We start from the raw sequence: 144,179 nt of genomic DNA, 5'->3' as shown, positions 1-144,179 counted from the left end.
TTGCTGAATCTGCTTAATGTCTTCAATCAAAGAAAAATAATTTCAGTCAAATTCATTTTAGAAATGATATACCGGTACATCTGTACAATGTTTACAAAATAGGGCATGCAAGTGTCTGTCTTGTCGGACACCCATCTACTCATTCATATGGTTCTCTTAGACTCTTTTTCGTGCCAGCACCTACTACAACACAGGACCTCGGTTTTATACGTTCTCATCCGAAGGACCGGTCTCCACGCCCCACAGTGTGATTCGAACCCGAGACGTAATTCAATAATTCAACTCCTTAATTTACTCAGCGACTCTAGAGCAGATGCTCTTTCCACTGCGCCACGCGGGCAACTCACATAAATTGTAATTGCTGTATAAGATTATCCCTTATTGATTTTATTTATTTTTTGGTCAAAATATTCCATCAGAAGAAAAAACAAGAAGTTTCAAATTTTTATGGTTCAAATAATTTCTCAATTTATAGGAATTTTAAATAGAATTTCTTTATAAATGTGTTTCTATAAAAATGAAAATGAAATGGGGTTCTTTCTTGATAATTAAGGTACCGGTGTATAAAATGTTTCACACATTTAGACTTTTACAGCTCTGAAGGAGAGGTTACTAGTGAGAAAAAATATGACATTGAAGTGAAATCAGAAACCAGGGACAAAGACTGTTTATGTCACCTTAACCACTCAGGTGACCTATTGCTATGTGTTAATGTCACCTTAAACATTCAAAAGAACTATTACTATCTGTTTATGTCACCTTAAACATTCAGGAGAACTATTGTTATCTGTTTATGTCACCTTAAACATTCAGGAGACCTATTGTTATCTGTTTATGTCACCTTAAACATTCAGGAAAACTATTGCTATCTGTTTATGTCACCTTAAACATTCAGGAAAACTATTGTTATCTGTTTATGTCACCTACAACATTCAGGAGACCTATTGTTATCTGTTTATGTCACCTACAGCATTCAGGAAAACTATTGCTATCTATTTATGTCACCTTAAACATTCAGGAGAACTATTGCTATCTCTTTATGTCACCTTAAACATTCAGGAGAACTATTGCTATCTGTTTATGTCACCTTAAACATTCAGGAGAACTATTGCTATCTGTTTATGTCACCTTAAACATTCAGGAGAACTATTGCTATCTGTTTATGTCACCTTAAACATTCAGGAGAACTATTGCTATCTGTTTATGTCACCTTAAACATTCAGGAGAGATATTGCCATCTGTTAATGTCACCTTAAACATTCAGGAGAACTATTGCTATCTGTTTATGTCACCTAAAACATTCAGGAGAACTATTGCTATCTGTTAATGTCACCTTAAACATTCAGGAAAACTATTGCTATCATTTATGTCAAATTAAACATTCAGGAGAACTATTGCTATCTGTTTATGTCACCTTAAACATTCAGGAGAACTATTGCTATCTGTTAATGTCACTTTAAACATTCTGGAAAACTTTTACTATCTGTTAATGTCACCTTAAACATTCAGGAGAGTTATTGCTATCTGTTTATGTCACCTTAAACATTCAGGATAACTATTGCTATCTATTTAGAGTGGTGACCTATTGCTATCTGTTAATGTCACCTTAAACATTCAGGAGAGTTATTGCTATCTGTTTATGTCACCTTAAACATTCAGGAGAACTATTGCTATCTGTTTATGTCACCTTAAAAATTCAGGAGAACTATTGCTATCTGTTAATGTCACTTTAAACATTCTGGAAAACTATTACTATCTGTTAATGTCACCTTAAACATTCATTATTGCTATCTGTTTATGTCACCTTAAACATTCAGGAAAACTATTGCTATCTGTTTAGAGTGGTGACCTATTGCTATCTGTTAATGTCACCTTAAACATTCAGGAGAACTATTGCTATCTGTTTATGTCACCTACAACATTCAGGAGAACTATTGCTATTTGTTAATGTCACCTTAAACATTCAGGAGAGTTATTGCTATCTGTTAATGTCACCTACAACATTCAGGAGAGTTATTGCTATCTGTTTATGTCACCTTAAACATTCAGGAGAACTATTGCTATCTGTTTATGTCACCTTAAACATTCAGGAGAGTTATTGCTATCTGTTTATGTCACCTACAACATTCAGGAGAACTATTGCCATCTGTTTATGTCACCTACAACATTAAGGAGAGTTATTGCTATCTGTTTATGTCACCTTAAACATTCAGGAGAGTTATTGCTATCTGTTTATGTCACCTTAAACATTCAGGAGAGTTATTGCTATCTGTTTATGTCACCTTAAACATTCAGGAGAGTTATTGCTATCTGTTTATATCACCTTAAACATTCAGGAGAGTTATTGCTATCTGTTTATGTCACCTTAAACATTCAGGAGAACTATTGCTATCTGTTAATGTCACCTTAAACATTCAGGAGAGTTATTGCTATCTGTTTATGTCACCTTAAACATTCAGGAGAATTATTACTATCTGTTAATGTCACCTTAAACATTCAGGAGAGTTATTGCTTTCTGTTAATGTCACCTTAAACATTCAGGAGAGTTATTGCTATCTGTTTATGTCACCTTAAACATTCAGGAGAACTATTGCTATCTGTTTATGTCACCTACAACATTCAGGAGACCTATTGTTATCTGTTTATGTCACCTACAGCATTCAGGAAAACTATTGCTATCTATTTATGTCACCTTAAACATTCAGGAGAACTATTGCTATCTCTTTATGTCACCTTAAACATTCAGGAGAACTATTGCTATCTGTTTATGTCACCTTAAACATTCAGGAGAACTATTGCTATCTGTTTATGTCACCTTAAACATTCAGGAGAACTATTGCTATCTGTTTATGTCACCTTAAACATTAAGGAGAACTATTGCTATCTGTTTATGTCACCTTAAACATTCAGGAGAGATATTGCCATCTGTTAATGTCACCTTAAACATTCAGGAGAACTATTGCTATCTGTTTATGTCACCTAAAACATTCAGGAGAACTATTGCTATCTGTTAATGTCACCTTAAACATTCAGGAAAACTATTGCTATCATTTATGTCAAATTAAACATTCAGGAGAACTATTGCTATCTGTTTATGTCACCTTAAACATTCAGGAGAACTATTGCTATCTGTTAATGTCACTTTAAACATTCTGGAAAACTTTTACTATCTGTTAATGTCACCTTAAACATTCAGGAGAGTTATTGCTATCTGTTTATGTCACCTTAAACATTCAGGATAACTATTGCTATCTATTTAGAGTGGTGACCTATTGCTATCTGTTAATGTCACCTTAAACATTCAGGAGAGTTATTGCTATCTGTTTATGTCACCTTAAACATTCAGGAGAACTATTGCTATCTGTTTATGTCACCTTAAAAATTCAGGAGAACTATTGCTATCTGTTAATGTCACTTTAAACATTCTGGAAAACTATTATTATCTGTTAATGTCACCTTAAACATTCAGGAGAGTTATTGCTATCTGTTTATGTCACCTTAAACATTCAGGAAAACTATTGCTATCTGTTTAGAGTGGTGACCTATTGCTATCTGTTAATGTCCCCTTAAACATTCAGGAGAACTATTGCTATCTGTTTATGTCACCTACAACATTCAGGAGAACTATTGCTATCTGTTAATGTCACCTTAAACATTCAGGAGAGTTATTGCTATCTGTTTATGTCACCTACAACATTCAGGAGAGTTATTGCTATCTGTTTATGTCACCTTAAACATTCAGGAGAGTTATTGTTATCTGTTTATGTCACCTACAACATTAAGGAGAACTATTGCTATCTGTTTATGTCACCTTAAACATTCAGGAGAGTTATTGCTATCTGTTTATGTCACCTACAACATTCAGGAGAACTATTGCCATCTGTTTATGTCACCTACAACATTAAGGAGAGTTATTGCTATCTGTTTATGTCACCTTAAACATTCAGGAGAGTTATTGCTATCTGTTTATGTCACCTTAAACATTCAGGAGAGTTATTGCTATCTGTTTATGTCACCTTAAACATTCAGGAGAGTTATTGCTATCTGTTTATGTCACCTTAAACATTCAGGAGAGTTATTGCTATCTGTTAATGTCACCTTAAACATTCAGGAGAGTTATTGCTATCTGTTTTTGTCACCTTAAACATTCAGGAGAATTATTACTATCTGTTAATGTCACCTTAAACATTCAGGAGAGTTATTGCTTTCTGTTAATGTCACCTTAAACATTCAGGAGAGTTATTGCTATCTGTTCATGTCACCTTAAACATTCAGGAGAACTATTGCTATCTGTTTATGTCACCTTAAACATTCAGGAGAGTTATTGCTTTCTGTTAATGTCACCTTAAACATTCAGGAGAGTTATTGCTATCTGTTTATGTCACCTTAAACATTCAGGAAAACTATTGCTATCTGTTAATGTCACCTTAAACATTCAGGAGAACTATTGCTATCTGTTTATGTCACCTACAACATTCAGGAGAGTTATTGTTATCTGTTTATGTCACCTTAAACATTCAGGAGAGTTATTGCTTTCTGTTTATGTCACCTTAAACATTCAGGAGAGTTATTGTTATCTGTTTATGTCACCTTAAACATTCAGGAGAACTATTGCTATCTGTTTATGTCACCTTAAACATTCAGGAGAGTTATTGCTTTCTGTTAATGTCACCTTAAACATTCAGGAGAGTTATTGCTATCTGTTTATGTCACCTTAAACATTCAGGAGAACTATTGCTATCTGTTAATGTCACCTTAAACATTCAGGAGAACTATTGCTATCTGTTTATGTCACCTACAACATTCAGGAGAGTTATTGTTATCTGTTTATGTCACCTTAAACATTCAGGAGAACTATTGCTATCTGTTTATGTCACCTTAAACATTCAGGAGAGTTATTGCTTTCTGTTAATGTCACCTTAAACATTCAGGAGAGTTATTGCTATCTGTTTATGTCACCTTAAACATTCAGGAGAACTATTGCTATCTGTTAATGTCACCTTAAACATTCAGGAGAACTATTGCTATCTGTTTATGTCACCTTAAACATTCAGGAGAGTTATTGCTATCTGTTATGTCACCATAAACATTCAGGAGAGTTATTGCTATCTGTTTATGTCACCTTAAACATTCAGGAGAACTATTGCTATCTGTTTATTTCACCTACAACATTCAGGAAAACTACTAGTATTGCTATCTGTTTATGTCAAATTAAACATTCGGGATAACTATTCCTATCTGTTTATGTCACCTTAAACATTCAGGAGACCTATTGCTATCTGTTAATGTTACCTTAAACATTCAGGAGAACTGTTGCTATCTGTTAATGTCACCTTAAACATTCAGGAGAATTATTGCTATCTGTTAATGTCACCTTAAACATTCAGGAGAGTTATTGCTATCTGTTTATGTCACCTTAAACATTCAGGAGAGTTATTGCATTGCCTTATTCTATTTATGACACCATAACCATTCAGAAAACCTATTTCTATCTGTTTATGTCACCTTAAACATTCAAAAGAACTATTGTTATCTGTTTATGAGCAGTTTATCTTTTCCTGACCATTGAGTCAAAATTTTAACTATGGTTTTTGTTTATGGTATCATAAGAGATCTGTCTTATCATATACATGTACACACACATGTATTGACAATGGATAAACTATTTAAGTGTTATGTTAATGTTATGATGAACAGTATACCTTTTCCTGACCATTGAGTCAGGGTTTTTTGTTAGGTTAGAGCTCTGTTTATCATATATTGACAATGGACCAATGCTCTTTGTTTCTGGGTTTTTACCAGATAAGTTAATTGTGCGTGTTATAATGAAATGACGTATAAAGGCAAGGAAATATATCAGCTTTTAGAGTTGTTGAAGATTTCAAAACGTACTGCTTTGCTTTATCACTAAGTGTTTCTTTTGTGTTTAAGTAATATATTTTCCTTTGATTATTATTACATCATCTCTCTGTTGATTTCTTAAAGTATTATGTTATACGCTGAAAACTGTGCATATAAAGGTTCTTGGGCCTCTTTCTTTCATTTTGTACTTTATGCCTAAACTTGGGAAACTTGGTAATACAAGAAATATGACCTACATATTAAAAGCCTCCGTCCTTTAGTGATTAATTAAGACAATCATTAAATACATTATCTGATATAAACAATGCTGTATTTGGTTATATGATATAAAAATGATTGTTGATGTGTATAAAATAATCGTAATTTTAAATAGGTCTCTTATTTAACGTATCCCTTACTTCTCTGGGCTACCATCAATAAAACATGAGATTTGTTTGTTACCTTTGTGTCTTGGTAATGTTAGAGAAAAGGTAGTATTTTAAAGTCATGTATACTTTGGATAAGTAATTCATTCATATGTAGAACAGCCTTAAATACTGGCACAAGAAAAATAATTGGTATATGCTAACTTTTCTGTTGTTTCTTTTTAACTAATTTATTTTCTTGATGATTTTTATGAAATCTTGTTCAATGGAAAAATCGGGTCCATTAGTTGCCGTAAATGTATGATTTCTATAGTAAATCAAAAAGGATAAAGAATTCTCGGTCGAACAAAAATATTGATTACTAATACTTATAAAATTGTTGTTTGGCGTATCTTTACTAAAGAATACAATTAAACGCACAAAGGATATGGTTTATGTAATGTATCGGGTATTATACACTGTAATCCTTATCCCGGAAATTAAGGACTGAAACCTATAAATGCTTTTCTGATGTCCACAAAATAACAGAGACGTTAATCCCACTTACATGGTTGTTCCCTACAGTTACCCTGGCCTGGTCGACAAACGTCGCTCTGTTTCCCGGCAAACCTCAGCTTTCTGGAGAGGCCAAATTTATAACGATAGACGCTGAAAAAATGATTGTCATGTTTATAATTTGGGTGCTTTATATTTGATTAAATAACATGTTGTTGCTATAAGATTAAATAACATTTTAAATCTGATACCGTATTTAAGTTTTTTAAGGGGGAGATAATTTTAAAAGAATAGTGACCCTAACAAAACATTCAGAGGTGAATTACAACGAACTTGAGTAGGGTCACACATGGGCTCAAACTTTACCTCATGGGTAACACACCAAACTAATTTTTTCCCCTTTCTTCACATTGAAAAGTGATATTTCATTTCCATGTGACATTGGCATTTTATTTTAAAGTACTAGATTCTTTTAAGCGTTCACAATTTGCCAAATTTTAAACGTCCATCAACATGATCCCCTTCTGTATTATAATTAATATTTCATGAGATGTACTTCAGCTGTCGTAGGTAATTCATGACAGACTCTTTGTATTAAAAATGATGGCACGTTCTAGATATCTTTAAATGATCGAGCCCATTGATTAAAATCTATGCACCAAATCAGTTAAATATCTGAGGTTTTAATTGTTAATTCAAATATTTTGAAGCTGTGAGCGTTTGTATAAATATATGATTGATATTTATTTCACCTGCTGTATTTAAGTAGGATTTTTTTTACCCAGTTTAAAATCGAAGGGACAATAAAAATCAAAGACGAAAAAATTCTACGTGTCAACATAATGGAACTTCAATTTCCCATAAAATAGAATATTATTCAAATGAAGATAAAATGTATTTTTGTGATCATACAAAATGTCTTTGAACACAAATAAAACAAAGGATTTTTTAATTGAATGGTGGGTAGACTTTGAATATTGTATATACCAGTATACATGATTCATTTACATACCTATGAAGTCTTTGTCATTATTAAAAGTAAAGTACGAAGCTAAACAAGGGAAACTAACAATCAACAGCATCTTATGTTGTTAATACGATCATAACTTGCTAATTATAATGGTTTATTCTACCGTTTTATAATTAGAAAATTTTTAATTAATTTTATTTTATTGATAAAAATTTTCTTTCGATTTGATCAATGGTCGTACTTACCTAATGGTGCATGATCCAATACACAAGAGATCTACTGAGAGATTGCGCCCGATCAGCGTGAGAGGAGCAATCGGAGCCCGTCTGATTATCCAATGTGACTTTATTATTCCAGATAAGGTTTTCAGGCCCAACGTCGACTTCTGGGGGGACTTTTAAAAAGTATACAAGAGGTTATCAATAGAGATTTTATAGGTCGTGTAAAGAAGTTATTATCGAACTTTAAGGCAGGTCTAAGTGGCGATTTTGACATTATACTGACTTTTTTATCTTGGTGATGTAAAACGATTAGATCTATAAATCAAAATCTGTGTAGCTTCCTCTTATTCAGGTACCTAGTTTCTCGACATTTCAAGGTTTTCAAGGGGTATTTTGAGTACAAGTACTTCAATATTAGAGAGGTTTAGTTACACGTTTTGCGACAAACTTGTACGGGTGACGTCATCAATTGTTGTGTTCTTTGACGTCATGACGTCAAATCCGACGTGTAGCTACAAGTTTAGAAGGTGTAATACACTGTCTACACGTACGACGTAAACGGGTAAAGTTATGGCTTAAATTCTTTATTTTTTGATGAAATTGATTGATTTTTGTGTAATGAAATAAGAACACTAGTCTATCTAAAATCTTTAATGAATGATGATTCGATGATTCCATCGAATTATTTGTAACTTTATCAATGAAAAGTTAAACTCAAACTGATACCAAACAGCATGTTTATTTTGTACGCAGGACTCCTTTGAAGAAGACCCCACCCGCCAATGCACCAAATAAAAATTCATGGTTTCTTGGTGATTTTTCCCTTTCTGTTTTTTTTTTTTTAATTAAAACCTAATTTAATACCTCTGCATGTATTTTCTTTATTTTTTTTATAATAAAATATTTTAGAACTATTATAGGCCTTATAACATCCACAGGCACTAGTGACATAACAAAAAATATAACCCCTCGCCTAATAAGTTATAGGTAGTAGGCCTATATGTAACGTCAAGTGCTTGTTGAGATTGTATTTCATTAACAATTTTTTTTTCTTAAGTACTATCACTTGTAAAGATCTAGAGCAGACGCGTATTTAAAAAAAGGGGGCGGTGTCTGATTTTGATCTTAACAATGTATTGATGTATTAAATTTTATTCCATGCCTCCTTTCTAGACGTTATAATGATTGAGCTTTCACATTTTATCGTTTTCAAAAGGTTTTCTTTTGGTCCCCCCCCCCCCCCTTCCTTTGCACGAAATTTGCATACGTACACGTGTACGTATAACTAAATCATGTTATTGGCGTTGACGTCAAATAGAACGTGTACGTCAATGTTACGCGTACACGTTGTTACGTCACTTGTAACTAAACCTCTCTAATGATATCGCAAAAATACTTGTACTTATTACTTATTACAATGCACACGTACATTACCCACCCATCCCCAATCATCAAACCCGTGGCTTGTTGTCCCTCTCAAACTTATTTAACATGTATATCATAGGAAAAATCAAGGAGATATACAAAATAATCATTTCATACGAAAATACCCCACTATTCATGAAAGAATTTTACAGAAATTTCTATTTTTATGCCATATAATCGAAGATTCGGGGGTATAAAGTTTTTTTCCTATTTCTCCGTCTGTCTGGTCGTCCGCAAAAACTTTAACATTGCCCATAACTTTTGGTTGGCTGCAGCTATGGTTTTCATATTTCACAAGTGTATTTCTTATGATAAGGCCATACTTTGGAAATCAACATATTGGATCTCTTAATCTTGACCTTGAAGTTCATTTTTGCAAGAATTTACCAAACTTTAACATTAGCCATAACTTTTGAAAAGTTGGTGCTTTGGCTTTCATACTTCAAAAATCTTGAAATCCCCCCCCCCCTTAAAATGAAGACTAATACTTTGAGAAAAATTAAAATCAAGGTAACAGGACGGGCCAGGGGAAAATATTGATGCCATTCAATAATTCATCAATAAGTACCAGGAAAGAAGTTTGATAAGAAAATATCTTGAATAGTGTATTTGGGTCTGAGCTAAACACAACTATAAGAACAAGAGGTCCATGAGCCACATCGCTCACCTGAGCATTATATGGGCTAGTTAAAAATCACAAATCAGCTTAGTATTAAGAAGCTGACTTGTATGGGAGGGGGATTTGAATTTTCTATTACTTAAGAATGTCACTATATCAATAAAGCATACATGTATAATTTTGCCACACTTGAAAAGAAGATTTTAAAAAATTTTTCCAGCATATTACTCGATCTCCCATTGTGACCCCTCGCTAACCCCCCCCCCCCTCCCCACCCCCTTATTTGAATAAATTTAAATCACTACTTGCAGATGCTTACATGTCAATTTGACTAAACAAAGCTTTCTGTTCTGGAGAAGATGTTTTTCTTACGCAAAACTTTGAGTCCTCACTGTGGCCACACCCTAACCCTGGGGGGTCATGATTTGAACAAACGTGAATCTACACTACCGGAGGATGCTTCCACATGAGTTTCATCTTTCCTGGCCCAATGGTTCTGGAGAAGAAGATTTTTAAAGATTTTCCCTATATATTCCTATGTAAAACTTTGATCACCCATTGTGGCCCCGCCCTACCCCCTGGGGTTATGATTTGAACAAACTTGAATCTACACAACCTGAGGATGTTTCCCATAATTTCATCTTTCCTGGCACAGTGGTTCTTGAGAAGAAGATTTTTAAAAGATACCATTAATTTTTCATTCATTCGTAATTATCTCCCGTTTGAAGAGGGCTTGGCCCTTCATTTTTGTGAATTTGGCGTGCCATACACATGAGTTTCATCTTTCCTGGCCCTGTGGTTCTTGAGAAGAAGATTTTTAAAGATTTTCCCTATATATTCCTATGTAAAACTTTGATCACCCATTGTGGCCCCGCCCTACCCCCTGGGGTTATGATTTGAACAAAGAAGAATCTATACTACCTGAGGATACTTCCACGTCAGTTTCATCTTTCCTGGCCCGATGGTTCTTAAGAAGAAGATTTTTAAAAGATACCATTAATTTTTCATTCATTCGTAATTATCTCCCGTTTGAAGAGGGCTTGGCCCTTCATTTGAATAAATTTGAATCCCCTTCACCCAAGGATGCTTTGTGGCAAGTTTGGCTAAAATTGACCCAGTGGTTCTTGAGAAGAATATGAAAATGTAAAAAGTTTACGACAACGCCAACGACGACGACGACAGCAACAACAACGACACACAACGGACGAATTTTGATCAGAAAAGCTCACTTCAAGAGCCTTCGGTTCAGGTGAGCCAAAAAAAGAGATCAAGGTTAAAGGATATGCCAGTTTGTTTGTGAAACACTGTTGCCCCGTTTGGCAGTTTATGGCTTGGATGAATTTTCTCAATGTCAAACTCCAAAGGTCAAAAGGTCAAAAATGTTGTTACCCAAAGGAAGGTCTTGTTACAAGGAATAAACCTGTGAAATATGAAAGCCCTGGTTTTAACTGTTCAAAAGTTATGTACAAAGTTAATTATGTACAAAGGTTAATTTTTTTAATAGTAGGCCAGACTCGAAAATCAATGTCAAAAAGTCAAAAATATTTATGATTACTGAAAGGTCTTGTTCCAGTGAATATAAATGTGAAGTATGAAAGCCCTAGCTCTAACTGTTCAAAAGTTATGACCAAGGTAAAAGCATGGTATTTTTGTAAAAGTATGTCAAACTCCAAGGTCAAGAGGTCAAATTTGATGATACCCAAAGAAAGGTCTTGTCACAAGGCATACACCTGTGAAAATCAATATGAAACTGAGCCAAAGTCCCTACCACTCAAAAGTTATGGGCAAGTTTTGAATTTTTGCGGACAATGAGACAGAAAGACAGTATCGGGGCATAAAAATTAACATACATGAAGTTGAATAAAGGTGAATAGATCTCACCATTAATGCATTATGTATCTGCAAATAACGTTTCTTTAAAAAAAAATTATATTTTCCTTGTAAAGTGGGAGAAATTTGTCAGCCAGGAAGGATAACTCTTAAAATTATGATTTAATTGTTGCACTGGGAATGATTTTATGCCCTGTTCACACGGAGACTTTAATTCGCAGTAAATTAATGCGAAGTAAACTAATGCGAATTAAACTAATGCGAATTAAATTGCGTTCACACGACAGCTAATGCGAAGTAAACTAATGCGAATTAAATTTTTTCTTCTACAGTCAGGCGTCAGTAAGTCTATTATGACGTCATTTGTAAATCACGTCATGTATGCAGAGCCATCATGTAGTGGCTATAGGTATTCATTGATTTTAGTGATTAACATACTTTCCTTCAATTTTTGAACCAAATATAGCACAAATACCTATATATAACCACCAATACGTGTCCTGTGACTTAATTCTGGCCAAACGCTTGCGTCAAAATTTAATATCGAATTAGCTTCTCTTAGCGTTCACACGGGGCTAATGCGAAGTAATTTAATGCGCAGTAAATTAATTAATTTGTGAACTAATTCGCATTAAATTCTTTCGCTGAACGCAATATTTGCAATAATTAATAAGATTATAGTAACTTTACGTTTAATTCGAATTAAGCTCTCCGTGTGAACAGGGCATTACATGACGTGGTTTAGATTCACGTTGTCCAGGCAGGACAGTTCACAGGAGATCGTGGTTCCGTGATACTAAAACATGCAGTATAGTCAACAAGTTTTACATTTCAATGATGAAATACTACATTAGTGCGTCAATTATTTACGTACATGTATCATATATACTCGGTATATGTAAATACTCGACAAGGCAATGACCCCATCCTTAATTGATAATGATGACTAGTTGATATCAATCGCCATAGTCACTAGCATTTCCAATAACGAAGCATCCCTACAAGGTGTAATTAATTAATTTACCTACAACTCGAAAACATGTACTTGGAGTTTTTAACATTTTTAAGTTAGAAAAAAAAACTACAATAAATTATATATTTACTGCCTGGATTCGAGGGCAACGTGTTTTGTCCAAGCCAAGAACCAAACCGTTTGCTCGAGGTATTATATCGAAGGCACAAAGTTTGGTTTGAGGGGTGGACAAAACGCATTTTGTCCGATAACAATCTATACACATAAATAATTTGTGACACTTAATTGAATAAATATCTTTCGCTGACTTCAATATTTGCAATAATTAATAAGATTATAGCTAGATAGTATGACGTAAAAAATAACGTCATATAAGTCCAATATCTCATCGACGGGTCCAAGATCTTCTAATCACTCGACAGTCCATCATGATTTTTAGCTCTATTGGTCAGAGACCAGAAGAGCTTATGCGATAGTAATGTGTCCGTCCGTCCGTCTAGCTGTCTAGCTGTCTGTCCGTCTGTCTGTAAACATTTTTTTTCAAAATCTTACTCCTCCTACAGTTTTCGTCTATTTCAATATAACTTAAAACACAAGTAGACTACACAAAGATACATAATTTAGTGCATCTGTTTTGGATTTCCTTGAAGGGTGTTGCCATGGTTACCAAAAATAGAAATTTTTGTAAAATTCCTTTAAAACATTACTCCTCCTACAGTTTTCGTCTAATTTCAATATAACTTGGCACACAAGTAGAATACACAAAGATACATAAATTATTTCATCGGTTTTGGATTTCGATGAACGGTGTTGCCAAGGTTACTAAAAATAGGAAATTTGTGTAAAATTCCTTTAAAACGCTACTCCTCCTACAGTTTTGGTCTAATTTCAATATAACTTTCTTCACAAGTAGACTACACAAAGATATAATTTAGTGCATCAGTTTTTGATTTCGATGAATGATGTTGCCATGGTTACTAAAAATAGAATTTCTGTGAAATTCCATTAAAACACTACTCCTCCAATAGTTTTGTCCTGATTTCAGTTTAACTTAGCACACAAGTAGTACACTAAGATACATTATTCAATTTATTGCAGCATGTTGCAAAGTTTCAAATCCAAGTGCTACTTTTCCTTTGTTATATGTAATTACGTACAGACCAGTAAAGCTACAGTCTCATCAGAGACTTCTGGTTTTTACTGCTAGCAAAAACATACGAAAATGTTTTATTTTAAGTATACATAGATAGATAAAGAAAATATTTTCAAATCAAGACATGAAAATTAATTATCATAGTATTCGTTAAAAGAAAACTTTTATGATGTATGTACTCGGTGTAATCTACAGAACATTCATAGATGTGTGTTCGATCAGCACTTCCAGCCAATTATTTGTTTATCATCAAAACTGCATACCCTCAGTACCGAATCATTATACAGATCTCACTCTGTTCACACTTTACCTGTCTCCCAATCAAAGTACCGACAAGAACGTTCTGAGAACATAAGCAAACGAAATCCCGGGGGTCATGATTTGAATAACTTAGAATCTACACTACCCAAGGATGCTTCCACATAATTTTCAACTTTTCTAGCCCAGTGGTGCTTAAGACTTTTTGATGACCCCATCCTATTTTTGTCTTTTCTTGATTATCTCCCCTTGGAAGGGGATTTGGTCCTTCATATTAACAAAATTAAACTGCCCTTCATCCAAGGATGCTTGTACCAAGTTTGGTTAAAATTGGCCCAGTGGTATGGTTCCTAAGAAGTTTTAAATGTGAAAAAAAAAATTACAGACGGATGGACGGACGATGGACAACGGGTGATCAGAAAATCTCACTTGAGTTTTAAGCTCAGGTGAGCCAAAAGCTGAACCACTGATACAGGGGAAACAGACAGTAAGGAAACAGTCCCCTCCAGTTGCCCCCTCTATATAATAATCCAGATGTCATCTGGCTGAGTAGAAATGAGAAGTTCTGAACAAGATTTCATTTAAACATATTGTATTTTTATGTAAAATAACGATTTCATCTACATAAATGAATAATGTACAATATATACATATGATCTGATAAAAAGTTAGCACTTAACAGTAAAACTATTAACAAACCTTAGGACATCATATGTCCTCTTTGCAAACCTACAAAACCTCATCTCCCAAAAATAGTTCTATAAAAGAAAAACAATGTTTCTATAATAAAATACCGTAAATCCTCAAAATCATGCAAATTGTAAAAATTTTAAATGCATGAATATTTAAAACAAACTTATCAAATCAGCATTTCATTACACATTTGATTCCACATTCCAACCAGGTACAATTTCTACTTATAACAAAGGATTTGCCATCCCAAAACTACCCCAAAGAAAATTCAATTTTGAGTAACATACGATTTACCTCAAATAAACTTTAATATTATTTAAATGCATTTTAAATGGATTTCAAAGAAAATTTTATTTTTAAACCATGGCAAACTTATTTTATGTATCAAATCAGCATTTCATGGCAACACCATACACATTTGATTCCACGTTTTATTCCAAAAACAACACTGTTCAAGATAAATCACATTGTGTGCCAAGTAATATTGAAATCAGACCAAAACTGTAGGAGGAGTAGCGAACACCGTTCATAATCAAAAACCGAGTTCTGAGTTCAGTTTGGGTGAGAGAAAATCAAATTATATATGACTTAACAATTTAACACTCAAACAAGCTGGACAGAAATCACACACATTGATATTGACAGTCAGTATAAACTCAGTCTCTCACACATAGCACTATATACCACTAAATAATAAAATCTCTTGATAATCACCTCATTAATAGTTTATCCTACAAATGTGTATCAACAGGGGGGAAAAACCACTGAAAGTACCACAACGGTAAAACAAAATTATAGCAAACCTGCTTCTAGTCTCCAGAATACAAGTTAATGATATAAACACTGGATATAAATCATTTTGACTGTGGTATGTGGTTTATCATAACTGTGTTCTACTGTAATGTGTATTAACAATGGTAGGATTCGCACGTTGTCAAGCATTACTCATGAATATACATAATGTGGTGGGGACAGAGGGACAAATGGAAAATGATCTTTACAAATCACGACTCCTTTGATACCTGGACAAATCTGAATCATCAGGATAAAATACAGAATAGAAAATCATACAATTCACCTCCACTTTTTCAAACAAAGTACGATAAAAAACATTTAAACCATGTGCCTTTGTGTTGATACAAACAGTACATACATTGTATTCAGAGTTGTGAAAATCATCACCAGCTTTAACCTTAATCAGTGTTACAAGGCCACTAAACACATGGATGAATTTCTTCTCAAGGAATAAGGTAGAATAAGATATTGAAAATGCCTCCAATTTTGAATCCCCGAACATGTAAAAATTAATCTTCTTATTCTCCACTATTATTATTTACAGAAGGTAATATGGCCAATACTTTTTTATAGAAATCTTCGTCTACAATAAGAAGGTTTCTCATTCCATGGATGCTACTATTCCACAGTTAACTAATAAATTTCAAGAAATTCTGATATACTGTAAATTGGTTTAATTCCACTGCGTTTAAATTTCACAATACCTCAGAAAGTACCAATTGCGAAGGTTTTAATTTCACGCTGCAAGAAATTAATTCAAATTTCATATAAGCATTTAAATGTTTTTAAAACTAATAATAGCATTCATGATGGGTTTAATTTCGCGGAAAAATGATAAATCGCGAACATAGTGAAATTAAACATTCGTGATTATTTGCCAATTCGTTTCTTTTAACACTTAATTTGACCAATAGTGGGTATTTTCTTATATCCCCATTTTTTAAACAGCAATCATTTAACACATATATGTTACATAAGAGAATATCTTGAACCACACATATATCATAAAATTTCTTGCCAAAACTTGCATTTCAATTCACAAATGGAAAAAATATTTGAACAATTTTCATTTTTCATGGTAAAAAGGTCACATTCTTAAATTTTCAATTATCACTGAATTTTCGATAAGATAAATATGTAATCTATAATAAATGCATTCTTCTATATTTATATTGTTGATGAATCAGAGTTATTTCAGAAGATGTCATTTACTCATTCATTCATTGACATGATTCAGGAGGCAGTACTATGTGCCATATGTTATCAACAGGAGTAAGTCAATTCATTTATGAGAATAAATGAAAACAATTTCAATAAAATGTCACATAAACCAATCTTACAAAAAATCCCAGCTGCAATTGTGTTTGACAATTTCCCTAAAAAAAGGAATACTTGTCAAAAGGACATGAATCATATGAAATGTGAATGTATACGACTTTTTTGATGTTTCATCTAGAATTACCTCTGACTATCATATACTAGTATAATCACAGCTGTATCATATTTAATACATTTTGATTTAAGAGATATCAGATAAAAAATATCATATATTTTCATGATACTTAATTGTGTAATTTTGAAGTTGTTAAATGTGATATTTTTAGCACTATATATAGCCTGACACCGGGGAGGATAGTCTAACTGTATCTAAAGTATCAGACATAAACTGATCCTGTACATAAACTGAGTCTGTCAGAGCTGGCTTTATAGACAAACTCATCAGAAGTAATTCAAGGTTTAAAAACTAGAGTTGCCTTGACAACATTTACGAGAAAATGTCTCCTCTTCACTCGCTCCAGGGGGGCGTGGCACCCCCTCATCAGGTGCTGCTTGGGGAGGGACTCTCCAACATTTCTAGGAGGAAAGTGTCTATCGGAGTATCACCTATTAATTTGAAAAAGAATAAGTGTTCCAAACACTTGAGCCCTATGCTTCTAAGTGCAGGCAATCGAAGCAGTAGTTTGGCAAATCGCCCCGGTTCATCAGGGTAGTGCGTTTTACAGTATTCTTCAAGTGAAGCATACACTTTCTCTCTCAGTTGTTCTACCTCAGAAACAGCAGAAAGCCCTTTAGCATCTGCAAAATAATAATACAAAATCAGACATCCTTTTTTAAGTGATTTGACAATCTTTATTGCAATACCAGTGTATATGTATGTTTTAAAACTGACTTAATAATTGTCTTAAATCTGAACTAGAATAAGTGAACCCTAGATTCTGACCTGGGTTAAACAGAACTATAGCTCTTAAGCATCCCAGCTCTGTTTTATCCATTTTCATTTCTCGCATTTTAGCGACAAGTTCTGTGAGGACACGGTCAAAAATGGTTCCGACACCAGCTTGGTGAGCACTACTTCTGTGTACATGTAGACCAGTGGCTAGCAGTATACCGTCCTTAACGACAATCGATCGATGTGAAAAACCAGCTATCAGTAGCTCATTCCAACCTGGAAATAGAGTGGTGCCATTCATTAACAAAATTTATAAACAAGATTTGTTTCCCTTTAACTAAGAGTAAGAATTGTTGAACTTTGGTGCCTCGAACATTGATATTCCAATTACTGTATCATGGATGTCAGAGATTTGGTAGTCCCAACCACATTTACCTTCTATATCTTTAATCATCTGATATTACAAAGTTTTTCACTGGTCCCAAAGAGTTCAACTTCAAGATAACGAGATTTCACTGTATCATGAAAAATGATGAATTAACAATATTTCTTTGAATTCAGTCATTACGTAACTTTTTTTTGAGAGTCTGGAACGTACCTGCTCTCAGTAGTATAACCTGGTCGTCTAGAGGCAGCTCGGTGAAATGAGGTATTCGTTTGGCCCACTCCACCAGTGTAAACAGTTGCTTGTCTGCTGCCTGACATATATTCGTTACTGCATCTTTCTGCAACACAAAAATTTCCCTTGCATTATAAATTGCAAAATTTATTTTTTGAATTGCTTTGGCAATAAAATATTATTTAATGATATGAAACATAAAACAATAGATTAAATATAAACACATCAAATCATTATTTTGTACCTTTTCTTAAAGGCAAACATTCAAATATATAATGTACTTAATTTTTTCCCCTTAACTGAATGTTGTTTCCCTATTTTTGAATTAATTAGTTATTACATTAATGGATAAAAGAAATGGATAGGATTGGGGGAAAGGCTGAAATTCATTTCAAACAAGTGAATTACTATAGAGATACAAAAGGCCATCCCTTTATCTGGAGATTACAGCTAACATTGAAGACAGACTAAATGATGCAATGCTTCTTGTGGTAACAAAAGAATGTATCTTGTTTATTTAGAGATTAACAGTCAGTCTCATGCCACTGTTTCTAACCTATCAACTACTTTCATTTACACTATCTTGCATTGTCGTAGCTTGGATAACATTCCTCAAATTTTGAGATAAATTTTGAAAGACAGAGTATGAAAAACATAAACATGAAAATAACTGACATTTAGAAGATGATTCAAGTCTTCAAGAAAAAAAAAACTTCAATCTCTTCGTAAGTCAGAATAAATGAACTGGTTGTCACCTGAGCATCTATATAGGTGTCTGTCTTTGGTTCCACGGCTAATTCAGCCTCCAGGACCTTCTCTACAGGCATGTCCGAGTTAGCACTGCTGGTGCTCTCCACCTCCCCCTCCCCCTTCTCCTTCACTCTCTGTCTCTCCTCTTGGACAGCTGTCAACAAAACAAAGACTCTGGTCATCAACAGGGTTTAATTAAAAACTGATTGTTTAGAAAAGGTAGTTCTGCTCACCTACACCGGTCTAGCTGTTAAGACTACACATGTATTCTAGCATAAACTACACGTTTATTAAGATATAGTTGTCAGAAGACTTAGTTTTTTAGAATTCAAAAGATGTCCAAGTCTGTGTTGGAATATGAAAATGGGACTTCTATGAACTGAGTGATCTAATGTGCAGTGCTGTTTGGAATCAGAGATGAAATATTGTGATCGTCTGTTAAGAGTCTTAAGATCGAGTTTTTTATTTCAATCTGAAGCTTTATGGGTAGATGAGCAATTTCTACTTCAACTCCATGCATGGTGTTTCACAAAAAATATTGATACAGCCAAAGTATGGCGTGTGTTCTTGTTTGAACTACAGATCTAGCCCAGTAATATGGTGCATGCTGTTACCACTACAATGGACATGTTCTCTTCCAGATTTAACAGGATCTAAATATCAGTGCCTAGGAAATGGCAGTCTCAGCAAGACTTCTTCAAAGTCCAAATAACATTCTTAATATTTCAAGAGGATAACTAGCTTTTTAGTAATCTTTGAATTATGCAGAAGATAAAAAGTAATCATGCACTTGCAAGCAACACTGCATCTGGTGTGAAGTAAAATCAGCCTTTAGCTAAAAGTAATAACAATCAATCCAAATGATCAATTCCATGAAATTGTAAATAAATTAATAATCATTTCATGATTGAGTTAATCCATTCTAAGTAAATAACAACCTATCAGAAGTCAATATATCCTAACAATAAATACTTCAGATTTGTAAGACATATTTTTTTTATCAATCAGGCATGCAGAAGTGGTAAATAGGTGAAATTAGACCAATCACAGCCCTGGAAAAGTTTTGAATGGACCAATCAGGGAACACCAATTCTAAGGTCACTGGAAAGAAAAGTTAACAGATAATAGTGTATTAAGTAACCCTTCCACACAGAGAATTGTCACTACAGTAGTTTAGTACTAGAACATGTAAATATATGCTTGGCAATACATGCCCTAAAAACTTTCCAATTCTCAAAATAGTTTCGAGGAAATTTCATTGTTTTTTTTTTTTTTTTTTTTTTGCACAAAGTTTCTATTCCTGTCTTTTTCCTGTAAAACTTAATTAAATCTAATGAACAGGCAGAAGATAGGGGAAAAGTGAATTTAATTTTGAATGTTCTAAAAGCAAAGCTTTAAGCTGGCATTCTTACAGTGCCTGGAAAGCTCTATTTGTGAAGACTTCATGAGACACAGTTTGACTTCAGTGGAAAAACATTTCAAAAAAGGATTTTAAAATTCATTGCAGAGAGATGGAGATATTTAATGCCAATGCCAAACACATGTACAGATGGTAATTCTCTCCCCTCCCTTCTACCCTATTTACCACTCCTACGTACATGATCCTTGGCGCCCTGCATCAGTGCTGCATTTAACATCTGTAATATCAACATGAAGCAAATGTGAAATAACACAAAACCCTTCACAGACCACAAACATAATCTGGGGGAACAGATGTCATATGAATGGCACCTAACAAGTGTGCCACCCCTGTCTCATGTCCTTAACACAGATTCAAACAATTTTATTGGCAAAACTTGACCTGATGATTTAGCTTACATTCCCCAAAATAAATATGCATTACAAAATACAAAGTTACAATATTTTCACCAACACACATGCAAATGACAGGACGAACATTAATGAGGTATGACACGGTTCTACAAGCGATGCTTTCATTTGTATCTGACCTTCTGCACCTAGTGATATAAATGTGCTGAGTAACACTCTGTTAGTGACTGACCAGGTGAATGATACTGATAATACTGCACAGTGTTTATAACTATAGCATATATTTAATTTGGTCTCGCATTTCTTTGCATCATTCTTATTCCTAAAAACAGACAAATGGGCATCCCTTATATCCCTTGTTAAAGGTGCACACAATTTCTCAATCAAAAAGCAATTCAAATTGCAATATTTTTAGTTCAAAATCGTATATGTTAACAAATATTATTGTGTTTGATATCCAGATCTAATAAAATTTTATCTTCAGGGAGGGAAAGTCCCTAAGCTGCTCGTAATAAATTAGTTCAAAATATAAATCAAATCATCAGTTGTGATCATATTTGTTTGTGTGCAATAATACCATACCATAACCATATAACCAATCAGTATATAAGGATTGGACTATATGATAGTTTACCTCTTTAAGTATTTTTTACCATTTTTTTTTTCAATTTTGCACACCATTAAAATTCATTAGTATCTTACCCTAAAGAAGTGCATCACCCAACCACATATACTTAGAGCTGATGAATTAACTTAAACATTTTATTACAGCCATGCAGTTTGTATGAGTATCAGGGGAGTTTGAAAATTAAATATAAATACAAGCTCTCTCTGAATACTATGCTTCCAGAGGCTATCTGGTGCAGTTGACAATGAGCTGCATACCTTCTCTCTTCATCCCCATGTTCAGACACTTCATGTATCGGCAGTACTGACATCGGTTCCTCTGCCTCTTGTCAATAATGCAATTACGATCATCTCGACAAGCATACGTCAAGTCTTTTCGCACTGTTCTTTTGAAAAATCCTTTGCAACCTTCACAACTAAAAATAAAGAAAAAAAAAATTATAAACCATCTTTTATTACCAGGAGACAGCCCACATGTTGAACAGTGCCAAAGAAAGCCAAAGAACAAGTTGAGCCCCACCTTTTATATTGTTTATTTTGAATTTCTATAGAAACTAAAAATATACCTGTAAACTCCATAATGTTTCCCTGAAGCTCTGTCTCCACAAATAGCACAGATATGTTTACTGTTGAGATTACTGTGTGGCATGTGTGGGTTTGTCCCCGGGGGTGAGGCTGCAGACCCAGGTGAACCAATGGACATCATGGAGGGGGATGTAACTGAGGAAGAGGGTGAGTGCAAACCTGGCGACATCATGGGCTGGGACCCAGGGGAAGCTTGTGACTGGGACATAGGGTGCTGAATTCCGTAGGGATAAAATGAAGGTGAAACTAGAGAGTTTATATCTGGCTTAATGTCTGGTGGGGACCCCATCTGTGCCATGGAGCTGACTCCCATTGAGGGCGACATCCCCATGTTCATACTGGCAGCTGTTGACATGCTCGAGTTGCTGCTTACCCCATCTAGAGAATCTGGAAGAGAAACAATTATGTACTAACTTAACGTACCCATTATAAAATCTGTAATTTTGATTCTGACATATGCATTTCTAAACTGTTTGGTAAATTAATATATTCATGATAATTGTTTTATATTGCACGCACCTAGCAATTTGAATTATTTTATGTTCTGTTGTGACAATTTTCATTTCCTACTTGTTTTGCTTGGAGAATTAACATAAACATTTACATGTCATATCAAGTTATGCAATTCTATGAAAGCATGCATTTATATCCCTTTGAGTTACATAACAATGAAATGTTCGACTATAATTTAATCGAAGTATTAATTTACACTATTTTAACTATTATTTACACAAGTAATAAATGAACACTATTTTTTTTTTAAGACTGAACAGATTTCCTTCTGTATGACTTACAATCAATATGCCAAACTGTCACAGTATTACAGGTAAATAACTGTCTATTACACACCATATTTACATAAAACATGAATAACAAATGAAACGTGTATATTTGATTTAACATATCGTAAAAGCATTTCTTAAAATATGGCTTTGGTTATAAAAGGTGTAAATATCGATTAATTTTTCTCTAATTTATCAAACATGGCTCCTATGCTTGTTCCCTGGAATGTTTGAATGGAGTTCATTCAGAGGGCACGAGACGCGAGGCAACATGACCTAGCCAGATTTACAACCCAAAACTATCCCTCCCAGCTTATTCTAAATTTACACTAAAATGGTGGTAAAATTATTTCCAAAACATTAAGCCTATTTAGATCTCCCATAAACAATTAGAGCTACGGCAAAAAATGTTCCCGATGAACCCTTCTACAGGTACGCTCAACCCCAAATACTTCAAAATGGCGGCTAGTTTAGCCAATGTTTATTTCTTGTACTGGGTGCGATTATCGAATGTTTTCTGCATGACAAACACTTTAAATGCTCAAACGTCACAATGTATACATACCCATTTCTGATGGATCCATGCTTATATGTATCGCTTCAAATAATAACAAATTCAGCACTAAATCAATCGTTTTGCAACATAGCCACAGACCTCATTACACTGAAATTTATCTGACCCACTTTACCACATAATGCAATGTACGGAATTTCCCATAATGCAACTGGGTGTGAAACTCATTCTAGCATATTTTCAAGCAACATGAACAATCAACATAAGGATTTAAATATGAAATCTATTGAAACTTACAATTCTAACCACCTAGAGTAACGATAAATCATTATATATTAATATTAAGGCAGTTATCTCTGTTTTTTGGGAATGTGGTATGAGGTGGGATCAGAGGTCAAGGTTTACATGAGGTGACGTAAACACTTTGGAGAGCCATCGCTCGAAGAAGTCAGTCACCTGTTATACATGTGAAATCCATGTTATGCGCTTAGCATTTGGCATGTTTATAGAAAATAAACAATCCATCGACTCAGCATTAAAAACACGAACAAGTCTATGTTAAAGAGTAGTAAAGCAAAAAAAAATAAAATACCAAGAGAACATGGAGAAGTTTTGATGTGATTTTTTAAAGTGCTAGATCTAGGCCTACTGCTAGGTCTACATTTAGGCTATATTGCTATAAATCTAATGCTAACAAATATGCAATTAACTTAATTAATATGCATAACTTTCAGACTCGTGATACTAGCCATCCAATGAATGATGGATCATACAAAATTTCTCTCAGTGAACAATAGGCCCGTGGGTTACAAAGCTCACCTGGGTCAAAAATATAGCTATAGATTTAAAAAAAAAAGGAAAGAAACATATTTACAAATGAAAGTCCACTCTTCTTTTATATCAAATTTACAGTACATCGTAGCGAGTGTTATTTGAAATTCCAATCTTTTTCTTTATATTTTGGTTAGAACTTTGTATCCAGTTCCCCCATTCGTATACGCATGATTCAATCTATGCAAAACTGTAATAAACTTAAATGCACACCCAATAGAAATACATCTTTTGGAAGAATTCTTTTCAATTTGCAAAATGAAAAATGTTGTTTTGTCAGTAGAATAAGAATTGAATATTTTCTCTATTTTTATCAATTCGTCGACCTTTAAAAAATGTTGCTACATGTAATGGCAATAAATTCCCTCACATTTATCTTTATACAGGCATTTTCCTTTTTGCACTTCTAATGTAAAATGGTTTCCCAGACATTCATAATTCAAACATATAATTTATAAGGTAACAATGATTTTGGAACTTTCAGCACCAGAACAATTGAACCAGTATGAATTTACATTGATTGCCAAATTAATGTACAATTTTACATGGAATTTGATATTTTTACATCCGCTGAATATTTTTTCTCCTTTATTTCTTTAAAAAAAAAACCATTGCCGTTTATCAATTAATGAACAACACTACACTGATGTATAAGCATATATCACTTGTACAGATTTCTGGATCAGTGGCTGTTCCATCAATGAAATGTACTATGACGTGCATAGCAATAAAACAATAACTATTATTAAAATCTTTTTCATCCTACTTTACATGAATATTTAAACAAATTTTTTGTATATAGTGCCATTGTGCACGTTCTATTTTACTCGGAAACTTATCACGTGTTTCCCATAGCAAAACATTGAACTGCCATTCTTTCTATGATATTGAAGGGTACCCATCTTTTATTCGCAACTCCTCCTATACCACTGAATAAAATTTAATGATGCATTCACAGATTCTTCATTACATTATGTCATTGTGCACCTCCTATTTTACTCTTTGATCTGACACTTATTTCGGGTCTCCCAGAGCAAAACATGGACTTTGCCACTATAATTATATGGGAGGCGGAGGTACCTCAGTAATCTCATTGCTCACTGTACCTCTAGTTTAAACTTTATTCAGTGAAAATGAATTCCATTTTTCTACTTTGAATGAAACAAAAATGCGAGGGTGGAAACGGTACCCCAATATCAGTTAGTATAGATAAGAATTTTCCGGAAATCACTTGACAGACACGGACTCTCTATGATTAAAATAAGCATTCCGAGAGTCATCTTCGCTAGCCAAGGCTGTGTCGTACGATACTCTCCTCATAAACGTTCACGAGGAGAGTAGCGTTTCAGTGAGAAACCCTTAACCAGCGAAGATGTCTGAGAGTATGGCATTAGCAATACTAGTCACCTACTGGCAAGTGTAATCTGGTTCCCTCTAAAAATTGAATTTAAATGGAGCAAAATTATAAAACTTGATCTATAACTCATCAAGGCAAAGTCACATACCAAAAATAAGCTCAATAGTTGCAAGTGTTTAAAAGAGAAAAGGTAGAAAGCTTAAATATTAAAAAGGCCGCAATTCCGTCAAAAATTATAGAATTAAGTGTAACGAAAAGCAAACTTGATCTGTAACTCATCAGCTGGATACACTTACATACCAAATATCAGTTCAGTATTTTTTTAGAAAAAAAGTGTGGAAAATCGTGGGACTGACTGACAGACATACGGGCAGCTAGACGGACTCTCAATGCAATCTGCAGATAAAACTGAAATATGATCCAGAGTAAACCTTTTCGTATTTTTATCGAATTCAACTTTAACATACGATATATAGAAACTTATATAAATCATTTATAGCATTAACCTTTTCCTCAGACATTCACAGCTGATTTAATGTAAAATCATTTCTTTCACGGCGCATCCGTAAAAATATTAAACGAAACTGTAAAGAAAAATCCCGATACATACTAGCAAGTGTGTTTAAAAAAGGCCATTAATACATTTTCACCCAGACTGCCACCCATTTATTACTTTTAATTTACTCATTTTTTAATTACAATTTAAATGCACGAAATCATAATAAGTTCAAATTTGTATTAATTTCTCTAAAGATACAATTTCTTGTTCTGTTTTGTAGAATTTTTTCCCCAAATATATCTGGTTAAATATTGCTGTAAAGCGCAGTCCGAGACAATTTTTATGCAAACTATCCTATTTATAATGACAATCCTCTTTCGCAGATGTTCACTTGAAATTGCAAGAAATCGATAAAGAGATTCCACAAAAATGAATGAATGTCATGTCGCCCTAACAGTTTCCTCTCTTTTCTATTCATTTTCCGGTTATATACTTACGTTGATGTTGTCGAAAAATATTTTTCAAACGATCCGAGTAGCGGGGATCCAATCTATACATGGGGAGGATCAAGGGGCGCTAGCACACTTGTTGCTCCATGTTGTATGTATACCGATAGCGACGGGCACCTGTCTGGAGACGATGCCTTCTAAATTTGTTGGATGTAGCTGACAATAACAAACACCTTGCATTGAAGCAGGAAAAAAATCGATAGCAACTAGACGGCTTTAAGATCTACTTAATTGTTTTTGTGTCAACTTAGAAGAGGGTTTCAAATAATTTAAATCATTTATCTAAAAAAAAAAAAATCCTTTCGTGACTGAAAAATAAAACAACCAATTGACTGCGCCAACCAGGAAGTAATAAGGAGGTTGAGGTTTTACCTAGATTTCATGCATATATCTCGTATTAATTAGAACTTACTTAGAATTTCAGAGTTGTGTCCCCTCTAGCCCCTCGAACTTTTAAATCTGACGAATTAAGGGGTATCAATAAAAAAAAAAATCATGCGATTTTTGTTTTTTGTTACCTAACAGACAAATTTGAATATAACGAATAAATTAGATCCGCAAAAAAAATCCCCCGTCCAAGGAGGGGTGTGTGTCCCTTCTGCACAGCCATCATATACAGACTGAGGAATGATGGCGCAAAAGGGTTTGATTGTTGTTCCCAGATAAAGACGGGGTAGTTGTCGCACACCGATCTGCAGAGATGACACCATATCACGTTGACTACGGCATCGAAAATCCATACTTTTCCCGCCTACATCACTGAAATACTTAGAACTTAAAAGCGAAATTACAGGCGGAATATAACCCACTGGTAATAAATTCACTAGCCATAGAGGTTGAAAATACAAGGGAAATGTAGCTTCTTAAACATTTTATGACACTTAAGATGCATATGGAGAAAAATGTGAGGCCTGGAACAGAAAGCTTCCAAACGCACCTGTGTTAATCTACACGTGACATGTGAATAGGGGATTGTTTTCGCAAAAAATATTTTCCCTTTATTCATATCTTCACTTTAAAATTCTACGTTTTTACATGTAATACAAAGATACTTTACCTAAGTGACTTACACGGGATACATAGAATTTTACAACGCAGGGAGGTAATTTGATATTCACTGATTCCCACCCACCCCTTTTTGTTTTAATTTGTTTTGTACTGTTATTTGGGGAGTGTGTGTGTGGCTGGGTGTGTGTGTGTGGGAGGGGGGGTATAATGTATGTGTACGTGTCACGATCCTCTCGAATAAGTATCTTGACGTTTTACCCTCCTCTTACCAAGTACATTCACCGTTGCCATAGAATTCATACTGCATTATAATGAAGACCTTTGAAATAGTACCTCTGAAGCTTTGGATGGTATTTGTTACTGTATATGGGCAGTTACTGTAAAAGAAACCTTGTCATTTTGTTTGTCCATAGAAACACAGATTATGTCAATAACCCGTTTGTGTCGTAATTATTACATTGATTTCTCAAGAGTTTTCTACTAGTATACATAAATTTAAAAACTCCACACCATTATTACTATAATTTTAATTTTTATTTCTTCTTTTTTTCTTTATTTTCCCGATCCTTCAACTGGCGTCGGAATTGCATAAATATTATGAATTTTGTAGAAGATTACGCCAGACGATGGACCAGACACGAAAAAGAACGCCTGAACACGTTGTCAGAATGGATTAAATGTATCAGATGTATATTAAAATCGCGCATTCAAAGATTGAGGGGCAATATGAAAACCATCTTTCCTTCTGTATTCAACAATCCAGAAGTGGATTTTTTAGATAAATAACATGAACAGTACGTACGTACTGATCCTTGCTGACAAAGCAGGTGACAACATTGTCTTTGTGTTTGTTATGCTCGTTAATTACCGGTATATAGTACTGAAATGTATATTAGAGGAACTTGGATTTAATTCTACAAGTGGTAATCCAACTTTCTCATAGTTCCCTTTCTATGTCATATGTCAGTTTTGAATATTTTTAATATTCCAAACAAACAAACTGAATTCTAAGTACCATATCTATATTGGATTCCAAACTTCATAAGAATTCTTACAAAGATACATAGCAGGTTCCAGTAATGTTCGTTCAAGCCTCTTTCTTTACTCCTCACTAAGGTGGTGTAAATCAGGTTTGGGTACTAAAAATTCCATGAAAATTTGAAATCCAAAGATTTTACCAAAATCAACAGCTTAAAAACTTACGACTTTTCAACTTCATACACAACCATTCCCCACGATGAATTAAAGTCCAGGCTTTGTGATATAATTGACAGCTGCTTTTTCAATAAAAATGGAATTATATATTTACTTACCTTTTCATTGGTCATTTACAAAATTACTCTGTTAAAACATTCTATTTGTACACGCATGTACTCTGAAGTTGATATTAAAAAGATGCTTGAGTTTCTGATTGACAATATCTATGTAGTTTTTGGAGACCAGGTCTTCCAACAATCTATTGGAAATCCCATGGGAACCAATTGTGCCCCGTTATTAGCAGACCTATTTCTTGTATTCATATGAAGCAGAATTTGTCCAAAATCGTATAAGTGAAAAGAATAGAACACTTGCTTTGGCCTTCAACTCGACATTTAGATACTGGTATATCGACAACATATTGTCAACTAACACTGGTTATTTCCATTCTTAGAATACGTCGAAACGATACTGCAGTATATCCCGGTTATAGCTTGAGATAAAAGATATGCCACAGAGTCTGACACATCTGTTTCATATTTGGATATTTTATTGAAAAGACGTTAAAGATAACCTAACAACAAAAACGTGATGAATTTACCTTTTCAATCGTCAAATTCCGGCCTTACTTATGCAGCGAAAACCTTCAACACCTGCATACGGGGCTTATATCTCTAAGTTCATTCGATACGCAAGACATGCTCTATGTATGTATAATTTCTAAAACGATGTAAATTACTGACAAACAAGTTGATGAAACAAGAATATCAACAGTCGTTTAAAATCATCGTTCCAAAAGTTCTATAGTCGATAAAATGACCTTGTCAGCAAATACCTTTAATCATTGTCACTGTGTCGAACATATGTGTCGAACATATTAATTATCACACTCCAAGATTCTGAATTATATGGCTCAAAGGATCATCTTTATACATCTAGGGCTCTAAATGATCAACTTAATTCACATTTCCTGAGATTTCGACTAGTACAAATGATCTCCTCAGAGTCAACTTTACACTCTTAAGATTCTAAATGATCTGCATAAGAGAACTAATTTTACATTTCTAAGACTTTGAATTCGACTATCCCAGCGAATTATCTTAACAGGACTCTGAAATGACCTGCGTCACGTATCTTTACACTATTTAGGTCTCGAATCATCCGAATTATCCTTCTCACGGTTCTAATTAATCTGTCCCACAGGATCCCAGAGGGTCATTTTACACGTCTTTATTAAATTTTTTCAGATGAATAATAATAAACACCTTAAGTTTCCACGAATTCTGAAAGATCTGATTGAAATGACCATCTTTATACTTCCTAGGCTATAAATAATCAGTCTCAGAGGTTCATCTTCACAATCTCTGGGTTCTGAATGATCCGCCTTGTAGGTTCTTTATACCCATGGCCTAAACAACCTGTCTCAGAGATCCAGTGCCCTAAATGATTTGTTGCAGAGGATCTCCAACATTTTCAGAGACCAAATGATCTATATCAGAGGATCATTTTAAACTTAATCCTGGGCCCTCAATGATTTATCTCAAAGGATATCTTAGTACTGTATAATAACATCCAGGTCTCTAAGGGATCTTGTCAGAGGATAATATGTACACTTCCAGTGCTTTATATGATCTATTTCAGAGAATCATCTTGACACTTCCAAGGGGTTTAAAAGATACATATTACTGATGACGCAATTTGACTTGACAGCGTCAGAACTTTTTAACTGTAAGGTACACAATGCAAGTTGACAAACATATACGTGTTATTCTCCTCTTAAAAGTTTGAGGGGATATATAGTGACGCGTGTGTTAGTGCTCTCTGTGCGGAACGGAAGTGAATTGCATCTGGATCGATGTTAAATGCTGCCTTGATATAGATACATGTTATTGTACTCTTTGCGAGGGATGCTCCGCTTTGCGGCGCCCTTCTTTAGAGTTCTACGTTTGCATGTATGTGTTCTTGTTTAACGTCCCTCTCGAGAATTTTTCACTCATACGGAGACGCCGCTATTTGCCGGTGGAGAGCTGCAAATTTTGTCCTATACTCTGCACTCAGGGCTATTTCGCAATGATGGATCTTTTTTGTGCCGGCAACTACTGTGACATTGGACCTCGGTTTATGCGGTCTCATCCGAAGAACCGGTCTCCACGCCCCACAGTGGGACTCGAACCAGCGACGTAAGAATTGACTCCTTACTCTGCGACCCTAGAGCAGACGATTACGCCACGCCGGCGACTAAAGTTGTATGGGTACGTACCATCAATTGTCTTTTAATATTATCATAAGACTATATAAAGACTATACAGATCTTGTTTCGTGGTTAAATATCAATTTTACAAGTTCCAGACTTTAAGGTTTTTTTCCCGTAAACCTAGAAAAGACCAACAGAGAAGACTTCAATAAATTAGAATGCCTTCACGTAACACGAGAAACCTCTATAGCTATCTAATTTACAATACATTGTACCTAATGCCTCCCGTCCTACTTTCTGTCAACTTCATTTATCTTCAGGAATAGAAGAGAACAACTGAAACCAATTTATGCCTATCCACGTATACTTTTTTTCTGTTCTGCTTGTATATAATCTCTTGTCGGCGATCATATTCCAACTAGACTTTCATCCCGAAGCTCCGAATTATCTCCTGGTAATGGTTAGATTGAAAGTAAAAATATCTTCGGAAATAAATCATTAAGAATATATCTCCACGGATGTTAACGTGCAAAGCATATTCTTCCTGCCTCCTACGCTTTGATCAGAATAATTTGGCCTGTCGTAAAATGTATTAATCGATATCAATTTATAGGATAACCATTCCTTGGTAACATATAATCAAATATTTTATAAACTGTTATTGTCATGATAAAATTTCAACTTTTGTTTAATGATGCCATTCCGAATAATCATTCGTAAAAAACGGCATCATTAAGAGCCTTAGCCAAGGGCGACAAACAAAGTCAATAGGCCAAAGCCAATAGATAAGGTGTCAAATGAAATATTCATGTAGATAGCCAGAAAGAATGTGCCTTTGTACCAATTGTTCGCGAAATAATCCATTGTACCAGCACAAAGAGATAGAGAGAGATTTGGAAAGGAAGAGGTTAACTTTGACATAAAGAAAAAAACATTTCAGAAATGTTTAATTCTTCGTGTTGATGACAAGGGTATAATGTTGCAACAATTTCAAATGAAGCAATTTTAACTTAATAATCATAATAGATTACAGTACTGTGTTATTTAAAAGGAGTTGTGAAAGGTCAGAGAGTGCATCACAAATTTACATTTTATGCAAATATAAGACATCAACATCAGCATGCTACACAACATATATCGGTATGAAATAAAGAAGATAATCAAGGTTTTAGTTAAGTTTTATAAGGAGGGGGGTTAAAAATTGATCTTTTTAAATTTACAGCTGGTTGCAGTTTCCGGGTCGGAGTGTTAATTACGAAAACCTCGTTAGACCGGATTAGCTGATTGATCCGTCTGGATGAAGTAACATGGCGGACTACACTTAAAAAGCGATAAAAACGGACCGAGGCATGTAAAAACAAGACAAATTACATAACCTGATATAAACGGCCGTCACATACATGGTAGTATCGGCATATTTTACCTTTAATTAAATACCCCTTAACCAATACGTTTATGGAGAAAATCCAACACCAAAGTCCATTTGTATACAATAAATGGAAAGCGACGTCCTGAGAATTAGTTAATAAATCATTGCCTGTTTATCAATAAGCTGGTCTGATAATTAAATTTTTATTTTAAAATGTCAATCTTTCTTCCTCAAGCGACCAATTCTCTTGGACGTCCATTTCCTCAATGTAACAATAGAAGATTGCTTTAATCGTTTAGTTATTCAAATTGTATGAGCGGCCACGGGACGGAGTTCACAAACCTTGCATGCCCCCTGAACATGGCATTGATCGCTGTCCAGTTCGTATAAACAACTCGCCACATTATATACATGCGGCCCGTCTGCCGCATACTTTTGGCGAAGTTTAGTCTTACTGATTCAAATATTTAAGGTATTCACAAGTTTTAATGTATTCTTTTTTTAAAGTTGCAAAATGCAGTTAAAATTCGAGATACTCGTAAATAAAAAGAAATCGTAATGAAAATCAAATTAAATTGCACTAGTCCGTAATTATACAATCATTGTTGTGCATACTGATTTTTGCCATACAAATCCAGCACTGACTTTAAAAGTGAATTTTTATATAAATCCATGGACCAAAAAAAATGGCAATAACTGTTTATATCTAATTAATGAGCATAACTTCTTAACTGACAGACGACATGAATTACTTAACAGGTTACGAGAAGCAAATTAATTAAAAAGTAATTTTAAATAATTCTGTTTTACCTGTAATTGGGGGAATCCACAGTCCATGCAGACTACTTTCCGTTTCTATAGGTTTGAAATTAGCAACCATATTAGATTTACATGAAGCATCTGAAGTAATGAACATATAGACGAACTTAATAGCCCTAGTAAGTAATGTAAACATGTAAGCCTCATTTTGATTGGCTAACCCTTGCCTTGGGTTCGAGAAGTACGAATTTTCCCGAAATCTTTGGTAATCGGACTCAGAAAACTTGTGCTTTTTATCTTGCATATGTGAAGGATTATCAATTTCACCTAGTGTCTAAATATATCTTAATTTGCTGCTGTAAAGAGTATTGCGTAGATTTTGCAGATAAATACACCAAAAAAAAATATAAATGAATTTTATTTTTTCAGAGGACGAAATAAAGATATTTCTCACGTATCTTTCTTAAAAAATACGGATGTTAGAGATCTTTCTTAGATAGGAAACTCAGTCTTTAACCGTATATTTTGCAAGCAAAAATATTGATTCACAGAACGCATGGACGTAAGTTTACTGCCCCAATTAAAACACTATGCCAATATATATATACGTGTACATGTATATATCAAATAATATTTTATGAAACATTTATTCATATCTGATGAATATGTATCTGTTTATTTACATCAAACAAAATTTTAACAGATAATCGATCTCTAATGAAATCTTAACACTGTCTGTACATTTAAATTTTTAACAAGCGAAATTTGAAGACGGTACAAGTGTATACATGTATTTTGAATTAAATCTTTAATTACGTTGGACATGTAAATTTATATAAATTTAAACCTACTCATTTATTTTACGAAACTTACTTATGAAACGACTAAAATTCTTCAGCTGAATTTTATTTCCAAACTGAATTCTTCATACAATAATCTCTCTCTCTCTCTCTCTCTCTCTCTCTCTCTCTCTCTCTCTCCCTCTCTCTCTCCCTGGAATAAATTTCATTCATTTCACATAAATGAGCGATTTTGAACTTTTAATTTCAAAAATATTAAAGCTAAAATTCAAACTACACAGGGACTTAAATCATTTACATGAGTTTAAATTCATTTATTATTCACATTTTTATTTAATTTTGAATTGTATTGCAAGGTTTATATGAATAGCATATTTTATGGAACAGTAGAAGGATATTTGCTGCATGCAAGATGAACAGATTATTTAAACCGACATGCACATATTTCACCGTCCTCAAACAACCTTTGAATATAAACATACATATGACAATTATCTTTTTTTTTACCTTTAAGGCTCAATTTAAGAAGAAAATACAGGTGTCACACTCATGTTTCTTCTACCTTAATTTTTGTTGATATCAAATTAAAGGATTGGCCGACTTTTTATTGAGGTCTGAAAAGAAGTCGTGGAAACACAAGAAAAGATATTATCATCGGGCATTCTACGATTTCTTCATTTTATCTGATTAACCAGGCCCAGCATGTCACGTGTAATAAAACTACATGTATAATAAACAGACTGTATTTAATATCATATATATGTAAAAATAAACTTTAGGTACTGAGTATTGAAAAAGGCTTTCAAATGCGTTTTGAAATCATGTATACTGATAGTATAGCGAAAAATATTCAACCCCACCACACCCACCCCTCCAACCGTACCCCAATTTCTGTTTATAATTAAATTTTTTTGGTCATTTTGAATTTTATATACATGTATAATTGAAGCTCAAACTAAACAACGACGAGGACGATGAGCGCAGAAAATGCTATCTGTGTGTGCACCGATAAAACTGAAATGTTCGCAATCCAGTATGCTTATCTCCCTTATGGATCTACGTTTTGAAATCATTCTTACAACTCCTGTGAGTACGTTTAAGAATTTGAGTATACCGTCCTAGACGCACGTACACAAGTAAAAATATTAGTTCGCCGCCACTTCCCAACAGCAGATTGACAACGCTCTCGGGTTTTTAGGAAATAAAACGCGATAGAATTATTGAAATTTTCATTATACATTTGATAGTGTGTTAGAAAAAACAGCATCAGTTAACATTTATCGTTTAAATTACCATGTGCATATCACAAACAAAATTTGTCATGGCGCTAGGCATATCAAGCTTTTTTAACAATCTGGGTGCATTTTGTCAATCTATTTCGTACTCTTCGTCCTCATTTCAAATTCTTTGTTGAATAAACCGTGCATTCAAGATGCGTTCGTCTCATCTTTTGTTTGTTGCGTTTCCGTTTCCGTGGACCCTCCTCTAACTTTTTGGTCCTTTTTAAAAAAAAATTCTTAAGATTGAAAATAGTTTATTGATAAGAAATAATTTAAATCAAATACTCAGTAGCAAGTATTACATATATTGAAAATTAATCCTTTAAAGGTGTTCAGCGTTCTTCACATGCAGGTTTCACATTGGATTTGTGAATCTACCAGCAATGACGTTAAACTTTATAACACACATGTTAAATATTGATTGTCTTCATTCTGTGTATAATCAGCAAGAAATTGCCATTACTTAAATCCAAGGAACTTAAGGATGCGTCTTCTTAAAGATGTTCTTCTTTTAGGAGCAACCATTTCTTCTGTCGCTCTTGATTCCACAACAGAATGTTGTACAGAGCTGGTATTGAGACAAGTCTCTGTGGAGGTCCTGGGGCATTCACTCTTTGGATTTTCTTTCAAGTTTTCGATATTAAACAAAAAGAGCCTCCTGGGTACACAATGGTCATCAAATTCTTTCAGTTTCTTGACAGATTGTACCCTAGGCAAATTTTCATGAACTGCCTGCAGTTCCTGCTTTCTCTCGAGGTTTTCTTGATAGGTTGTGATTTCTTCCATTCTGAACTTTGTCCGGCTTTTTATCTCTACATCGTGTTCTTTGCAAACAGTTTCATCACTTTTCCCTTCGACCCACTTGACAATGTCTGCCTTGATCTCTTTTTTGATTTTTGAAACATTAGTTGCGGCAATCTCGGTCTTTACTATCTGTCTTGCACTTTCAATGATGCTTTGGATATATTCCACCAGATCTTCCTTATGAACAGTTGGTTCATCACTTTTCCTTTCGATCTGCTTTACAATGTCTGGCTTGTGCTCTTTCTTGTTTTCCAAAACCTCTGATGCAGTAATTCCGCTCTTAAGCGTCTGTCTTGCACCTTCAATGCTGCTCTGGATATATTCCTCTAATTCTTCCTTAGAAACAGTTGTTTCTTCACTCTTCCTTTCAATCTGCTTAACAGTGTCTGGCTTGTGCTCTTTCCTGATTTCTAAAACTTTCAGTTGTGCAGTCTCGCTTTTTACTATCTGTCTTGCACCTTCAATGATGCTCTGGATATATTCCTCTAATTCTTCCTTAGAAACAGTTGTTTCTTCACTCTTCCTTTCAATCTGCTTAACAGTGTCTGGCTTGTGCTCTTTCCTGATTTCTAAAACTTTCAATTGTGCAGTCTCGCTTTTTACTATCTGTCTTGCACCTTCAATGATGCTCTGGATATATTCCTCTAATTCTTCCTTACAAACAGTTGTTTCTTCACTCTTCCTTTCAATCTGCTTAACAGTGTCTGGCTTGTGCTCTTTCCTGATTTCTAAAACTTTCAGTTGTGCAGTCTCGCTTTTTACAATCTTTCTTGCACCTTCAATGATGCTCTGGATATATTCCTCTAATTCTTCCTTAGAAACAGTTGTTTCTTCACTCTTCCTTTCAATCTGCTGAACAGTGTCTGGCTTGTGCTCTTTCCTGATTTCTAAAACTTTCAATTGTGCAGTCTCGCTTTTTACTATCTGTCTTGCACCTTCAATGATGCTCTGGATATATTCCTCTAATTCTTCCTTAGAAACAGTTGTTTCTTCACTCTTCCTTTCAATCTGCTTAACAGTGTCTGGCTTGTGCTCTTTCCTGATTTCTAAAACTTTCAATTGGGCTGTTTCGCTTTTTACAATCTTTCTTGCGCCTTCAATGATGCTTTGGATATATTCCTCCAGGTCTTCCTTAGGAACAACAGTTTCATCACTTTCCCCTTCGACCTGCTTGTCAATGACTGGCTTTTGTTCTAGCATCTTCAAAGAGATGTTCTCGTTTTTCAGTATTTCTGTAGCCCTTCCAATGATGCTTTGCATGTAATCCTTGATTTCTTCCGATTCAGCATTCAATGCACCAGATTCTCTCATTTCCATTTTATATTTGTGCAGATCCCAAAAATATTTCTCAGTCGCCCAGGGCGGCAAAAAGTCGTTTACATCTGCATTGTGTGTAATAATGCTTTGGATATTTCCAACAGTTTTCAGGACCTTTCTTTTAGGCACAAACTCCCTCATTTTTGTTTTGTCCTCTGAACTGATGTCAAAAAATTCGGGATTCAATTTATATGATACTCTAAATCTCGCCATTACTATTTACACTTCTTTTTGCGTCTTCTCTCCGTCTCACTGTTTAGGAAAATGTATACATTAGATCTATTATGACGTCAAGCTATGTCATAAATGTATTACGTCATAAAGATACTGCGTAACAATCCACTAACAATCGGAACATCACTCGGCCTTTTCCGTCAAGTCGAGAAAGTAGTAGCATCATGACAAAGTAGTAGCATAATTATAATGACAAAGTAGTAGCATATAATGATGAAGTAGCAGCATATGATGACAAAGTAATAGCATATAATGAAAAAGTAGTAGCATATAATGACAAAGTGGTAGCATATAATGAAAAAGTATCAGCATATATAAATGATAAAGTACCAGCATATAATATCAAAGTACCAGCATATAATGAAAGTTCTCCACATAAGGCAGTTACGGCGTTCCATACACATGGGCCTTATAGATCATCTGGGCATCATGTACCAGTTTTCCAACAATACAAATTGGTTCATGTTTTAAACCAGAGGCCATGACATTCACAATTTTGAAAGAAGCACCATTGCTCATCATAACTATACACGTAGCATGCTTAGTTTGGTTACTTTTAAAATACCAATAGGCATGCAGAGTAGGGAAACAAAAAGATGCATTTCAAGTTTTAAACTAATCATTAATAGTCAGCAAAAATAAGTAGTGCCCCTTAATACCTTGGGGGCACACATTTCACAACTTTTTTAAAGGCACCCTCGCTCATAAATGTTTGATTTATACCAAGGAGCAGATTTGAAAGCATTAATTAATTTTCAATATATAATTAGAGCCCCCCTCTACAGTACCCTTAAACCAGAACTCTTGAAATTCACAATTCTGGAAGTTGAACCCTTGCTCATCATAGATATATAGGTGGTTCATCTGCTTAATACCCAGGGAAGAGGTGATGATTTTCAAAGAATTAATGCATTTTAACTATATACTTTATATAGCCCCGCCATGAAACCAGTACCCCTTATCCTGGGGCAATGAAATTCACAATTTTGGAAGAGGCACCCTTCCTCATTTTAGTTATGTATGTACATGTAGTTAGTTTGATTAATACCCAGGAGCAAAGAAAAAGATTTTCAAAGAAATAATGAATTTCACTATATAATCTATATAGCCCCACCCTAGCACTAGAAACCTTGATTCTGGGGTCATGAATTTCACAATTTTTGTAGAGGACTTTTCAAATGCTTATTAACTACAACCATGCCAACAGTTTGACGGCTTGATGTCCAGGAGTAAGGAAGAAGATTTTTTAGAGATTGCATTAATTTTAGTGGTTTTGGCTCCAACCCTCAGGCCTAAGGGGGACAGGGACCATGAAATAAACAATTATTGTTACCCTTCACCCATTGATGTCTAATGCCAAAAGTCCCAAAACTGATTGGAATTGGTTGAGCGGTTGCAGAGAAGAAGCTAAAAATGTTCAAATATTAATGCACAACGCACGACGACGGACAAACACACTCAGATAGCAATAGGTCACTGAGTAAACTGAGACCTAAAAAAATGGTTACATTATATGCATAATATTCTTTGACTGAATGAGTTTTCTACCTATTCCCACATGGAACAACACATGGGATTTTACTTTTTATTGCCCGATTTTTCAAATTAATTTGGAATAGGACAGGCACGTAGCATCGTTTTTGAAAGTGGGGGGGGGGGGCAACCAGAGAAATTTTTTTTTACTTACCTGTAAAAGTTGACAAGCAAAAAAAAAAAAAAAGGAAATTGCCCAAACTCGAAAATCCTATTTCGTGCGTGTGTGTGTGTGTGTGTGGGGGGGGGGGGGGGGGGGGTAGTGGACAACTTTTTTCAAGGCCAACGTCTTTCCACTTCCAATTTTTTTTTGCATACAGTACTACATTTCCTTGATATCACTATACTGTGATAAGAAGTGGGGGGGGGGAGGCAACCAACCTTTCAATGGACATTTTCAATAGTAAGGTAATGTTGGGGGGAAAATGGTTACATTATATGCATAATTCTTTGACTGAACGAGTTTTCCCCCCCACATGGCCCCCATGTTGCTACGTGCCTGTAGGAGGAATGACCCAGTCAACATTACTAATGGGACACTCATGTTAGTTTCGGCCTCCTAGTTTATATATATTTAACGCAGTTAATTGTCTTCATAGTGCTCTTTAGTCTGTACATGCCCATGTAATACTTAATTGTATACTCTTATAAAATGGTTTATTAAATGAGTACTAGCTATAAAATGCTTGTTAGATGAAATGCCCAATTTTTTTTTTTAAAAGTACGTCCAGTTTTTCTACCCCACACAAATCGGGTATTAAAAGATATCAATTGATTCAGCAATTCCTTGTGATATATACTCGTACTCGAGTAGTAGCTAAAAAATCCGTGGATTCTTTATGGGGAGTGGGGGAGGGAAGTAAATGTTTTGTACTAAATAATAATAGGGCTCAAATCTTGAAAAGACTAAATTAAAAGGTTGTTGAAAAGAGTATAACAATATGGAACACAGGATGTCTACAAACTATTTGTTCCTGCTATACGCCATTCATCCACACAATTCTCTCTTTTAAACGCTCTCTTGACATATTTTAGGTGTTTGCCAGCTAAAGAATCTAACTATAGGTTCAGCTTACTTGACTTCGTTTCATGTGACCTTGTAAATTGTTTGAAAACGTGACATTTTTTTTTTCGGGAATGTAGCTTATAGTGTTACCTGGGTACGATTTATAACAACTGTTTTTGAAAGTTAACACTCTAGGTTTCATATAAATCTTCGTATAAGCTGCTTACTCTATGGATCCGTATATATATACCCTATGTATATCTCCTCGTAAAAATGTACTCACAAATTATTCCCCTGTGTGTTTCGCTTGTAGAAAATAACACAGAAATCACACGTTTTTTTAAGAATTGAGAATTAAAATGAGCGACAGAAGACCTATTTACGTATTTTTAAGTTAAATATTTTAGACAATGCTATACACATGATAAGCACCACTAATACATCATGATTTCACGCGATCCTTTTGTACATTTTGTATATCCATATCAACCCAAATTATCACAAAATATGTCCAGACCAACCTAGATCATCACAAAATATATCCATATCAACTCAGATCATCACAAAATATATCCATATCAACCCAAATCATCATAAAATATATCCAGACCTACAACCATCATCACAAAATTTATCCATATCAACCCAGATCATCAAAAAATGTATCCAGACTTATCAAGAACATCACAAAATGTATCCAGACCAACCTAGACATCACAAAATGTATCCATATCAACCCAAATCATCATAAAATGTATCCAGACCTACCACGATCATCACAAACTTTATCCATATCAACCCAGATCATCACAAAATGTATCCAGACCTATCAAGAACATCACAAAATGTATCCAGACCAACCTAGATCATCACAAAATGTATCCACATCAACCAGATCATCATAAAATATCCAGACCTACCTAGATCATCACAAAATGTATCCAAACGAACCTAGATGGTATCTACAACAACATAGATCATCTCAAAATGTATCCATACTAACCTTGATCATTTCAAAATGTATTACAACTTTACAAATGTAGTACAACTTTTCTCCAGAGTAAGTTGACAATTTTAAAAAAAATCAATGTTCCGATTTTTTAACCTGATTTTAATTAGGATTTTTATAAATGAAGCTGATATTAAATTTTAAATCATTAAACAAATAAGTAATGTAAAGTTAAGACAAAAATATAATTGTTAAAATATATGTAAACACTCGTATTTTAGGTATAATCTTAGAGTGAATAATTTAAAAATACATTTAAATTTAAAAAAGAGAGAGAATGAGTGGAGGGGGAAAAGGGTGGTTAAGTTGTTTATAATCCAAAAGTTTACCATTTTCCTTGCAGAACCCACACACGTATTCATACTATGAAAGTACACTGGCGTTTTTCAATTACAGTGACACCTGGGTATAAAATAAATACTCATATTCTGTAACAGTAATGGAGTTATACAAATATTTGAATTTTAAGTCCCGAGGAGGATACAATTAAAATCTTGTGCTGACAAAATCAAACGTTCGTTAATAAAGCAATCACAATGGATTTGTTTGTTTGGTGCTTGAGACCTGTAGCTTTTAACCGTCCCAAGCAACTTGAAAAGGGGGGCTTTAAGGAGCTGAATGGAGATTGTATCGCTTCGTCTATGAGGGTGTTTAGTTTGTCAACTTAAATGGTTATATACGGTGATAAGAACTGAACCTTAAACATGGTATAGATAAGCGATGTTCAAAAGCACAATACAACAATTGCCACAATAGCTATTTTCTGGACAGATGCTAAGGCGACCATACCTAGATAAGAATGTTTATAGTCTCATTTTAATGGATCCGTAAAAATTAATGGTTCAGGACAAATTATATATCAAAGTAAGAAAAATGGCATCACAGCAAAGAAAGAAGAAAGACAAGAATGTTAAACCGATCAAAGAGGATGCTTTTATCCAGAAGTACAACATGGAACTGCTCAAGTGCATCGACGACATGAAAATGAAGAGGGATGAAGTTCACAGGAGTATTCTGACCCTCTCTGATGAACAACAGAAACTGGAGAGCGATGTTCTCCATCTTACAGCTCAACTGGCGCGAGTGAACGAGAGTTTGTGTAAAAAGATGAAGCAGCAGGGGGAATGTGACGAACTGATATCGGAATACAATGAAGCCTTTCACAGACTTTTGTACGGACAGCAGACGTTACTCGCTAACGTCAGAAGATCGGTGAATACGGTCGCTCCAAGCGTGATTCTGGAGGAGAGCGAGGCGGCGTCTCTGTCCTCGCGCCAAGCCGCACGCTCCTCAAAAATGAGTTTTAGCACGCGCGGAGACACTAGAGCAGACGGACGCAAGGACTCGCGCCGAGATTCTCGGACCGAACCACCAAGCCACCAAGAATCGAGAGCAGAGTCCATGATACAGTGAGGGGTGTACAAAATACATTAACATGAATGAAGTGCTTTTAATAAGATTGATTTCAGAAAAGTAATTGTGTACGAAAATAGGTAAAAAGAATGTTCCGACACTACAATATATAGGTCACATGGAGTTCCTACTTTCAGAGCTTTTGGATCGTTGATGGATTATACATGTATCGTACATAAGTTTGCCAAATGATAAATCTAAATATGTCAAGAGAAAAGTGGCCCCACCTTTTTAAATGCATTTTCGTTGTTGACTTTTGTCAATATTTGAATATATTGTTCGGAATCACAGACGATGACCAACGAAACAAATGGAAATACTTTGTTACATTGATTGTGGTCGTAATGAAATATTCCTACGGTAACAAATTGTTCCTCATGTGACTGGGAAGCTTTCATTCGTGTACTGAAATTTCATATTGTTGACAAATTCTTTGAAATAAAATCTAATTTTTATTCATACATTTAATGCATACTATAGGCGCGAGGACATGTATTTCTTTATGACAGGGGGTCCATTTGTGTGTGGTGGGGGGGGGGGGGGGTACAAACAATAAGTCTGTGTATGACAATTAAGGTAGGATTCTTCTCTGCTTTCTGACTAGATGGAATATTCAAAGTATATGTGTTGATATGTCTTATATATTTAGATGTAAGAGATTTAAAAGACCATTTTTTTTTCCTCATCACAATTATACGACTTTAAATAGAAATGGTAAACTGCGTTTGAAAACTAGCAGGGACTATGTTTTTGGCGGAATGGTGGCGTATGAAAATATCTTCTTTTCTGCCTCTCAAAATTATTATAGAACATTGAATTTAGTTATAATTTTTACGCAATCAAAGACTAGATGAAATTTTCAAATGTAAGTTAAATTAATAAAAAGGGACTAAAGTTTCAAAATATATCAAATAAATAAGATTTTTCACACATACTAGAACTATGTTGGCTTTTAAATGCTCCAAATCTAAGTACAGATTTGAGCCAAAAATCCATAAAAAGTGTTATTTCTCTCTTCGTAAACGATCAAAACTTTTAGTTTTTGTATCATTTTGTACCTTTATGTGACAATTTTACTATTCTGAAAATTGGAAAAAGTTAAACATAGGAAGCATTTAAAAATAACTAATAAATCCTAAAAATTTAAGAAAAGTAGAGGAAATTCGGATTAGCAAATATCCATTTTAATTAAATTATCCATGTCAATTTGGTAATATCATCTTATAGGCCCTATATGGTAGTATCTTTTTATGCAAAAATATGGAACGCCATCACTGCCTTATAGCATACAACTATGCATTTATTACGTCAATTTATCATTACGTGATGTGAACATAAATTTACGTTATGTCCATTTTTTATGGGATGATGAAAATATATCTTAATATCATGTCAATGCTGCATTACATGAAGTAAATACATCCTTTCATTATGTCAGCACTTCATAACTTGAAGTAAAAAATTCATTATGTGAAGTGATAATGTGTTTACATTGTGTTAAAACTTTATTACGTGAAATGAATGTTTCTTTACATCATTTCATTTCTTTAATATGTGAGGTCAAAATTGCATTACGTCAAGTAAATTGTGTTTTATAATTAAACTTATCATCAGATGAAGTCAAAAGCCCATTCCTTTTTGAGAGTGTATATTTCTATTATATCAAAGTATTATTACGTGATATGGATTTATCTTTATTTTACGGCGAGGGCATCATGATGTGAGGTGAACACATCTTACCTTTATGTCAGTGCTTTATTACGTGGTGTAAAAAGTGTATAACATAATGTGAACATATCATTATATTATATCAACACTTTATTACATTATGTCAAAACTCCATACCGTGATGTGGATATATTATAACGTTATGCCAACTCTTTCTTATGTGATTTAAAAATATCTTTATATTGTGTTAACTCTTTATCATGTGGATTCCAAGTTCATTACCTGATGCAAAAATACATTTACATTATCTCAAAGCTGTATATCTAGTATATAATAAATGTTGACGACCGTGTTTTAATGACGGGTAAGAAGGGGGGGGGGTCGTGATTGATTAGGACAAATTACAGGCACATAATATAAACCCCCCTCTTTTCCCAGATATAACTTTACTATAGAAAATGTAATGTTCATTGAAACTGTACAGCCCCCCACCCCCACTTCTTGTTAAAATATAGTCCACTAAGGGTAATATAATATATCTGGAAAAAATAGGATTGATTGAAGTTGGACCACTCTCCCCGAAATAGGATTTTCGGGCTTGGACATTTTTTTTCTTGGCTTGTCTAGTTTTTACGGATAAATGATTTTTTTACTGGCTGACCTCCTCTTTCAAAAAAATGATGCTACGTCACTGGAGTTAGTAATTTTTTTTAATCATTCCAGGGCCAGAATTCTATTACAAAAATCTACCAGTCGCTCATCTAAATCAATTGAATATGCCTTAGTAAGCATGCATGGGCACATATCAGTGGCAGATATGGGAATCTTGAACAAGGAAGGGGGACGGTATATGGTTGGAGACCAAGGGCGGAAAGCGGAGAAGCTCTCAGGCTTTATAGTTTTATAGAAAAAAGTTTTCAACTTAATTCAGCTAAACTTAATGTGAAACTAATGCAATGTCCTACAAAGTTTAAGACTTTTATTAAAAAAAATAAATAAATAAATAAAAAAAATAATTCGAAATAAAAAAGAAAAAAATGATTGCTGCATAATATTTGATTTAATTATCAGATTAAAGTAAACACCATTGAATTTCGACGTGACTTTAATTCACAGTCGCAGTGTTAAGGCTTTGCATGTTTCAAGATTGTCAATCATTTGTCGCTTAAAGTTTTCATTTAAAGATGTCATTCCGAAATCGCTGAGAATCTCTTCTACGACATTTTTCTTTCCCGCCATTTTAGTGCTTGCGGAACGCGGAAAATACGATATGCTCATATAAAGGCCGAGGATGTCCGTGTTCGCATAACGTAATAGTGAATCGACATAATGTAGAAGAGTGCTCACTGTATGGCATGAGCTTTTCACATCAGTTAATAAAAACTAAGATTGTCATGAAAAGTAAACATAACGAAATGCAAGTTGACGAAATAAAATAGTAGTATGTGTGAATGTCATAAAGAGTTGATATAATGTAAAGGAAAGTTAACACGATGCAATAGTAGTGTGGGTTAATGTCATAAAGAGTTGACATAATGTAATGGAAGGTTGGCACAATGCAATAGTAGGGTGGGTTAATGTCATAAAGAGTTGACATAATGTAATGGAAGGTTGACACAATGCAATAGTAGTGTTCTGCTATAAGGCAGTGACGGCGTTCCATACAAAAAGAAAAACATTCAATCTTTTGAATTACAAGTAGGGGTCGCATGATTGGAAACAGTATTTTTTTATTCTTAATGTCCAGGAAAAAGGTAATGACCTTGACCTGACCTTGCCTCTAATATTAAACGGTCAAATTTAATCTCACTGATACCATCACTTAGTGATATTGTCCTCTTGATTCTGTGAAAATTTCATTAATTTTTAAATACAAGAAATGTGAGAAGAATCCTACCTAAGCCTTCGTTTTAGGACTATTGGCCAAACTACATGGTGACACTTATATGCTGAAGAAGAACGATCGAAAACTTTCAGTCTGAATATTTTTCTTATTTTTACCGGGAGAAGAAGGTTCCCCTATCCAGTTCGTAAAAGAGGCATTTCACTTTTTTGGAAGAAGCATCCTTGCTCAGTATATGTCTAATTTATACCCAGATGTAGAGAAGGTTTTTTAAGAAAGTATTCAGTATAGAGAAACTAAGAGCAGCGTTATAATTTATAAAGACTATAAGCGAGACTCCTCCAAACTGTGAAATTCATGGGCCCCGGGCAGTTTTATTGTTCAGGCGGGGCCCTACTGAGAATATAGTTCAAATGCATTTAAAAAAAAAAATCTCTGATCATTAAGCAAACAAATTACGTGCATGGTTGTAATAAGCAAGGGTTCCTCTTCCAAAATTAAGACATTCACGGGTTTACAGCGAGATTCAAATAATAATAAAGTGAAAATGCATTTATTCTTTGAAACTCTATTTCTGCGTATTTTTGGCACTTAACAAAATACATTACTAGTATCGTGTTTATTGCAAGCAAGGGTGCTTCTTTCGAAATTTTGAAAACCAACTCAAAAGAGTATTTGAATTTGGGGACACGAATTTCAAAATTTTCTAAGAAGGTCTAATTCTTTTTACGTTCATGCTACCAGTTTAACATTTTGAAGTGAATACAAAAGCGTTTATTAAGGGACGACTTAGTATATCAGAAAGGATGGGCATTGGTACATGTATTCAGAGTCATGTTTACTGACTGTTATTACATACTTAGTAATAAATACAGGATTTTTGCATATGCCATATGGTTGACGTCACAATAGCCGTATCAGCCCTGCAGGGCTGATATGGATTTGCGGGGCTGATATAGGTTATCAGCCCTGCAGGATCAATATCACACCCCTAGTAAATTAAACCTCAAAAAACAGTACTCGTGATCATACACATATTTTGGGGGTTACATAATTCTCTTAATTTTATCTTTTTGAATGTGATGATAATCTAACTGATAAATAATAGATTACATGTATTTCAAAATTACGGATTGAGGACATCTGAAATAGAAGTACATGCAGAAACAAACCGAAACAATAGACTGTGTACATTTTAAGAAGTCCGTGCATGATTATTTACTTGTTTTCTTCTCAACTTAATGTGTTCTGTATTTTATTACTGAGTATGTAATAAATATAATAAAACATACACCTTCGGCCCTCTGGCTGATATTGGTGTCTCGGGCTGATACAGGATGTGATATGGAAAAGGGTATGTATTATTCTCTATGTATTGCACACGTTTACGCTTGAAAGCAAAAGTTAAGATTTCAGCGTTGCTTAGTATAGAATATTTTTCCTTTTTCAGAATAGGGTCAGTTTGTTTTGTATTGCACAGATGTTATGTGCAAAAGTTATAAATCAGACATAAGATATAGCCTTAATTTAAAATCATTAAATCTCCATTAGACCTTATAAATATTCCGAGTCATGTTCACCTGTCGCTGGTCCACAGCTGTAGTACATCAACGATTCTTATCAGAGCTATCTAATCGAACACGCTCTACGAGAAACCAAAAGAGACTATCTATTATTATTATTATAATAAATATGTGTACTTATAAGAAGTACAGGCAGAGGGTACTTGAGAAAAACATGCGTATAGCAAAAGGCTAATCAAATTTGGAAGAAATACTATTCCCTATCTTCGTCCATCTTGTTCAATTGTTAATCGCTCGCAAGAGAGTTTAAGGGTATGAAGTGAAGTGTGTGTAGGTTAGGGTGTGTGTGTGTGTGTAAGTTTTCCCTGTGCGAAACGGAAATGACGTGATTTGCATTGGATTCGATGTCGAATGCTGTCTTGAATTATAGTAGTCCATATTTGATGTTTTCCAGGTATTTTTACGATTTTAATATTTTACGTGCCAGGAAAACGTCAGAACCGGCGATTTCCCAGTTTTCATACCTGCTCTGACGTTTTCCTGGCACGTAAAATATCGAAATCGTAAAAATGCCTGGAAAATGTAAGATATTTAGGACTAAATATAGAGCATTTTTGAGCATTTTATTTTGTTGTTAAAATGTGCTTTAATGACAAATATGTATGTAATTTGAACCTTTGTGATAAATTAGACTACAATAAAGTACTAAATCTTTCTTTTGGAAGGGGTGGGGGATGGAGGGGTCAGGTTTCAACTTTTGCATTTCGAAAAGAAAGGCATTTTTCCAGGGAATCCTATTCTAGAGTCATTTTTCGTTGGTAAATCCTACTCTAGAGTCTAAAGCCATTTCTTCAGGGATATCCTACGTACTCTAGAGTCATTTTTGGGGGGAGGATCCTACTCTAGAGTCATTTTTCCGTGGTGGATCCGGCCTACTCTAGAGTCATTTTTCCGTCGGGAAAATCCTATTCAAGGATCATTTTTTCGGGGGAGGGAATTCTGCTCTAGAGTCAATTTTCCGTGAGGGAAATCCTACTCTTTAGTCAGTTTTACATGGGGGGAATCCTAATACTCTAGAGCTAGTCAAATTAATTATAAATGGTTTACCCAAATGGTATCACGATATCCAGAGTTTAAACTGAAGATGAAATCTTTTATGAATAATTTCTTGATCTATTTCAAATTGAAAATTGAGTTACCCGGTACATGTATTGCAATGTAATAGTACGTGTACATATCAGACAAAATACAGGATTTTCATTTTAGTTGATGATAAATCAAATACATGTCGAGAGCGTTAATTAATAAGTCTTAATGACACCCTGTTGGTGTGTTAAATGTTAGATCGTTCAACCTGATCAAATATTAAAATTTTCGGATTAATCATTAGCACGTCACGTTACTCATTTTTTCCAGGTCGCATAATACTGCGATCATTGCTCTGTAAAATCGTATAGATCATTGCTCTCTCAAACTGAACAAAATAATACCTAAAGAAAAGAGGCGAGGTATTGTAACTTACAACCAACTAATCGGGTATTGTAAACATCCTATTTATTTTGTATTTTATATATACAGGTGCTCGGTTTTTCGATCTAATTTTGAAAAGAGGAAAAAGGGATCAATGACCTTGTCGATGTTGTCATTCCTTGTCACATTTTTCTTTTGTTGTACTGATTTTCTTCAACGGATACATACGCATTAAATACAGTTAAAAGATACCTGATTACCTTTTTGATACCTTTAGTCATCAAGGGAAAACCCGCATAACTACGAGTTTTACTTATTTTCCTTATTAGACTCTAAACTACGCTTGCTTATTTCCAGTATATCAACAAGTTTATGTTAAATGTAGAGAGCTACAAATTCTAAATCTTATTTCATTAACATAAGTGACATCATCTACCCATATGTATTTTTATATTGTGGGCATTTTCCATCTGTTAAATAACGCACACAAAAACTTGCTTATGTAAATAGCATGCCGTAAGGGTTAGAGTAAGGGTAAGTTTTACCCTTGAAATCAGAATAATTCATTCCCATGATATACATTTCATAATTGGGTTTATTTTGAACAGAGTAAATTTGTCTATTTCAAACTCTGTCATATACTGTAGTATTCTCTACCATCGGCTCACACATTCACTCTGAGAGAGTAACGAACTCTGTATAGGAGATTAATCGACTTTACAACAAAGGGCAGATCACTCTAACTGTGCCATGGAATTAGAACTCTTCAGTGAGCAATGTCCTGAGCTTCCTTAAGGCATGACTAGTATAGCATGCTGTTTTTGGAATTTTCTTTTATAAATTTATTTTCCTATATGTAATATGTAAAATTTTAGCCTCATCCAACTATAGTGTCCTTAATGTGAACATAAATTATCACAATAATGGAATGTGTGATCACTGTGCTAATAATCTAACTGATACTGACCTCTCACTCTCTCATATTTTTTTTTTATAATAAAGTGTGTCTCATATAATCTGATGTACCCAACCCCCACCCAAGAGGCCAACATTTGAAGAAAAAAAGAATCAGCCTATATTAAGTTACTGTTAAACTGCTGTTTTTGAGAAGAATTTTAAAATATTTCAATGAAAACTTTTTTCAAACTCTAACCCTTCTGGGCCTGTTTTGGCGAAAATCTACACACCTGAGGATGCTTGCATGTTAATTAAAAAGCATTTAACATAAAAAGTTCAATTTTTAGTCAGACATAAAATACTGATGACAAATAAATAACATTAAAAGAAATTTATTGACTCGGAAACAATCTTCAACGATCACGGTTTACCTGTTTCTTCCATTGTACACATACTCAAACTCAATAATTTATATAAAATAATGTACATGTATATATGAATATCAGCTGAATAATAAATAGTTAAACTCAACATAAAAAAACAACAACAAAATATAAATTTTAAATGACTGTTAAAATTAATTATCAATAAGCATAATTATTTAATCATTTACCGGTACATCAATCACAATTTCAAAAACCTTAACAAAAAGGATATTTATAAACTATCTCATAATTAATTGATTGTTTGCAGGAAGTAGATTTCATCAGGGTTGTCCCTGCAACCAATTTCCCCATCTATAATGACATTATTATCTGGTTATTCTGGTATACCCACCCCCTCAACCCCTGTCAAGGTAGGAACACCAGACCCCCTTATATTTTTTTTAATGTCCCCTGCTATTTCATTCTCAGGGACAATCCTATTTCATTAAAAAGTATAATGTTTCATACAAAGAAGGAGAAAATATTCAGTAGATTTACAGATTTGGTCATATACACAGTGTTAAGACTAGCATACTGTAACATTATAGATTTTTTATTTTGCAAAAATACTTAATATCATGAAATGACATACATGTCAAATGTTGAAAACAAGAATTTGTGAGTAAAGCTCTGTTTGAGCTTTAAGATGTATTTCTGCAATATATCAATAAAAAAGAGTATTTTGTAAGTATATATGAATTTATGTGATATATAGTAAACAATCTATACGTGTATTTGGTATCTATACATATACATTTTAAAAAATCTAAGCACCTATGCTTGCTAGTGAATAGTGATGCTTCTTGCAAACTACACAATAATAAATTCCGAATCTAAAACAGTTAAAAAACGAATAAAAACTGATACTGATAAATATACCTGGTACATTTCTATAGATGAAATAATTTATTGACAACATATGTATTGTAAGTTTTAATCGGGGGATACTGACCTTCAATGAACAAATATAATCATTATAAATAAAAATACTCAAGTTTACTGTTAAGCATTCTAAAAATAGAAACTGACCTCTACTCAGTAAGAAAATAAATTTACTTTGTATATCAACATATCAAGCATCAAACAACCTGAAAGAGTTTGTGTCTCTTACTTCGTTCAGTAAATACAATATATTATATACAAGAATATTTATCCAATTTGAATTACATATATACATAGCACCTCAATAGTGTATCAGTCATTACTACAAAAAAAAATGATTTTGCAGATTTTTGAAATTGATACCAAAATTTATTTTTTTAAATTGCAATTGAAATGATTTACCCCTTCCCCCCTCTTTAAATGAAATTTTAGGTTTGTAATGTTATGAATAAATCCCTACTTTAGGTTATGAAGAAAAGAGATATTTTATCTCTATTTAAGCAATATATGCAAAATTATGAACCAATTTATTTTAAATGGTCAGCAGGGGAATTAAAGTTTCTGACAACTTACATACTATGTCAGTTGTCAGAAACTTTAATTCCCCTGCTGATGATACTTGATGACCGCATCCACTCCAGTGTTGAAATACTAAAGGTTAGTAAATTAGACTACTGAGGGCATATAACCCATTGACACTTCATCCAGCCTAACAATGTATAAATAGAACACCTATTCTGTTACTTTTGTTTTCCTTTGCAAAATACAGTAACTAGCAAATGATAACACTGGTCTATTAATTTTCAATGAAATCAAACTACAGTTTTTTGTTAAGTTGAGACTTTTCTCAGTTATCAACTGAACGCAAACAACCTTTTTAATCAGAACAACTTGTTTTTCCTTTTAGCTCATTTGCTACATACAACCCTCAATAAAATATCTTTCAATCTTACATATAACAAATGATCACTTGTATAATATGAAACATTCAACCTAAGGCTGTTCGTGATATATTTCTTCATTTTTATCTAATATACCAAGGAATATCAGTTACAAAAATTGCTTTATCCTTGTAAGTTTTTCATGGAAAATACAATAAGACATTGGTATGTTCTATGAGTAAAAACTTTTCTGATATTTGTATCAAAAATGAAAAAAAAAATTATTTCAATGTAATTTCAGAATTGTACTATTTGGTGGCATTCTCTATTTGTTATTTAAAAACATGACCTTGTAATAAATATTCTAAAAGAATCAACTCAGCTGTCTAGTCTTTTTTCTGCCTTTTCAAAGCTTCAAATCTTCCCTGAATTTTCTCAAAGTTGACACTGGAAGCCATTTGAGTGCTGGGTGTTGACCGGAGGCAGAAGTCTGAGACAGATGAGGGGGCTGTCCCTCTGGGTTCTACCCTTTGTCTGTAAAGATCAATCAATACACGTCAATCTTTAATCATACAAATAAATTTGGAAAGACAATTATAAACACCTTTATGCCAGTTGCAATTTCACTGATCTACAAAACACACTGTGTAACTAATCAAAATGAACACAAAAATGAAGGAAATGAACAAAACTGAGCTTTTGATGATTTTTTTATTTTGCGAAATAAGTTGAAATTGTGATAATCAGAACACGTTTCCAATACCTATATTATCTATCCATTCCCTTGATGGTGGATTAGCTTGATGATAGATTTACCTGTTATGATAAATTTACATGATATTTTTACCTGACATGATAGATTTACCTCATATGATAGATTTACCTGACATAATAGATTTATCTGACAGGTTGCCCCTTCCTGTGATTGTGGATTAGCTTGATGATAGATTTACCTGAAAGGTTGTCCCTTCCTGTGATTGTAAATCAGTTTAATGATAGATTTACCAGACATGATGGATTTACCTATGATGGATTTACCTGATATGATAGATTTACCTGATATGATAGATTTACCTGACATGATAGATTTACATAATGGATTTACCTGACATGATAGATTTACCTGATATGATAGATTTACCTGACATGATAGATTTACCTGACATGATGGATTTACCTGACATGATAGATTTACCTGACAGGTTGCCCCTTCCTGTGATGGTGGATTAGTTTGATGATCGATTTATCAGTGGTCATGTCCTCTGCTAGTCCTCCATTCAGTGACAGTAGATTGACATCTATCTCATCCACACTCTGAAAATTTCATGCATTTTATTTGAATAGTTACTATATACAGAGAAAATTTTCTCTGTCCCTTTCTGCCTTGTAAAAACTGGGCAAATCCAAACTAGGTGTGAATTCAACAAAGACCATTACCACTCTGACAAACATAATGTCTAGGTGAATTTATATCAGAGTAAAATCATTTTCAAGTCTGAATAATAATGCTGTCAAAAATTCAAATTTATATACTCCTAGTTTAATATCAATTAAATTGGTCAATTTTTTTATCCCTCCAAAATAAGGTCATTTGTTTTCAACTTACCAGAAGGACTTCCACACATTTCTTCCTTTTCAGTTTACAGGCGTAATGGAGGGGACTCAGTCCCTTGTTGTCCTGGATGTTCACACAGCTGGGATCAGCCTCCAACAAAAGGGAGACAATCTTAGAGTTATCTCCCTTCTCCATCGTCAGATGAAGAGCGGTACAACCAGTACTGGGATTTACTGCACAGACATGACTTACGAGTCCATCTATAATGAAAGCACATCCAGAAAATAAAAAAATAATAACAAAGAATAAAATTTATATATCTTTAACTTGGAATCCATATCGATCTCAATTTAAATAAAAAAGGAACATATTTTTTTTAATATAAAAACTTATGGTATGAAGCAATATTTAATAGTTCAGGTACTTTGTACTTTTCAATGAGGATATCAATTTCTCAATGTTTCCTTATTAGAATACAAATATCAGCACTAACCATGAATGATCGAGAGTCCTTTAGGCTTTTCCACATCATTTAATAGTGTTTCTAGGCGACTTGATGCCAAGTCATGGTCTGGTCTGTAATATATTAAGTAATTTATAGAGTGCTTAATTATTTAAAACTCATTCTGATTTATGTGAAAAATCTTCTTCTGAAGAACCAATGGAACAGAAAAATGAAACTTATGTTTAATCAAGCTTCAGTTATAACTGTTACATTATTCAAATTGCAGACATGAATTTTCTGCAAAGAGTTTTTTTCTCATAAAAATTTTACAATCATGTACATGTACAGAAACTGTTGTATTTCTTTACCTAAATGATATAGCAATAGTACAATGTCATACAGTTTTATTAATTTTTAATTTATACACTAACATATATTAATTACACTGGATTACATACCTGTGGACAAAAGTTTCATGGCCATAATCACGAGAGAATTCAAAACTTCTCAGTAAATCATCTGCAATGAAAATATTTTTATGGAATGAAGAAAGCAGGTGCTTTTATATACTGTAAATGTATTTTATTCAGCATGTAAAACATCTGGCAGAAATTAATTTTTTGAATAAGTTAGCTTGGATTTGATTTAGCGTCTTGTTCTTATTTATGTACACGCATGCAAGGCATTTAGCGTTTTACTTGAATTAGCGGATTTTTTTTTGGCGAAAGATGCTAAAATGAAAACACAGCTAAATGTAATACCTTTACAGTATCCATTTACTAATGAAATATCAAGTAAGTAAACTTAAGATTATTTCAAATCATTTATCATTCTATAAACAAATCAATTTAAAAAAAGATAACAAAAAACATATCACTATTTTAAATATCTATATATCATACCATCTGTGTAGGAAGCATAAGGTTTCTTATTGGCTGATGGTGAGATGGCTTCCTGGACCCCCGAGTCATTGTCATCATAAGTAGATCTGTCAGCAAACAATCAAATTATCATATGTATACTTATTTGATAATTTATATGCAAAGGTCAAGAAGATTCGATGCTTTTATTTTATAAACATTTCTAATATTCAAAACACTTCTGAAACACAGAGCAGAGGTCAGCAAAGCTACTCAAATCATTCATTTTGTTAAGATTTTTGTGTCTATCTTGTTAAAATCTTTAAAATCAATTCTGGTTCTGTTGTACGCTTTATTTTAGGTTTTTATTAACAATGCATCAGGTGTCTACTATAAAATTATTTTTTACAGAGGGTTTAGTTTTCATGGATTTCCAACAAGAATACAGCCTCTACAAGTATCGATATACATATATTTTCTTTGTCTCCGGTATACTGTAAATGTATTATATTTAGCACGTACGATATTGGACTTTGAACAAGTTAGCATGGATTTAATTGAGCGCATATCTTAATGTTCTTCTTAATAGATATATGCGCGGGACATTTAGCATTGTACTTGAATGTACTTAATTAGTGGGTGCTGCTTTCCGCCAAAAGCGCTAAAAAGAATACACAGCCAAATGTAATACGTTTACAGTAAATAAACGTTTGTCATCAAAATTTGCTTCCACAAATCACCATGGTATCTAATAATCCCCATGAAATAAAATGATTTCACTGATTACGAGGGATCAAATTCAGTCCTTAAAAGACTGGGTTTTTTTTAAACAATACTCAGTTGCTGTAGTGAAACTGAAATGATTACACTGAGGTTTTACTTACATGGCATCATCCTCTTCAAACAAGGATTGTGGGTAGACAGCAGATTGCAGTAGGAAGGCAATGATTTCCTGTACTCCCACCTGACAAGCCACCATCAGCGGGGTATTCCCCGCCTTGTCTCGCAGATTGTGGTCAAATCCAGGCTGAAGAGAAGTAAAGGATTAATTTATGGTAGATTATGGGATTCATGCTGTCTTGGCATTTGGAAGAATTATTCCCCTCAAAATCAACTTTGAAAAACTTCAACAAAAATTTCAGATATAAAGAAACTGTAAATTGCTTTATTTGCAAGGGTTTTTAAAAAATACAGAGGGTTTTTTGTGGGAAAACTCACCAGCCATATTTTCATGAGAGCTGCAAAGTTTTTCTTGGAGTCCTGAGTAATGAAATTAAAGATATGATTGGAATGTCTTTGTCTGTGGTCACTGATTTCTTGCCAAACTCCTCCGAATTCAGAGAGACAGAAAAGGCTGCCATTGGCATCCAACAGGGAGGTAGTGGCTCCATGTAAGAGGAGGGACTTAACAATCTTCAAATATCCTGAGAAAAATGATTATGTACAATGTACAATAGTTATTTAAACAATGCTTTGTAAGTCTGTACTTTTTTCACTTTTTGCTTTCTTTCACAACTAAAACAATTGTCATTTAAAAACAATGAAAGTATATATCAAGGTCAAGTGTTGCTCTGATTTTCTTCAAAATCTTTCCATTTTATTTTTAGTGTGTACCTTTTTCAGCAGCGACCTGGAGCACTGTTTTATTTTCCTTATTGACTGCGTTGATGTCCAGTCCGCGGTGGAAGTAACCAGACTTGTACTCCTCACTGCTCTTCTTCAGGGGGCGGCACAGCTCTAACAGGTAGTCCATCACCTCCACACGACCCATTAAAGCCGCTGTGTGTAGGAGGGTGGATCCAGTAGGGGTGTATCGCTTACGAATGTCCGCTCCTTTCTGTTATAAAATTAAATTTGTCATTGTAATTCTTCATTTTTGGGGCAACAATCCCTGTTATTTTATATTCCTTGTGGTCAAAGACTGAAGGGTGTACTTCTTCAAAGCTATTTAGACAAGGCCAAGAAAACTATCAAAAAGTAAAATTTCTATCATGTCCACTTTCGTGTCAAATACAGACGATAGAAAATGGGTTTCAACAGCAAAATATGAAGATCAGTCATGAATCTGAATCAAAGTTAAGTCTAAGAAAGACTTTACAGAGTAATAATACATCATTGTTCAGTTCTCTCTGTGCTCAATTACTCTGAAGGGAGGTAAATGGGCCATGCTAATGGATATTATTTTTCAAAACATATTTAAAATATACAATGAAACTTGTGAAATATAGATGTCATGACTTTCAAATCTTGTTTCAATGATGTTATTTGTAAAGTAGTCTAATCTGGAATGTTGTCTTATACGGCCAATTTCTTTGGTACCAGTGGTGGCAGATTAGGCAAGTTAAACTGTATCTAATAAATTTTTGACCATTAAAATATGTGAATATGTAAGATAAATCTTCCTTACTTTTTATTGATGATTGATGAAATACACACAGATTCACCTGTTAATGATATTTACCTGACACAGAAGTCTAACAATGTCTAAATGTCCATTTTCCACAGCTAAAAACAAGGGCCAATTTCCTACACCACTCTAAATGGAAACAAATCTTAAGATTAGCTGAAGGAAGTACATTGTATAACCCTTGAACCAAACTATGGTAAGATAAACTATGGGTGTCTCTACTTGTACAATAAATTACATTATTACATATTCAAGGTTTCAAAAGCTATAATCATATGTTTACCTTTGGGTCTACATTATCCCCTTCCTCTAATAAACAGTATAATTGCTCAGCCTTTCCTGACATACAGGACTCAAACAGACCTGGACTCACAATCTCTTCTTGTCTCCTACAAATAGTAACTCATATCATCTCTACATACAGGACTCAAACAGATCTGCACTCAAAAATCTTTTCTTGTTTTCTACAGTCTCATATCATATAATAAAAAAGTTTTATATTTTGCAGATCGTTAAGTCAGGAAAATATATACTTTAAAGTGCAAATTACAAACAGCCTTAAGTTTTATGAATTGAAAATTTTTCATGGTTATAAAGACTGACAATGCAAGAAAAATGGAATAACAGTAATATGAACTTGCTAAATTTTTCACCTCTGCCAGGCTTGTTTTATAATACTGTGAATGTTTGTCTTCTTGCTCATTTTCATGGCATCGAACAACCCCTATCAAAATGAGGCAGAAATCATTAGGTCTACCATAAAACCAACATTCAACTTTGGTCCATGAAAAGTACTTATTTTAACACAAGGATCTTTTAGTTCAACAGTTATGAATGCAATGATTAAAATTATTAAAGATTTTTTTCTCAAGTTAAAGCTATAAATCTATAATGTTTTCTGCTTTACCCAGTAGGATGATGGGAAGAACTCCAGAATTGTTTTTACTGCTTCCTGCTGGTTGTTCAACACTGCATGATGAAGGGGAAACAACTGATTTATGTCTGAGATCACAGGATTAGCTCCCTTTCTACAATGGATAATATCAATTATTAAGAAATTGATGACCTAGAATTCTGTATATATATTGGATAATCATAATAAGCTTGATCATAAAATACTAGTTCATTCTGATCATTATCAGCCCATATACCATCTTCATTATATCAGGGGCCCTGGGTGTACTTGTGGCCACTCGGTCCAAAAGCAACAAATAGATTTAGGACCCTAGCTGACATTAGGAAGCTGATATAATGCTTGACTTGGACACAAATTCTATGTAAGAGTGAAAGTATGTGTAACTTACAATAGAAGGAGACGGACTACATCAGCATTTCCTTTCATGGCAGCCATACTTAGAGCTGTCATCCCCGTGATGTATTCAGAGCCAGCCTCCTCACTCAGCTATACAATAATCATAGTGAATGTGTTAGAATCATTTAAAATGTAAAAAATTATTAACACCCAATCAGCTTCATCTATATCTGATAGAAAATTGTGTGTGAAAAGCAAGACATGATACAGTATATTGCTATACAGGATAAAATCCATTTCTTTTGAGTAACACAAGTTCAGGAAACACATTATTTATTTGTAATCAATAATTTTACTGTACAATCACTTCATAAAACATAGGTTAACTCAGATATTTAAAAAGTTCACCTCAACAAGTTTTCATGAATTATATTTACCTGATAATACTGAGCATTAATGGAGTTTTTACTAACTTCCAGAATGGTTTTAACATTCTCAAGTCTACAACAGAAATAAAACTTTTTTAGTTCAAATTTAATACACTGCAAAAGGTATGTTAGATGTTGTAAAATACAGGTTAAAATATAAAATACCTGTTAAAAATAGCTGCCATCATCAAAAGAGTGAAATTGTTCTCATCAATGGCATTGGTATCTGACTCCCACAAATCTGTTTTCTTAAGCATCCCCTGAAACAAAAGCAATGACAAGTGACTTATCAAATAAAGTAAGAACAGACACATATAATGAGTTCAAATATCCCATATTTGCTTGAACTATTGTTTTCAATTGACTTTATTATGTACAGCTTCACTACTTACTTAAACTGTATGTGTGCGTTTTGCATGATTGAAAACTGTTGAACAATATCATTATGATAATTTTTACTACTCTTGTGCAAGACACCAATTTATTTAATTTGTGTACACCAACTGTTATTTGTGACATCTTTTATTCTCAATTCATCAGTGTGAAACGAATCCGCAATGATTAATTTTCATGACTGAGGAAATATACTTTACAAATACAAAGCAAAATAATTGGTTCGCTGCATTCGTGAGGTAAAAGTAGGTCGTGAAACTCACAGAAGTTTCTCGTACGCAAATAAAAGTTGGTTTACTGTAATAAACCAAAACCTTGCCATACAAATGTTACAAACTTACACTCTGTATAACTTCTGAGAGGTGTTTGATTCTCTGTGCCCTGTGTGATGTAATGATGTCCTGACAGTCGTCATGGTGATAGACACTGACATTGAGGTCATCAGGTCGTAACCCCTGATAATCATCCTTGTTGAAATCAGCTCCCCTCTTGATCAGAGTTCTAAAAGCAGATTTCCCTATTGAAAATTTTCTTCAGCAATTTTTTAAACATACAAGAACAAGATTTTTTTTTCACTTTAGCAGAAGTTTTTCTTCAAAAGCATTAAAAGTAAACAAGTGTACATACTGAATTATTCAATACTCAAACTTTGCATTCTTGACTGTAGTTTCCTATTACTGAATATAAAAAGCTGGATAACAATATTGTCTGACATTGTACTTACCCTACAACACTGACGTGATTGTACTGGGTGGCGTAATGTAACGCTGTACGACCATTGTGAACATTACTTTTATTGGGATCTGCTCCAAATACACATATAAGGACCTACAAATATAATATGAGCAAAGATTTTATACTAAAAACAATTTCAATGCTGACTGTTATTTATTTGGAAAATGTTAGGTTAACAGTTGGAAGAGGATAAAATCAAGGCAAAGTACTTTAACTATGTTTCTTTGACCTAATGATGACCCAAAGACCTTAATAAATGACCTTGACAATGATGCACATCTTGGGTCAAACAAATTAACCCATGTGTTACATGTAAATGTTATGCTTCAGTTCATTTTACCAGCTCATTAAAATTGATCATAACATGATTACAATACTGAAAATCTCATTGTCCTGTGACCTTGAACTTAAAGACATAACCTACATTTAAGATTAAGAACATGATGTAGTTCATGGGAAATAATATACACAATAAAAGTAAGTGTTTCTGCTAAAGGATAGTGAAAATAAATATTCTTACATCACAGAGTATATTGGCTCCCTCTATGGCTGCTATCATTAGTGGAGTCAGTCCATCAGAGTTACAGAGCTCTATGTCAGCATGCTGTATATGTCGTAGACTGTATATAAGAGGTAGCTGACATAGTCCTGGAATAGTTAACATAAATACATTATACAGAGCTCTATGTCAGCATGCTGTACATATGTCATAGACTGTATATAAGAGGTAGCTGACATGGTCCTGGAATAGTTAACATAAATACATTATACAGAGCTCTATGTCAGCATGCTGTATATGTCATAGACTGTATATAAGAGGTAGCTGACATAGTCCTGGAATAGTTAACATAAATACATTATACAGAGCTCTATGTCAGCATGATTTATAAGTCCGAGACTGTAAGAGGTAGCTGACTTAGTCCTGGAATATTTATACATGTATAAAAACACAAATACATTAATATACAGTTATGTGCTCTTTATTGATATGAATAATTTGTTGGAAACTGTACATCAGAGGTAACTGACATAGTCCTAGAATATTTCAGGTTAAGGTCTAGTTGATAAGAAATCCTATATGTTTCTCAAAGCTAAAGAATGAATTCCTTTAATGATGCTTATTACCATTTAATGATTATAATTAATAAGGTGTATTGAGTCATATGTTTTCGGTAAACACAACCAAAAATGTATTTTAACCTGTCATTTTTAAGAACTATTTGCCACACAAATGAAATGCATCTAGTAAATTGTATCTAATTTTACTTCACTACTGAGATATACAGTGGACCTTCAGATATTTGGACGCCAGATATCCGGATACTTCAGTATCCAGACGATTTTTCATTGGAATGGAATTTTTCAACGTTATTTTGTCTTTTTTAACTGGTAATTCAGATATCCAGACACTTCACATATCTGGACAAACTGACTAGGAACCAAAGCCTCCAGATAAATGAGGCTCCACTGTACATGTAATTAAATATATCAATGGGTAGAATTATGAAGAATTGTCACATTTGACCAGTGCAGTGCACAGGTACAAATATACATTTCATTATGCATGTTTGTTCTTTACATTACTTAAAATGTATACTTCTTTATGCATTATCACTGCCCACATCATGTTTAAGAATCAATATTTGAATTTTGTAACAAAACATGATAACCTGTACACCTAAGATAATGAACTGATATAAATGATAAATGTTTACTGCGGAGGATATGACCCTAACTGACGCAATTAATTATACCAGAACAGCACACGTACTAAATATTACACTTGTCTCTGAAAGAATTCACAAGCCCATCAAATATCATACTCACAGTTACTTGATCATCATATTATACCATATATCTGTTTTTGTTTTGTTTATATTTTTTTATGATTTATTTTTGCAAAAAAAAAATATATATATATAAATAAATAAATAAATAAAAAAAAAATGAATACATGGTATTTTTATGTTTAATACATCTATCAAATGTTACTTTTTTATAGTTATTTTTTCTGTATAATTTTGGAAAATGGTTTTGCTTTTTTAATTAACTGAATACTGGATGAATACAAATGATTGGCACAAAGAGATGCAATCCCAAACTACTTGATACTTTGCACCAGGAAGATGAAACCAAAGTTAAATGTATGACTATCCAAGAGTAATTAAAGTTGAAAATTTGTAGTTTTTTTGTTAATCTATAATTTACCCAGTTCTTTTGGGCTTAAAATACTTTTGTTTAGGAAACAAGTTTCATATAAAAATTGGCCAATAAATATATTTCTTTTCAGCAATTTTTTTTGTTTAAATAGCCTTTTATACTTTAGTATCTCACATTACACTCTTGATCTACTGCACTGTACAGATCTGCCCTTGATTGGTCCCTTCTTTTATCTACCTTTCCCCACCTGTTGACACCTAACAAGTTCTACCTGGTTCATGTCAAGTCATGCATCTTTAATCATTTTTAATCATGTGTATACACCAATTCACCTATCAAATCTTTGTCATATTCTTTTTCTCCAATGCAGTGTGACATCACAGGATATTTGTTTACTTGCTATTTGATTACCCGTTTGTTCTATTTGTTTTTCTGTTTGTTCTATTTGTTTACCTGTTTCAGTGACCAGGTGTACTATTAACATGTACCTGTTTCAGTGACCAGCTGTATTATTTACCTGTTTCAGTGACCAGCTGTATTATTTGTTTACCTGTTTCAGTGACCAGGTGTATCAGGAAGTTTCCAGTCTCATCACATTCCGTGTTCACATTGAACTCAAACATCTGTAAATACAAAACCAATTTTTTACAAATGATTATAAACATTTTACGCTGAATAAATTATTTTGACATAAAAAAAATTTAACACTCAACAAAAACTTGTACTTCAATGTAATATGTTCAGAAATGAAGATCTCTATTTGTAAAAAGAAATACATGAACCTTATTGATTTTATTTAAATGGAGAGTGTCTTTTTATTCAGGACTAATTGTCAATGATCATGACAGAAAAATAACTTAAATATGTGAATCAAATACATAATTATTTCCATCTGAAATAGATACCCTTTATTTTACCTGTAACATTCTCTGAATCTGGTAAAGTGACCCTGGTGACTTGGCCAGGGTGAAGATCACATTTCTATCCTGAGCGCTGGGAAGTTTAGGGGAGGGGCACATGATATGACTTAGATGATATTTGCTGGGAAGATGTTTGTACACTTTGGAACTAAAACACAGAGCATCCGCAAAATTTCCTGAAAAGATGAATATGTAATATATATACATGTATTATTATTAATTTTATTATTAAATTATTTTAGGCCAGGTGAAAATGAAAAGTTGTGCTACTCCTGGGGTGTATTAAATTTGCATGATGTAAAGAATCAATGATCACATGCAGACAAATATTTTTGCCTGAAATAAGAGATATTGTAATAGAATCCTCTTGAAATTATATCATGTGATATCAGCCCATTTCTCATCACATGACATTCGCTAAGTAATAAAATACCATTTTCCTCTTTTTCCAATTCATCGCACAAAAAAATTGGAGTAACACATAATATTGTAAATATACAGCTAGATTTGAGAGTTTAATGCAAATTTATAGAGTAAATAAAAATACTGTAATTTGACCAAACCAGGAAGTCTCACCATATTTGTCTTTGAGTTTTGGGTGGATTCCTAAGCTGGTTAAGTAACTTATAATATCCAGCCTCTTGAAGAGACAGGCATAATGTAAGAGTCCTGCTTCTTCTCCTATAGAGGTGTCAAGTCCTAGAATAACAAAGGACACTTAGGCCAAGATTAAAAAAGTCTTTGTTTGCAGTTGCCGACTTATAATTTTTAGACTGGGTAGGTAGGTAGGCTTTCTTTTCTTGGGGGGGGGGTGGGGGGGGAATGTTTTCAGATATTTGTTACATAACAAATAAAAAAGCTTTTCATAGGCCTATTAAACATGAACCAGCTCAACTCTTGTTATAAACCACTGATTGATAAAAAACAAAAGTCAAAAATTGAAAATGAAAGTTACAATATCCTGAAAAATTGAAGAAAAAAATAAATTACACAATGGCTAAAAAAAAGTTTGGGTTGCATTTTAAATCTTTGCAAAAAACAAATTTTTATTTTATATATAATCATTTAATAAACAGTCAAATATGTCACAAATGAAAAAAATGAAATTGAGCAAAAAAAGTTAAATTTCTTTTGCTTTAACAATAAAAAAGAATTTTGATTTATGTGCAGTTTAAAATACATACTTTTTTTCATATATAATCTTAGATATTGATTGAATATTTCAAAAGCTTTTACCGGGTATTTCATCAATAAAATATGAATCAATTTAAGTAGAGCAGGCCAGTAAAAATAGATTCTATTAAAAAATTGCTGCATAAAAATATTGATATTGTCAGAATAATTCTAATGATTATTAGTTGATTCTTCAAATTTGCAGAGTGGAAAAAACATGGGTACATGGTACATAATATTGGAAATCTGTATGATTTATGAATAGAATTTTTAAAAATATATCAAAATATGATATTTCCTTAGTAATTAAAAGCACAGAGATGAGATAAGAAAAAAAGTATATTATGTACTTACTAACTAAAGATAGAGAGATGAGAGATTTTAACATGTCTACTGGTCCACACACTATAGCAACCTTTGTAAGTTGAGGAATTGCTGATCGCAAGACTGTGTTTTGAATACTGTCCCGTAAAATGTCGCGCAACACACTCTCCTCTGGCCATAAAGACTCAAAGTTTGTGTATAAAAATTCTGAAGAAAACTGATTAAGACACAAGCTAGGATACCAAAATGCATTGCTAATGTTAAGGAATGTTTCATTTGCTAATACCACTTCATGGTGATTTTTTGAAAGAGTTTCTTCCAACTTTGAGCAAGTATCATCCTTGGGAATGTAAAATTCTGGAGATTCGAAAGTATGATGATGGAATTCAGAACAGCAGCAGCACTGACGGTGTGAGGAACCTGGTCGTCCTAGACCCTTGTTACTAGAACTCCTTACTAATGGTCCCTGTGACTTTGCATTACCAATATCCATAACTGGTGATGGTGCTTTTGATGTACTAGGTTTTGGAATTACTTCCCCATGTTTGTGCAATGTCCTCTCTTCAACTTTTTTTCTTTCTTCCCTTGCCACAGGATTAGCAATATTGTATTTAAAATTTGACACATTCACATTTCCACTTTTACCTGCTTTTTGTACAAAGCCTGAATGGTGCACGGATCCATGGCGATGTTTTGAACAAATGTACTCAGATTTGGAATAGAAATCTTGGTGAAGAAGTTCAGGAAAAATCTCTCTGTAATTTTTTTTCTCCGAGTCTAACTGATAGGCAAATGGATCTTCTAGTCCTTGTGACTCCAGTGCACAGTATTTACAAAAATAATCCTCAGATGCCATATGGTTCCTCCAACAGAATTAGGAATCCAGAGTCATATTCGTACATGTTCTAGCTAGCATTTTTCAATCCATGAAGAATGAATCATTTGTATATATGCACCTCTTTTTATCATGATTTTATATCATCTGCTATTTGGTTCAAGATTTCTCTGATTTCCAGTTTCACGTTCACCTGTGTATATATTTTTTGGTAACAGCATTAATTAATTTACATGAAATACAATAACTTAAAAGTTATAAAATATTAAACAAGGGATCTGTTTAATTATAATTTTCCCCCCTGCAATCATGAGAGGCCTATATGTATATTGCAATCTGCATTTATGATTCTAAATGCTTCATATATTCAAAATGAAGGGGTTACAAAATGTTTGATATTAAAAAAAAAGTGGACATGCATCTAATTTAAAATAAGAATTCACATAATTTATGTACCTGATCCAATTAGATATTTTAAACTTATAGTAAGATTTTTTTTTATCAAAAGGACATGCAGGATCCATAAATATTTCATAAATATTAAGATCATGTATATTGATTTTACCTTCCTTTATTATAGTGTATGTAATTAGTAAGCCGGAATAATATGCAAATGATAACTATACATTATTTCAACCTACCTGCATTCCATAACTCTCTTTATCTGTAACTGCACATTTTGATAAGCGTTTTCTATTTTTGTAGATTGTAAACATGTGATCTGTTTTGTTATATTTGGCCATTACCATTGAACTTCCTTACACAAGCATCACATAATTTGCATGAAAAAAGCTAGGTCATATATTATTATAAAAACAGCCCATGGATTTCTGAGTTATTTCTAGGAAGAGTAAATCTGTCAATCTTTTAACTGTTATGGTCAAGACTGTCATCATGATACAACACAATCAAACAATGCTTAAAATATTGACAGTTCCAATGACACATGGCTTCTCCACACATTTGTTGACATTTTTCAGAAGGGCAGAAAAATAATAAAGCGGATATATTTTGATTGCGTAACCTTTTTCGTAAATCTTAATAAAACCTTTACATGATACAATAATTTTTTCTTATAATCAATTAATAACAGCAAATTTAATATCATAAACACAGAATTTCGATTTAAGGAATAATTTATTGATGTTCAGCGATACTTTTTAAATCCATTTTCTTCCGAATTTAAGATTTTTTTCTTGATCCATGCACTTCCGGTTCCGTGTAATTTGGCTGAAAACAGAGGAATGTCAACAAGTATTTTGTGAAGTATTTGTGTAAAAATCGCTTTGCGATTCCCATAACTTGCTGCAGAAGAAGATTTTGGACACTATATTTTCACTTGATTAAACTTCCTTTTTGAATATTTGATAGAAAATCAATTTTCCTTGACGTGAAGGTAGGTAAACACTGGTAAACTATGCTACATGCTTATAGTCAATGTTTACTGTTTTCTTTTACTATTTTACCTGGACAAAGAACTTGTAAAAATACTTGCATTAACATAGCAAAATCAAGCTACCTAGAGACTTTAGGTAGATCCACGTAGTTAGTCATACTGTAGCTGTGAAGCCTATTGCAGACAGGTTGTACTGAATTCTTGCATCTTGATTTCTATAAATAATATTCTGATCGTGCGACTGTTAGGGTGAGGGCAGATACCTTTTCATTGTAGAGGACCCGTTTCTTCATATCACATATGACATTTAATACGTTTTCACTCTGCCGTGACATGACGTCAAGTTGCATTACCAAACCGAAACCTGCAACATTTATGATTTTTAACAAAGAACATTTTATTTACTTTTTATCTACAATACATCCATTAAATCAAGGCAAATTAATTTTTTTATAGAACTTTTGTTGTTACTATTGCGAGAATGTAGCTTAACAAGCAATGCATTGTGGGTCCAGAATGACAGAAGTTGAGTGAAAAAAATTCATTTGGATTAATGTGCAAGTCTGAATTTTCTTTTCACTGAGGGGTTATCATTAGAGCTCACGGTGCATGAAGCGCTGCTCTCTGCACTTGCAATAATATATTATAGGGTTATTGAACTTATATTGGTGAGTATTGACATGAGTTGGCTATTCAAATGCACGAGCTTGCGAGTGCATTTGAACAGCCAACGTCTCCTTTCTTATATAGCTAAAACATTTCCACATAATTTATAATAATTATTCCAACTAAAAAAAAGTCAAATTAATGATTTTGTGAGTATCAGTATTCAAATTAACGTATGTCTCGTAAGCGTTCAATTTGCATCATTCCGATGACCCTACCGAGAGATATGATTTGCTTATTTAGGTTTCAATCGGTCTAATACGTACTAAATTTTTGATAAATAATTTCATTTTGTGTGAAAAATAAACACATCTTACCTAGATGCCACTTTATTCTGTTAATATAGCTATGAGAATTTTTTTTTTTGTTTACAACGGGGCGTTTGATATTGAACGCTCGTGTTCGGAATGTTTTGGGCATACTCGTATATGTAATACAAACTCAGCGTTCAATAAAACGTCAAGATATTGAACGCTAAAATTCTCTAGGTTTTTGGTAGTATTTCATTAGAGACTATTTATAAGCTATATAATAAAATATGATACAAGAGTTGGTATTTCTATACATGTTTCTGTTAAGTTGTTAACACTAATAGAGATCCAGAAACTACAAGCCAATATTCCGTAACAGCTGTAATATTTTGATGGTGCAACTGTTAGGGAAAGTGTTTACTGTCCTGAATTATTGGATAAATTCACTTAATTAAGAATTTAGCCTATTACCTCTGCTCTTCTAGACTGTGATATTATCATAATTATGACAACACATGATATTATATGTTAGTTCCATTTCCTTAACAAAGTTTGAAAAGTACAAATTTTAAACAAATAACAATTTGCTATTTATGGGCAGTATCAAATAAATTAAGGTGAGTTTATTTTTTGCTGAATGTTGTTGCTGCTGTGAGAACATAGTTTGTGGTACAGTGTATTGCTGCTAAGATTTAATTAATAACATGTTCAAAGAATTGTCATATATATTAGAATGGGTCCAGAGATTATGTTGACAAAAAAATTCATTTGGCTTAATGTTAAAGTACAAATGACCTCTTTCCCAGGTCTTGCTTTAAAAGCTGATGGGATGAGCATGCAGTGCTTCTGCTAATTGTTGCACTTGCTATTGAACACAGAAGTATAGGTTTACAGTTAGTGTATCATTACTGGATTAGGGCACATTGTCCAATAATCCCTCCTTTATCATTGTTTATGGAATGGAAAAAGGGGATAAGGGAAGTAGAGGGGTGGGGTGCATGAGCTTTTATGGTAAGAAGTGATAGTACAAGGGCATTAGACAACTACTTGAGAAAAAAAAAGTTAGGCTGCAAAAAATAAAGTTGATATGTATCTGCTTCCTTGTCCTGAGTGTTTCATGATGTGCATCCATCATGTACTTATTGCACTTTCTATCTTCTGAGATTACTATTTTATTTTAGGTCCCTTGTCTTCTTGCCTATAAATACTATTTCTGGTGGTACAGTAGTTTTGGTGAGTGCTCTTATATTTATCACTGGATTAATTTAGATCTGCCTCTTCATACATTGGCTTAGACAGTATGGACTGTGAACGTACATGTAGTCAATCATAATTATCTTCAAATCAATCTGCTTTGAGGGTTGTATCTCAGAATTTTAAGACTTTTGTAACGATGTCAGTTCCTAACATATTAATTCGTTTACAGTTTCTGCACAAAGGGACATTAGAATCTACTACTCCACACAAAGACTGGTCATAAGTTAAGGTTGTGTCATGACTTTGACCTAAGGTCATCTGGAAAAGTTCAAGGTCACTGGAAGAAAAATTTCATAATTCGTGTCCGGTCCATATCTTTCATCATGGAAAAACTTGGTAGGTTTCATTTCACACAAAAATTGCCCATAACCCAAGATATGTCATGACCTTGACCCAAGGTCATTAATTTTTTAAAAATTGAAATTCACTGGAAGAAAAAATTATAAAACTATACAATTTTTAGCTCTACTGGTCCATATCTTTCTTATGGATAAACTTGATAGGTTCTCATTTATCACAAAGATTGCCCATAACCCAAGGGTGTGTCATGACCTTGACCCAAGGTCATTTGGGGAAGTTCAAGGTCACTGGAAGAAAAATTTTATAATTCGTGTCCGGTCCATATCTTTCTTATGGATAAACTTGGTAGGTTCTCATTTCACACAGATATTGCACATAACCCAAGGATGTGTCATGACCTTGACCCAAGGTCATTTGGTGAAGTTCAAGGTCACTGGAAGAAAAATTTCATAAATACTTTAAGCATGGTCTCCTCCATATCTTTCTTATGGATAAACTTGGTACACAATTTCACACAAAGATTGCACATAGCCCAATGTGTCATGACCTTTAAACCAAGGTCATTTGGGGAAGTTCAAGGTCACTGGAAGAAAAATTTCATAATTCGTGTCCGGTCCATATCTTTCTTATGGATAAACTTGGTAGGTTCTCATTTCACACAAAGATTGCCCATAACCCAAGGGTGTGTCATGACCTTGACCCAAGGTCATTTGGGGAAATTTATGGTCACTGGTAGAAAAATTTCATAATTTGTGTCCGGTCCATATCTTTCTTATGGATAAACTTTCTGTAGGTTCTTTTTCACACAAAGATTGCCCATAACCCAAGGGTGTGTCATGACCTTGACCCAAGGTCATTTGGGGAAGTTCAAAGTCACTGGAAGAAAAATTTCATAATTAAAATTGAAATTATTGTCCATATCTTTCTTATGGATAAACTTGGTAGGTTCTCATATTCACACAGATATTGCCCATAACCCAAGGTTGTGTCATGACCTTGACCCAAGGTCATTTGGGGAAGTTCAAGGTCACTGGTAAAAAAATTTCATAATTTGTGTCCGGTCCATATCTTTCTTATGGAAAAACTTACTTCTGAAAAACCCAGCGGGGGGTATTTTGTCCCGTTTGGACAGTTCTAGTTTAGATTTGCCTGTTGCCCTTTTTCATACCTTGGCTTAGACAGTCTAGACTGTGATCATAGTGTGATGCCACATCAATCATTGTTATCTTAAAATTGATCTGAAAAATTGGGATGAATGACCAAAATATTACAGATCCATTGAAAAAATGTATACATTTATAACCCTTAAAGTGTGAATGGTTTGAGGGTTCTTTATCTCAGTATTTTAAGACTGTTTTCTCAAGTTTTTGTAACAATATAATTTCCTGAAACACTCTTTTACTAATTCTGCAACAAAGTACATCCACAACTGACAGAGGTTTACAGTAATTTAACATGATTAGATGATGACATTAGACATTGGACAATTATCATTTACGGTACTTTTTATAGAAAATGAATGCCTGATTGACAGATGGTAATCTCTTCTTTCTGTAACATCATCATCGTCCTATTTTGTCAGATTTCAATAATGGAAACTCTTTAAAATATAGACTACACTAGCTAAGATATAAAATACTGTATTCTACAAAAATGTAATTGATTAAAAGAACAAAAAATTTCAAGGGATTCTTGATGCACAAGTTATTAAACTATACAAAGATTTTTTTTTAAGTTTTAGATTTACTGTACCTGACAAATGATGTTGCAACATTTTAATGTGTTCTGACGTAAAATAAAATGACATGTAGGATATTATCAAAGGACCACTCCTGTACCAGATTTTTACAAGAAAATTTGGTTGTACATGTAGTATACACCAAGAATTCCAGTTCTATTCATTGGAGTTGCAATAGCTACATGTCCGGGTTGTACTTTGATTTCCTTTAATATAAGACAAAACCAGTGGACTGATAATTTGTGGAATTTTCAACAAAAACTCTTCCTCCTTAAATATATTAATCTATTAAAAAAAACACATACACACTCATAAACTTAAGGTGAATACCAGCATTATGAATATAACAGGATTACTATTTCTTAATTGACAAAATGAGTATCATACATTTTTTGCAGGCAAACCCAATTTGGAAATTTTCTTTATTTTTTCAGTATCCCATTTTGCCTATTCAACTGTTAGTAATGTAATCAACGTTAAAAGTATGGATCAGCATTAAGAAGTATACTGAGACTTTATGAGGACTAAATATGTATAAGTAAGTAATGTATACATGTAAATGGTACAGTTGTACAGCTAAATAAAATATGTGAAGCAGAGAAAATTGTTACATGTTAATGGAACAAGAAAACAGAATGTTATGGTTTGTTTTGTCTGTCAACATATAGAAAGTTTTACAGCTAAGCTCAGATATTTAATAGGTTATTTGAACAAAGGATTGGAAAATGTATGCACAGGAGAAAAATTTTATTGACACAGGACCTTAACTTTTGGATTTAATGACCAAAAAAAATGACATTTAGGATTTATAACCCAAATTTTTTATAGGGTTTTAATGTTTGATCGTGTTAGATTATTCACGTTGGGGTACATCATGTATCGCTATTCCTTAGAATGTTAGATTATTATTGATATATGTGTAGTAATGAGAGCAGGAGATAGAGAGAAAATTTACATATGAAGCAGGATTTAATGTTTATGATATAAAGGTTTATTATTATGCATACTTCACATTTGTAAGATAGAACTTCGACTGGGAAGTGAATTATAATTTGACGTATGATTTCGTTAATAAGAAACATTCTTCATGGAAAATGTACATGTACTAGAAGTAGTCGGTGTTTGACACAATTTAAAGTGGTATTCATAACAAGAAATTTAATTCCAGGCACTTGAACACCTAGTGGTTAATTATGTAATTCCAGGCATTTGAACACCTAGTGGTTAATTATGTAATGGAGGTCATCCTAGCTGTGGTTCAACCCAAACAAAATGTCTTCAGCCAGGAGTACCGACCTAAGCTGTATAATATTCTGCTGCTGGACCACAAAACTGCGTCCTCGGGGGAGAAGGGGAAGCCCACCAAGTACCTCCCCACCTTCCCGCTGACCAACGTCCAGGAGGAGGCTGGGGACGAGGTTCTGGCCAATCTGTATCAGCTGACCGGAGGGGATCACGTCGGCATCAAAGGTCAGGGACAGTTATCTTATGAATGTGTTATATAATTTACAGTAGTTGTACACATGATTTATATTTGTATGTTTTCTTGCATGATGTTCAATTCAAAATGTTCAATTCATTACATTTGTAATTTATATTGGCTAACTGTTAGACAGCATTAATCTTTACATGTGTTTCTATGGACAGTGTGGTACATTGTATATGTATAATATTCAGAATTTTTTATGAAATGGAATGTGGATTTAAATCAACATTCGTTTATTACATATCCTGAAATGAAACTTCCCATCCTTTGAAAATATATAGAATTCTTCATTACATGTGTATGACATTAACATGTAATGTAAATAAAGAAAACTACATTTCTGTACACCTCCCCCCAAAAAAAGGAATATATGCATCAGTTTTCAACGTGTCACCGAGTTATCATCTATTGAGGACTCTGAAATGCTATAATGATTGTGACAACCAGTAGAAGGGAACTTCTACTTAAACAATTAAGGAGGGAAGTAATTTATACATGTAACAATTCTTCCTCCTTGTGCAGGAGAGCGTGCTCTTCAGATTCAGTGGTCCAGTGACAAGTACAGGGAGTCACTCACACGATTCGCCCTCTTCTGTGTTCCAGTCAACAAGGGAGGTAATACACAAGCTTGATTCTCCAGTAATCTATAAATGTAAATGATAAAGGATCAAAGCCATAAGAGTTTACATGGAAGAAGATTGAGAATTGTGCAGTGAGAAGATATACCGGTATTCTGAGAGCTGTTGATTTAAATGTTTACAGTGAATAATTTTGATGTAACCTGATTTGTCTGTTTCAGATAAGCTGAATCGTATGTTTGTGGAGAAGTCTCCAGATTACCCTGGCTTTTTCTCCCTGGACTACGTGATTGATACACTGAACAATGACACTGTGGCCTACCCTCCCCCTACCAGAACCTTTATATCCCAGCTAGAGAGGTAAGCTTACAATAGAACTCTGTGTCATTGACTAAGATGAGACAATCAAATTATAATTGTTATTTGTAGCTATGTATGAAATCATTTAATTAATTTTCAGTTGGCTGAGAGAGAAACATGCAATGCCTGGAGCAGTTAACATCTTATTTAGTCGTCGTGCTGACTATCGAGTCAAACTCAGTGTCAACAACCCAGCCTTTTTACCTAGTCGGTTTGAGCATGAACACAAGTCAACAGGAATGGTTATAGACTCCACCCCAGACGAGATCAGGCACACGGCTCGGGAAGCCCTCACAAGGATGCTGGAAATCGAGAAATGTGAGAAGGTTGTCCTGAATCCCGTGTTTGGATCCTCATTTCCGTGTAAACCAAAGGCAAGTCCCTCTGTTTGTCTGTCTGTCTAACTGTCTGTCTGTGTGTCTGGTTCCCATATGTAATTATTATGAAATACTGCAGCAATGTCTCTCAACTTTCTTTAAAACTGACATATAAAATGTAAAACTTCTTTGATACTTGAAGAGAAGTGGTAGATAACTGTGTAAATTATATTTCAGGTTGACAGAGCTGAAGTTAACATGTACTGGGGAATGGGTGTCCCTGACTACACGTGGCCCAGCTCCCACAGGAACAGCAGCACAGGGGGGTCATTTGATAGGTATCCACAATCATAACATTAATTGTGTCATCAGTTATAACATTTATGTTTCCCAGTTTAGGAATGTTATTTTGTTTAGAAGAATAGTTTTGTCATAATTATTATACCCCCCCCGCAAACGAAGTTTGGGGGGGTATATAGGAATCACCTTGTCTGTCTGTCCGTCTGTCCGTCCGTCCGTCTGTCTGTGCAAACGTGTCCGGTCCATATCTTTCTTACAAAGGGACATTAGAATCTACTACTCCACACAAAGATTGCCCATGACCTAAGGGTGTGTCATGACCTTGACCCAAGGTCATTTGGGGAAGTTCAAGGTCACTGGAAGAAAAAGTTCATAATTCGTGTCCTGTCCATATCTTTCTTATGGATATTGGATAAACTTGGTAGGTTCTCATTTCACACAAAGATTGCCCATGACCCAAGGGTGTATCATGACCTTGACCCAAGGTCAATTGGGGAAGTTCAAGGTCACAGGAAGAAAAAGTTCATAATTCTTTCTGGTCCATATCTTTTTTATGGATAAACTTGGTAGGTTCTCATTTCACACAAAGATTGCCCATGACCCAAGGGTATGTCATGACCTTGACCCAAGGTCATTTGGGGAATTTCAAGGTCACTTGAAGAAAAATTTCATAATTCATGTGTGATACATATCTTTATTATGGAAAAACTTACTTGTGAAAAAATCCAGCGGGGGGTATTTTGTCCCGTTTGGACAGTTCTAGTTTGTAGATGTTTTTTAAACCGCTTACAAACATTGTCTGAATTTGAAAGTTTGGTTAAATGCATGAATATTTTTGTTTTTTTTCATCTGAATTTTTTGCCAATAGTTTTTAGAGATAAATTATTTGCATAATAGATAAAGCTTGGTTGGATTGCCTTTTTAGTTTGTATCCAGAGAAGTATCATATCCACAAACTTGTGAATGAGGGCAATATCCAAGCCATTAGGGACACCATTTCTTTTGCCTCACACCTAGTCGATGAAAAACACCCCAAATATGGAGTCCCCCTTCATATGGCAGCATAGTAAGTAATGGGGAGCTATATCGGAATGTTTATGTTTGTTTTATGTATACCCTCTATGTGTAAACCATACATGTAGTTTTTAATCATTTATCAGTTTTAATACAAAAGCATGTAAAATTTAGTCCCCTTGTGTTATTTATTTATTTTTGTATTTGTAATAATTACTAAATGAGCAAAGAAATTTAAGATGTCTATGAGTTTTGATTTATTTATTTATCAGGTTCATTTCAGTCAAATTTGTTATTTAAAAGTTCTGGTATGATTTCAAGTCATCATGATACTTCATGTAATCCTTAGTTTTTTTTTTACTTACACAGCAAAGGTTCTGTAGATGCAGCCAAAATACTTCTGGAAGCCGGATGTAATACAAATGCTCTGAATGAGCTTGGTCAGTCCCCGCTACACATCGCAGCAAAAGAGGGTCATTGGAATGTGGTTCAGGAACTGATAAAGAGGCAGGAAACCAGTCTGGTAAGTAGGGAACCAGCATAAGGGACCAAATATCACTCTGGTGAATAAGGAATGAAAGAACTCATGTCTAAACCAGAAACTGCAATATTACTATTATAATGAATTTCAGATTAATTCAGAATTTACATCACTATTTATTAAATCTACAATAAGCTATATCGATATAAAGAACTTTGAAATGTTTTGTAATGAGGTCTCTAAAATGGAACTTAAAACTCTCATTTTAAACAAATGTTTCATTTGTAGGAGCTGTTGGATAAACAGAACAGGACACCATTAAACCTCTGTGAACAGGATCCACGATCTCCAAAACATCAGAAGACGGCCAATCTCATCATCTCCGCCATTAAAAAAACAGTAACTGTTATTGTCATAACTGTCAATGCACTAATTGAAATCAAGAAAATATTTAATATATAATCTGTCATTTTTCTACAATTTTGCACCAATATATTAGCTTTTTAAATTTCTTTGAAATGAAGAAAAATAGAATAAAGAAACTATAACTTCACACAATTTACTAAAAATTTCTCAATATTTTTATTGACATATAAACATTTACATATTTTGTTTAAATACTCTTTGTGTGGGTATTTTCAGAAGCAGATACAAGTGTTTTTAATGGACGGAACATCAAAGATGCTGAACCTATCTAACGGTGACAACACCACGGTCCAACAGCTTAACCTGCAGCTGCTGAGGGTGCGTATTTAATTAAAAAAAGGAAAGGTTAAGCTTTTTCCCCAAGAAAATGTTTTTAAAAAATAACTTTTTTTTAATATTATAGCATACTAAGATGTTTCTTCATATTTCAGGCATTTCAGCTTCCCCCTAAGCCCTATGCTGAATATTTCACAATATGGATATGCTCTAAAAGTCTTGGTAAGTATAAAGGGAATTATCGGGGTTGAAACATTTTAGTGTTTTAGAGTTTTTATTGTCATCTGATATGCTGTGCCTCTGTGACAAATTAATTTCATTCATGCAGAGCTACAATTAAAATTGGAGCACAAACCAGTGGAGCACATCAACAACTGGCGGAGGCGTATAGTCAGCATGTTAACAGGCACCACGGATACCACCAAGGAGAATCCCACCCTTAAGTGGCGCCGCAACGCCAAAGTGGGCGTGGTCTCAGAGCAGAGGGAGGTGGTTCATCCCTTAGCCATCCAGATTCTGTTTTATGAGGCCAAGCATAACTATATTAATGCCTTATATCCCTGTAAGGATCAAGATGTCCACACGTTTGCCTCCATTTTAATTCTCCTGGAGCATGGAGGGAAGTATGATCCAGGAACTGCCAAACACTACCTACAGTGAGTGTTATATACTAGAGCAGATCAGAAAACCTCAAGATTTTGCCATGACGTTTATTTTTGGTGTCCAAATAGGCCTTATGCTTTGTCTATTTTTATAAGTCTGATTTCTGATTAAAAAAACCCAAATGTTTTCAAGAGTGTAATTGAGATATTCTAGGTGTTTTATGAATTTTTGACGGGTGTGAATATAGAACCATCTTATACTCAAATCTTACACTAGACTTGTCTCTGTTTCAGTAAAAACATAAGTAGTCTGGTACCAGCCCCTATACTGAAAGCCAAGGGACAGCACTTGTACTCTACAATAATGAAGAGGTACAAGGAATACTGTGGAGGACTGCAGGAGGAAATCAAAAACTACCAGAACCAGTATCAACAGGTCAGATATATAACAAGGGGAATCAGTAGGGGTGGGGGTGGGGGTGGGGGTGAGATATGGAGAAATAAAAACTATCAGAACCAGTATCAACAGGTCAGATAAAACGGGTCAACAGGTCAGAAATATAACAAGGGGAATCAGTAAAAGGAATAAAAATGCAGAACTAGTATCAACAGGTCAGATAAAACGGAACAACAGGTCAGAAATATAACAAGGGGAATCAGTAAAAGGAATAAAAATGCAGAACTAGTATCAACAGGTCAGATAAAACGGGTCAACAGGTCAGAAATATAACAAGGGGAATCAGTAAAAGGAATAAAAATGCAGAACTAGTATCAACAGGTCAGAATAAAACGGGTCAACAGGTCAGAAATATAACAAGGGGAATAAGTAAAAGGAATAAAAATGCAGAACTAGTATCAACAGGTCAGATAAAACGGGTCAACAGGTCAGAAATATAACAAGGGGAATAAGTAAAAGGAATAAAAATGCAGAACTAGTATCAACAGGTCAGATAAAACGGGTCAACAGGTCAGAAATATAACAAGGGGAATCAGTAAAAGGAATAAAAATGCAGAACTAGTATCAACAGGTCAGATAAAACGGGTCAACAGGTCTGAAATATAACAAGGGGAATAAGTAAAAGGAATAAAAATGCAGAACTAGTATCAACAGGTCAGATAAAACGGGTCAACAGGTCAGAAATATAACAAGGGGAATAAGTAAAAGGAATAAAAATGCAGAACTAGTATCAACAGGTCAGATAAAACGGGTCAACAGGTCAGAAATATAACAAGGGGAATCAGTAAAAGGAATAAAAATGCAGAACTAGTATCAACAGGTCAGATAAAACGGGTCAACAGGTCAGAAATATAACAAGGGGAATCAGTAGAAGGAATAAAAATGCAGAACTAGTATCAACAGGTCAGATAAAACGGGTCAACAGGTCAGAAATATAACAAGGGGAATCAGTAAAAGGAATAAAAATGCAGAACTAGTATCAACAGGTCAGATAAAACGGGTCAACAGGTCAGAAATATAACAAGGGGAATAAGTAAAAGGAATAAAAATGCAGAACTAGTATCAACAGGTCAGATAAAACGGGTCAACAGGTCAGAAATATAACAAGGGGAATAAGTAAAAGGAATAAAAATGCAGAACTAGTATCAACAGGTCAGAATAAAACGGGTCAACAGGTCAGAAATATAACAAGGGGAATCAGTAAAAGGAATAAAAATGCAGAACTAGTATCAACAGGTCAGATAAAACGGGTCAACAGGTCAGAAATATAACAAGGGGAATCAGTAAAAGGAATAAAAATGCAGAACTAGTATCAACAGGTCAGATAAAACGGGTCAACAGGTCAGAAATATAACAAGGGGAATCAGTAAAAGGAATAAAAATGCAGAACTAGTATCAACAGGTCAGATAAAACGGGTCAACAGGTCAGAAATATAACAAGGGGAATAAGTAAAAGGAATAAAAATGCAGAACTAGTATCAACAGGTCAGAATAAAACGGGTCAACAGGTCAGAAATATAACAAGGGGAATCAGTAAAAGGAATAAAAATGCAGAACTAGTATCAACAGGTCAGATAAAACGGGTCAACAGGTCAGAAATATAACAAGGGGAATCAGTAAAAGGAATAAAAATGCAGAACTAGTATCAACAGGTCAGATAAAACGGGTCAACAGGTCAGAAATATAACAAGGGGAATAAGTAAAAGGAATAAAAATGCAGAACTAGTATCAACAGGTCAGAATAAAACGGGTCAACAGGTCAGAAATATAACAAGGGGAATAAGTAAAAGGAATAAAAATGCAGAACTAGTATCAACAGGTCAGATAAAGTGGGAGAATCTGTCAGGGGATAAAAACTATAAGAACCATTATTAATAGGTCAGATAAGATAAAATAGAGGAATCTGTAATGGGAAGTCAAAAACTATCAGAACCAATACCAACAGGTCAGATAAATCATGAGAATCTCTAGATACAGAAAGTTTGGGCATTTTATTGCCATGAGTGCATCTACATAATTCATGATTGTTATTGTAATTTTTGTTCAACAGTTCCTGCAAGGAAAATTCCTAGAATTTTGTCGGAAACTGACAGTGTATGGATCTGCATTCTTCACTGGAAACCTCCAACCCAACAGTAAATCCTCCATTCTCTGTCATATTGGAGTCAACGATGTAGGAATACATATCATAAATATGAAGTCTAAAGTAAGTAAAATATTTTTGTATAATCACATCCTAAACGTACATGTATCACTATAATCTTAAGACTTGCAATATAAAGTTTGATGTCTTGGCATGTCAGTTAAAGGCAGTTATGTTGATAAGGTAATTGACATGTAGATGAATTATGAAAAACTGTATAAAAATTCATGAATTGAGGACTAAAACTGCTATAGAAATTATCAACATCATGATTCGATGGTTGCAAATTAAAATGTTCCTTTTCGATGAGGTTTATTTACATGTACAGTGTTGTTTTTGTCTGTGTTTACAGGTGATGCTTTACAGTTTCCTGTACTCGGACATTCGATGGTCTCACCCTGACGACCAGCCCTCCTTCCTGGAGATTTACACAGTCAATGATTCTAGTGATCCCCGTCAGGTGAAGATCAAATCACGGCAGGCGGGACTTATTGTGCACCTCATGCAAAAACTCAAAGATCTGCATCAGTTTGATGACAGACAAGTCAACCTTGTGTTCGGGACGGCTGGCCGGAGATAAAGTGTTGGGGACTGCTGGTCGGAGATTAATGTGATTCACGGTTGTTCATTCATGACATGGTTGTTCATTTTACACCCTCGTGATATTGTGTGAAGACTTGGAAATGTACCTTTGCGTGTATGTGTGTGCCTGTTCATGATCGAGTGAGGGCAGAATTGTATTTGTTGATTTTTTTATACATCATGTTTTATTTATAAAGCTTTTACATGCACAGTAGTTTTCTTCTGGTGCTTATTTCAGCTTACTGCAGCCTCATGGCTTGCTGCAAGGCAGTTACATACAGGAAGCAATCTTCTGCAGATAGCTTTAGTTTATATGTCTAACTCCTGATCTGTAGTACAGAAAGTACCGGTACATTGTTTTGCAATGGATGAAGGGTATCTCGAGATAGATATTAGGCATAATAGATACAGTAGTAAAATTGTGTATTCATAGTAGAAAAAGTAAACATTGCAGTAATAATAATATACTGTTAACCAACTTTTATTCGCGTGGGAGAAATATCCATGAGTTCGCGACCTTCTGTTACTGGCGAATATTAATCGCCGCGAACCGTTTATTTTCCTTAAGTTTTTGTAGAGAACATTTCCTCAGTCGCAAAAATTAATCGCCACAGATTGTTTTCAAATAGACAAATCGCGAATAATAGATGATGCGAATAAAAGTTGGTTTACAGTACATGTATCACCAAACTTTAACCATGGCCACAACTTGTGAATGGCCTCTAGAGTTTTTGAATTTCATATGCGTACTCCATGTAGTCAGACCTTTACTTTAGGTTCCAATGAATTTTACCTTTTTTGGTTTGATTTGCTTTTGAAAAACTCTCAACTTGTCCATACTTTTTGCACAGGTGATGCAAGGACTCCTCAAATGTACATTCATTGTGACTTTTCTATGGGTACCAACAGTTGTGACTTAGATTTGTAAAAGCTTTAGCCTTGCATATGACTTTTGAATGATGGTGTTAGGTCTTTCATATTTCTCTTACTTTCCTTTTGACAAGACACTTCCTTTGGCACCAATTTTTTTCAACCTAATGTCTAATCTTGGGGTAGAACGTACTCTATGTGTACATAGTACATAGTATACTGTATACAGGGAAATTTTTGCCCCCATTTTATTTTCGCCCCTTTCGCCCTACCCTCATTTGGGTGAGTTTAAAATAGGGCAAATTCAAAGAATACAGTATTTCTTAAAACAAAACTATGCCTGGGCGAATTTAAAAAGGGGCAAATTTTTAACAAGTTTGAAAGGGCGAAAATATCCCTATATACAGTACTATGAAATCACTATTTATGGGGGGTTTAATTTTTCCTTATTTTCAAGGTATGGAGAGACGCACACATTTATGACCACCACAAAATGTAAAATTTCATATACAGTGTACATGTATGCATTACTACTAAACATTTTCCAACCACAAAATCAATTCCCAACAAACCAATATTTTTTCCTCAAACCTCAAAAATTTCACCCCATGAAAATATGTGATTTTACAGTCAAAATTTAGCCCAATCATGGGTAAATGATTTGTAACTGTATTCAAAATTTAGTGCTTTATTGTTCATGCCAAGGCTGCTAAAATACGAGTAACCAGTCTTGATTTTATTATTCCAAGGATGGATTTGATTCAAATACATGTATCAAAGTGCACTAAGCTAATGTGTTTCATGCTGAAAGTTTGAGATAATGGATTCAGTTAGCATGTCAGCACAGTTACTACTAGTGTGATCTTCTTTAAAACATGTTTCACCAAAAATACAAAGTCTTGCCATGTTAAAATTGTTTTAATAAATGTTTTTAAAACATAAAAATACATAAAATCTGGATTTAAGTTGATCAATAAATGCACTTTCTGTGCAAAACATATACATGTACAAATATACTTGTTCCCATCACAATATAAAAATTGTAACATAAAAAATAAACCCAATGTAAATATATAAGTATGAACTGACTGAGAATTAGATACAAAATAATGCACTTTTGGTTATAGACTATCACACACATTTGAAAGATTTAGGTAATACACTCTTCATATCCAATATTTGTAGACTGTGGAAGTCTTTCACTTGCTGTAAGACGTCTTTAGTGGACTTAGTCAGGTACATATGAACTGACATTTCTTAAAGGTCCTCTGCATACTGTGAGCTGTCTTTGGTGAAGTTGGATTGAGTTAGGTACACATGACTTGATATTTTTAGACCCCAGATTCTTTTAAGTCCATTCACTGAAAGACGTCTTTGGTGAAGTTGGATTGAGTTAGGTACATGTACCTGATATTTTCAGGCGATGCCTTTACTGTTACGAAGTTGGATTGAGTAAGGTACATGTACATGTGATCTGATATTTTTAGACTGCAGATTCTTTTAGGTCCTCTGGATACTGTAAGACGTCTTTGTTAAAGTTGGACTGAGTTAGGTACATGTGTCCTGGACGGAATCCAGTGTGTCGGATTACACTTCCACCAAAGTGTTTAACACGAAAACTTCCCGCTTGCTTGATTTTATGCCCTTCTGCATCTAGATAGTCCATTAGTAAGGTGTATCTCTGAATTAAAGATGAATAAGAAATAAGTCTTAATAGCTTTCCATTTTCATGAACACATACATGTATAAGCCCAAAAGAGATGATGTTGGTACATGTAATATCCAGTACATTTGTATTTGTGGTGTAAACCTTTTGAATATGAATTTATTGCCATTAACTGTTTGAGGTTATGACAAGTACATTTAAGTTAATTTTTGATAATCAATCAAAGAACTTACTGAACGGCTTTTCCATCTTCCATGCCGTAATCTCTTTTCTCTCTTTTTGTCCTGTGAATGAATGAAAATGTGCATTTTATAAATAGATGTGTACCTATATGTTTAGAAATGCAATGTATCTTCATCATGTACAAACATATTTACACCTTTCCTATTTATCAATATGTGGGGGAATGATGTGTTTTTTAGACAGTTGCATACCAAGTGCTTTAAGTATTTGATATTTATTTAAGGTCCATCTAAAATTTTAAAATGTTATTTTTCATGAGGTAAATTTTCCATGTTAGGCCATGCAGAGTTAATTCCTTGGTTCTCAGGCCTTTTTTTTCAAGAAATATGATGTCAGAGGGAGGGAAGCTTTTTTAAAAACCTTTTTATTGCCCCAAAACATGGTGAGGCAGCTTTTTACATTGTACGAAACCTCAAAAAATGACGAGGGAGGTGATTTGTTTTTAATTTATTGATTTAGCAATAAAAAGGGTCATTGAGGCACCCTTGGAAGAGATGACGGAGGGCCTGAGAACCAAGAAATTAATTTTTTATGGCCTAATTTTTATTCCTGGACATGTACATGTAATTGACATACATTGAAATACACAAGAAAATCATTTTAAACATTTGATTTCCTAGCTCAAATTACTTCTTCTTGGTACATAAATTAGGTAATACTTACAAAATAACTAAATGTACAACTGGCAGGAATCCACAACAACAAAGAGAACACAAGTATGGTACCAACAATATTTCTTTTCATAAACTCAACTGAAAAAGAAAACACAAGTATGGTACCAACAATATTTCTTTTCATAAACTCAACTGAAAAAGAGAACACAATTATGATCCAAATTATCAGTAACTACAAGGATATCCAAATTATCAGTAGCTACAAGGGTGTCCAAATTAGCAGTAGCTAAAGGTGTGTTTGCTCTTCAACATTCCATACATACGTAATACAGTGTATGTCATTTCCAAACCCTGTGTCTGTAGCACACCTAACTTGTATTTTTGGGCAAAATATTAGAGTGCAAGTGGTGAACAAAAATAAGGTACTGCATGAACTTTGACTTATCTTCACAATTAAATGATATCACAGAGTCAACTTACCAAACTGATCCACAGTAATGGTATCAATAACTTACCAAACTGATCAACAGTAATGGTATCAATAACTTACCAAACTGATCCACAGTAATGGTATCAATAACTTACCAAACTGATCAACAGTGGTATCAATAACTTACCAAACTGATCCACAGTAATGGTATCAATAACTTAATGTAATTGAAATTAACATAATTTAATACAGTATTTGTATGTATCTTTTTGAAACTGATCAACAGTAATGGTATCAATAACTTACCAAACTGATCAACAGTAATGGTATCAATAACTTACCAAACTGATCCACAGTAATGGTATCAATAACTTACCAAACTGATCAACAGTAATGGTATCAATAACTTACCAAACTGATCAACAGTAATGGTATCTATAATGCTGAATAATCTTTGAACAATATGATTCTTCTGTTTCTCACACACACCCTGTAAAACCAAATAATTTCATCTCAAAGAATGATAACTTTCTTCTTCTCTATACATCATGCAATTGAAATTAACATATATTTAAAATACAGTATACTTGTATGTATCTTTTTGACTATCTAAACTTGGTTTTTCCCTGAAAGATGTCTATTCTTTATTGCATATAAATTTTAAGATCTGAGGAACACCCAATCCGACATTCCCTGCCTAACATGGCTGGGTTCACCCCAAATCTGTCAACTCTACGTACAGGTAGGGGGGTGTGATAATTTTATATGTACATTTCAATATTACTCAATCTTCACTACTCACATCCACACACACTCCATGGAAACATGGCCGGCCATTGGGTAGATTCTCCGGTAGGGTAGGGGGAGAGGGTTCAGGCAGGCATTGCGTGTCATTTATTGATTGACAACAGCGGTGACATGCATGTCCACTTTCTATAAGGTCAGAATAAAAGCTGTGAAAGGCATTGTAAGGAATAATAACAGGGAATATGGTTCAACAAAATTAGCAGTGTTATCTGTGTGAAAGGTGGAGATACATGTAATAAACAGTAATCATTCTCAAATGTCCATTTCTAAGCAGAGTCAACACATACCCCTGAAAACAGAGGTGGGATCAGGTGCCATGCACAAAATTATAGAGTTATTGACTTCGATACTATGAAAACTGGAGAAAGAACCAAAAATAAATTTGCATATAATTACAGAATAGTACTTACCTTTGGAACATATGCAAGGCACTTTGTCATGTAACTCACAAAAATTGCGACATACTCCACTTTTACACTTTCCACTGCAACAAAGTCATAATAAGCAAGTAAAAAATTAGTGTAGGCATAAATCATGTCAATTATGAATATTTGTAAAACTCACTTTATATTCTGCCAAGATAACCAAAATTGAAGTTAACAATAATTTAAATTGAGAATTATCAAGAAGTACGGTATTACAATTGACAAGAAAATGTCTACAAACCCATCCACACACGGCGCATCATCCTCTTTATTCTCGGCTTCAGGGCAAGTCAAATCTACTCCACTGGGAACCAGTTAAGGATTTATAGACTAGTAGATTTGGGACTTCATTAAGTGCATGCATTAATTGGATATAAATTTGCACCTCATAGGAGGAATGTTGTGTTTGTTTGTTTCTATGATGAATTTGATTTAAAAAAAAAAAAAAAATGAGTTTCATCAGATTTAACTTAATTCACATACCAGGTATATGTTTAATATCATTACCGGTATAACCCTAGCACAACATTCATCTACTCTACATGTATTTTGCTACTGTAATTAGCTTTCTCTAACTACATTCAAGGATTCAATGATAAAAATAAGTTTTTCAAGGATACTTGCACTTTGAGGCCTCTTTACAAGAGACCAGACTATCGGGCAGGGCATGACACACTGTTTTATCATCAGCAGTACTACACTTATTATCACAGCATTCATGGTTCATCGGACTACAGATGGCCCCCGCTCGTAACTTACACTGGGACGTACAACAATTATCCCCATTAAACCCTGCGTCACACTCTTCTGTCCCCTCCATACGACCGTTACCGCAAACCGTTAATGTACTACTCTCTGAAACCAAGTCAAATACTTAGAAATTACAAGTCACATTATTGTTATAGGGCATATATAAGATACCTCACCACATATATGACCAGTATAACTTTTTTCTAATACAATCTAAAGACCTAAATTTACCTGTGAAGCACCCAGGACCTTTTGTTTTAATGACATTATAGATATATCTTTTACTACAGGATGAAAAAATCTGAAACAGAACAAGGAAAATTAAAATGACATACTTTTCTATGCTTTTAAAATTATTTTCATAAAAAAAAGCTAAAATCGTAGTTTTTGAATGGTTGAATTGTAACAATCACCTTTTTAAAAATAGTAGAACACTTACTTGATTATTATGCTCATACCCGCTTACTGAATATGGATACATGAGATACCTCCCTCCTTGCTCTACCCCCGGGGCACAACTAGGCGTGTCTGGGTCATGCTCACTACCCCAGTTGTGACCTAAAATGTCAAGGACATTGGCATAAGAAAAAATATTTTGAAAACCTTAGTCATTTAAAGGTATTATGAAAGTACATTTATCTCAAATCATATACATGTACAAACTGCACAAAAATTTAAAATCTGTTCCAAGCAAATAATATTACTGTTTATACTGCTTCAGTGGGGAAACTTACCTAGTTCTGTATCCATATGAAAGAAAAAGAAGAGAAGTTAGAAATACTGGATCATTATTATGATATAGAGAAAAATGTTTCATTGGACAGATTTAAGCAATTCCTAAAATGAATTAATTTTTTTACAATTATCTTGGCTACATGTAGTTGTGCACTTATGAATTTCAGCTCATCTGATCTATAAATTTTCGATTGATGAACATGGAAACATTACACATGCATATGATTTTACAATCTCCTTTATGTGAAATTTAAATAAATGTAACAGAGGAGGATTTGTATATCTCAGTACCATCTTACCATGAGCAATAACAAGTGCTGCCTCAAGGGACAGAACTCTGTCTCCTTCACTGTTCTGAGCCGAGCTCCAGCCAGTGTTAAATGTTGTATCATAGCCCTGGGTTCTGAAAACTACAAAAAATAAAATACAGAGTAAGAAAGAGAGGGCATAATATGAAATATATTGCTTTGAAATTCATTAATAAATATATTATTCAAAATATTATTTATCTCATAGAAATGCAAATCAAGTAAAGTACAGGATAGTTTAAAGTACAAGAGAGATTCCATACAATTTGGAACAAGTTGATGGTACTGACTTTTGAAAAAAGTCTAGATTAGTACCTTAACTTTTGCATAGGTTAAGTATTTGACTAAGAATTATGACTTTACTTTGAGAGAATAAAGGTTTTTAAATGAGAACACATTAATTTATAAATTTTATTTCATGTATGAAAAGTTGGAGCCAGAAATTATATGGTTTGCTCATATGAGTTGCATCATATCATTACCAAACACATTTTGCTAGCATGCAGAAATAAACTCAAGTTGTAAACATATTGTTGCTCCACTGCAACTTTGTCTCCTCAGTAGCAAGAGAGGACTAGATTTGGGCCATAAAGGAACAGACTTAAGAGAATGAAAGTTATAATTTTTTGAAAAAAAAAATTCCAGGATACATAACAAGTTGCACTAAGACTACAAGACATCTTGCACATTCTAGTTTCAAAAAGTTGATTCATCATAAATAAATCACTTTTATCATACCATAAGTCGTAACACGATTGCAAAAGATGAAAAAAAGTTGATAAATGATTGACCATCTGTTTCTGTGTGACTATAAGTAACTCTCTACTACTGATGTAAGATAATTAATTTACATTTACAATGTACTCAAAAGATTAGAATATGTCTCAAATCATTGAAGAAGTAATATCCAATTTAGATCAGTCTCCACAAAATCAGGCAGACAGATTATTACAGCTTTCTGGGGTGAGTCATAAAAATCCAGATTCAAAAGGTTTTTTTTTTTTTTTTTTTTTTTACATAATTCAAGAAGTATTACCACATTATGCAACTTGAGCATAGAACAACTCAATGACAAAATCTATTTCTAGATAAAAATGCAAGTATTTGATTGATCAACCAAACCATACACAATCAACCTCAATATGCAAACCAATAGAAGCAAAATAGTATTAAAATGAGCAAACTATTAACAATCTAGGCCTGGGAAAATAAACTGGAAACACCGCATTCTAAGATCTTCAAAAGCACATGCATAAAACAATCAAGTGACCACTTTACAGGGGTATCCAGACTGCCTGCTATCAGGACTTGGGCTAGATGAGACAGTTTGGAAAAAGACAACAACTTTATGTCACAAAGGTTATTCCATAACAGGTAAGGTTCTTGTTATTTTTTTTCCTAAGACAAAAGACATGATAGTTAAATTTAAACTTTAAATTTTTTTTACAAATTTAACCTATTTCATATCCTGTTTCAATAAGTAATGTGGAAAATGTTTTTATTTAATATTCATAAATATACATGTATATATTTCCATTTCCCAGCCAAAGATAATAAGAATATGGATAAATGCATCTTTAAATCCTATAATCTACAACCATTATACACATTAATTGTGGCTATGTAGAATCATGATCTATATTTTGTATCTATACTGTCTGTCTGTCTGTTTACCTTTCCCAGGGGAGGGGCCAGTAGAACATATGCCCCCTGGCTGACTATTTCCCCTCCCTGCTATGTAGGCAAGACCAAGCACTCCGCGAGAGAATCTGTGATAAGTGAACAGGTGAGCTAAGCAGTAGTCCTTAAAGGCTGTCCCACGACTAAAAACCTAAAATAAAAACAAGATAGGAATGTATAGGTGAACTAGACAGTATCATATTTATTAATGCAGGAATTTTTTTATTGTCCATTTTTATAGAGTTTTACACAAGTCTAATTTTCATACAATAATAATTAAATAAAACTGACAGTTACACAGCCTGCAACATTAAACTACCTGCAGTAAGTAGGTTGTGTTCCATGTAATATTTGGGTTGTTGTAATGCACTCCTTGGTATGTGTAATTTTCATGGATTTCCAGCTGAAATTTTAATAAAATATTGAAAATATTGTACAATTGCAACAAACTCTGTTTCCTGACAGTTATTATCCATTTGTCCAAAACATAACAAGATTAGCTAACAACCATTATATAATACTTCAGGTACAAGGTATACAGCTTCATTTTATAGACATATACATGTATAGTGTACAATGTATTTGCTTTCGTAACAATATTTTTCTTTTACAAACCAGTACAAGTGACAATCTAATTATAGGAGACAAATGAAACCAGAGTATTGACAGAAGAGTGAGAAGACGTACCTCAGCAATTTCAAAACCTAATCCCTGGATGTTGGAATTCTCATCTGGCCATCTGGTTCTCATAAATATCTGGTTTACACGGTTCATTATACCTATCTATGGATAAAGAAGTAGCAGAACATAATTATTAAAGCTTTATAAATAAATATGCACTTTTCAATAAACATGTGTTTGTAATCATACATATTTTTTTTATTGAAGACGAGTTTTCAAGATGTTTTAAATGTGTTAATATACTGTAACCCAACTTTTATTCGCGTGCGAGAAATTTTCGCGAGCCTCGTAATCGCGAATATTTCTCACCGCAAATCGGTCCTTAAAGCCTTCGCAGCTAGGATAAGGCTGCCCGTAAAATATCAAACTGTTCAAACTGTAGTAACTTCTCTGAACTATCTAGATATGACGTCATAATAGAATATGACGTCAAGTCACTGCATACTTGAGCTGACTTGACGGGGAAAGTGTCATAAATTTTAAATCGCATGTAGATTTATTTTGGGGACTTGTTGTTTAATTCAAGTGTTAAGATTGCTATTTAAGCTCGAGTTTGCTGTTATGATGTTGAATATTTGAAATTTAAATATCCCTATTCCTTTCACTTGCCCGATATGCACATATTCTAACAATAGCAAAAAATTATATGTGAAACATTCCCCTTATACATCCATAGAGAGTTAGAATTTATGAATCCTGTTTATATTAGACTGGCACAAGTGATAAACAAGGACAAATTGAAGATATTCTGTGTGAATCTACAAGAGAAGTATGTCCTCTAACTGAATTTTGCTGGGGGATTGTGTGTAGTTTATCCATTTTTGTATAAATTGCGATAATGAGTGGAAAATACCCGTTCTTATGTTGGTAAGTTGAATTTCTCGTAAATATTTTCTGAAGGAGTAAAAATTAAACTTGCCCCCAGCACTTTCTATGTACCAGAGATCACAATGAATTGATCTATGTAACAAACTTTGCACAATATTTTTGTTTTGCACTTGTGCCGAAGCGATTTTTGTACAACAATTAGGAATATCATAAATCTCCGTCACGTGATTAACACAGTCATGTGACATCACAAAAATGGATGAAAATAAAACCTGATTAAACTATTATCTCAAGTTGACTGCAACTTCACAACAAGGATTACACATTAAAATTAAAATATAGCTCAAAATAAAATGTATATTTTTAAGGCATTTTAAGCCTTCGGACAGCCTAATCATAACTGCGTTTGTCTTAATTAACACCAGCTCAAAAAGGCTTGATCACGAAAATTAATCGTCCCAAACTAGTTCAACCCCAGTAAATCGCGAAATAAAGTCGCCGCAAATAAAATTTGGTTTACAGTAAATAATAGATACACTAAACAGTTCAAGAAGACAACTGCGCTAAGAGAGCCTGATAATTTATGACATTTTACAGTATAATAGGCATGCCTCCTTACTATGTAAGTAGCTGTAGTATGTTTATTGTTCCCTCCAATGTTTTTATGAAATTCATAATCAGCAATAACAAAAAGACGACACATTTTCTTTGATCCTAGGAAATCAGGCTCTCTTTTTAATCTCCGATGCTTGTAATCTGGAAAAATTAAAAGAAAATCAAAATGAATTTCATCTGGGTAGTTTTGCAACTAAGTCACTTTCATTCAAGAACACAAAAAAATAGCACATTAAAAATGTGGGAAATAATACAAGTACCTGTGTAATAATTTTCTAAAAATATATTTTCAGGTGTTGAAGGAATTACATCAGCTGCTCTTGACTTTTCAGCATCATTACCACAAAATTTTACCCTGTAAAAATGAATTTAGTATTGAAATCATCAATGTATTCTAATGCTGTACACAAAATTTTTAAAATAATTGTTTAGTATAGGTTTCTCATTGCCATGAGAACTAACCTGTGTCCTAACGCCTTCTTTTGTGGATCAGTCACCATGTCTGACTTTTTATAAATGATCATGCTACCATTGTTTTTCTGCACTGAACTTTTCCAGAATCTCCAGGAAGGCTGTAATAACAATATTACTTATTAGGTTTGTTACTGGCTGTCTACAGAAATACATCGGTTTGGTCAATTTTAAACACACAGTGGCACTTTTCTATGAAATATAAAGCTTCTACAATTAATTATGATTAGTTTAAGTGTGTAACAGTACCTCCAGTACTATGATATCATCAGCTGTGGTTATACTGGCTGATAACACGTCCCCCTCCCAATGGGCCTCAACATGTGAGCTGTCATCATCTGAAATGTTTGTCATGCATCGTTTCATAAAAGAAACAATTAGCAAACAGAGACTTTAAAAAATAATCTACATTTTACTTAAAAGGCATTGATTCACTATTTAATCTCTTCACATAAAATTTTGTATTAAAAATGTAATTCATATTATCAATGATTCATTATATATTAAATTCAAAAAAATGTTTTAAAATTATAGAGAAAATCAAATCACTGTCAGCATGAATTCATTCTAAGCCTGTTGGGATGTTTCACTGTAGATATTAAAACAAGGAAATTAATGATCATGATGCTTTTACCTGACAAATGGCCCTGGAGGAAGTTTGAGTTTGCAATGTAAAATTCATATTTCAAATTATTGTTCAGTGTCCTTGCTCTAAAATCCTGAGTTATGATATTGGACTGTTTAAGAACTAAATGAAAATGCCTGAAATGTAACAAGGAATTGCTGGTAACATTGAACTATAAAATATATAAACATGATAAAATTGTTCCTATTAATACCTTTTCAGGAAGTTTTTAGATAAGGAAATTAAAGTTCCTAATAATTACTATGCCAATGTTCAACAACATACAACTATCAGATTTGCTGAATATAGATATAAAATACATAATGTCAGCTGCCAGTGTTAGTTAAACTGATTGTCGTAAAAAGGATTGGTAACAATTAAACAGATATAAAATTAAGATTATAATTAAATAAAGTTAAAGCTTTTCAAAATAAGTCATCTTTCTTTGGAAGTATTACCAAAAAAAAAAATTATTTCAAGAACTTGACATTATGTATGATTACAAAAGCTTTAAACCAGAAATATGAATAGATTCAGATATGTAAGCACAAAACCTATTAAATGCTTTGAACCAAAACTGGTGGAGATGTGATGCAGGATTTGGATCTGCTCCCCGTCTTGTCCGACGTTCAATATCTGACATTTGTAGAAACTCATAATACTGCAATTTACTGGATACATCTCCTACAATGATGACACTCACATTAATATCACAGAATATGTTTTATTTGCCATTTTAAATGTCACACCTCCAGGGACATACAATTTACTGAAAGTATACATGATGACTCAATTCAATGAAATTTATTCTATCAAATTAATATTAGAAAACTTATTATCAAATTTCTTTTACTCCTACACTGCCCTTTTGACCTCATGACCAAATTATGCAATATAATGGTTTATTATAAAATAAAACTTTTGAGCATATCCCCACGATTTTTATATTTTTCTGAACACTGGATCTTGGAATAAAATAACTTACCGTTTGTGAAGCTAACCAGCACTACTACCATCACCAAACAACACTCGACACTCCTCATCCTCAGTCATTTGTTGAGTTTTAATGTATTTCCAGCAAAATCATTAAATTTTTTAGAAAATTGTAAAGTGTAGAACCAAGAAGATGAGACTGTACGGAAACAATCTTCATTTTAAAAAGTATAATTATTTTGTTTTGTTTTATACAAATTTTTCTTTTCGATTTTCATTTAAAAATTTATCTTTAATAAAAAAAAAAAGAAAAAAAACATAATTTTGCCCAGTAAATTCAAGATTTTTTTCCAAATTAATTCACGGAAAAGGTTCCGTTTACCGCCTTACTTTTATATTCTACTTTCACTTTTTCGACAAGACAGAATCAGAGATAAAATCACAAATATTTAATTTATAACAAAGGTAAGTTCACTTTTCGATTCAATTTTCTCTAATTAATGAATGAAAACAAACATACATGTCAAGATCAAACTAGATCACAAAAATATAGTGCTGCAAATCATACAAAATGTTTTTATTGCGAGATCTGTGAATATACTGACATATGTTTGATCAGAGACATCAAGTCCATTAGTCCAACACAATTTATTAGTTTAGTTGTAAATCAAAGCTTGATTAAGCGATCCAACATAGCTTGATTTAGCTATCTTAGCATGATTTTACTTAAATTTTCAATTTTTAAAGCATAAATTTACAAAAGTTGAGATGCAGTGAAAATTTTCAACTGTTTGTGTATATTTATAAAATTGTTAAAACTTACTTTTAAATTTTGTATTGAATCTTTCAAAGCCCAAGGATGGCATCATTTGAATCCAAAGCTGTGAAGCAAAGCAATGCTCCTCAGGAAATGCAGAAGTTTTCATTAAGGAGATTGGAAATATCCATCAACAAGTTCATCAAAGTGATAACAATAGACATAGAGAGACTGCAGCAACACAGATTAAATGTCGAAAAAGTATCATCTCTTTCAATTTCTCAAATACATTTTGATATATGACAGTCTATCCCAAAAGCACCCGAATGTCACCTGGTGTAGAAAATAGCCAATGAAAATCTGATTGGTCTCATGCACTATCTAGTAAAATCGGGGCATATTGTCCATTCGTTTATCAGGAACAATTTTAAATTCATATGTTATTATTTCATCATATAGAGAATCTTATACCAAAACACACTTTTAAAAACATATTGTATTTGTTGAGTGTGATTGTTTTAAAACCTGCTAAAAAAATTTGTTTGTTTCCTAACCACCATAAATCCCAAATGTTATATGTATGCATTTTATTTTTCTTTTTTTACAAAATTGGCAAAAATGCGTTTGATCAATCAGTCCAGTTGTACAAAATTATATTAAAAAAAATAAATAATTTGTAGCTTTTAATAACTTGAGACACAAAATATGTCAATATAGTTTACAAATTACTTTAAATATAAAGAGTAATAATTATTGTAACAACAATTTCCCCCTACAACTTTGTGAAGTTCGTTTTCTAGGCAGCCATTTTGGATGCCATGCTGGGTGTCCACTGGAAATATGACACTTGGTATATTCATCCTGAAAAATGGTTTTTGTAGTATCTCATCATGAACTAGAAAAGTGAAGATAAATAAATTTGTTGTTTTACTTCTCAATTGATTAATTTTAAATGTTATATTAACAAACATATCTTTTTAAGCTTAATACATGTTTACTGATTCATTTGCTATGAAAAAAACAAAGCAATGATCATTATATGAAAAAGTTTTCATTAAGGAGATTGGAAATATCCATCAACAAGTTTGGTCAAAGTGAAATTGTGTTAGACTGTCAGCAGCACAGATTAAATGTCCTGTGGTGATTTTTCCAATTTCTTAAATACATTTTGATATATGAAATTGTCAATTTAAAAATGTTTGATATTTATAAATATGTAATACATTGTGTATTATTATCTCCCTTTACTGTAAAATTTTCAGTTTAACAGACTTAATGATTGGAATGCCCTTAATCGAGAGAATGTAAATGCTACTAGGACAGTCCAACAGATTAAGGCAAATATCAAAGAAATAAAAAAGTTAAGAACACAGGTCATGGATGAAGATATTGAGGAGTTTGATTGTAAAACAGATCCAATGGTGCAACAAGCTATACACACACTGCAAGAATTTGTGGATTTAAGAACTGAAATTTCTAAAAGTTCTGGTAATATCATTACTCATATTTCATATAAAAAGACCAGAATAAAAAGTTGCCTGTTTTTTCATTATTTTAAAGTCAGAATGAGCATCTCAAAGAACAAAATTAACAATCTTAATCTTTTTTCCATTCTCATTGTGTTGAATCTTCTTGCAAATATTTTTTTAACAAAACAGAAGCTGATGACACAGATGTGTTCTCCAGCAGACATAGAACTGTGAGTGAGAACGAGCTTCTTATCGCGGGTACGGAGCAGTTACACCAGATCCCGGACTGTTCTCAGGCTGAGGAATCCTGGGAAAATTTACACGAGGTAACCATAGTAACAGAAAGCCAGGAAAAAACTTTTTACATGTACTTTTAAAATGTATTCAAGGAAAGAAGCTAGACTTGACAGAATACAGACAATTATGTAATCTGCAATGAAAACTTAATTTGATGCAAGCTGAGATTTATTGCTTTAAAAGATTAATTATTGACATTATGTTTATAGGGTCATGTCTTACATGATATGGAATTTATCTTAAATTGATTTTTCAGAACCTGGTGGAATTAAATACTTTAATACATGATTTTTCAAGTGCAGTAAAGGTAAGCTTTAAAAGACTTTCAGATCTTCCAGATATACTGTATGTGTACAGTGTAAATTGGCATATTCAAAATTTAGCGCAACCACTGGGTATGAAGTTGGCGTAATCATGAATTAGCACTATGTTTGTCCCTGCTATGTATTGTATTTTAAAATGATTTCTTAGTGGTGTTCATGAATTAACGCATCATTGCCCGTGCCAAAGCTGCTAAAATATGAAGCCTGCTTTTTAAAAACAGTATATTGCAGTGGGTTATTGTCCCCCGCTTGAAAAGTGGGGGATATTAATTTGGGTTTGTCCGTCCGTCCGTCCGTCTTTCTGTCTGTCTGTCTGTCTGTAACGCTTTTTTCCACACGATATGAGAACCCTTTGAGCTTTTGCAATGAAATTTAGCATAGCAACTCCCTATGGACTAAAGAAGACCCCTATTGATTTTGAGGTCAAAAGGTCAAAGGTCAAGGTCATAAATAAGCAAATTATGTCTGTTAAAACACTTTCGTTTCCACACGATATCTCTAGAACCATTTGAGCTATTGCAATGAAATTTTACATAACAACTCCCTGTGGTCTAATAAAGACCCCTATTGATTTGGAGGTGAAAAGGTCAAAGTTCAAGGTCGTAATTTTATACATTCTGTCTGTGTGTAACACTATCATTTCCGGGCGATATTTCAAGAAGATTTTGAGCTTATGCAATGTAATTTTATACCAAAACTCCCTAGGACGTCTCTCGCCCCTCTCAAAGTGCCCCGCCCCGTTTGTTTTATTAGTATTTATAGTACATGTATTACATGTCGCTATTTTTAGCGCAGGGGCATGAGGAGAGTTATTGCGTATAAAACAGGTTCTCGGCGGACTTTATGTTCTTATTACATCTATTAGAACTGTTTAATAATGGCTAAATAAATCAAACACCATGGATTGTGTAAAATTTTGAGAATACCGAACATGAATATATACATGTATGTGACTTTAGTTCTGCATATACTTTGTACCGGCTAGAGCGATTCCGTGGTCTAGTGGTTATGTCACTCGCTTTACATGCGAAAGTCACACAAATGAAGTTAACTTGTCTTTTTTTTTCTTTTTTTTTTTTTTAAATACTTTTTTTTTTATTAAATGATAGTATTCAGCATGTGAAATGAAAAATTTATGAGGTTATAAATATCATTACAGTGTGATAAATATTCCATATAAAAAGAATCTTCTATACACATAATAAAGAATAAGCAATCAAATCTTTATATGCATATTGACATACATGTATTTTATTTGCTTCAGTATACATGTATACATTTAATAATTCTACAAATTCAGTCAGGGGGATCCGACTTTTTCCCTAAGCGGGGGACACGAATTCTCTGAATTAGCTTGTTTTTTTTCAAATTGGTAATAAGAGTTCAAATATGATTTACAGCTGATTTTAATAATGAAGGCTTGCATGTACTGTAGCTTAAATTTAATTGACTTGAAACTCAATAAAAAGTTAAATTAATGATTTACAATAGGATTTTTATTGCTTTTTATTTGTAGACAGATAAGCACTTGTAAGTAAGCAGCACTAGGCCTTCTTTGGTGGAGCAAAAGTATATTTTGTGTTTTCTGCTATAACTTTTACAGACACAACAAGAATCTGTTGACAGAATTGAAGACAATATTGAGAAAGCACATCAGGAGGTCCAAAAGGGGGCGATTCAACTGGGAAAGGTACTGTTTGTTCCAGGAACGTTAGATACTAGTAATCTACTTACTGACTACTTCTGTCATTGAGATAGTGATATTATGCAAAATATACATGTATTACCTATACTAGTAAAAGGATGTAGTTAACAGAGATGAATATTGATAACACAATTTATTTAAATCAATTTAAAAGTCACACAAATGAAGTTAGTTTTTCATTTCTTCTTTACTGTTTTACCACTACCTAAAAAAGCATATATATGCTTCATTTAATTTATTAAACATACAATACAACTAAATGTAATCCATTATCTTCCAGGCCTCCAAATACAAAGCTGCCATATTCCCAGTGGCAGGTGCCCTTCTTGGTACAGTGGTGGCAGGGCCAGTAGGGTTGATAGCGGGGGCCAAAATAGGGGGCGTTATGGGGGTGGGGATCGGAGGGACAGCAGGTGAGGTTTAACATATAACAAATATATGAAGAAAGAATCACTTTGCACTGCCAGAAATTTCAATAAAAAAGTATGGCCAAGAATGGAATGTTTACTTTAATAGATTGTTTGATTAATGGTGTTGGCATTGTTACTAAAATAGAATTTTTTTGGAAATTCTTTTAAAAAATGCTACTGCTCCTACAGTTTTTGTCTGATTTCAATAAAAAATTTTACACAGTCAAGTAGATACACTTGATGCATATTTCTATTAGTTCATTTTTAGATTTTGAGAAAAAATTGTTGTTATGGTTCCTAAAAATACATGTACATTGTAAGAAAATATTTTACTTATTGCTGTTGTCAAAGTTTCAAGCCCAAGTGATACCTTTCTCTTCAATGAAATTAGGAAAAATGCTGAATATCTGTAACACTCTGTCAATAAATGAGTAATTCAATGGAAGAATATTCCTCCCTCCTTAATGGTCTTTGCTCCCTCAAAGACCCCAGCCCAAACTTATCCCTCGCAGCCTGGCCTCTCACCTGTCAGTTCCAGATCATGGTATGGCATCAAATGTAATGGGAGAGGAGAAAAATGCAGTGGACCAGACCGGGATTCGAACCCAGGCCCCCTGATTCTCCAGACAGGTGCTCTACTGACTGAGCTATCTGGCCACTTGCGATCAAACCAGTGTGACCCCCACACTTGGTTAATAAAAGTTGAAATCAAATCCTACTATATGTCAAAATCCTACTGTATGTCAATCTGTTATTTTTATATTACAGGATTTTTAGGGGGTAGATTCCTGAAAAAGAGACAAAACCAAGTGACAGAGGTAGAACTGAAAAATATGAGTGTGAAAAAATCCTCTTCTTTACCGGACATAGCATCTGAGTCTGGGCAGAAAAAAGGCTGGTTACCTTGGACATGACATGCAATTCTGTGTAGTATATTTATCAATTTACTTAACAGTCATTTTAAAAGAGACATTGGCATATATCAGTATTATTATATGTAAAATGTTATTTACATGTATTGTGCATTAATCCTGCCAATAAGTTTTGAAGGACGTTACATTTTCAGCCATGATTTCCTCTGTTTGTAAGATACATGTATCTGAAGAAATGAAATTGATTGAAATCTTTAAAAAAAGAATGTGTTTTCAGTCAAGTCAGATGTTAAACTTTCCCAAGAAAAATCTGCTAAAGGTTTGCAGATGCCAGACTTTATCATTTTTGTGTTATATTCCTATATTAAAAATGTCCTTAAAAGTGAACTTAAGTTTTAAAATCTGGATGAAAGTCTGGCAAAGGTCTTGTGGCAAGCATCTTAGCTAGCTAAAGATGACAGTTTGCCCTTTATTTCTCTTTTGCAGATCATCACCATTGATCACCATATTGGTTATCAAAGTTAGTGGCAATTTTCATTTAATCAAAGTTCCGATTTATCTGGTAATGGTAAGGGAATTGGAAATTTGTTTTTCAAATTTTCTTCCCATCATCGTCACTGTGGCATTGTACAGTAGACCCAAACCTTGATGGTTCACTGATGTGATAGTGAACTACATGGTTGTATTCACTGATGTGATACTGAACTACATTGTTGTATTCGCTTTCAAACATAGCATTGTTTCAGATAAATCAAGGCAGTGATTCAATTCCCATTGTCAGTATGTTTAAATATGTATTTAACAGAGCTTTCTTACACTGATCATTGCAAAAAACTGGAGGTATTGTGAGCACTGAGCTAACTAAATGATATCCCCCAGCCTCCGATATGATTAAAATGGCAAAGTCCATATTTTGCTTGGGGAGACCCGAAATTAGTGTGCGATCAAAAAGTAAAATAGGAGGTCACAATGGCTCTATGTAAGAAAGATTCTGTGAAAGTCTCATTATCTCATTCAGTAGTATATAAGGATTCTCGCAATGCCAGGGGTTCAGAGTCAACACGTTGCTGTTGACTCAGGACCCCTGGCATTCCGGGAATGTAGTATAAGAGGAGTTGTGGATAAGAAATGGGTACCCCAAGTCGTAACAGACGAACGAACGGACGGACGGACATCCCGATCACTGTATACCCTCCGACTTTTCAAAAAGGGGGGAGTATTAAGACCTCTGGCAATTCACTTCCGCCACTTTGATCTTTTAAAAGAGCCCCGACAGAAAAACAAACATGAATTTTAATCAGCAAATACTTTGCTTTATATTACATTGAACTCTTCGGAAATTCTTTGCCAACATACAAAGAAGAAAACGACATTTTAATTATTCGTTTAGCTCAGCTTCTCTCCTGGCTTGCATGATTTTTTTCTGGATTTCTCTTTCCCGCCTTTTTTTACCACACCCCCACCAACCACAGTCTGGGTTGTCAGGATTGGTGTCTTCCACGGTTGCTCTGGCGGCATCCTCCGAAATCTCTCTCTTTCTCCCACTACAATGTCCCCACCAACACCCCTGGGCTTTAGCTTCTGGTGGTGATAAGGCACTTCCAATTGCTTTAATGTAAAAGACACAAAATTAGGCTCCCGTTTCTTCCAATTATCTATAAGATCAACACATGCTATAAGAACTGAGCGAAAAAAATAAATTACAAATACACTGTATGGCATTTTGATTTAGCTTTATACTGGTAATCGGACATGTTTGCAAGCATAAAAAATAAGAAGAACTATCATCTTTCTCATTTCCTATGCGTTTCTAGAACTTAAGAATAGATGTTTCCATAAAAAAATGAAAGTAATAGTGAAAAAATCCTACGAACATTACAAATATATGAGCAGGGTATAAAACCGAAGGCCAGTAAGTTCCAGGGATGGGATCTGGTGCCTAGGAGGAGTAAGCATCCCCCGGCTATCAATCGGCCACATTCGCTGTGAGCCCTGTGTCTTGTTCAGTTAGACGAAATATTCCATTGTCAAACTTGGTATAAAATGAAGACAATCATTCTTAAATATGTCAGTCAAACTATGACAAAGTGGTAGATAATAAGATTATCATAACGCAGTCACGGAATTTTTAGCGAGAGGCAAATTTAGCGATTTGTCTTTTAAAATTGGTATTTTGATTTTAGCGATTTGCAATTTTAGCGATTTTAAAATGCTCACTAAATAAGCTATTAAAGTAAAAACGCAATTGATTTTTAGCGTTATTCAGCTCTAACGATTGCATAACCCTCGCTAATACCAGTTTTTTTTTTGCTGTCAACTTTTTCAGGTGAGTGAAAAAAATTTTCTCTGGTTGCCCCCCCCCCTTTTCAAAATCGATGCTACGTGGCTGTTACGACTATGAAATTTACGAAATACTGACAATGAACGAGAATTTGGAAATTCCTAGCATTGTCCATACTCATACAGAGCATGTTTTTGGGTAGCTTGTGTATCAAATTTTCATTTTTTTTTTACATTTGACATTTATCATATAGGCGTCATATGCAGGTGATAGCAAAAATATACATTATTTAGGCATTGAAAATTGGGATTTACTTTTTTTGTTGGTTTAGCCCCCCACTTTCGATTAGCCTCCCCACTTTCAATTTGCTTCCGACACCCATGATCTATATACATTTGTACTTACCCAACAAGAATAAAACCACCAAAAGGACGAACAAGAAGGTCTTCATTGTCACCTAAAAAGAATGAAAAGGTGATGAACAATAAACTCAAAACTAAACATTCGCTTTGTTTCAACCTACCGTATAACTTACCGGGCTTGAATACAGAAGGGAAAACGGTATACCAGTCCCAGTTCATCTCTTTTTATATTCACACATATGCAACTGTTACAGCACTTTTAGGGGACGTGCTGACATCGATAGGGGCTAAAATGTTGCACGCATCGCATTGGTGGCTCTTGAAATATGCAGTTTGCTGTCTACTTGAAAATCGTAGTTGCATTCTTCTCATTCGGTCACTTATTTGATTGGAATTCGGTTAATTTGATATCAAACTAAGCATTTTTTTTTTAAATATAATGTTTAAAAGATTTAAAATTGATTCCTTTAACAAAACACGGGCAAAGTTTTAGAGGAAAAAAAATAAAATTTTATTGAAATTAGATATTTATAAATGTTGTCGGGGATAACTAGATTGAAGGATAGTGTAGAAAAAGGTATTGTCGTGCTTAGTTCCTTTCATTCTTCAGGTTACCATTGCTCGATTAGAAAAGTCCACATGTCGATATCTTAGTTATCTGCATACCTGGTATTTTATAAAAATCGGAAACCTCTGTGCTGATGTACAGGACATCATCAAAATTCATATTCCAAAAGATTAGGTTTTTGTTCAAATATAGAATAGATCAAGGATATGGTTTTTGAAGAAAAAACGCATTTCGGTCATGTAGAGGGCCAAATGTAACTGACACAATAATGTACGTATATAACAATATTTTTCCAATTCTAAAATAGGCGCCAACTGAATGAAAATTATAACTATTAACCTTATTGCACACAAATCATGATACAAACGATGAATTGTTAAATTTTTCTCAGATAAATACCCATTCAAACAAATAGGTAAACGTATATATTTTAACGCATTCTTTTTCTATATTATAGTAAATCTAATTCAATCCAATGAAAATTGTATATTTCAATCATTTACAAATACATGTACAGTAACTAAAACAGGCAGGTAGCAATAGGGGGCTGGCCCTCCCACTTTTTTCCCAACATTACTGAAAACTTTCATTGAATGGCAGCCCCCACTTTTTACTACAGTAAAGTGATATCGGGGAAATGAAGTATTGCATGCAAAAACAAGATGTGTTTGTGAAACACTATGCGCCCGGCGGCAACAAAGTTTTAAAAAAACTATTTTCAGCAGATAAGTGAAAGTCAAGGTCACAAGGTCATTGACCTTGATGTCATTTGAAGAACTTCATTAGTGGAGTATGCACACCAAATATGAAGTCTCTATCTCTCGTGGTTCAAAAGTTATGGCGAAAATTTGTAAAATCTTAGCATATAGGTCACAGTCAAGGTCACAAGGTCATTGACCTTGTTATCATTTGAAAGAGCGTCATTGGTGGAGTAAGCATATCAAATATGTAGTCTCTATCTCTCATGGTTCAAAAGATATGGCGAAAATTCAAAAAAGCTATTTTTAGCAAATAGGTCATAGTCAAGGTTACAAGGTCATTGACCTTGGTGTCATTCGAAAGAACTTTATTGTTGGAGTATGCATACCAAATTTGAAGTCTCTATCTTTCATGGTTCAAAAATTATGGCGAAGGTTAAAGTTGACAACAGGCAGACAGACAAACAGACAGGACAAAAAATATACGCCTCGGATCTATCGATTCGGGCGCATAAAAATTGGTACTGAAAGAAGTTGGCATTGAAAAAAGTTTCCTCTACCCTCCCCCCCCCCCTCCACACACACACACACACACGAGATAGGATTTTCGAGTTTGGGCAATGTTTTTATACGCCCGTCTTAAGACGGGACGTATTATGTTATAGGCTTCATGTCCGTCCGTCCGTCCGTCCGTCTGTCCACTCATGTCCGGCTCATAACTTCAATACTAATAGGCCTAGGACTATCAAACTTTGTCAACTGGTACTTCTTGGGTAGACGGTGTGTCGCGCACAAAAAGTAGGTCACTCTGACCTTTAATAAAGATGCTATGGCCAAATAAGGAAAAATCCTGTCCGGCTCATAACTAGAAAACTATTAGACCTAGAGCTATCAAACTTGGCAAAAATATACATCTTAGGTAGAAGGTGTGTCGCGGCTTATTTCAAGGTCACTTTGACTTTTAATTTCAGTGAAATTTTTAAAAAACTAATTCTTTTAAATTTTTAATTTCATAATCCTAAAAAATGTAAAATTATAGCTGATCCTTGTTAAAAAATGTTAAATCAAGTAAAAAACTTATTTTTTCATCATATACTTTACAGCAATCTGTAAGAAATGTTAATGTTATAAGAGGAATGCAGTTTGTCCCATGGGCATAATTAACAAGCACTGGTCAAGAAGAATTTTGATAGCAGAAATGTGCATGTCAAATTAGAGAGAAATTAATGAGTTTATTGTCAAGAGCTAACTGGAAGACCATCTCTGACCATGCAGCTGTTGTCTCTTGGGAGTTGGGCAAAAAGAAATGGCCTCATAGTTGCTTGTGTTAATTAAGAGTTCTTGATGGCTAGTTCAGATAAAGATCTTTCAATTAGTTATTTGGTGTAATGTAATTAAAACAAATTGATGTTTTATTCTTTTAAAATACAGTATATGATTAAAACTAAATTAATATTGTATGATATAATAAAAACTAATTATACATATTTACATTGAAAAAAATACATTTCAATTTTTATATATTTGCAACAAATTGCAGAGTGCCATGTCTTATAAAATTTTATAGTCTAAAGAATAATTTCTGTTTGATGTTTTTTAGACTGTAGCATTTTTAATCAATCATAAAATATGCAATAAAAAAAGCAGCAGATGGATATTTTTAAGCTCTAACTCAGCCAGTTTAGAATTATGTGATGTATTATTTCTTATAAATATTGTCTACACTCTTAGAGATGTATGTACAATAAATATGATCAGGAATTAATGGAAATTAGATCATTGAAATCAGTGTCAATCTTGTAATCTTGAACTTGGTAATCAAAGTTACCTGATTTTCTTGCACTCTAATTACCAGTTTATGAGCATTATTGAACAATATTTGACGGGCGTATCATGCTGTGGCGGGGCACTTTATTTTTTTTTTTTTGCCTATCAAGTTTTTCAGGTAAGTAAAAAAAAAAATTCTCTGGCTGCCCCCCTCCCCTTTCAAAAACGATGCTACTTCACTGTAAAAGAAAGGGAGAGATATTTGGGTATATCTGTGGTCCCCTCTGATCTTGTGAAAAAAAGACACAAGATTTTTTTCAATTTTTAAATTAACATTTTAATACTTCTTTTAAAAAATATTTTCTTCGCATATTTTATTGAGAAATGAAATAAAATCTAGGAAATACACAGTGAGATACGGAATTCAGTATGTATCACGCAGTTACCATTTGAGATCTTTCTCGGCCTCGGTCGAGGTCGAGGTCTTGTTCCTTCTGGTGAAGAATCCCACGACGATGAGAACTAGAAGTTCCACCACTTCCGCCAAACTGAGGACGGAAATCCCCGCCCACAGTCCCAGCTGACCGCCAATATCGCTCAGAAAGTTCTCAAACTGAAAACATCATTCAAGTGTTAGGGAATTTATATAAACTCGAGATCTGATGAAATAAATTGGCCATGTTCTACGTGTGCTATACATACACTGCTTGTGACAATTTCCAAATGCTGGGGCAAATTTATACAAAGTGATTACATTTATTAATAAAATATACATGTATAGAAACACAATGAATGTTAGATCCTTTAGAAAAATGATCCATGATCACGGGGTATAGGGGGGTATTGCATTAATACTTTATTTGACTTATTTTGAGTTATTTTCGTGATTTATTCGAATAAATTAAAAACAATCTGCTGCTTTTTTATCATCGACTGAAACCCACAACCAATCTCCATACCATATGCACTTGTTTCGGAAATAAATTTTTAACCCATAGTATAATAATAACACGTTATTATTATACTATGGTTAAACAAGTGCCTGTGCTCCATACACTTATTAATTAAGTATATGCAAGATTGCCAGAGGGTTTCCGGCGATGCTTTCTTCTATGCTCTGTATATCACAATAAGATAATTAAATTTAAAGGATTTATACAGAAACTATAAAAGTTGATCATACCGTATAAGATTCCTCTTCCTTTATCATAGTTGTTGACAATGTCGAGAAAAAGACATGAAGCTTCATATAACTCGAAGTGTCAAGCTCACTGAAACAAGTCAAACTCCAAGGTCAATAGATCATGCAAAAGTGTTGTTAGGCAAAGAAAATACGAGGCCTAGTATGTTAAATATTTACGTATTAAAGGTGAACACCTGACCATTCAAACGTTATATGACAAAGGCAAAAGTTTTTTTTAAAAAGTTGGTCAAACTCATTGATCAAGGTAAAAAGGTAACAAGGAAATTCAAAGAAATTTTTGTAGTCCCCCGCCTTCGGTGTCTTTGTAGGTGAGAAGTCATTTTTATGGCATATTGTATCAAATTTGAACGCCCTATCATATGTCATTCAGAAGTTATCATCGGAATTAATCTTTTTTTAAATAGGTCAAACACACTTCAAGGTCAAGGTCACGAGGTCAAAAATCATAGTGTATTTGTCACAGATAATACACATCTTTATTCATCTTTAATATGAAAGCCCTATCCCTTATCATTCAAATGTTATTGCCAATTTTAAGTAATGTTAATTTTTTTAAGGGGTCAAGAAGGTCTTGTCACAGGTAATAAACATGTATAATATGAATGCCCTATCTCTACTCTTTCAAAAGTCATGACCGAGGTTAATTTTTTAAAAGTATGTCAAACATCAACGTCAAGGTCACAGAGTCAAAAATCACAGTGTATTTAGAAAAATCTCATCACAAGCATTACACATGTTTAATTTGAAAGCCATATTTCTTCTTTTTCAAAATTTATGGCCATTCAAAGTAATATTTAATTTTTTTTAAAGCAGGTCAAACGTCAAGGTCACAGATTCAAAAATCATAGTGTATTTAGAAAGGTCTTATCACAGGTAATATACATCTATAATATAAAAGTATTTCTTCTCGTTATGACCAAGGTTAAAGTTTTTGTAACGGACCACCAGAACTACAGACTGACAGATTGAACACTGTTGAATGAGATTTAATGTACCCTCGATTTCGCGAAAGCAGGGGACAAAAATTTTTGATACCTAAGGAAAGATCTTAAAAGAAAAAGCATCAACTTTTTAAAAACTTAAGTCAAAGGTTAATTTTTTTTAAAATAGGTCAATCTTCAAGGTCAAATGGATAAAACAACCGGTATTCACATAAGGACTTGTCACAGGAAGTAAACATGTGAACTATGGAAGCCCTTGTACTTATTATTCAAATGTTATGGCGATGGTTATTTTTTAAAGAGGGTCAAACTGTAAGGTCAAGGTCAAAAGTTTAAAAAATGTTTAAACCCAAGAGAGGGTCTATTCACATAAATATATTTTTGATGTATAAAAGTCCTAGCACCAACTGTTGAAAAGTTTTGACTGAGAATTGAATTTTGTATAATTTTGAAAAAGAGGGTCAATGTCTGAGGTCAAGAGACCAAATATTTTGAAACCCAAAGATCTTGCCATAGAGATTGCACATGTGGAATGCAATAGCTACAAACAATCCAAAGTTTCTGTGGACAAACAGAAAACAAACAAAAAGATATACACTAAAATCTCTCATTACTGGGGTATGAAAATAGTGAAAATCAAGAGGAAAAAGTGGATTTTTTAAAAATTAGGTCAAACATGAAGGTCAAGGTCAATGGTTCACAAATTATAGCATAGGGCTTTCATAATTTACATATACATTACCTGTGACAAGACCTTTCCAAATATTATACTATGAATTTTGACCCCCGTGACCTTGACCTTCATGTTTAACCTTGAAGATTGACCTACTTTTCAAAAAAAATTACCATTACATTAAATTTATAATTAGCTGCAATAATGTAGCCCTCCGATTTTTTTTAATCTGATGTTTTCTGGAGAGGGTTACAATGCCACAGCATCTCTGTTATGGTGCAAATATATATACATAATAGGGGCGACTGCAGGTAAAAAGTGCCGTCCCATCCACTAAGACACCGAAAGCGGGGGACCACAATTTTTTGAATTTGTTTCAAATTTGTATCAATATGATTGTATATGTAAAGTAAAACATATCCAAATTTTAATTTCTAAAGCCATGTATGGCAGCTTATGATATTCATGACAGATGCTGAAGTATTCTCTTTCTCTCTCAAATACAGACACACTTACTCCATTTGAGAAATATTTACTCCATTCTCCTTTAGTTGTTGTTTTAGTATTGGAATATAAGAGTCGATTGGCCATGTTGTCATAGATAGAGTCTTTTCATAAATCAATTCTCTGAAAATACGCAAGACATCTGTCAGAAATGCATCATATAGAAACTGATTATTTAAAAGTTTTCATTTCAAGTATGACTGTAAAAAAAATGATTCTTCAGGAAATAGATGAATTAAATCCATGATTTTAGATTTGTAATTATCCAATATCGAAAACATACAAAATAAACGGTCAACTTGAACACATCTTTTAATAAAGTTACCCAGTTGTTCCATATTGTATTCCTACTTACTTGCAAGGAATTTTGCAATGAGAGCACAGTGTAGAAATATCTAGGTTCATGCGTGCATACTCGTTACTCTCAATTTCTAAGAAACGAAAGAGGCAATTAACAAATTACACTTTCTTCAAACACATGTAAACAATTTTTTAAAATTTAATCAAAAAACTCGTACACTATCTAATTGAGGGATTAAATATTTCGTTGATTTTTTCAGTTTACCTTTCAGCGAGGAACACAAAGCCTGATCGCCGATAAAGGTATACTCATGAGCACACCCACTAATCTTTGCAGCAGCCATTCCCACACAATACTCTATACATTCCTAGAGTAATAAAATATTTTGTGAAACACTGATCCCCCCATATGGCAGGTCATGACAAACGTAAGTTTCTCAAATGCAAGTATTTGTTGTACTTGGAGTACAACTCCAAAGGCGAAAGTCAAAAAAATTGTAATCTTTATATCGGCCGCCATAACTTTTGAAAAGTTGGAAAGAAAGATCTTTTCACGAGAATGGGTTAAATATGAAAGTCCTAGCACGCCAACTCTTTAAAAGTTTTGACCGAGGTTAAAGTTTTTCAAAAGTAGGCAAAGGTCAAATTCCAAGGTCAAAATTATTGGTACTAAAGATAACGTCTTGTCACCAAATAAAGTAAAGTATTTTATAAAAGTCCTAACACCGTTTTTTTCAAAAATATGCAAAAGTCGAAGGTCTACATTAAAACGTCAAACATTAGTTTCAAACGAAAGGTCTTGTCACAAGGATTTTTTAACGCCCAATCGAGAATTTTTCACTGATTTTGCAATCGGCAATCCTCGGCTGACTCCGCTACGCTCCGGTACGAGCCATTCGAGGAACTCCGAATGCTGTTTTTGAAAGTCACCAAGCACTTCCTGTTAGAGGGATATACTTGGCACTGACGGTCTTTGAACATAATTTTATTTTTCCAACCAACAACTCCGGCGAAACATGACCTCTTTTACTACAGGGTCTAATTTGTATCCAAGTCCTACGAACCAACCCCTTACTCTACGATTCCAGATGAAACGTTGTAGCCATTGCGCAACGCGCGGCGCAAATAAAATAGTGAAATATGAAAAACGTAGTTCCATTCAATCAAAAGGTCAGACAAGGTTTTCAACATGCACATTAACAGACAAACAAACAGCCAGATAGATATAGACCAAACAAAGAATTCAATTAACATCAATCTAACAAATCTCATTATTTCTCTAAGCTAATAATAGGTTTAATTTTTTATGCCCTCGTTATCGAAGATGCTGGGGTACACAGTTTTTGCTCTGTCCATCTGTCTGTCTGTTTATCCCCCAAAACTTTAACCTTTTCTATAACTTTTGAGTGGGTGGGGATATGGCTTTTATATTTCACAGATATATTCCTTGTGACAAGACCTTTCTTTGAGTGCCATTAAATTTGACCTCGTGAACTTGACCTTGGATTTTGACCCACTTTTATCAATTTCTTTTGAAACTTATACAGTTGATATCCAAAGAAAAGTCTTGTCACAAGAAATACACCTGTGAAATATAAAAGTCTTAGTACTAATTGATCAAAAGTTATGGTCAATGTTAAAGTTTTTTAAGTGGGACAAACTCCCAGGTCAAGGTAAAAGGTAAAAAATTGTTGATACCCAAAGGAAGGTCATTTCACAAGAAATACATCCGTGAGATATGAAAGCCCTATAGTACCAACTAATCAAAAGTTATGGCCAAGGTTGAAGTTGGGTAAATTCTTGCAAAATTGGTCAAACTCCAAGGTATAACCTTGGCCATAACTTTTCTTTGGATACCAACCTTTTTTTACCTTTTGACCCTGACCTTGGAGTTTAATTTGCATTGGAGAAACTTTACGATAAGCTGCCACACGGGGGCACATCTTGTTTCTGTCATAAAAACGCAAACCCAAAAAAAGCTAGGAGAACGTGACGTCACTGCAATTGACACCAACACGTACTCGTATATTACGTCTATCTACATCTACATGGTACGTTGGTCCTTCATCTTTGACGATTACTCAACGGCGCAGCGCTTTGACAACATTGTTAGAAAGATTAAAATGTAAAAACGGTTAAAAGGTAAAAGAAGGAAGTTTTCAGCTCTTCTGTCAGCAGCCAGTCCGGTAACCGTAGCGGCCCTGAGACTTACTAGTAGAGGTCTCCCCGGCATTGCCTACTGACTTCACTAGAGCTTACTTGCTCCCTGAGCCATCTAGAAGGAAAGTGATGAAAGCCCCTGCTTGAAGTGTACCAAGTCAGGGGCCTCAGCAACAGATGCTGGTAAAGTGTTCCAGGTTATGATAGTCCTGGGGAAGAAACTGAACTTATAGATGTTGGTTCTGCACTGATGATGCTGGAATCTGTAGGAATGGGTGGATCTGGTTCGACTTGATGATGGAGTGACATACTGAGATAGCGGGATATCTACCAGGCCTTTCCATGCCTTATAAAACATGGCGAGCTGTGCCTTGGTCCTACGGCTCTCTAAGGATTCCCACTGGAGACTGTCTAGCATGTCTGTAACACTGCTGGTATTCCTGTATCTATTTGTGACGTTCCTAGCAGTTCTCCTCTGGACCATTTCAAGTCGGTGGATGTGATCCTTTGTGTGGGGATTCCATACTGAGGCACAGTACTCCAATGTGGGCCGAACTAGTGCCATATATGCCTCTGTCTTGGTCTTCTCATTGGTGATTTTGAGGTTCCTACGTAAGAAGCCAAGAGTAGAGTTCGCCTTCTTAACTGTCTTATCAATATGGACCCTCCATGACAAGTTGGTAGTTATCCATACCCCTAAGTACTTGGTGGTCTCTACATTCTCCAACATCTGACCTTTCAGTGAGTAGCTGTAGAGCCGCGGGTTGCAGGATCTGGTGAACACCATGGTGTTACACTTGTCTGGATGGAAATCCATTCCCCACGTTTTCTCCCACTCCTCTAGATGGTGTAGGTCTTGTTGGAGTTGTTCGCAGTCCTCCCGACTGTGTATCTGGCGATAAAGGACACAGTCATCAGCAAATAATCTCACATGGCTATTGACACAAGATGGCAGGTCATTGATAAAGATGAGGAAGAGCACAGGCCCAAGCACACTCCTTGTGGGACTCCGCTGATGACAGGTGCGGGCTCTGATGTGGCTCCTTCCACCACCACTTGCTGGGATCTCCCAGTCAAGAAAGAGCGGATCCATACATGAGTGTTACCACGGATTCCACTGTGGTGTAGCTTCGTGAGAAGTCTCTCATGTGGGACGCGGTCAAAGGCCTTGCTAAAGTCTAATACAACCATATCATGTTGGATACCTTTGTCCCATGCTCTTGCCAGGTCATCAAATAATGTGAGTAGTTGGGTCTCACAGCTCCTTCGTGCCCGGAAGCCATGCTGCACATCTGATAATATGCTGTACCTATCCATGTGGTTCATGATGTTACTGACCAATATGTGCTCTAACAGCTTGCAGCATATGCATGTTAAGGAAACTGGCCGGTAATTTGAGGCTTTGAATCTCTCACCTTTTTTGAAAATAGCTGTTACATTGGCCTTTCTCCAGTCATTTGGTACGATGCACTCAGACAAGCTTTTACAGATGCACTCAGACAAGCTTTTACAGAACAGTTGAGTGAGGAGTGGAGCAATCTCAGCTGACATGTCCTTCAGAACTCCGGCTGGTATAGAATCAGGTCCTGAGGCCTTGTTAGGATTGAGCTTCCTCAGTAGCTTGCAGACTCCTTCCTCTGAGATCTTAATGTCAGGCATTTGTGGGGATGGTGTACCATGAGGCATGGGGATATTCTGGGTATCCTCTCTAGTAAATACAGACTCGTACTGGCGATTCAGAATATCCGCCTTGTCTTTTGCCTCAGAATGTAGTACTCCACTTCCTTTAGTGGTGACACTCCATTGCTGTCCTTCCTCATGGCATTCACAAACCTCCAGAAGCGTTTTTGTTTATTTGGCTGCATATCAGACTCTGCGTTGCCAACTTCAATAATGTTGTTCACATAGTCCCAATATGCTTGGGTATTAATATTCAAGTCAAATAAAATGTTATAAAAACCACAGGTTTGCTTGAGGACATGGGTCTTACCGGGGTTGGGGGTGTCCTGTCCTCAAGCACCTGTAATAAAAAACATACTAGTATACATTAAATTCTCATTACCGCAACATCGTTGTCCAATCCATCTGCACATTTCTTTTCCGTTCCTGGAATTCGAATGTTTTCAACCTGCAACAAAAAAATGAAATAAAACTAATTCCAAATTTAATCAATCGAGAGAGAGAGAGAGAGAGAGAGAAGAGAGACATTTTTACACTGCTTAGAGCGATATAAGTTTCCACATTTGGGGACAGCAGAGTCCCCGTTCTTCTCATGCTCGGGATTCTATTTTCCATATCTTCCTCGTTTCGAGTGATGTCCATTATAACGCCGGCAGACCCAGCAATGAACGGAATGTATTCCTGCTGGTCTACATTTAAAGTCAGCGTCAGACCTAGAAAAAACAAAAAGACGGTTGTGAAGTTGGTGGGGATAAACTTTTGTAGGCAATTTATTCAAACATTTAGGATAGCCCTGGGTAATTATCTTGCCTAACCACTTACTATGAAACTAGAGGTACTGTGTCAGTGAGCACTGAACTCTCTCAATCATACCCCCGCCTCCCATATGATTATGATGACAAAGTTTATATGTTTTGCTCTGGGAGATCCGAAGAGTCAAATCAAAAAGTGAAGGTGCACAATGACACTATGTAACAAAGATTCTGTGATAGTCTCATTAAATTCATTTAGTAGAAGAGAAGTTGCGGATAAGAGATGGGTACCCCAAAGCGTAACAGACGTACGGACGGAGGGACATCCCGATCATTATATACCCTCCCACTTTTCAAGCGCGGGGTGGGGGGGGTATAACAAAGTTGGTTTAGTCATAAAGTTTTCGCCAAAATAAGTTAATTAAAATGTGATGATTGTGATCATTGCTTTATTTGTTAACTCTAGCTTGTCGGAACTACCAAATAACTCGGACTGTAGTTTGGGATTTAAAAGTATTTGTCTCAGAAAAACTACAAATTAGGAAATAAAGCTGAACACGACTCGTGAATCGTGTTCAGCTTTAATATTTTCATCAAGCCCTTTGTTTATTAGAAGACAGAACTGCCTTTTCGCTCTGCAGCTTAGCTGTACACTAGGCGGGCATTAAACCTTGGATTTCTACTGAAAATCTTATTGAGATTTTTTTTTTATATTGATTGAAGAAGCGGGTAGCGGTGTAAATGTGAGCAGTAACTTTTCATGGTTTTACATGATTTGTATCTTTTATCCACACCGAGAGTAATACCTCAGAGATAGAAGACATAATAATTCATCAGTCCGACATCATTTTACATCCTGATAAAGTAAACAGACAAATAGAACCATTTCCAACTTAGTTTGGACTTTCAGTAAGGCGTGGCATTCTCGGTGCTACATGTTTACCGCCTGTCAAATGGCGAATAGATTTTCATTGGTTAAGAAACATCAGGAACTTGAAATTGTTGTTGACAACGATGAGACGACTTAAGCTCCACCTCTTTGCCAGACGAGACAATGTAGTTGGTTATTCGACACACTAATTGGCATTTGCCCGAATTTCTATACCAGGTATATTTCAACAGTGAAGAAAAGTTGTGCAAATTTCAGAAGCTAATTATGTAAAGTCGAGAATCCAAGCCTTATTGACAGTCCAAATTAAGCTGGAAATGGTCCTAGATGAACATACTATGTCTTTAATCATATAGTATAACATTTTATATAGACAATGACTGGATCCACCTACCGCCCTGCGGACCCGGGGATACTACCGAATTTCTCTCTGAAGGGATGAACCTGTAGCATATGCCGTAAAATTCATCTCTGTATGCAGTCACATCACTTGAACAAAAAAAAATCTGTGAAAAAATGGTGTTCCCGTAAGGCAGCCTACGGCAAACTCCAAGGTCAAGAGATCGAAAATGTATTTCAAAAATATAATTTGTATCAATTTATATAACGTTACCTGTGGAAGATGAAAGCCCAAGACCAGGCGTTCAAAGGTCATGGCCAAGGTTTTTTTTTTTTAATGTGGGTTACACCCCAAGGTAAAAATCAATGCAATATAGACGTGAAATAAAAAAAATCCAAAGTTCCAACTTTTTAAAAGTTATGTTCCAAGTTTAATGTTTTTTATATGTATATTTACTTGTAATATATGTACATGTATTATATATTTCCGAGGTCAAAACTGATCGTATCTAATCAATGTCTGTCACACGGAACACTGAAAGAAAAACCTAGTGAATTTAACTAGTGTGTTTCGTAAAGCGTTTGTCGTGATTAGTAAACTTTCAGTTTACTGGTGAAGATAGCGAGTTGTGGAGCGGGGGTCGTATAGATACTTAGATACCTAGTGAAAGTTACTCATCAATTCTAAATTTACTAATCTTATCTAGTAAATATACCAATATCTGGTAAAACTACTATTAAGGTAGTGATTGTATGGACAGTGAATCTACTAGTTTTCTTCGTGACATTAACTAGTTATTTTTTTTTACAGTGAATACACCTGTGCTATATGAAAACTTCATTACTAATTTTTACACAGTAAAGGACTAAAGGTCAAGATTAATATTTTTTTTTATAAGTGGGTCAAACACTTTGATTAAGGTAAAAATATTTATACTAGGAACGGTCAAAATGAGTGAAGATGTGAAGTATGGAAGACCTTGTGCTTACTGCACGAAAGTTATGATCAGAGTTAAGAATTATTAACGTTTATGTCCCCTTCATTGAAAATTCGGGGGTATATAGTTTTTGCCCTATCCATCTGTCTGCCTGTCTGTTTGTGTGCAAAAACTTTAACTTTTGATTGGTCGGGGGTATGACTTTCATACTTAACATGTGTATTATTACTTTTTTGACAAGGCTTTCTTTGGATACCAAAATATTTGACCTCTTGACCTTGGGAGTCTGACCTACTTTTGCAAGACTTTTTTTCAACTTTAACTTTGGCCATAACTTTTGAACAATTGGTGCTAGGACTTAAATTGTGACAAGATCTTTCTATTGGTATAAATAGTTTTGACCTTGACCCTTGAGTTTGACCCACTTTAAAAAACTTTATCCTTGAAAATCAGTTTTCATGACTTTGAAAGGTTATTACTAGGGCCTTCATATTTCATGAAGTGTATTCCTTGTGACAAAGCCTTCCTTTGCAGCATACCAATAATTTTGACTTTTTGACCTTGATCTAAGAGTTTGGCCTACTTTTGAAAAATTTAAACCTTGGCCATAACTTTTTTGAATTGATGCTAAGGATTTAATATTTCACACGTGAAATTACTTATCCAGATCAAATAGTGTTTATGAAGAAATTTTTCACAAGATATTTACGTATAACTCGTGAAACGGAAAACATCACTACTTTTTTACTTTAAAAATGCGGGGCAGTTCACATCCTTCAAATAAATACTATTTCCATATGCATTTTATATTACAATCTTTAAACCTTTAGGCCAAAAGCATAAAAGTAACAGTGTGCAAAAGTAAACAAAATAATACTGTTAGTTTTCAATGTATGTAGTATTTATTTAAGAAATGAATTTAATAGCTACCCATTTTATACGGTATAAACTGGGTTGGGGCAGTTTACGCTTTATAAACCGCGAAGCTTGTGGACAGACCCATCCCCCAATTCGATTTAGACCCCTTGGACCTTTTCGACTTTTTTTAAATTAACTTATCTTTCAATGACATATTTATGATAAAATCTACACCAACAATTCGAAAAACTACCTAAAACAAACTTTTTATAAATTCTACCCTACATTCTATAGAGTGGGGTAGAAATATTTATAAAAATGTTTGTTTAAGCAAATTTCCCGTCTATATATAATTTATGTGAAAAAAAGTCGAAAAGGCCTGGAGGTCTCTGTCGGGGGTGGGGGTGGGGGTTAACACCTGTGACAAAAATGTAAACACTCACTTCAGGAGGCAGGGCCTTCCTTGATATTCACACGATATGATAAACTCTTTCTTTTTTGGAGATAGTTCGACCAAGTTTGTCAAACTAAGTTCCCCCATTCTTTGATAGAACATATTTCTAGCATCTGATGTTGACTCAATACCTGAAAATTATCATACGAAATTGCATTGCATAATGTCATATAGAATTCTTTTTATTTAAATACAAAATACATTGTATTTTCCACTGAATGACTTAATAATAATCAACTTACCTAGTAGGCCAGAGAATTGGTATAAATTGAGATATTTCTGTAATGAAAATTTGATATGGACAATCTGTTAGTATAATATTTGTACTCAGATCTGTTATTTGTTTTTGTGTGATTTATTTAACCCTTCTTATGAAGGAATTTTAAGGATTACTAGAAAATCTAGCTGCAGAACTGTATAATATCTCTCTACTTGAGAAAATTCGGACAGATAAAGCAGAGAGCAACAGATCCATGCGTTGTAAAACCCTTCAATTTACGCAGAGACATATACGAGGGTTGATCCAAAGTTTGTGGAATTTCTTTCTAAAACTTTATTGAGATTTGATGAAAGCAAACAAAAGGCGTATTTATAATATAGAGTCAATATGCAACAATACTGGAAAATTTTACCACATTCCAATAACCAATAGGGTCATACGAGCTTTCTGAAAATGGATATTTATAGAATCCGGGGGAGACTTCGACGTAATGTCAAGTTAAGTATGTCACGTCACGTTATAGGAGTACCTCACCCTCCTGCGTAATTCAACGAATTAATTCTACAGAATGCTGCCTTTTTCTGCATTTTTTTCTTACGAAAAGCCTGGGTATCCTCTCGCACCGACTTATCTTCATATTACACTCATTTTTCAAAAATACACCCTATCTTTCCATATGTTCCAGGTTACGTAGCAATGTCAAGCACAGTACGTCATCGGTCAACGTCCATTAACGCTTAATTTGTCTACGAGGAAAAGAGGCCCTCCGAAAGGCGGTCACACCTTTAAGGACAGACGAGACGTTCCTTAACAATAGATAAATTTTTCTAAGAGTTTGTCATTGAAGTATTGCTACTTAAATATGTTTACTCACAAAAAATTGAGGTACCTTACCAGGCATTTCTGCAAGATACCAGGGGTAGTTTTTCTTATATAATCCTTTGGGGAAGAAAAATAATTTTCCAATTTCAAATGTTTAAGTGTTTGAATTTGTTTAAAACGTTTAGAAACTGGTTTCGAAATAAGAATGTTATAAAAATTTGGAATATTTTTCAAACATTACGAAGATATACAAAACAGATTTTGAGGAACGTCTCGTCTGACCTTAATCAACCTCCATGGAGGTTCTTTTTTTCTAACGCCACCGGAAAACCAGTTGCTCAATGCATTATTCTTCAGCTTGTATCAGTAGTATACGCGTTTAAGTCCAAGTGTTCAAGAGATTTTCACAAAACTTAAAACTTGATTTAAATTTGACGTTGACTAACAATTTAAGATTAACAATAATTCATCAATTAATAAACTAAATTTCCATTTAAATAAGTAAATCAGTAAAACTCTCTTATTAGGATTCATAAGAGGTCAAGCAATCGTAATAATAACATAACTTTCGTTAAATATACCACTTAGCGCGATTTTTTCTCATTTTACGCATTAAGAATTAAAATGATAATGAAGGAATAAATGCCCCCCCCCCTTGCATTGTCAAACATCCGTTTCTATGTTAACTGCCATAAAGTTTCTGTCATAGATATTTCAAAAATTTTAATAAAGCAAATTCAACAAGTGTCTATGTTATTATTTGTAATTTTCAACCATTTTCACTAATTAATAAATAAAATATGAAGAAATTCCACGAACTTTTGGATCAAGCCTCGTACGTCTATGGATTTACGCCGAAGATTTTTTTGTCGCTCACTTCATGTATTTTTTTTTTTGTTTGTTTGTTTAGATTTTATGATTTTCCCAGCTTTGTAAATGATATCCGATAATTAACCATACATTTTACTCCTATTATTCCTAAATGTTTATATTTACCTTTCAACGGCTCAAGAAGGGCCGTTTGTGGGAGTGGACGTAAAAATGGGAATCCTTTAAACCGACATTCCAAAGCCCTAAAATACTGGGTCAGACCATTGAAAGGTAAATAAAGTATCAATAATTCGAGTAAAATATATGATTAATTATTGGATATCATTCTCAGAGCATACAAAAGTATAAACTACAAGAAATAATACCTGAAAGGTGCGACAAAAAATCGTCGGCGTAAATCGAAGGTTTTTAAAACGCATGGATCTGTAGCTCTCTGCTTTATCTGTCCAAATTTTCTCAAGCAGAGGGATATTAACAAAAATAATTTTTAATAAATGATATTGTTTTATTGGAAAGAAAAGAAAGAATATATGTAAATTATCAATGCTAACTCAATTTTGTGGATAGTTTTTTAACGCCAACTTCTGGAAACACGAGAGAGAGAGAGAGAGAGAGAGAGAGAGAGAGAGAGAGAGAGAGAGAGAGAGAGAGAGAGAGAGAGAGAGAGAGAGAGAGATTGAACAATGAGTGACCCCGAATCGTTGATTACGGGGACATAATAGTGACAGTAAATGGAAACTGATCAAACCTCCACATTTGTTCCAAAATCCAGCATATCAACTCCGGTCAAGGTCGCTGTCTCGTTGATGATTTTGAAGAGATTTTCATATGTCAACATTTTTGAAAATTTCATAGGACTTAGATTACAGAAGGAAACTTTCGGAAATTCAATTTGTCCATATTCATTTTTAATAATAGTATTAGTAGGTTCCCTGTGAAAGAAATAAAATTGGGATGGATAAATCAATATTTAAAAAAAACCTGAATGCATCTTCACAAGTCAAGGATTTCTGTTCCACTCCGCTCCACATAAAAAGCGAAAACCTTGACTTAATGTGGAACGGAGTGGAATAGAAAACCTTGGCTTAATGTGGAACGGAGTGGAACAGAAAACCTTGACTTGTGAAGATGCTAATTCTTGCTGGATTTTCAAAATTTCTGTACGAACTTCTTAATTTTCTTTTTCAAACGTGAACATAATTTGGGAAAATTTAAAAATCCACAAGTAATTCTCCAAGGGAACCCGGAACTATAGAGAATCTCTATTGCAATATCAAGTATGCATAAAAGATAATAAGAATTTACTAACTTAATTAACAACTAGAGATGATTAAAATGAATTTTTAATATAGCATACCTTTATTTGATAAATTGCAATCTTTGAAGATGAGAATTTTTGCTATTAACTGACAACTGCTGTAATTAATATTTTAAATCTTTATTAGCTTTATACTAATGAGCCTGTAAAAAAGGATGAATAAATACACATTTAATTAGATTTTTTTCATATTAATCATTGTGACCATGTTTAACTCTGAACCTACATTAACTCCATTAATTAATTTGCTAAAATACAGAGAAAAACAATCACTAAAGTGATAAAATGTTTTAATTACAAAGCATTGCAAGGAAGTAATGAGTAACAGGAAGCCTTTGCAGTTGTCAAAGTTGTCCATGTCTTTGTGATTCAATTAACAGAAAAAACTTTAATATTCCAATCAAATCCCCATTACTTTGCAAACTGATCAGGGATGAAAAAATTTAATACGTCTTTTGTAGCATAATATCGGCCGATTTACGAAGCAGTTATTCAGTAGGTCTACTTGTAAAAATAGGGGAGGGGGTATATTAACGTCTTCAATACCATTTCCTTGCTCAAAATGCTGTAACAAACAGTCATGATCAATGACACTTAATGTTCCTATTCTTTAGAATATTACTTCCTTTTGAAATAAAAAAAAAATGAAAATGATATCTACATTAAAAGAATTATAGAAATACATTAAATAATACCGACTCGTTTAACATTCCTGTAACACTTAACAATTCAATTTTCTAAAATGATTTAGAGTTTTAGAATGTTAATACATTAGTTCAAATTTCTAAATTTCAAAAACTCAAACTGATTTGGTATATTGAAATTTAATATTTTAGTTCAAAAATCTAAATTTTTAACTTTCCAAACAGGTTTTAGAATTTTAAGTTTTTAGATTAAAAACTTAAATATTCAACATTCAAATTTCCAAAAACAAATTTTGTATTTTAAACTTTAGAGTTTTTAATCTATCGTTTGTTTAGAAAGTTTACGCTTAACAATCTAGAGTTCAGTACAGTTTTAGGACTTTTGATATTTCAAAATTTACTCCAGGACTTTAGCAACATGACTTGTCACTCAGACAAAAACTTGTTCCGTCAACAATAGGCTCTTTAAGAAAATAAATTTGATAACAAACATTTTCCAGGTATCTTTCAAACTTGACCTTTATTCTTATAACTGGCAAAACAGAAAAGACAAGATATGTACATGTATAATATTATAATAAACATAAAAATATTACATTCCGGAAGAAGGGATAACAGAGTATATGTATATCATATATACATGTAGCAAATAATCATCCGAAATGAAAAGGTGTACGAGCTAAGTTGAAACCAAAAACTTTTATGATTTCATAGGATATAGATAAAAACTTTTTTAACGATAATTAAAAACTTACGATAAATACTGTTGGTACAGTGTATATGTTTGGAACAGACAGTATCCAATGGAAATGCAGAACAAAATTAACCAACCAATTTTCTGTATAATAAAGAGCCCACTTCCTATTCGACCAATTCCATGCATAGACGTATATTCCGTGAATTCCTTGCATACTTTTGGGATGTGTTTCGGCATTTTGAACCATGAGAAACGGTTATCCGTGACAGATAATTTCTTATATATACACTTTTGCTCTCATGATATACACCCGTTGTTGCTGAGTTTCATAAGGTTAAGTGTGTATTGATGAAGACAGACAAATTGTCACCTTCACTTTAGGGCTTAATTTTTAATCCAATATTTCTGACCAGTGGGGTTTATCTTTTTACACGCACAATGGAACGTCCAACACATACGTCAAATTCTACAGTTTTCCATTATAATCTATTAACAAAGCCAGTGTTCTTTTCATTAAATATGAAACAAATAATTATTTGTCAGCGAAAGTTCAATAGAATCAGTACTAAAAATTCCCATAAGGCATGCGCTATACACGTGTATATAGATCCTTCCCAATACCTGAAATCAAAGAACATGCATAATTGATCGTCAATGCCACTGAACTTAGATTGAACTTTATATATAATTTATATTTTTAATTTTATCACTTTATTTTAGCATCATTTATAGTAATTGATGCTTGAGTATTTTCCTTAGATGCGATGTCCATATGAAACAAAAGTTCCCAGGTTAATGAACAAATGAAGAAGAGCAACAAAGTATTACATGTGTCTCCCCACAAATTTTATTAAAATGGAAAATTCACACCAAATGTTCTATTTCAATAAAAATTTGTGGGAAGACACATGAACAATTAATATAGAGAACAGATAAAACTGGGAATACAAAAATCTAAAAGTCAAGACTATATTAACAATGTATTTTTTATTACAATTACCATGCAGTGCAAAGTATTCTCCCGCCTCTTTGTAAATTATGATGTCGTATTAAAATAGCATACATGTGGAATTGCATATATTATAAAATTATGGATTCTTTCGGTGAATATGGTTTGTTAATTATTCACCAGCCAAATATCAATATTGACCTAGGCGATCTATATGGGTTCTTTTCTCTCCCAGAGTTGACATGATATCCCGTATTAATTATACTTTCATGTAAATTAGTTGAATCTGATTGGTCGAGAAACATTTGTTTAAAAACACTATTACCCGCTGAATAATGAAGCCACGCCCTCTAGCGTAGCAACAGTCAACATTGCTTGACGACGGGAGATATTCCAAAATATAGCGACTGCTATGGAAGGGAATTACCGCCAAAAGTCTATGTAACTTGCTTTTATTCTTATTCTGCCTACTTCTTTATGCTTTGTTATTATTGTAATTATATGTCACTTTATTGTTTTCATATTCGTCTTCATTACATTTCACTTTGACTTTTATCCTTCTTCATTTTGCCCTTACTTCTATGTTGCTTTATTCTTGTAAATTCATTTTACGTTCTTTTAAATTGATACAGTTTCTTAAATGATTATAAATATTACGAACGTTAACTCAATTACGCAAACAATGAAGCATATTCAATGAAGACGAATACAAGTTGTCCGAATTTAGTGCCGCATTATAACGCTAGGTGGCAGGGGTGTTCGCTAAGAGTGTTGGTAAAATTAGGTAAGCAAACCCGGGCCGGGGTTATTCGAGTTTTTTTCAATTTTCTGTCTTAATACTTTATTAATCAAACTTAAATTTTAAAAAGACTGATGTTTGTTATAAGTTCAGGTATGTACCCGATACATGCCATTCCCTCGGAAGTCTCGCTAGATGGTAAGATTTCCCCTGGAAGACTGACTACATAGTGATGCTTCCATCGGAAGACTATACATTGGGACTCCCCCGGGGAAATTTCAATATAGTCTTCCGTGGGAAATCTCGCTATATATAGCAATTCGCCCCTTCCTAGCAACCCCTACCCCGAATAGTTTTTTAAATCGTAAAACAATGTTTATATATACTAACGTTTTCAGTGTTTGAAGAAAAGTTATCCGTTCTATCGGTTCTGTATGAATAAATATTTAAATAATATCATTTTAATAGTGTTTTATAATTAAATCATTTTAACCATTTAGTTAAACATAGATAATCTTCACGAGTACATATGGATAATGACTCTCTCTCTCTCTCTCCCCCCCCCCCCCCCCTTGGACGCAGTCGCCAGCTTGGCACTGTGGTTATGGCGTCTGCTCTTTATAGAGTCACGAAGTACAGTAGTAAGGAGTCGACCAATACGTCGTGGGTTCGAATCCCACCATAGGATGTGGAGTTCGGTCCATCGGATAAGACCTAGACCGTATTATCCAAGGTCCCGGGTTGCAGTAGGTGCTGGCACGAAAAAAGATCCCTCACTGCTCAATGGCTATAAGTGCCTCGTAGAACAAATTTGCAGCTCTCCACCGGCAAGAGGTGGCTTCTCCTTTTGAGTGAAAAATTCTCGAAAAGGAAATTATACAATGTACAATCACACCACCAATGTCTCAATATATATACTGAGGTCCGGGTGGACGACCTCGTATTTTCATCTAGAAGGGAGGGTGGCCACGAAATATTTACCCAAACGTAACTTTTTACTACTGGAAAAGTTCAGCAAAAGGCTTGTTGCCCCCATCCCTTACACTTTTTGTTGCCGCGAGTACTAATAGTCAATTTATATATTAAAAGTCATGTACATAGTGGCATATGAGTAAAATTTATTACTGAAAAAAGTTGACGACCTCACCACCACCAGATAGAATTTTCGATTTTTAATTTTTTTAGCTCTTCTGGTTGATGACAAACACGGTGCGTACTAAAGATATTTCTTTCTTTATTGAAAAGTGCTATTTTAGTATAAAATATTAACGCAGGAAAAAAGAACGAGGTGTTTCTAGTATGCCTGGGTGCATGTAGCCTGGTTCCGACTTCGCCTTCCATGCGCGGATCTAGATGGGGGGGGGGGGTTAGGACCCCTTTGAATTAACAAGGTTACTAAAAAAAGGAATAAAAGTTAAACACCCCCCCCCATGAAATAGAATTTTGACGTTTGAGCAAGTTTAGGTTTTTTTTCTTCTTTTTATGCTTGTCAAGAAATTTCTGGGATTGGATTTTTTTTGACTGGTTTGCCCCCCCCCCCACCCCACTGGAAAAAAATTCTGGATACGCGCCTGCCTACCCATAACGCTCCTCACTCCTTTGCATAGCCCTGTCCCTAGAATCACGCGCATCAGCAGTTACTATCTGTCGTGAAATAAAGTTCATTTCAGTGGAAGGTTCTGAAAAACAACCCAATTTATAAGGGTTCACTAGTTTCAAAATCTTTAACATTTTTATAACAATTAAACTGTAATTTGAATATCCGACAAATAACTTTAGTAGAGTTTAGTAGTGGCTTATCCCCCACTTCTTTCCAAAGATAGACTTAGCATAGACATTGAACATTCCTGCGTAGCTTTAGCCCCCACCCCCACTTTCCATGGACACGATGCAGTAAAGGTATAAAATGGGGAAAGTGGTGGCATTTGGAAAAAATAACTTTGGCACTGGAGTTCGATCCTTCAACCCACCCCCACCCCACCCCTCCTCACGAAATAGGATTTTTGTGTTTGGAAAATAGACATTTCTTTTTTTATTTTTTTGCTTGTCAGGTTTTTTTTTTTTGAAGGTCTAAAAAAATTCTTATATACAACTTTCAATTAGCTATAATGAAATCCTATTTTTGGGGTGGGTTTTGAGTTAGATTCAACTTCTTTAGAATCAAATTTAAATTTTCTTCCTACTATACGTACACATTTACTTATTTGACCCTTACTCTTACAAAAAGTGGGTCGGACTTTAAATGAACATATATAGTATAGTATAAAGTTATGTCTGAAAAAAGAAGCCGTTATTCCTGTATGCCCAGTGAAAATAGATATGGAGTTTCCATCATTGGATCGGGAGATCGGATCCGGCCATCAGAAGTTCGATTGATGAAGTATTAAGGCGTATTGAAGAATCTCAAATAACCCGACCCGGGTTTGCTTACCTAGTTTTACCAACACTCGTAGCGAAAACCACGCCACCTAGTGTTATAATGCCGCACTAAATTTTGACGGTTTGACAACTTCCATTCGCCTTCATTGAATATGCTTCATTGTTAGCATGATTGAGTTAACATTCGTAGTAGAGATAATGCTAATAATTTATTAAAGAAACTGTTTCAGTTTAAAAGAATGTAGAATGAATTTACAGGAATAAAGCAACATAGAAGTAAAGACAAAATGAAGAATGATAAAAGTCAAAGTGAAATGTAATAAAGACGAATATGAAAAAAATGAAGTGACATATAATTACAACAATAACAAAGCATAAAGAAGTAGGCAGAATAAGAATAAAAGCAAGATACATTATACAGTTATTGACTGGGTATGAGGGCAACATATGATTTGTTGGACCTGAAGGTGAAAATGTTGCCCGAGGCCGCAGGCCTCGGGCAACATTTTCACCTTCAGGTCCAACAAATCATATGTTGCCCTCATACCCAGTCTATAACTGTTTTGTTATACCCTTCACTGCTCACATACGATTGATCAATTAAATCGATACACGCTATATTATCAATAAATTTATATGGAAAATTATGGCTTCTTCAGTAAATATAAAACATCAAGCTGAGAAAGACCAAAATCAATTATATATCTATGGTATGACAAAATTTATTTTTCACAAAACATTTTCTTTTCTTGTAGCTCTTAACTTCGGCTATTTTCGCGTCGCCGAAATTGAACGATGATTATTAATTGTGACGTAACAGACGAGTGACGTTGCGGTCTAACAATTCTTATGTAAGACCGGTCAATAGTGAAATTGTTAGACCGATGTAATAAACAGTTCTTTTGTTGGACTTTTTGTAAGTAATAAATATATAGAATGATATTTATAAGGGTATAACAAAGACTTTTGGCGGTAATTCCCTTCCATAGACTGCGCAGAATTTATTCGAGCGCGGTTCATTGTTATATGTATTTGTATAAAACATTCAGTATTATACAGTTATTGACTGGGTATGAGGGCAACATATGATTTGTTGGACCTGAAGGTGAAAATGTTGCCCGAGGCCGCAGGCCAAATCATATCCAACAAATCATATGTTGCCCGAATCCCAGTCTATAACTGTTTTGTTATACCCTTCACTGCTCACATACGATTGATCAATTAAATCGATACACGCTATATTATCAATAAATTTATATGGAAAATTATGGCTTCTTCAGTAAATATAAAACATCAAGCTGAGAAAGACCAAAATCAATTATATATCTATGGTATGACAAAATTTATTTTTCACAAAACATTTTCTTTTCTTCTTTGTTACCTTGCTGTTAGCAACAACTCTTGTAGCTCTTAACTTCGGCTATTTTCGCGTCGCCGAAATTGAACGATGATTATTAATTGTGACGTAACAGACGAGTGACGTTGCGGTCTAACAATTCTTATGTAAGACCGGTCAATAGTGAAATTGTTAGACCGATGTAATAAACAGTTCTTTTGTTGGACTTTTTGTAAGTAATAAATATATAGAATGATATTTATAAGGGTATAACATAATATATATATATATCATTGTTATATGTATTTGTATAAAACATTCAGTATAATATAATAAATATTGCATGTAGTTGAGTGTAACATAGAAAATTTTCACCCCAAGAAAACCATTGTCAACCTGGGCTGCGCCTCGGTTGACAATGGTTTTCTTGGGGTGAAAATTTTCATTGTTATACCCTTATAAATATCATTCTATATATTTATTACTTACAAAAAGTCCAACAAAAGAACTGTTTATTACATCGGTCTAACAATTTCACTATTGACCGGTCTTACATAAGAATTGTTAGACCGCAACGTCACTCGTCTGTTACGTCACAATTAATAATCATCGTTCAATGTCGGCGACACGAAAATAGCCGAAGTTAAGAGCTACAAGAGTTGTTGCTAACAGCAAGGTAACAAAGAAGAAAAGAAAATGTTTTGTGAAAAATAAATTTTGTCATACCATAGATATATAATTGATTTTGTTCTTCTCAGCTTGATATTTTATATTTACTGAAGAAGCCATAATTTTCCATATAAATTTATTGATAATATAGCGTGTATCCATTTAATTGATCAATCGTATGTGAGCAGTGAAGGGTATAACAAAACAGTTATAGACTGGGTATGGGGGCAACATATGATTTGTTGGACCTGGAGGTGAAAATGTTGCCCTTGGCCTGCGGCCTCGGGCAACATTTTCACCTTCAGGTCCAACAAATCATATGTTGCCCTCATACCCAGTCAATAACTGTATAATGTTACACTCAACTACATGCAATATTTATATAATATTTACATGTAACACCCCCCCCCCCCTTTTCAATTTTACCCGGAAAAAAACTGTTGATTTTAAGAACATATTCAACATATTCTACTGTTACGCTGTCACGCCCTTCCACTTTATTGTACTCTGTATTTGTTCTCTCAAAAATAATAATGGAGCCCCCTACTGGTATCCATTCAAAAATGAAACTGATTATTCTATTTATTTATTTTTGTAAAATGGCTGATTTTAATTATTAATCCCTCCCCTTTCATTTTTTCTTTAATTCCATAAAATTATTTTCAGTCTTTTTAAAATTTATTTATTTTAAATAAATTTGATCTCCATATCAACTATATTTGCGCCTAATACTATTCATTTTTTTATATTTTAAATAACCGATGCCACATGGGCTTGCTCCCGACGTGTAAAAATGTGATATAGCCTACCGTATAATAATAAAACTTTATTACACAGTATATTATTTTTTGAAATAAATAATTATTACACACCGAGAGCAAGCCCCTGTGGCGATGCAACGTGGCTTTGAACAGTTGAAAGATAGGGAAACTTGTGATATGATCATTCCTGTCAGACTTGGGAGGAGGATGCCCAAAATTAAAAGCACCAATCCAATATTTTTCCCGGGGTGGAGTCCCCCCCCCCTCGATTCAATGCCCATGTAAATTATTTACAAAAGACTCTTTTCATGCTTTTCAGAAGTGGGTGAGTGTCGTGTGTCGCGTACTTTTCTTAATTTTTCCGGAAATATGAATGCTGTACTATGAAATCATGAAACGTTTTAGTGATCAAGGATCAAGACTTTAGTCAACGTTTTCCAAACGTTTCGTAGAATTTGTTGAAAGTATTTTTATCAATTTTGCTGGTAAGTGTATTTTATGTTTTCAGTGTAATTATTTGGTATTAAGATAAAAATAAACATGTACATTGCAAGTTTTTTTTATGACAGATATATATATATATTTGGTACAGTGTAGTATTTGTACCTAATATTCTGCTTCTCGATATCAAGGTAAACAAATGTCAGAATGTAACTGTTATTGTTTTCATGTGACAGCTGTGTCTCCTTTTATTTCTTTACAGCAACAGGATAGGAACAATGCTGGAGATAACTTGTAATGACCGTCTAGGAAAGAAAGTTCGAGTGAAGTGCAAGTATCCTTTCATGAAAGGGATTTGAAAATTGATTAATTGAACTTCCAGTTGTACTGCAAGAATTTTTCACTTTTATCATGAACCAAAGTCTTATATAGTAACTTCTAGCTTACCGTTGATGGGGCAAGTGAAAATGAAATACCCTATCAGTGTTCTGTTTTTAATCTGTATCTTCGAACCACCTGTCATTTGGTATGTCTAGACTGTGACATACCATGACATCTTATTAAGCATTGAATTCTTATTTTTGGACATTGTTGGTCCTGGAACAGCTGAGCACCTTCCATGCCAATAAATTGAATATTGTGCATAAGCATAGTAAGATAATTTGTCGGCATTGACAGGTGCTGTCATAGGACCAAAGACATAAAAAATTTAGATAAGTACAATGTAGTCCATGCTTATATAAACATTTTCTAATTTTCTCTCTTCATAATTGTTTTATTTCTTTGATCTTTGCTTTGAATTTAGCACCCTCTAGAACTGGTGTGCTCAATAGTGAGCTCTAATGACAATGCCTGGGTGAAGTGAAATTTTGGACTTGCACATTGATCCAAACAAGTTTTTTCCACAGAAACTTCTGGACCCACAATGCATCACTTGTTTAAGATATACGATCTCGCAAGAATAACACAAAAGTTCGACAAGAAAATAAACACCTCGATTTAATGGATATGTTGCAGATAGAAGTAAATAAAACATTCTTCATTAAATCAGAGACATATGATACTTCTCTAATTGAAGTCAGCACAGTTCAGACTTTGGTTGATAATAAAACCTACATAAGAGGTTATGTGACCTCAAAGTCTAGATGCACCAAATGTCACATGGGGTTTGATGAAATGGCTGGAAATACAGATTATAACAAATAGTTCTGAGCTCGCCCCAACGGTCGCACCATCAACATATTAGATCTGACAGAAAAGCAGCCCTGTTCTGGCTTTGGTTTGATAATGAACATTGAATTTACTAATTTTTCTGCAAAATATCTTGTGCTTTAGTGACCTTAACCTTGTTAGCATTGATGACACGATTGGGGATCTTAAGAAGCTGATTGCAGCACAGACAGGAACAAGGCCAGAGAAAATCGTCCTGAAAAAATGGTATTAACCAAGAATCTAGATATACTAAAGGATAGGCAACACTTGCAATACTCATGATATCTCACAAGAGAAGATTTTATATGATGTTTGAGTTAATATATCTTTGATAATATACACATCTAAACAAAACTATTAAATCAAAAAAAAGTATTAAAAATATGTTGTTTGCACAAAAGCCACTGTTTAATCTCCGTATACTCTTTAGCTTAGTATTTTTTGTTTCATTGTCAAAGTCAGTACAAGCCTGTATTTCCAAGATTTCACTGAATTGTGGTGATTGTTTAATAAAATTATTTTACAATGTATATTTGAAAATTTGTTGAAAATGAACACATTGTATTTATTCCAAACACCAAATTTTTTTTTATATAAATTTGAAAAAAAGTGTAAAATTTGGGCAAATTAAAGATGGATAGTTCATGCTTATCTCATTAGTACAAGGTACATGGATCCATGAATTTAATATTTTTACACATTGTTTACAAAACAAGTTAAAATCGTTTTTACACAAGCTAAAGGCACAAGTGAGCTTTTATGATGGATGTATTTGACATCATTCTGTTTTCTTTAATTTTTTTTTTTATTTTTCATCTTTTTCTGAAGAACCACTGGATTAATTTATACTTACCACAACGTCCGTCTTTCTGGGTCTGTCTGTAACGCTTTCGTTTCCAATTCAAATTGAGCTTTTGCAATGAAATTTAGCATAGCAACTCCCTATGGACTAAAGAAGACCCCTATTGAATTTGAGGTCAAAAGGTCAAAGGTCAAGGTCATAAATAAGCAAATTCTGTCTGTTAAAACACTGTGTTTCTATTGCAATGAAATAAATATAATATATAACAACTCCATGTGGCCTTGCCCCTATTGATTTTGAGGTCAAAAGGTCAAAGTTCAAGTGTTTTATACATTCTTCCTGTAAAACTATCATTTCCGGGCGATATTTCAAGAAGATTTTGAGCTTATGCAATGTAATTTTATACCAAAACTCCTATTCTCTCGCCCCTCTCAAAGTGCCCCGCCCCGTTTGTTTTATTAGTATTTATAGTATTACATGTCGCTATTTTTAGCGCAGGGGCATGAGGAGAGTTATTGCGTATAAAACAGGTTCTCGGCGGACATTATGTTCTTATTACATCTATTAGAACTGTTTAATAAAGGCTAAATAAACCAAACACCATGGATTGTGTAAAATTTTGAGAATACCATGAAAACATGAATATATAAAACTTCAATTCTGCATATACTTCAAAGCGCGTAAAGCGATTCCGTGGTCTAGTGGTTATGCCTCTCGCTTCAAATGTGAGAAGTCCCGGGATCGAATCTCGGTCGATCCTTTCTTTTTTTTCTTTTTTTTTTTTTTAAATACTTTTTTTTTTCACTAAATGATAGTATTCAGCATGTGAAATGAAAAATTTATGAGGTTATAAAATCATCATTACAGTGTGATAAACATTCATATAAAAAAATCTTCATACACATAATAAAGAATAAGCAATCAAATCTTTATATGCATATTGACATACATGTATTTTATTTGCTTCAGTATAATTTGTATACATTTAATAATTCTACAAATTCAGTGTAAATACATGTAATATGATTAGCTTGTTTTTTATATTTTCATCTTTTTCTGAAGAACGACAATTGCCACAATGATTATGGGTGACCGTTTGTTGATCAATGGCCTGTCCATTTAGCTTATCTGAGCAAAAAGCTCAAATATGTTTCTGATAAAAAAATCTCACCCTCATTGCTGTTGTCATCATAAGTTTTTAACTTCCTCACCTTCTTACCTGGACCACTGAGCCAATTTCAGTCAAATGATTCTTAAATCATCATTGTATTAAGGGGATTCAAGTTTTCAAATTAAGTTGCACACCCTGTTTCAAGGGGGAGATAACTAAGAATTGCTGACAATTTATTTGTATCTTTCAAAATCCTAAGAATCACTAGTTCATAAAAAATCCAACTTATTTCACAAAATTTTATATAACTGAAATAATTTTTAACCTAGGAATATGTAGGAAAAAAATCTGTAAAAATACTTTAGAAAACAGCAAAGCCATGATTACCATTATAGTCTTATCAATATTTGAGCACATGCAAATTTGTGTAATTATGACAATAATGTACAGTGTAAGTACATGTAATATGATTAATATGTTTTGTTATTTCAGGTACAACATTTATAAAGATCATGTGACCGTTGGTGATTGTATCCTTTTTATAACAGTAAAAAAATTTTTCCTGGTCACCTCTGGTGCCGACTATAGTTTTCATTGCGCAATATTTCGCGCATCATAGTAAAATGAAGCGTATTTATTGTTTTAATGGAACTTTTTTCGCTCAATTATTAAAATTAAACAAAATTAAGAAATTATAGGTATAAAAATGTAACAAAATTTGATATAACTGATTTTTTAACCGATTTTGCAATTGATAGGTAGGTTGACGTAGTTGCAGTGTATTTTTAACGTTATGATAATCTGTACCTCTTAAAGAAAGGGGTAATAAAAATATTATTAAAGAAAAAGTAATAAAAATACGCTCTTGAAATTTAAAACATAGAAATTTGAGAATATCTCCAATATTTTTATTATGTTTTCATGTGAATCCATTGTGTACGTCATATTTTGTAGTACCGGTACTCTATGAAAATAGTAAAATTTGTTAATTTTTTGCATTTTGAGATGCCCCCTCTGGTAACAAGATGCTAGAATTTTGTGTTTCTTACATATATTGTATAATATAGTATTATACAATACTACCAACTTTGCATGTATACTGAAGATAATGTAAGTTAAATATGGTATAAAAATGAAGAGTTTCGCTGTCGTAGTTTTCACACAATAAAACTGTAGTCGGCCCCCTTAAAGGATTAAATTCCAGCCACGTTTCTATGTCTGGCACTAAATAGTAGACATTTCATATCCCTCAAACACTTACTATTTAACAAACCATATTTGGAACTTTTCAAATGCCTTTAAGGAAGCTCTAAACACTAACAGAAACTGTTTTTTGGACTCAGAGAAAAATATATCATATAAAGGTATGCATATTGAGACTTTTTCATTTATTTAGAACATAGGTTACGTGCCATTTTTGTGCAGGAAAAATGTTCAAAAACAATGGACTATTTGTGAGCAGAAATCACTGTTGCTTACTTTCCTTGGGAAAATTAATGAAAATATTAATTAATAGAATTTCTTACTCTTGGTCTTATATAATGCTAAAAATATTTTGATCTATTATATATTATGTAATTAACGGTAAATAACAATTTGTTTAATCTTACATCTAAGGTCAGATCACTCTAACTGCATAAAACTACCCATATTAAATAGAGCTCTTTAGTGTGTACTGTTTAGAGCGTCCTTAATTAATTAAGTTTTTTACACTTGTTTCATGTTATGCAATCCTGAATTAGATACAGATGAAATTCATGATGGCATGAATCTGGAATTATACTACCAGTGAGGCGGGCGTTCGAGATCCATAACTAAAAGTGTTCAAAGGAAGGGAAGAGAGACTTTATGAATTGCAGCAATTAGTACACCTATAGTTGTGTCATCATTAAGAATAACATTTTTGTGAAAGAAAATAATCATTATAAGAAAAGACATCAAAATTATGTCTTGGTTTGGTTCAACATTTTCTGTTTAATATTGTAATTTTTTTTTTTATGATTGAATGAATGTGTGAAAGAGGATTGGGAGTTACAACTGGTAAATGGAATTTTATGTCACTGTGTACATGTGTTGGACATAATTCTTTTGTCAATTTGTTGTCATGACGTGATCAACCTAGATATTTCAAAACAGTTTTGTAAAGGAATATTTTGGAATATTGAAAACATTGAATGTATGTAAATATATACTTTGGAAGTAAAGTACCTTTTTTTAAAAAAAATTAAAATATTACTCTAAACTTCATTATACCCCCCGCAAACAAAGTTTGGGGGTATCTAGCAATAAGTTTGTCCGTCTGTCTTCTGTCCATTTTCTGTCTGTGCAAATGTGTCCGGTCCATATTTTTCTATTAAAGAAACATTAGAATCTACTATTTCACACAAAGGTTGCCCATGACCTAAGGGTGTGTCATGATCTTGACCCAAGGTTATTTGGGGAAGTTCAAGATCATTGGAAGAAAAATTTCAAATTCGTGTCCAGTCCATATCTTTCTTATGGATAAACTTTGTAAGTTCCCATTTCACACAAAGATTGCTCATGACCTAAGAGTGTGTCATGACCTTGACCTAAGGTCATTTGGGGAAGTTCAAGGTCACTGGAAGAAAAATTTCATAATTTGTGTTGGTCCATACCTTTCTTATGTATAAACTTGGTTAAGTTCCTATTTCACAAAAATATTCCTCATGACCTAAGGGTGTGTCATGACCTTGACCCAAGGTCATTTGTGCAAGTTCAAGGTCACTGAAAGAAAAAATATAATTCATGTTTGATACATGGACCTCTATCTTCTTTTTTAAATATTATATTGTTTTGTTTAACTGGTGAAACTTAACGAGGCTCCACTGTACATATCTTTCTTATGGAAAAACTTGAATCTACTACTTCACACAAAGATGGCTTATGTCTGTAATATGACCAGAGTGGTTGTTATGATCTTGAGCCAAGGTCATTTAAGTTCAAGGTCACTGAAAAAAAATCTCATAATTCATGTCTGGTCCATATCTCTCTTATGGATAAACTTGGCAAGTTCCTGTTTTACACAAAGATTGCTTATGTTTTGAGGGTGTGTCATGACATTGACCCAAGGTCATTTGTGCAAGTTCAAGGACACTGACAGAAAAAATTCATAATTCATGTCCATTCCATATCTCTCTTATGGATAAACGTGGTGAGTTCCATTTACACAAAGATTGATTTGAGGTTGTGTCATGACTTTGAACCAAGATCATTAATGCAAGTTCAAGGGCACTGATGGAAAAAGTTCATAATTCGTGTCTGGTCAGCATCTTTAGTCTTTTCTTAGGCTGCACCTTCATTTCATTCATAAAAAATATAACGAGCAATTACATTTGCACTAAAAATGTTTTAGCATTTCTCTCTTCTCTTAGATCCGTAAAATATTCATGATTTGACACCTTTGAAAACCGCAGCGAGGGTATTTTGTCCCTTTTGGACAGTTCTAGTATTACCAGGTGCACCCTAAGGTAGCATTAACTTCATTTCACAAAATCATTATTGCTCTTAAATAACAAAACTTGAGCTGAATAAAAACAGGGGCCTCAAGATTTCCCTTATTACCATGTCCAATGTGGTCACTGTGTAAAATTTTTACCATATTGTGAAGATAAAAATTTGTTAAAATCTGGTTTTTGAGTACAGGTAGGAACCATAAAAGGCATCAAAGTTTAACTTACAAATCCATAGGGAGGAAAATTTTCCTCAAAACAACTTGTGAACAAAATATTAAAATAAAGCATCCCAAGAATTGGATTCAAATCTGTTCAAATTATGTCCCCATTGACTAAGGTGGGTCACAATAGGAATCAGAATTTTACATATGTAAAGAAAACAGCATTTAAAAAATCTTCTCAACAAGAGGCCCAGGGGCCACATCGCTCACCTGAGCAACTGGCTAGGTAAAAGCAAAAACCAATCTTGGCTTTGCTGTTCTTGAGAAGAAGAATTTTAAAGATTTTCCCCATGTATTCCAATGTTAAACTCTGATACCCCATTGTGGCCCCACCCTACCCCCAAGGGTCATAATTTGAACAAACTTGAATCTTCATTACCTGAGGATGGTTCCATTTTTAGCTCACCTGAGCTGAAAGCTCAAGTGAGCTTTTCTGATCACCCGTTGTCCGTCCGTCCGTCCGTCCGTCTAGCTGTCCGTCCGTCCGTCTGTAAACTTTTCACATTTTCAACTTCTTCTCAAGAACCACTGGGCCAATTTTAACCAAACTTGGTATAATGCATCCTTGAGTGAAGGGGAATTTAAATTGTTAAAATCAAGGGCCAAGACCCCTTCCAAGGGGAGATAATAAAGAAAATACAAAAATAGGGCGGGGTCATTAAAAAATCTTCTTCTCAAGAACCACTGGGCCAGAAAAGCTGAAACTTATATGAAAGCATCCTGGGGTAGTGTAGATATTAAATTGTTAAAATCATGACCCCGGGGGGTAGGGCGGGGCCACAATAGGGAATCCAAGTTTTACATAGAATTATATAGAACAAATCTTCAAAAATCTTCTTCTCAAGAACCACTGGGCCAGGAGAGCTGAAACTTATGTGGGAGCATCCTTGGGTAGTGTAGATATTAAATTGTAAAAATCATGATCCCCGGGGGTAGGGCGGGGCCACAATAGGGAATCCAAGTTTTACATAGAATTATGGCACAAAGCATTCTATGGAGAACAAATCTTTAAAAATCTTCTTCTCAAGAACCACTGGGCCAGGAAAGCTGAAACTTACGTGGAAGCATCCTTGGGTAGTGTAGATATTAAATTGTTAAAATCATGACCCCTGGGGTAGGGCGGGGCCACAATAGGGAATCCAAGTTTTACATAGAAATATATAGAACAAATCTTTAAAAATCTTCTTCTCAAGAACCACTGGGCCAGGAGAGCTGAAACTTATGTGGGAGCATCCTTGGGTAGTGTAGATATTAAATTATTAAAATCATGACCACCAGGGGTAGGGCGGGGCCACAATAGGGAATCCAAGTTTAACATAGAAATATATATACTAGAACAAATCTTTAAAAAAGATCTGCATCACCCAAGTTACTCAGGTGAGCGATGTGGCCCATGGGCCTCTTGTTTCATTTTTCCTGGCCCATTGGTTCTGGAGAAGAAGATTTTAAAAGATTTTTCCTATGTATTCCTATATTAAACTTTGATACCCCATTGTGGCCCCACCCTATCCCTGGGGTCATGATTTGAACAAACTTGAATCTTCGCTACCTGAGGATGATTCCACATGAGTTTCATCATTCCTGGTCCAATGGTTCTGGAGGAGAAGATTTTTTAAAAAAAATTCCTATATGTTCCTATGTAAAACTTTGATCAGCTATTGTGGCCCCGCCCTACCCCCGGGGGGTCATGATTTGAACAAACTTGAATCTACACTACCTGAGAATGCTTCCACATGAGTTTCATCTTTCCTGGCCCAATGGTTCAAGAGAAGAAGATTTTTTTAAATATGCCATTAATTTTTCATTAATTCATAATTATCTCCCCTTGGAAGAGAAATTGGCCCTTCATTTGAACAAATTTGAATCCCCTTTACCCAAGGATAATTTGTGGCAAGTTTGGTTGAAATTGACCCAGTGGTTCTTGCGAAGAAGATGAAAATGTGAAAAGTTAACGACAACGACGACAACAACGGCTACAACGACAACAATGACAGACAACGGACAAATTTTGATAAGAAAAGCTCACTTGAGCCTTCAGCTCAGGTGAGCTAATAATAAGATTTGACAATGTTAAATTAATATGAATAAACATTAATACATTCAAGCTTCTCAAAATCAAAGCCTCCCAACTCCAAGCTAGAGTTAGGCCATAAAAGGGGATGGTTGCGAAGTTGTAACGAGATAATAAAAAGATTTTCTATGCAAAATCAGCAGGGAATCATTTATCATCAATCTAAAATATGGAAAAATACCTATAAAATATTTAAACTTATTAATTTTAGAACTAGATTGAGGCTCCTTTGAAAGCTATTGCAAACAGAATATATTGCTGTCTTAAGATCCAAAGAATAACTACATGTTTTTTTATATTCAATATGGTCTATGGAGGATGTATAAGAACTAAAATGAAAAAAAATGTTTGTTAGCATTTGCCTACCAATCCACTGAAAATGCACCCAACCCCAACAATTTTCAGTTATTTTTTGTGTATAAATTTCAAACTTTAAGGATTTTGAAGCTGTTTCATTTTCACTTTTTGAGTTTTTAGAAACCAGCAGCTTAAAACAAGTGGTGCTTATTTATGTTAAGTAAGCCTATTTTTTTATGGAATGAAGATCTTAAAATACAATTTTATTTTCAAGAGAAACACAAACTAACCTACATTCCCACCTTAAAAATTATTGATTGGCAACTGCAAACAGAGAATGTTTTAAGCTTGACCTAAACATTTGTCTCTTATAGATATTAGTATCAACTTGCATGTAAAACAAATTTTGATTGCTTATATGGAAAAATTCAATTTTACCAGAATATGATAACGGAAATTGGTAGTGTATGCTAGTACATCCAAAATGATATGCTAGTAAACCATGCCTACTACTATTTCATGCCAAAAGTAGCTTGTGAAGGATGTTGCCCCCTTTTAAAAAAATAAACTTTTGCTATTGAAAATGTTTATGGAAAGGCTGATTGCCGCTCTACAATTTTTGCTGTAAAATAGTTCACGGCAATGTATGAATAAAGATTTGTGAAAGGAATGTTACAACGCACTTTGAAAAATAAAGCACGTTGAAAAAAAATTTCAAAGTGCGTTAAATTTGGGACCAAATTAACGCACTTTGAAAAAATAAAATTTCGTTTCAAAGTGCGTTGGCAACGCACTGTGAAAAAATTACGCGCTTTGAACATTTTTTCAAAGTGCGTTAAAATTGGGACAAAATCAACTCACTTTGAAAAAATTTTTTCAAAGTGCGTTAAATTTGGGACACACTCAACGCACTTTGAAAACATTTTTCACAAGTGCGTTAAGAGTGTACATAAATATATTTACCATGGGGACATTTAACGCAGTTTGAAAAAAAATATTAATCAAAAAATTCTGTTCTTATATTTTAGTAATTGAGAGAATAATTCGTAATAATTTTATCTTTCGAAAAACTTTTAATTTACATGTACTCATTTAACCTCATTGAGAACAAAGAGAAGACGAATAGAAGGTCTCTCAGCCCAATTTTTTTTTTCTTGTACATGTATTGTACATAGCCGTCGGTAGCAAATTGAAAGAGGACCCCCGCAAGGTTAGCCTAAATTTTCAATGCCTGTATTATGCATATCTTTGCAAAACATTTGTGTGCTTAATCCCCCCCCCTTCCCGGTACCGATGCCTATGCTACACCCAAATATATGTACGTATTTGCATAACTGGTATGATGTTTAAAACTTTCAATAAATTTTAGTTTACATAAAATGCATACAAACTGGAAAAATTTGAGTACAGTAAAACATACAAGAGAGAAAGAATTTTCAAAGAGTGGAAAAATCAAAATCGCTTACTCTCACATCCTGAAGTGACCTCATCACCGAAGAGTTATCAAACAGGTTCAATTATTTATCATACCTAAGATTTGCAAGAATATTGACCAAGCAATACACATTTTCTCAAAGTGCGTTAATAAGGTGGATATTAACGCACTTTGAAAAGAAATTTTATTTTTTCAAAGTGCGTTAATTTGGTCCCAAATTTAACGCACTTTGAAAAAAAATTTCAAAGTGCGTAATTTTCCAAAGTGCGTTGTAACAGTGTGTTAATATCGACCACATTAACGCACTTTGAAAAAATGTGTATGGCTTGGTCAATATGTTTAAATGTACTTAATTTTTTTCCAGTTTGCATGCATTTTTTGTGAACTAAAATTTATTGAAAGTTTTCAACGTTATACCAGTTATGCAAATACGTACATATATTTGGGTGTAACACAGGCATTAGTACCGGGAAAGGGGGGGCGCTTAGGCACACAAATGTTTTTCAAAGATATGCATAATATAGGAATCGGAAATTGGGGCTTACCATAGGGGGCGGTCCTCTTTCAATTTGCTACCGACGGCTATGTACAATACATGTTGGGCTGTGAGACCTTCTACTCGTCTTCTTTTTGTTCTCAATGGAGTTAAATGAGTACATGTACATGTGAATTAAAAGTTTTTCGAAAGATATAATTAATACGAATTGATTCTCTCAATTACTGGAATATTAGTATAGAATTTTTTGTTTTATACATATTTTTTCAAACTGCGTTAAATGTCCCCATGGGAAAAATGTAGATATACACTCTTAACGCACTTTGAAATTTTTTTTCAAAGTGCGTTGAGTATGTCCCAAATTTAACACACTTTGACAATTTTTTTCAAAGTGCGTTAATTTTGTCCCAATTTTAACGCACTTTGAAAATTTTTTTCAAAGTGCGTAATTTTTTCAAAGTGCGTTGCCACAAAGGAAGTTGGAATGTGTAACGCATCCGCTACCCCCTCCTCTTGTAAAAGGACTTTCGAGTTAGGAAATTATTTTTGCACCCCTCCTCTTTGTTTTTTTAACAGGAAATTTGTCAATTTTTTTTTCTAGCTGGTCCCCACTTTCAAAAACAATGCTTGTTCAAAGTAAGAGTCATCTTCACTAGCCAGGGGTTTCTCCTAACCTCATTTGTGTGGAGTCTAGTGAAGAGGGTAGGAGTTAAAAGTTGACGCTGTATCACAAGTTTGCGTTTGTTCTACTGTAAGTAAAAGTTCAGCTTTTGTTTCATTGGTCTGTATGTTAATGATATCAAAGTTGTAGGCAGACTAGACAGTTCATCATGGGAACAGTTAAGCTATAAGCCACAAACTAGTATATGACAGTTGAATCAAGCTGGATAGTTGCAGGAACTTATGCAAGTGGAATATTATCTGTAAAAATAAAGTATATCAATTTCAGTAGTTTTTCCACAACAGACCAATTAAGCACAGGAAATTCTAATTTGTGCGTTGAGTAAGTTTGTTTAGCTCTCCTAAGACAAGCCCATCCTCTCTTTGCTGACAAAGATCTGCGTTAGATGCGTCAGTATGTAATTCGATCCGGGTAGACCAAGATGGAATGAGAAAATTGACTTTTTAGAAAATTAAAAGTATATTTTCTTGTCTTTTTTCCACTTATATTCAGCTAGCTGATTATTGAACATTTTCTCTTTAGCACGGATTTTGCTATAATGGAGTAGGCATGAGACTTAATTAAGGCTTCACGCCATGTGAAATAAAGAAAAGATATTTTTGTAGCAATCCAAAAATCCTAAAATAACGGATTTCACAAGATTTTAAAGAAGGACATCTCTTTATCCTCACCAGGCTAAATGCTTTGTTTTGTACCAAAGTTCGTCACTGCAAATATTAGATCTAATATTTGCAGTCTTTTTTAACTGTTAGACATGGCAATATTTTTTTTCTTTGGATAATAGACAAGACAAGGTCCTAATAACTTCAGATATTAAGTAAAAAAAATAGGAGGTGCACAATCGCACTACGTGATAACAATTTTATGAAAGTATACATTATATTTCATTCGGTGGTATAATTTAGAAGAGTTGCGGATAAGAGATTGGTACCTCAAAGCGTAACAGACGGACGGACGGTTTCCCCAACCAAATTTTATTAATACTTTAACACATAGCTATGCTACAACAAAAAATGGGAATGGGGAGGGGATGGCAACCACTCTTTTGATGAACATTTTCAATATAGTATAGGGTTCTCTTTGAAAAAAGTGGGGGTAGGACAAGCCCCCGGCTCATGTACATGTACTATGTGCCCGTTTCGTGAAATTAGCAATAGCATCCAGATAATTTATAAAGGGCGGGTCTAAATCTCTAATTAGTAATTATATTAAAAGCAGATTAGCTATTAAAATTTACAAAGTAAAATATTAAAGTACAAAATTAAAAAATAATGCTCTTTTTCCGAAATATATATCGAAGTAAAAAAAAGAAAAGTTTATTTATGTTACTTGAAGGAAAGCAGTTTTTTTTTTATGAAAACTGGTCCTCCGTCCAATGCCCCCCCCCCCCCCAACCCTTGATATTTTTAGTTTTATTTTTCTTTAACATAAATTGCCTAACGTTGCCAACGTTGCCACTGTTGCCATTTCCCATTGCTCAACCGGGTAGAAACCATATCAAATGCACATTATTAAATGTAGTAATGTACATTGTATGAAAGATACTTACGCATTTTACAGTAGGGGGCGAATAATGCATGGTTTTATTTCTACATATTGCTTACATTGATTTTTATACGTTACATCATAATAATATAAAACAAATCATCAAATTAAGTATATCAAGAAAGGAAACAGCGAAAGAAAAGTCGAAATTTAAAATTATCAAAAAAAAAAAACAACTAAATATCGATTTGTAGATATCTACGAGCAAATAAAAAGGTATTGACATTAAAAAAGAATTAAAAAAAAACAAACCCAAGCATAATTTTTTTTTTTTTTTGCGACGATGACGATGAGGCGTTGTGCGATCGATGAAGTGATGGTGCGATAGCCCGATGACGTTACAATAGAAAATGTCTTAATTATTAATTTTTACAAAGTCTTGTCAAGTTTTAATAATTGGACCAAAAAGATAAACGTTTGCTTTTGCTGTTTTAATTGTAACAAGCCCCGTGCAAGTCGTAGATTGTGCATGCATGTTTTGACCACTCGATCGCCGTAAATATGAAATCTATCGAATAGTTTCGAAGTGTTTGAGAATACTTGACGTATATGAAACTTGCACAGAGGACCAATACAAAGCTTAACAATTGCTATCTTCCGTGGAATATTTGTTTTTGTTTTTTGAAAATATATCTTACAAATATCGAAAAAAGACGTGACCTACATCACTTATGACTCCGAAGCGGTGAAAATCTACTCCCCCATATGTTGAAAACGACTCGCCCGCGTTACCCGTTGTATACGGTGATCACGGAGAAGGGGGATCCTTACGTTGCGGGTTCAATTCCCACTGCAGTCATGCAGGACGTGAAGACCGTTCCTTTGCATGGGATTGTGTACCCTCGTGTCGCAGTAGGTGCTGGCACCAAAAAGATCCCGAACTGCTCAAAGACCGCAAGTGCAAGTGAAGCATGGGGCTTAATCCCCGAAAGAACATTTAATAAACTAGAGGTACTGTGAGCAATGAGCTCACTAAATGATACCCCCCGCCTCCCATATGAATATAATGGCAGTGTCCATGTTTTGCTCTGGAAAATCAAAAATATATGTAAGATCAAAAAGTAAAATAGGAGGTGCACAATGGCAATATGTAATTAAGAATCTTTGAAAGTTTCATTAAATTTCCTTCAGTGGTATGAAAGGAGTTGCGGATAAGAGATGGGTACCCCAAAGCGTAACAGACGGCTGGCACCAAAAAGATCCCGAACTGCTCAAAGACCGCAAGTGCAAGTGAAGCATGGGGCTTAATCCCCGAAAGAACATTAAATAAACAAAGAACTGCGCACGATAGTATTGTTCTCCCGCTTACTTCCAAGTCAATTTTCAAAAGTTAACATATTCGATGAATTTTTAATATTTTTTTTATAGATAACTATATGGATTTTCATAAAACATTACTTATTTTGGAAAAGAGATAACTCTAAAATTTTGGTAAAACTTATGTTTTTCACTTTAGAAATCAACGGAAAACGGAAAATAGTTTTAAACCCACCCACCCCCCTGTGTCACAAAAATTCCTTTTTACAGGTAATATGGAATGTTATTTCACAAATTCATACCAAAGCTTTTTGTGTGACACGAGGGGGTGGGTGGGGGAGGAGGACATATGTTTATTGACAAAAGACGATAAAAATTATTCTTTTCCACCAATTTCAAAGCGATTTACAACTGAAACATTATATTTTATTGATATATTTATGTTTTTTTATTTGCCTAAAACATAAGAAAAGATATAAGGAACATTTAATCATATCCAAGACTATTTCAAAATATGGTGATGCTTGAAACTCCGATTTCAATGGAAAATATCGTCTACCCCCCTTTTTCCAAGAGCTGGAATTATGGATAATTTACTGTTTACCGCTGGTATTAAGACAATCCATCAATTACCATTGGCCGGATTTTATGGCCAAATTGCTATTTAAATTGAATTAAATGGTTCCAAAATGTAGGCGGGAATCGAGAGTTAGCGTGCATATTTCTTCAACAATTTTCAAAGGGTAAAGTTTGTTGGTTTATAAATAAAAAAGGCCTTGTCTCAAAGATAACATTTGGAAAGTATGAAAGCTCTGGTCCTTATCGTTCAATAGTAGTGGCCCAGGTTTAAGTTTGTGAAAAGTAGGTCAAAACACAAACGTCAAGGTCAAATGGTCAAAGTTGTTGATATCCAATGAAAGGTCTTGTCACAAGGATTAAATATGTGAAGGACGAAAGCTCTAGTCCTTACTGTTCGAAAGTTATGGCCAAGGTTAAAGTTTGTAAAAAGTAGGTCAAACTCCAAGTCAAGGTGAAAGGGTCAACGTTGTCGATATCCAATGAAAGGTCTTCTCACTAGGATACATATTTGAAGTATGAAAGCCCCAGCTCCTACCGTTCAAAAGTTATGGCCAAGGTTAAAGTTTTCTCATAAGAACGGAATTCTCAAAGGTCAAGGTCAAAAGCTCAAAAGTGTTGATTTTAAATGAAAGGAATTGCCACAAAGAATTGATATTTGAAATATGAAATTCCTAGTATCCCCCGTTTAAAAATTAGGGCCAAATTAAAAGTTTAGATTTTTTTTGTGTAAAAATGGGTCAAACTCCAAGGTCAAGGTTCTTGACATCAAATGAGAGGTCTTGTCACAAGAATTAGATATGTGAAGTATGAAAGCCCTAGTCGTAACCCTTTAAAAATTATGGTCAAGGTTGTATTTTAAAAGTAGGTCAAACTCCAAGGTCAAGGTGAAAGGGTCAAAGTTCTTGGTATCTAATGAAGCGTCTTCTCACAAGGATTACACATGTGAAGTATGAAATCCCTAGCCCTTATCGTTCAAAAGTTATTGCCAAGGTCAAAGTTTTTTCATAAG

General features: G+C 34.0%; 8 protein-coding genes and 1 long non-coding RNA gene across 13 annotated transcripts; 3 read left to right on the top strand and 6 right to left on the bottom strand.

The window, feature by feature from the left end:
* Positions 1-16,318: 16,318 nt before the first annotated feature.
* On the bottom strand, positions 16,319-33,385 carry LOC134246555 (retinoic acid receptor RXR-like). 4 transcript variants are annotated; one of them, XM_062728941.1, is made up of 8 exons: positions 33,251-33,385; positions 22,162-22,567; positions 21,854-22,011; positions 20,797-20,835; positions 19,204-19,352; positions 18,428-18,554; positions 17,881-18,105; positions 16,319-17,735 (listed from the first exon to the last, which is right to left on the bottom strand). In XM_062728941.1, the coding sequence occupies exons 1-8, from the start codon at positions 33,354-33,356 to the stop codon at positions 17,479-17,481; spliced, it is 1,467 nt and encodes a 488-aa protein (XP_062584925.1). In that variant the 5' UTR covers positions 33,357-33,385; the 3' UTR covers positions 16,319-17,478. The 4 variants fall into 4 exon arrangements, with proteins under 4 accessions (XP_062584925.1, XP_062584928.1, XP_062584926.1 ...); XM_062728944.1 differs by lacking the exon at positions 33,251-33,385 and adding an exon at positions 23,528-23,671; XM_062728942.1 differs by lacking the exon at positions 20,797-20,835.
* Positions 33,386-35,738: 2,353 nt separating this feature from the next.
* Positions 35,739-37,651, bottom strand: LOC134246524 (trichohyalin-like). Its single transcript, XM_062728908.1, has one exon. The coding sequence runs from the start codon at positions 37,611-37,613 to the stop codon at positions 35,739-35,741; it is 1,875 nt and encodes a 624-aa protein (XP_062584892.1). The 5' UTR covers positions 37,614-37,651.
* Positions 37,652-41,881: 4,230 nt separating this feature from the next.
* Positions 41,882-43,050, top strand: LOC134246527 (microtubule nucleation factor SSNA1-like). The gene has a single exon (XM_062728911.1). It carries the CDS (start codon positions 42,020-42,022, stop codon positions 42,593-42,595), a length of 576 nt encoding a protein of 191 aa, XP_062584895.1. The 5' UTR covers positions 41,882-42,019; the 3' UTR covers positions 42,596-43,050.
* Positions 43,051-52,538: 9,488 nt separating this feature from the next.
* Positions 52,539-65,880, bottom strand: LOC134246554 (ankyrin-2-like). The gene is made up of 23 exons (XM_062728940.1): positions 64,867-65,880; positions 63,916-64,038; positions 63,337-63,515; positions 62,970-63,042; positions 60,780-60,907; positions 60,249-60,352; positions 59,866-60,025; positions 59,297-59,391; positions 59,141-59,204; positions 58,756-58,853; positions 58,359-58,479; positions 58,105-58,175; positions 57,735-57,840; positions 57,506-57,580; positions 56,659-56,881; positions 56,263-56,468; positions 55,929-56,071; positions 55,087-55,172; positions 54,643-54,703; positions 54,233-54,315; positions 53,791-53,999; positions 53,380-53,498; positions 52,539-52,718 (listed from the first exon to the last, which is right to left on the bottom strand). Exons 1-23 carry the CDS (start codon positions 65,690-65,692, stop codon positions 52,571-52,573), a joined length of 3,501 nt encoding a protein of 1,166 aa, XP_062584924.1. The 5' UTR covers positions 65,693-65,880; the 3' UTR covers positions 52,539-52,570.
* A 6,604-nt stretch (positions 65,881-72,484) lies between these two features.
* LOC134246552 (krev interaction trapped protein 1-like) lies at positions 72,485-80,515 on the top strand. The gene is made up of 14 exons (XM_062728939.1): positions 72,485-72,749; positions 73,288-73,380; positions 73,565-73,703; positions 73,804-74,077; positions 74,258-74,358; positions 75,246-75,386; positions 75,704-75,857; positions 76,104-76,214; positions 76,458-76,559; positions 76,673-76,739; positions 76,846-77,173; positions 77,414-77,555; positions 79,627-79,782; positions 80,072-80,515. Exons 1-14 carry the CDS (start codon positions 72,515-72,517, stop codon positions 80,297-80,299), a joined length of 2,271 nt encoding a protein of 756 aa, XP_062584923.1. The 5' UTR covers positions 72,485-72,514; the 3' UTR covers positions 80,300-80,515.
* A 1,559-nt stretch (positions 80,516-82,074) lies between these two features.
* LOC134246551 (ADAM 17-like protease) lies at positions 82,075-93,158 on the bottom strand. Its single transcript, XM_062728938.1, has 22 exons — positions 93,035-93,158; positions 92,604-92,733; positions 92,059-92,186; positions 91,674-91,762; positions 91,416-91,525; positions 91,214-91,308; positions 90,958-91,094; positions 89,517-89,612; positions 89,149-89,232; positions 88,824-88,980; positions 87,141-87,251; positions 86,841-86,846; positions 86,546-86,664; positions 86,338-86,407; positions 85,977-86,211; positions 85,598-85,660; positions 85,342-85,415; positions 84,927-85,057; positions 84,536-84,614; positions 83,744-83,832; positions 83,071-83,121; positions 82,075-82,852 (listed from the first exon to the last, which is right to left on the bottom strand). The coding sequence occupies exons 1-22, from the start codon at positions 93,090-93,092 to the stop codon at positions 82,655-82,657; spliced, it is 2,310 nt and encodes a 769-aa protein (XP_062584922.1). The 5' UTR covers positions 93,093-93,158; the 3' UTR covers positions 82,075-82,654.
* A 650-nt stretch (positions 93,159-93,808) lies between these two features.
* On the top strand, positions 93,809-99,130 carry LOC134246526 (syntaxin-17-like). The gene is made up of 7 exons (XM_062728910.1): positions 93,809-94,000; positions 95,002-95,227; positions 95,398-95,534; positions 95,762-95,812; positions 97,432-97,518; positions 97,814-97,946; positions 98,712-99,130. The coding sequence occupies exons 1-7, from the start codon at positions 93,842-93,844 to the stop codon at positions 98,855-98,857; spliced, it is 939 nt and encodes a 312-aa protein (XP_062584894.1). The 5' UTR covers positions 93,809-93,841; the 3' UTR covers positions 98,858-99,130.
* A 960-nt stretch (positions 99,131-100,090) lies between these two features.
* On the bottom strand, positions 100,091-101,722 carry LOC134246525 (uncharacterized). 2 transcript variants are annotated; one of them, XR_009987645.1, is made up of 3 exons: positions 101,632-101,722; positions 101,502-101,553; positions 100,091-100,423 (listed from the first exon to the last, which is right to left on the bottom strand). It is a non-coding gene; the product is annotated as an uncharacterized LOC134246525 (long non-coding RNA). The 2 variants fall into 2 exon arrangements; XR_009987646.1 differs by having other exon boundaries at positions 101,628-101,655.
* Positions 101,723-104,853: 3,131 nt separating this feature from the next.
* On the bottom strand, positions 104,854-120,952 carry LOC134246539 (amiloride-sensitive sodium channel subunit alpha-like). Its single transcript, XM_062728924.1, has 12 exons — positions 120,774-120,952; positions 118,805-118,988; positions 116,426-116,462; positions 116,173-116,314; positions 113,989-114,083; positions 112,488-112,666; positions 112,336-112,401; positions 108,379-108,481; positions 108,169-108,244; positions 107,826-107,936; positions 105,675-105,762; positions 104,854-105,104 (listed from the first exon to the last, which is right to left on the bottom strand). Exons 1-12 carry the CDS (start codon positions 120,950-120,952, stop codon positions 104,934-104,936), a joined length of 1,431 nt encoding a protein of 476 aa, XP_062584908.1. The 3' UTR covers positions 104,854-104,933.
* Between the last annotated feature and the right edge of the window lie 23,227 nt (positions 120,953-144,179).

Source organism: Saccostrea cucullata, unplaced genomic scaffold (assembly GCF_032062105.1).
Source record: "Saccostrea cucullata isolate Sc308-1 unplaced genomic scaffold, CSIRO_AGI_Scuc_v1 ctg29, whole genome shotgun sequence".
In the NCBI taxonomy this organism is placed as follows: Eukaryota; Metazoa; Mollusca; class Bivalvia; order Ostreida; family Ostreidae; genus Saccostrea; species Saccostrea cuccullata.
Note: the sequence above shows the minus strand (reverse complement) of the source record. Positions and strands in the feature narration are given on the sequence as shown.

What these genes read in the sequence shown, in the direction of transcription:
- LOC134246555 (XM_062728941.1), bottom strand. Translation starts at nt 33,356, where the DNA reads ATGTTCATTACTTCAGATGCTTCATGTAAATCTAATATGGTTGCTAAT. An exon ending in AAACATTATGGAGTTTACAG is followed by an intron (nt 22,012 to 22,161) that starts GTATATTTTTAG and finishes CTTTATTTTTAG; the next exon opens with TTGTGAAGGTTGCAAAGGAT. An exon ending in GGTTATACTACTGAGAGCAG is followed by an intron (nt 18,106 to 18,427) that starts GTACGTTCCAGA and finishes CTCTATTTCCAG; the next exon opens with GTTGGAATGAGCTACTGATA.
- LOC134246524 (XM_062728908.1), bottom strand. Translation starts at nt 37,613, where the DNA reads ATGGCGAGATTTAGAGTATCATATAAATTGAATCCCGAATTTTTTGAC.
- LOC134246552 (XM_062728939.1), top strand. Translation starts at nt 72,515, where the DNA reads ATGGAGGTCATCCTAGCTGTGGTTCAACCCAAACAAAATGTCTTCAGC. An exon ending in GGATCACGTCGGCATCAAAG is followed by an intron (nt 72,750 to 73,287) that starts GTCAGGGACAGT and finishes CTCCTTGTGCAG; the next exon opens with GAGAGCGTGCTCTTCAGATT. An exon ending in AGAGGCAGGAAACCAGTCTG is followed by an intron (nt 75,858 to 76,103) that starts GTAAGTAGGGAA and finishes TTTCATTTGTAG; the next exon opens with GAGCTGTTGGATAAACAGAA.
- LOC134246554 (XM_062728940.1), bottom strand. Translation starts at nt 65,692, where the DNA reads ATGGCATCTGAGGATTATTTTTGTAAATACTGTGCACTGGAGTCACAA. An exon ending in AATCACGTCAGTGTTGTAGG is followed by an intron (nt 60,026 to 60,248) that starts GTAAGTACAATG and finishes ATCTGCTTTTAG; the next exon opens with AACTCTGATCAAGAGGGGAG. An exon ending in AATGTGTGGAAGTCCTTCTG is followed by an intron (nt 53,499 to 53,790) that starts GTAAGTTGAAAA and finishes TGAAATTTTCAG; the next exon opens with AGTGTGGATGAGATAGATGT.
- LOC134246539 (XM_062728924.1), bottom strand. Translation starts at nt 120,952, where the DNA reads ATGCCGAAACACATCCCAAAAGTATGCAAGGAATTCACGGAATATACG. An exon ending in CCAATTCTCTGGCCTACTAG is followed by an intron (nt 116,315 to 116,425) that starts GTAAGTTGATTA and finishes GATAATTTTCAG; the next exon opens with GTATTGAGTCAACATCAGAT. An exon ending in GGAAGGCCCTGCCTCCTGAA is followed by an intron (nt 114,084 to 116,172) that starts GTGAGTGTTTAC and finishes TTTTTGTTCAAG; the next exon opens with TGATGTGACTGCATACAGAG.
- LOC134246527 (XM_062728911.1), top strand. Translation starts at nt 42,020, where the DNA reads ATGGTTCAGGACAAATTATATATCAAAGTAAGAAAAATGGCATCACAG.
- LOC134246551 (XM_062728938.1), bottom strand. Translation starts at nt 93,092, where the DNA reads ATGAGGAGTGTCGAGTGTTGTTTGGTGATGGTAGTAGTGCTGGTTAGC. An exon ending in ATACTACAGCTACTTACATA is followed by an intron (nt 89,613 to 90,957) that starts GTAAGGAGGCAT and finishes CTTTATCCATAG; the next exon opens with ATAGGTATAATGAACCGTGT. An exon ending in TCCATGGAGTGTGTGTGGAT is followed by an intron (nt 84,615 to 84,926) that starts GTGAGTAGTGAA and finishes TTGGTTTTACAG; the next exon opens with GGTGTGTGTGAGAAACAGAA.
- LOC134246526 (XM_062728910.1), top strand. Translation starts at nt 93,842, where the DNA reads ATGGCATCATTTGAATCCAAAGCTGTGAAGCAAAGCAATGCTCCTCAG. An exon ending in ATTTTTCAAGTGCAGTAAAG is followed by an intron (nt 95,813 to 97,431) that starts GTAAGCTTTAAA and finishes TAACTTTTACAG; the next exon opens with ACACAACAAGAATCTGTTGA. An exon ending in GGGCGATTCAACTGGGAAAG is followed by an intron (nt 97,519 to 97,813) that starts GTACTGTTTGTT and finishes ATTATCTTCCAG; the next exon opens with GCCTCCAAATACAAAGCTGC.